Genomic DNA, 144,179 nt, shown 5'->3' on the forward strand with positions numbered 1-144,179 from the left:
AGCTGAAGTGCTAGATCGTGCTTTCCATTTTCTTTGTCTCATCCCATCTTCTAGACCCCAACGGTTTCAACAACTGAAATATTTACTGGATGTCTACACCCTTGCTCTTTACCACTTAACATTTAACTGTATAAGATACTATATAAGAGATATACAAATGTTTAATGACATTATCTATTACACCTGCATTTCACATTCCGTTGTCCTTGCACCTTTGTTCTGCATGCATAGAAAAAAATATTCAGTATTCAGTATTTAATTCAGTTATATATAGGTTATATATTTACTCTACATTATATTTATAATATAGAGTAGGGTATTATCATTGACTGATTTGTTGACAGGATAGGAAATAACCAGACTTGGAAAGATGTTGACTTGGATTGGTCCATACCATAGAAGTAAATGGGGATCAACAGTTTTTGGTGGCCCAACTTTTTTTTGTGAAATTAAATCACACAGGATTAAAATGACAACAGAGTGAAAAAATTATGACAGATTTTTCAATTTGAAGGTGAACTGTTTGTAAGAGTGTAAGAAAAAGTAAAAAAAGTCACAAACTTCAATGAAATCCCTTAATCTGGGATGCCTCCAAAATTCGATGCTGTTCATTAACCAGTTGTCTGGATTGTTGCCATGTGCTTTTATTTTATAAAAAATGTGTCTGTGTACTTTTTAAAGATTAGAAATGTACAGAAAAGGGCAAATAATAATTATGAATATTATATAATATAAAATATTAATATAGATTTTTTTTACAAAGTTTGATTTCAGTTACACTGTTTTTTTGCACAAGATATTAATTTCAGAAGACACTTGTTACTATTTGAGGCAAATATTTATGGCCTATAAAATATTTGTAACCATTTCTGTGAAGTACAGGTTTTTTTTCAAAGATTTACATTCAGGCATAAAAACAGACACATACACAAGCAGGTCAAAAGCCCAAAGTACAAGCAGCGTCTGGCTTATATTTACCAACCTTTGAAAAAAACACAAACCCTCACAACTTAAGCCAGGGTTTTTGTAACAAGTCACATTACTCAGAAGATGAAGTTTGAAGATCTGCTTTCTGAGATCAATGGCTTCGGCAGGTTCCAGACCATGATTATTTGCATCAGTTTTATAGGACGACTTACTCTCCCGTGTCACTTCCTGCTAAGCAACTTTATCGCTGCCGTCCCATCCCATCACTGTGACATCAGCTCTTTGGATGTTGACGGGATCTTTGGGAATCTGAGTTGGGAGGAGAGGCTGACTGTCAGTATTCCAAAACAGGAAGATGGAACTCCTGCTTCCTGTCACATGTTCTCTCATCCTCAGTTCCACCTGCTGTCAAACTCATCGAACAGCACAGATCTTCCTGTAGTTCAGTGTCAGAATGGATGGGTGTATGATAACAGCACATTCAGCAGCACTTTGGCCACACAGGTGAGATGCATATTGAAATCCAACTTTTAGTTGGTGAATTTGTGTGGCATAATGGTTGAAAATTTGGACTGATAACTGAAAGGTTGTTTTTTCAAACAAATACTTTGTTTTCTGTCTCTTCTTTTGCAAAGTGGGATCTGGTGTGTGATAACATAGGTCTGAATAAAGCTGTGGCCACCATCTTCTTTGTTGGTTCAATGTTTGGAGCAGGTTTATTTGGAGGTCTGAGTGACAGGTGACCGTCATTTTCTTCATAAATGCGATTGGTGATTTCTCCACATCTAAGCATGGCTTCTGTTCATTATGTAGATTTGGTCGTAAGCCGATGCTGCTGGTGTCGTATGTTTTAGGAATGGGTTTTGCAGTGGCCAGCGCTTTTTCCTCCTCCTTCATCATGTTTGCAGTGTTGAGATTCTTCACTGGATTTACCATCACTGCCATCATCACAATCTCACCTGTACTCAGTGAGAACCACTGCACAGTCCTTTCTCTCACACAATTTGTGTAACGCTTATTCAGTAATGATGTGAATTTAGTACTGACAATTCCTTTAATATAGGAGTTATTTTTCTTTCAGATGTGGAGTGGGTAGACATTCAGCACAGAAGACTGGTGTGTTTGATCGACAGTATTGGGTGGACTTTTGGGACCACCGCTTTAGCTCTCATTGCATTCTGTATAAGAGACTGGAGATGGTTGACAGTGGCCGTCACTTCACCTGTATTTTTGTGCACAATTCTCTGGTGGTAAACACATTTCCAAAAAAAGGAAATTTAGCAGTTTCCAAATTTTCTAAAATTCTGAAATATTGTGGTTCAATAAAGAACCATTTACATCCAAAGAACCTTTCTGTTTCACAAAAGGCCATTTGCAGTGGAAAAGTTTTTTTTAGATTATGCAAAAGTAAGAAATAAATAGTTCTTACTAAATAGTTTGGGGAGTCTCTTGAAGAACATTTAGTTTTTTAAGAATGTATGTCATTATGTTATTCTGTCTTATTCAGGTGGATTCCAGAGTCAGCACGGTGGCTGATAGTCCATGGAAAGACACAAAAAGCTAATTTTTACCTTCATAGATGTGCAGTTATGAACCGCTGTGAGACCATTACATCGAGCATCCAACCCCAGGTGAGTAAGACAGGAATATCTTTCTTTTGTGTTAAAGGTTCAGTGAATGAAATTTAGCTGGTTGCGAATTGCAACCAACAGCTCACTCCACCGTTCACCCCACTTTTTCTTTGCCGAAGCAGATGAAATATTTACGAAATGAGCTCTATAAAGCAGTTTGTCCATTTAGGGCTATTGTAAAAAAAAAAGGCGAATTCCATGTAATGGGATCTATGGTGTGTGTAGATATAGCTCACTCTAAGGTAATACAAACATAACGCTTCATTCGGGGCGGACTGACCAGTAGGACATTCTGTCAAAGTCCAGAACGGCCATCCCACCGGCTGCCTACAGACGTGACCAGGGGCGTACTTGCAGACGAATTACAAACACGAATGCACGCAATGTGCAATTTGCGAGTCGGACACGTATGCATGTAATGTACATACAACCCCCCGATCTTTGGGATACATGAGGCATCACAATAATATTCATGTAATGTTTTAAATAATTTTTATTTTACTTTATAGGCTCTCTCTAGCATCATTGTGACAGACACAGGAAAGGAGACGTTTTCATACCTTGATCTTGTCAGAACCCCTAAAATGAGGAGACTGGCTTTGCTCACAGGGACCATATGGTGTGTCCCCATAAAGGGACAGTTCACCCCAAAAATTTAGTCATTACTCACCTTTATTTTATTTCCTCAAACTGAATTCTGATTTACGCTTTAATTGGCATGAAAAAATAATGTTATTATACTTAATGGCTTTTCGTCATTTATAGGTTTTGTGTTGCTGTTGCCACCTATGGAATAGGTCTGAATATAACAGGCTTTGTTCTAAATATCTACATGACCCAGTTTGTGTATGGTGCCATTGAGATTCCAGCTAAACTGAGCATGTATTATCTGCTTAAAAAGATTGGCAGACGAAGGACAGAGACTGGTGCTCTGTTTTTGACTGGAATCACCCTCATCATTAACATTTTCATACCCAGAGGTGAGGCAGTGTAGTAGTAGGCTACTGCAATATGAGGATAAAAAAAATGCAATATAGGATAAATGCATTTTCCAGATTAGTAGCTAGAGGGCGTGTTCTTTTGCTTTATATATAGTACTCTCTTGTTCAGCTCAACAGGTTGGACGAACTGTATTAGCTGTACTTGGAAAAGGTTGTGCAGCTGCAGCCTTTGCTACAATCGTATTGTACTGCTCTGAGCTTTACCCCACTGTTCTAAGGTAGCAGAACTTTTGGAATGAATACAACTTAATTTAATTTATAATTATAAACTGTACAGTATATCAAAGTGTATTTGGTTCCTTCAGGCAAAATGGGCTGGGCTATAACTCCTTTGTTGGTCGTTTGGGTGTGTCCGTGGCTCCTTTAGTTCTCTTGTTGGACAGTTTATGGGGGTATCTCCCTCAGATCACCCTCTGTTCTGTGGCCTTCTTTGCTAGTCTGGTGGCCTGGCAGTTACCTGAGACACGGGACAGATGTCTACCTGAGACTATAGAGGACATTGAGGGTACAGCGTAAGTAGTCGTTGCCATGTTGTTTGGGGTTATTATAAAAAGATTGCCCTGAATTGAAAATATTCAGCTCAAATAAAAAAATCAGGTAATAAAATCAAAACAAAGATTGAAATTGAAATAAAATCTAAAGGTCCAGTCAGTAATATCTAGTGGCAAGGTTACAAATTGCTCACTCCAACCCTCTCTTTCGAAACACTACGACGGCTGACAGAACATGGTGAATTATATGCAAGGGGACTATGGGATGAATTTCGACTCAAAATGATTAACAAATGCACGCACAGTCATCCGTGAACGTGATACACGTTTCATTTGTATTGTACGATTCACAAACAAATGCCTTATGATTTAATTCTGTGAAATTTAGATTTGAATAAACACGAAAGCGATTTGTACAAATAGAGGCAGATTTGTGACCGCAATGTTTTATTTTGTGTTCATGTATATTGATTTTGCGCATACCAATGAGAAGTTGTGCATTTGTGGATCCTGTGACGCGCGTTCATACATCCTGTTCGGTTCATTTGGATTTTGAGACTTTCTTTACGCGGTTTTGCATTGGACAATCCACACACACGCAACTGCAGATCCATGCGCAACCGTGCAGAAAATAAGAACTACCACTAGATGGCAGGCTTACTGACAGTTACAGTGCAGTAGATGAGTTAATGCAGTTATTAAAGTTACAGTGCAGTAGATTCTGATTCAGGCAAGATATACATACACACACTGCATCCTTTGCACTACAGAACTGTGTACTGGTACTGCATTAACTCATCTACTGCACTGTAACTGTAATAACTGCATAAACTCATCTACTGCACTGTAACTGTAATAACTGCATTAACTCATCTACTGCACTGTAACTGTAATAACTGCATTAACTCATCTACTGCACTGTAACTTTAATAACTGCATTAACTCATCTACTGCACTGTAACTGTAATAACTGCATTAACTCATCTACTGCACTGTAACTGTAATAACTGCATAAACTCATCTACTGCACTGTAACTGTAATTACTGCATAAACTCATCTACTGCACTGTAACTTTAATAACTGCATTAACTCATCTACTGCACTGTAACTGTAATAACTGCATAAACTCATCTACTGCACTGTAACTGTAATAACTGCATTAACTCATCTACTGCACTGTAACTGTAATAACTGCATTAACTCATCTACTGCACTGTAACTTTAATAACTGCATTAACTCATCTACTGCACTGTAACTGTAATAACTGCATTAACTCATCTACTGCACTGTAACTGTAATAACTGCATAAACTCATCTACTGCACTGTAACTGTAATAACTGCATTAACTTATCTACTGCACTGTAACTGTAATAACTGCATAAACTCATCTACTGCACTGTAACTGTAATAACTGCATTAACTCATCTACTGCACTGTAACTTTAATAACTGCATTAACTCATCTACTGCACTGTAACTGTAATAACTGCATTAACTCATCTACTGCACTGTAACTGTAATAACTGCATAAACTCATCTACTGCACTGTAACTTTAATAACTGCACTAACTCATCTACTGCTCTGTAACTGTTATAACTGCATAAACTCATCTACTGCACTGTAACTTTAATAACTGCATTAACTCATCTACTGCACTGTAACTGTAATAACTGCATTAACTCATCTACTGCACTGTAACTGTAATTACTGCATAAACTCATCTACTGCACTGTAACTGTAATAACTGCATTAACTCATCTACTGCACTGTAACTGTAATAACTGCATTAACTCATCTACTGCACTGTAACTGTAATAACTGCATTAACTCATCTACTGCACTGTAACTGTAATAACTGCATAAACTCATCTACTGCACTGTAACTTTAATAACTGCATTAACTCATCTACTGCACTGTAACTGTAATAACTGCATAAACTCATCTACTGCACTGTAACTGTAATAACTGCATAAACTCATCTACTGCACTGTAACTTTAATAACTGCATTAACTCATCTACTGCACTGTAACTCTATTAACTGCATAAACTCATCTACTGCACTGTAACTGTAATAACTGCATAAACTCATCTACTGCACTGTAACTTTAATAACTGCATTAACTCATCTACTGCACTGTAACTGTAATAACTGCATAAACTCATCTACTGCACTGTAACTGTAATAACTGCATTAACTCATCTACTGCACTGTAACTTTAATAACTGCATTAACTCATCTACTGCACTGTAACTGTAATAACTGCATTAACTCATCTACTGCACTGTAACTGTAATAACTGCATAAACTCATCTACTGCACTGTAACTTTAATAACTGCACTAACTCATCTACTGCTCTGTAACTGTTATAACTGCATAAACTCATCTACTGCACTGTAACTTTAATAACTGCATTAACTCATCTACTGCACTGTAACTGTAATAACTGCATTAACTCATCTACTGCACTGTAACTGTAATTACTGCATAAACTCATCTACTGCACTGTAACTGTAATAACTGCATTAACTCATCTACTGCACTGTAACTGTAATAACTGCATTAACTCATCTACTGCACTGTAACTGTAATAACTGCATTAACTCATCTACTGCACTGTAACTGTAATAACTGCATAAACTCATCTACTGCACTGTAACTTTAATAACTGCATTAACTCATCTACTGCACTGTAACTGTAATAACTGCATAAACTCATCTACTGCACTGTAACTGTAATAACTGCATAAACTCATCTACTGCACTGTAACTTTAATAACTGCATTAACTCATCTACTGCACTGTAACTCTATTAACTGCATAAACTCATCTACTGCACTGTAACTGTAATAACTGCATAAACTCATCTACTGCACTGTAACTTTAATAACTGCATTAACTCATCTACTGCACTGTAACTGTAATAACTGCATAAACTCATCTACTGCACTGTAACTGTAATAACTGCATTAACTCATCTACTGCACTGTAACTGTAATAACTGCATAAACTCATCTACTGCACTGTAACTGTAATAACTGCATAAACTCATCTACTGCACTGTAACTTTAATAACTGCATTAACTCATCTACTGCACTGTAACTTTAATAACTGCAGTAACTCATCTACTGCACTGTAACTGTAATAACTGCATAAACTCATCTACTGCACTGTAACTGTAATAACTGCATAAAATCATCTATTGCACTGTAACTTTAATAACTGCATCTATTAACTTTATGAGAAAATGCTTTGTCTTTGAGATTAAAACGCCTTATCAATTTGGTATTTTAATTAGTTGTCAGTTATAATCATCACAATTAAAATAAATAAACGTTTGAAATATATCAGTCTGCGTGTAATGAATTAATATAATTTCCAAGTTTCACATTTTTAATGGAAATAGTAAAATGCATCAACTTTTTGATGATATTCTAATGATATGACCAGCACCTATGGTTTCCGTAAGCCTGCCATCTAGTGGTAGTTCTTATTTTCTGCACGGTTGCGCATGGATCTGCAGTTGCGTGTGTGTGGATTGTCCAATGCAAAACCGCGTAAAGAAAGTCTCAAAATCCAAATGAACCGAACAGGATGTATGAACGCGCGTCACAGGAGCCACAAATGCACAACTTCTCATTGGTATGCGCAAAATCAATATACATGAACACAAAATAAAACATTGCGGTCACAAATCTGCCTCTATTTGTACAAATCGCTTCGTGTTTATTCAAATCTAAATTTTACAGAATCAAATCATAAGGCATTTGTTTGTGAATCGTACAATACAAATGAATCGAGTATCACGTTTACGGATGACTGTGCGTGCATTTGTTAATCATTTTGAGTCGAAATTCATCCCATAGGGGACCAACGTGTAACACTACACTGGACAGAAGGACGATGCCACAACAAGACTTTGTGATGATGAAGGTTTGATAAAAATCCAATGGACCTTTAATTTAATTTAAGAAATTCTTAAAAATATGTTTTAAAAAACATACTAACTGGAATATTGATGTCTGTTCATTTCTGTGTGTTCTTTAACCAAGTCTTTTTATATTTTATAGGAAAAATCTTGTTAGACATTATGAAAAGCCAGAGGAAGCAGAGAAAATGATGACAAGTGAAAAATGATATTGCTGGAGTGTTATATCAGTAGCCCTTTGTTGTCTTCCGATCGTCTGCACTTCCCTGGCTGACCACATAACTTTCATCAGGACCTCAATGGAAATAAGCCCTAGTTCTTTATTGTGTTATCCTGACTTTGTTTTGTTTCTTTAAACAAAATGGTCAAATAAAATCAATCAATCAATCATCAGAAGTGTGATGAATATCTCATGAAATTATACTAATATAATTTTGTTTAGTATCTCTCACAGCTGCCAAATCCAGCTTAATATCCACCGTTTATATAGCATTCATCACCCAAATGCATACAGACAAACACAGCTTAACTTCACGAACGTTGTTCTCTCTCTCCTGCACACAAGTGAAAGTGACTTGTACGCATGCTCCTTCTCTCACTCTTCTTGGTTGATGCGTGGGCATGCCGTGTGCTTTCATAGTGGTCAAAAGCAGTTGAAAGCTGCTCATCCAGTAAAAATCCCAGGGCTTTAAATGCAACATCAGTAAAATTGTTACATTACATTTACATTTATTCTTTTAGCAGACACTTTTATACAAAGAGTACAGGGAGCATTAAGCAATATGTCATAAAAGAGCAATAGTATGAGAGGTGCTAATACAAAGTTACTAGTTTCGCCAAAAGCTAGACCACTACCTGTTGAGAGGGTCTGGAGTATTTTTTTCTTCTGTCAACTATTCACAGAAGAGGTGTGTTTTAAGTAGTTTTTTAAAGGTTGTGAGAGATGTGGTTGACCGGACCACGTTAGGAAGAATGTTCCACCAGGAAGGAGTTGTGAAGGAGAATGAGTGGGAAAGCGATTTAATGCCCTTATTAAAAAAATGTATATATGTCTTCTGTATCAGTGTATGATATGCTTACGGGAAGAAATATAATAAGTTTGAAGAAAAGTACAGTTTATAAAAAACGTTGTGCACCGAGGACAGAGGACTTCTTGAGCTTTCATTCTGAAGGGAGAAAAACAGGCATGTTACAAATAGAATCAGTTCCAAGCACAGCCCAGTACTGAGAGCTCACAGGTCTCACGATCACTGAAAAACAGGAGGAACATTCTAGCAACAGACAATAAATGCGCAGAAACAGCTTTAATAAGTATTTTAAACTAAGCAAAGCAAAATGTTACAAAACTTTGAAAGATAACATTTATTTAGGTAACAAGTATCCAGGTGGATTGAAATGTTGACTGTAAAGTACACTAAGAAAACTGAAGAAACCATAGTAATAGTGTATTGTAATGAAAATGTTACTTGAAACAAGAATAACAGTTTGAACACAAATAATACCAAATGACTTACAGATGAGGTAAACAATGGAAGCAATTGGAACAGCTTAAAGACAACAAAAAGCACAAGTTTGCAGAGCATAGGGATCTGGTGGATACAAACGTCTGCATTAGCGAGTGGAGATAAGGGGGTGCCGAACCAGTCTTTTAGGCCAGGAGCAGAGTCTTGAATTTGATGCGAGTCACTATAGGGAGCCAATGTAACAAAGTAAGAGGAGTGACGTGTGCTCTCTTTGGTTCATTGAAGACCACTCTTGTCACTGCATTCTGGATCATCTGTAGAGTTGAGATCTGGTTACAAACAACACGTTCAAGAGTTTTAGCAATAATGGGGAGGAGAGATAGATCTGTAGTTTTCTAACAGTACAGGATTAAGAGTGGATTTATTAAGTAGTGGGGTAACACGGGCCTCTTTGAAGAGTGTGGGAAATGAATCAGTGGTGAAAGACAAGTTGATAATATGGGTCAGAGGATGAACAACCGATGGAGAGATGGCCTGGAGGAGATGAGTGGGGATGGGATCTAGCAGGCAGGTAGTGGGGTGGTTAGAAGAAATGATCTTGGAAACGTTGTCTTCAGATAAAAGAGAGAAAGAGGGGAGCGAGCATGTGTCGGGGTTTGGGCTTGGTCAAGAGGCGGCGGTTTAGAGAATAGATTGCTTATGGTGGTCATTTTCTTTACAAAGAAAGATGCAAAATCATCAGCTGTTAAGTCCGATGGAGGTGAGGGGGCAGGCGGGCAAAGAAGAGTAGAGAAGGCTTTAAAGAGAGTGCGAGAGTCAGGAAAGTTGTTGATTTTAGCTTGGTAGTACTGGGTTTTGGCAGGAGGCATCAGCAGAGAAAGAAGAGAGGAGAGATTGATAGAATGAGAGGTCAGTAGGCTCTTTAGATTTGCGCCACTTTCTTTCAGCAGACCTGAGTGTGGCACTATGACCACGGAGAACATCAGATAACCAGGGGGCAGAAGGGGATGCACAAGATGGCCAAATATATAAAGTAGCCCAAACTAACACCCAATTGAAATTAGTTTTTGTTTAAGTTCTGACAAATATCAAGCTACCTATTCTTAAATAGAGTATGTATATATGTAAAATGTACTGGTAAAGATATTACTGAAAAGTAAAAAGCGATTATTTATCAATACTATTCACAATTCGTGAAATCAAGGAAAACGATTTGAATGATTAATTAAGTTTTGAGATTAATTTAAATATTGAGAAATTCGCCTTTGAAGTTGTTAATCCGAGGCACTGTAGCAGCCCATCCACTCAAAAAATTTAGTTTTTGTATATTTTGGGTTGAACATTTACAAAATATCTTTATGGAACATGATCTTTACTTAATATCCTAATGATTTTTGGCATAAAAGAAAAATCTATCATTTTGACCCACACAATGTATTTTTGGCTTTTACTAAAAACGTTCCCGTGCTACTTTGTGATCCAGGGTCACATTTATCATAAAATTACAGCTTAAAGCAAATCCGCTTATAAATTTGTGTGAGAGAACAGACTTATGAATGGATAAAAGAGGGAACATTGATTTATTATATAAGTAAATAAGCTATTGATTACTTCAGTCTCGTCACAAGTTTTGATAATGTTATTAATGATGCGTAATTTAGAAAGCAAAAAGCTAAAAATTATTTTAAGTAAAATATAAATATAAAATAGTTTTCAATTATTCCAGGAACAGCTTAAAATGTGAAGATATGCTGACAAAAGTGATCAAGTAGCTAAAAAGCTAAAATATTCCTCAAATATAAATTAAATTATTCAATTGTGTAGAAGAAGGACTTTTAAAGATAGTAAGGATATAGTTACAGAGTTACTATTAGAGCTGATAGTTGTTTAATAATAACATATATTTAAGTAAAGATTTAACTAAAAGCTCCAAGGTTCAGATGGAGTTAAATCACTGACAATATCTAACACCTGTTATAGATTACTATTTTGAAAACAGCCATGGAGGTCAGAGGAGCCTTGTGTGTTGTCTGCCAAGAATGGAGGAGGATGAGTTATCCTCATAGTAATACTGACCCGGAGAATAGGTGAGCGTCGTTTATATAGGCACAAAGCATTGATTAAATACGAATGATTTGCAAAGCAAGTAGTTGTTGGTTCTTTCCAGGCGACCTGAAAAATCTTGAAATGGTGTATGAAATGGCATGAGGAAGCCACGAGTTAAACTAGAGTCCAATGGAGGACAGGTGAAGTACATGAAGGGAAAAGTTCAAAACCGTCAATGATACACTCTGGAGGTGGTTGTGTTAAAACAACACTTTTTGTGTTCATTAGTGATAAATTACCAAGTGTGTTGTCCTTAACTGAACGTATCTCTGTTATTTCTGGGGTGGCATGGTTTGTGTAACTTTATACAAAACTATCATGGAATGTGTTGGAGTGAGACATAATGTGTATAGCTTGACGTCCTTTTTTCAGAGTGTGATCTTGCAAGCTAAGGAAAAAGAAAAACCGATATTATAAAGACAACATTTGGATGGATATAAATTATATATGTATTGTGGAAGACACAGATGAGAATTGTATATTATATAGTGAAAACAAATTGCAGAATCTGTTAAATTAAGAGTGTATTATTAAACTATTTTAACTGAATAATCTTAAGATTTTGATATATGGTTAAAACATTAAAACTTGGAAAAATAGGAAAAATAAATGCTACAATTATAGCGCTCAAATTTGTACAAGAATATATAAAGGGAAAATATTAGAATGCATTTTAAGGGCTTTTACAAAATGGAATGTTTGTAAATCCTAAAGATCCTAATTTTGCTATGATTATGATACACTATTAATTCAATTTAGTGATAATGGAACTTATATTTTGCAAAGCATTTCTGTGAAGAACATGGAAATATATTCTAGCATGGGCGAGAAGGAAAATTAACACAGATATAATGGTGATGAAAGATAACGTAAGTAACTGGAAAAAGATAGCATGAAACATAGATGAAAGCATATTGTTACTAGCATGTAACAAAATGAAATTATAATTAGCAGATATGTAAAACAAAAATGTGCTACTGTGTATACTGTATACATTGTAAAATTGAAAATGTCAAGTCATTTTACTTTGGTGAATACCGTTTTGAAAAAAGTGTCTGAGCATGAATAAAGATGATGTAGAAACGAGTAATTATGAGGAGGGAACACTCTGAATGAAGGGGTGAAAATGTTTCTGTATTTTGGTTTAAAAACATGTTTTGATGCAGCAATGAACAGATCGAACCTATTAGTTATTTATAATGTATGTCAAACTGATTGCGAAGTATTGTTATATATTAAAAGACCAAAGTAACTAAAAGAACACTGAAGTATATTTGTGAATTTAGTGATGCAATCAAAGTTTTATTGTATTCAAATGGATAACATGATAATGGTTATCTATTATAGTTTAGGAATTACTGTCAATAATTAAGTGTGGTCATTTTAAATGAGTGAAAATTGTATATGGATTAAACCATTGTTAGTTAAAAAATAAGAATTCTGAATATTAAGTATGGTACACGTTATGGCATTTAAAGGTGGACTGTCCATAATGGCATAACATATGTTTAGATGATTTTAAAATTTGTGTATTATTGAGGTATAACAATAATTGTTTATTTAGAAAGGTTCATGTCTTAGGATGCGAAATTCCAACCCTTGGAAGGAGGAGTGAAACAGGACAATTGTATGGATGTGCTGTTGAAGGATGAACTTGTCCAGGCAAATCCATGGATGAGTTCACTTTCGGTCAAGCACGAGAAAAGGCTTGTGGGTGGGTTAAGTTAGTTCAAGGACAACACAAGGTATAAAAAACAGAAGAACTGTCAGCCTCCTCGGATAGACCATCAGTATGCCCTGATGCTCGAAACCCAGCCTTAAGAAGCCTGAATACACTGTTGTTTAAAACCAAAGTTATTGTATTTAATATTATGTTTGTTGAATATTACTTCCCTTATATTTTGTTATAAAAAGAAAAGTAACCAATTAAAATAAATTTAATTGATTTTAAAAACTGCCTGCCTAGGTTTAATTTAGTGTTTTTAGACTTTGAGCACGAACATACCACAAGTCTTCTTACCAAATTGTAGTATTTTAAATACTTATAATTTAGGCTGGACTTCACTTACTTTACCGAGCCTTAGAATAAAAAAGAATGAGGTTAAAGGGGTTAAGACAAAAGTACAGATTAATAATTAACAACCTGAGCAATTTTCTTATGGCCGAAGTACAAGCAATGGCAGGCTGTTAATAGCAGAGCTCTTAGTCCTCACTACATGCATTTTTGTTGTAAGACAACTAAGACGCAAGTCTGTTAATAAAAAAGGATGAAGTTTGAGGATCTACTAACTGAGATCAATGGCTTCGGCAGGTTCCAGAAAATGATGATTTGCATCAGTTTTGTAGGGCGATTTATGATTCCGTGTCACTTCCTGCTAAGCAACTTTATCGCTGCCATCACGTCCCATCACTGTGACATCAGCTCTTTGGATGTTGACGGGATCTTTGGGAATCTGAGTTGGGAGGAAAGGCTGACTGTCAGTATTCCAAAACAGGAAGATGGAACTCCTGCTTCTTGTCACATGTTCTCTCATCCTCAGTTCCACCTGCTGTCAAACTCATCGAGCAGCACAGATCTTCCTGTAGTTCAGTGTCAGAATGGATGGGTGTATGATAACAGCACATTCAGCAGCACTTTGGCCACACAGGTGAGATCCTTTTGTCTTAATTACTGGCTTTGAAAAATCTTCATGTTCTTTAGAAGATATTCTTATAGTGTAGTTAATACTGTGTTTTCCTTTAGCTTATATAATCCTGTACCTCACTGTTTTTAAAACCACAAACTCTGCTTGTCTGTTTTAGCTAACTGCACAAATATTTTGACATGTGAATTCCATAGGGATGTGTTAATACTGGACTGGTAAATTAGGTTTAAAATCTCTGTGTTTTTGCAAAGTGGGATCTGGTGTGTGATAATAAAGGGCTGAATAAAGCTGTGGCCACCATCTTCTTTGTTGGGGTAATGTTTGGAGCAGTTTTCTTTGGATGCATGAGTGACAGGTGATGTATGCTATAGTTTATTGTGTGGTTTATGTCTCTTAACTAAAGCATTCATGAAATGATCTTTTCAAATTATTTATTAAACAATGGACAAATTGGTTTGATTTGGTTAATCTGAAGCAACTAGTGACTCGATAAAAGTATTTTTACTGCACACTTTTTATGTCATTTTTAAAACTTAGGGCTGTTAAACGATTAATCGTGATTAACCATGATTAATCGCATTCAGAATAAAGGGTTGTGTTCACATATCATATGTTTGTGTACTGTGCATAATAATTTTGTTTTATAACACATACATTTATAAATATTTATCAAGTATTTATACATTTATATTTACTAATAATTTCAATTATATATATTTAATTTATAATGTTATTTTTTTCTTAAATATATATGCATGTATCTATGTTTTAATAAATAAAAAAATCTATATAAGTACGCAGACATATATTTTGTAAGCACAAACGTTTATTCTGCATGCGTTTAATCATTGGTCAGCCCTATAAAAACATAATGGTTTCCCATAATTACTTGTACTTTTTCTTTCATCTATAACTATTTATAACAAATCTTCTGTATAAGTAAGCATGGCTTTTTTCATTGTGTAGATTTGGCCGTAAGCCGATGTTGCTGGTATCGTATGTATTAGGAATGGGTTTTGCAGTGGCCAGCGCTTTTTCCTCCTCCTTCATCATGTTTGCAGTGTTGAGATTCTTCACTGGATTTACCATCACTGGCATCCTCATCATCACTTCAGTGCTCAGTGAGAAGTTTTTTCTTCCCACCCTGTGATGTATTTTACTTGACTAAACTGTTTGTATAGACAAAGACAAATAGACTAGTAAAGAGTGACTTATTATTTAAATTATTTAAACTGTTTGCTCAAATTTGTGCATTTTTGCTCTTTCAGATGTGGAGTGGGTAGACATTCAGCACAGAAGACTGGTGTGTGTGATTGACAGCATGGCATGGGCTTGTGGGAGCATGTCTTTATCTCTCATTGCATTCTATGTGAGAGACTGGAGATGGTTGACAGTGGCTGTCACTTCACCTTCACTTCTGTGCACAATTCTCTGGTGGTAAACACAATATTTGTAAAAATAAACTGCCCTCATATTCTTAAAGATTGTATAACACACCCAGTTTCTGCCAATTCCATATTAATCTTGAGCACCTATACAGTAGTATTGCATACATCATATTGTCGAAGAGTATTTAGTTTGATCGAATTTATAAAAGAGAGATACAGCTGTACGTTTTTTTACGGAAAAACACGAGCGGCTGGAGGCAGGCAGGGTGAACGGAACTACAGCACTAGCACACAATATATCATCGCATTTCCCTTCGTGTTGTTAACATTATGTACATACGTGCCGATTGCGCACAAAACACAGACCTAGTTTAACTTACCACGTGCAGTTCATGTCCATCATGTTTTAGCACTGGGACTACGCCATTTATCAGTTTTAAACAATCTCAATCTGGCAAGCGGGTTTTCCTATCGCTCTTCGGTTGGCGCGTGGGCATGCTTTTCCAGGAGAATTTACCAGTGAAAGGAATAGGATCTAAGTTATGAAAAAAAGTTGGAGTGCTGGGGGAGTGTATCAAGCCCAGAAATACAGCATTATACGTCCAACTGGTTTTTTAACCATGTTAAGCATGAGAAGCAAGCACGTTCAACAGTGTAAAGATGTCAGAATGCATGACAGCTTGTTATCCCACCTTTATACACTTCACAGTTTTGCGTACCTATTAAGAGTTCATTGTTCAGTCCTACCATATGTTCACATTTCTGATGTAGTTGGATTCCAGAATCGTCTCGATGGCTAATAGTCAATGGAAAGACACAGAAAGCTCATTATAATCTTCACAGATGTGCAGTTATGAACCATAGGGAGGAAGTTATCTCAAGCATCGAGCACAAAGTAAGTAAGATGGCTTTTTTTGGCTTTCCTGCTGTTTAGGCAAACTTCAGCGTGTCCCATAACTTTACAGTTTCATTTCTTTTTTCGTACTTTAATTTTTTTTAGTAGTTTACGAAAGCAGGGTCAACAGGTCAATACTTTAACTGATCTTTCTCTTCCAAAGGATCTCACTAGCATCACTGCTACAGAAAATAGGAAGCATTCCTACCTGGATCTTGTCAGAACCCCTAAAATGAGAAGACTGGCTTTGTTAACTGGAACCATATGGTATGTTATTGAATATAAAAAATGTATCTGAAAATGAAAATTATGCCTTATCCTCATCCACATCCTCTATTTGAACTTATTACATTAAACAAACATATTTAAAAAAAAAAGATTTCTTACAGAAAAATAATACATGTCAGAAGTCGTGCATATGATTTTTGTGCCTCAAGCACCTTCCAAAATTTGGGGCTTACTATTCCATTACTGGCCATGTGCTCTGTTTGAAAGTCAGCTTTATTTTTGGGATATTAAATCATGCAATACTGGCTTTCTGTGATTTACAGGTTTTGTGTTGCTACTGCCACCTATGGAATAAGCCTCAACATTGCAGACTTTGGACTGAACTTGTACATGACTCAGTTTGTTTATGGAGCCATTGAGATTCCAGCTAAACTGAGCATCTATTACCTGCTTGAAAAGATTGGCAGACGTAAAACAGAGACTGGAGGTCTGTTGTTGGGTGGAATCTGCCTCATGATTAACATATTCATACCTAGAGGTGAGACAAATGATGGTTATTTACAAAAAAGTCACCCTCTCTAACTAGTCATGCACCAAATATGTTCATGTAACTCTCTCATTCAGATATGTGGCTTGGACGTAATGTGGTTGCTGTACTGGGAAAAGGTCTTTTAGTTGGTGCTTTTGCTACGATTACATTGTACTGCGCTGAGCTTTACCCCACTGTCCTGAGGTAACCAGTTAAATTACATCCTAAACTTAAAGGAAATAAGTATGTGATTGTTAAAAGATCTTTAGTTAAACTGGCGCATTACATACTGTACATTATAAATTAAATATATTCAGTATAAAATATAAAAATGCATTGGTGTGTTACCTGCAGGCAAAATGGGCTGGGCTATAACTCCTTCCTGGGTCGTCTGGGTGTGGCTTTGGCTCCTCTAATCCTGTTATTGGACAGCTTTTGGAGCTACCTCCCTCAGATCACCCTCTGTTTTGTAGCTCTTTTAGCTAGTCTGGTGGCCTGGCAGTTACCTGAGACACGGGGCAGATGTCTACCCGAGACTATAGAGGACATCGAGGATACATAATTATTATTATAATTAATTAGATACATAAAGGATGTTTAATTTGCACAGCGAGGACACAGATACATCTCTCCATCATACATACATTGTTTAGGCTTTCTGTGTATCTGTATCTGTTTAAACTTTAAATCTGTGTTTATGTTGCTAGTCTTGCCTTTGTATTTTGTGTTTAGTGCTGTAAAGAAATGCATAATTTCAGGTTAAAGTAAAACATACATGTACAATTTTTTTGTTTAAATAACATTCATTAGATATTACATCTTTTTACATGTGACCACTCATTTAATTAAATGAAACATTTATTGATACATTTTTGGCTGCAGAGCTCACTTTCCCAGTGTTCAAACCCTTTGGTCCAAAAACTAAACTGAAATGATCTAGTTTAAACTGCTTTGTAGAAACATTTCGAGCTCAAGTTTAAAATTTACATAACTTCCATGTCAACGGAATGGCCTGCACACTGCAGACTAAAAAAGTTCATATATAAACATAGTAGATTTTCTGCGTGACTGCGTCTGTCAGCAGTCTAAACTAGAGTATGAACTTTTATCAGAATACGTTCTCAGAAACATATTAATACAGCATGGACACTCGACCTCTGTCAAAAGTGCTCAAGATGACTTGGGTTTACTTGGTTGCAGTTAATAATAGGCTATCATAGTATGAAGGTAAATCAGTAGCAAAACTTTAAAGCACTTTAAAGATTTGTGAGTTTTGTCTACGAGTGCAAATCTCAACATTCAACTTCATTTTTTATTTGACAAGTTTTCACATTGGGGCTGTTGTAAGTTGTAAGTCTGAAGGTCAATGAATAACAAAGTAACTGGTTGGTAAAAAAGGGAGTCAACTCTGAATCACGCAAAAGAGACGTGACCTATTCCGAGTCTCTAACCGCAGCGTAACAACGTCACAAGAAATAGTTCCCATCAATGTTTTGCTTGGACTGCCGCTTCACGCTTCAAACTTCACTCTCCTCCCCCTAACACTGTCGCTCGTTCGTGATGCGTTTGCATCATGTCTAGAACCTGTGTTCTACGTTGTGAAATGAAGTCCATCTTATTTAACTTACAAAGCAAGAACCTCTGAGGATACAATGGTTACAATTTCTTTTCAAACGACACCAAAGGAGTTTAACCCTAGGGTTTTACTGTACGCACGTCATTTCACCGAAGATCGCTTCAATAATCTTGGCGCGTGAACTGCAGGATATGTTAAATAATTTTCCTTGAAAAAGGGGGAAATACCAACTTTATTTGGAACTGTTAGCTCCACCGAATCACAACCTGAAAGTGTGACAGTTTATTTTTGTTAACTCTAAATCTATTAACTCTCAAAGTATTTATTTGAAGAACTGAGTGGAGTACTATATGTATTGTAATAAGATCTGAAGATACAAACACCGTACACTGTATGCTGTGACAACTAGTCTAAGTAATATACTGTTACTAGAGCGGTGTAAATGTCCTTTTTGCACCTATATAGATATATAGGGGTGAAACTAAAATAAATTTTTAAAACGTCGACTTTCTAAAATGCTCTTTGTAACATAACAACGCAGAGTAAAGATTAAATAATATTATTACTAAGGTATTAACAGTATTTTAAGTTAAATGTATATTCACGTCAAACTGCTATCTATAAACTGTATATAATATCCAACCATCTGTTAACCGTAATCCTGTAATGATTATACACGTTCCGCTTTCAGAACGTGTTTAACCAATCATGTTAGACTACACCATCTGACCAATCACATGACAGTAGGCTCGAGAATAAAAGGGGATTAGATGGTTGAGAGCCAGTCAAGAAGTAAGGTAAGAATAACTGCCTATTTTTATGACATAATAGTGTTTTTACACCTTGTATGTACATACAGTTGTTGTTGGACACTATAAACCAAAGTAGGACTTTAAAAATCCAATGTTATGTACTCTTTAATTTACAAATTCACAAATTAAAATCGACATGCTCTCAAGTTTTGCTACTGATTTACCTTCATATGATACCACCTAGGTTCTGCCCAACCTACATTTATTATCTGGCATGAGACGCGACTAATGAAAGAATTGTATTTACATATGAATAGATCTGCTTGCATCATATAGGGGTTTTTGTACTGTTGTACATCACAACTCACAGAAGTGCATGGATGTAATTGTCAATCAGACGGGATTAAAGGAATTGTGTTCATTAAATATAAAGTAATCATATTTTTAGAGTGTAATTCGGGATGGACAGGCACTCCCAGGAGCAACAGTGGTGCAAAATTTTAAATTTGAGAAAAAGATGGGATTGGAATGACAGGGCAATTTTGCTGTTTTAAAATGTGTTTTGTAGAATATTTAACTAAAGCAGAATTACACTACTGTATGTTGTTTTATAAATCCTACATTTAATTTGACAAAAGTGAGTTTAAGAGTCCCAGGAATCACAGAAATATTCCATGATGATGATATTTTATACAGTAGGTCTGCCTTTCACATCAGTGGTCCTCAGACCTTAGAGCTCTTCATCAGAATGTACTTTCTCTTACAAGATTTCTATGTGGTCAAGTCACCATTTCTTTGATGTTAAGTGCCCACATTGTGTGTTCTTTAACCATGTCCTGTTTCTTTAATAAATAAGTATAATTTACAAGGTTTGTGAGGCATGGGGCGCAAGGTTTGTATACAATTGTAGCCTTAACCGCATTCATGATTTTTACAAAGAAAGATAAAGATTAAAAGTCTTATATGGATCAGTGTAGCAAAAAGACCATGTTGGCACTGGCGTGTCCTTGACCGTACAGTTCAGTCAAATCACGCAATCTGGGATGACTACATAAAAGAGTGCTGTTGTGGATGTGCTGTATAATGCTGTGAAAGCACATTGTTGTTTATTAACCAGTAATCTGGTTATAATACATTCCTATTCTTTCGGTTCTTCACATTGCCTTTTAAAAGACAAAAATAAGGTAAGTGGATAAGTCATCCCAAATTTCTAAATCATTTCACCCATTTTGACAAATGCTTGGTTTTGCACAGACCGACACATGTAACCGAGATTTATTTAATGGTCAAAGTACAACCAGTGTCTGGCTTATAATTACCAACCTTTGAAATTGTAAAACATCCTTAATACATAACCCATGGTTGTCTTAAACAGACACATAGGACGCAATTCCCTTCATCAGAGAAATATGAAGTTTGAAGATCTGCTTACTGAGATCAATGGCTTTGGCAGGTTCCAGACGATGATTATTCGCATCAATTTTGTCAGACGATTTACCATCCCTTGTCACTTCCTGCTAAGCAACTTTATCGCTGCCATCCCGTCCCATCACTGTGACATCAGCTCTTTAGATGTTGACGGGATCTTTGGGAATCTGAGTTGGGAGGAGAGGCTGGCTGTCAGTATTCCAAAACAGGAAGATGGAACTCCTGCTTCTTGTCACATGTTCTCTCATCCTCAGTTCCACCTGTTGTCAAACTCATCGAGCAGCACAGATCTTCCTGTAGTTCAGTGTCAGAATGGATCAAACCTGATTTTAGTCAACACATTGCGTTTTGATAAGCTGTTTTCTATTGCAAAGTGGGAACTGGCGTGTGATAATAAAGGGCTGAATAAAGCTGTAGCCACCATTTTCTTTGTTTGGAGTGATGTTCGGAGCAGTTTTCTTTGGAGGCATGAGTGACAGGTGGTGTTTCAGTTTAGTTTTTTCAAAAACTTTATAGACCTGTAGCAGTAAATAACTAAACACTAATTTGATTGGGATTTTTTATCAATTACAAAAATTACAGTCATCTCTTTATGAAATGGTAACATACTGCAAATGCACTAAGCATAGCTTCTATTCATTATGTAGATTTGGCCGTAAGCCGGTGTTGCTGGTGTCATATATATCAGCAATGGGGCTTGCAGTGGCCAGCGCCTTTTCCTCCTCCTTCATCATGTTTGCAGTGTTAAGATTCTTCACTGGATTTACCATCACTGGCATAATCATCATCACTTCAGTGCTCAGTGAGAACCCCTTAGTGTTTCTGTTTTTTTCTATTCTCACACCGCTTCATGTAATGTGATGCTTACAACTGACAAAATGACAAATGTATATATGAAGAGTATATATGTAATAAAAAGAAATTCTTGTTTTTTATTGTCATTATAATAGGGTTAGTTAGCTCTATTTTGTAGGTGCTATGGCTTAAATCTAAACAAATCAACTTTATGAGTTATGTATTTTGGAATATAAACTCTTCTTATGTATGTCTCTTTGAGATGAACTGAAAGTTTCACTTATGTGTGTGACAACTCTTAGCTAAGTGACGATAAGAACACAACACATTTTGCACTACTTATTAACTACATTCGTACAAAGTACAATTGGCTTGCCAATTTGGAAACATTACAGAAAAAAACAGAGCAGAAAAAATAGAGATACTCAGTTTGTCATGAATGTATATGCAGCTTAACCAGTCTATAGAACAATTAACTTTTTTTATTTTGTTTGTTCATTTGTGTTCTTACAGATGTGGAGTGGAGTGGGTGGACATTCAGCACAGAAGACTGGTTTGTGTGACTGACAGTGTAGCGTGGGCAATCGGGAACACTGCTTTATCTCTTTTTGCATTTTGTGTGAGAGACTGGAGATGGTTGACAGTGGCTGTCACTTCACCTTTACTTTTGTGCGCAATTGTTCGGTGGTAAACACAATTTTTCTAAAATAAACCTTTTAGACATGATCATTAGTAATTCATGACATAATTTTACTTTTGGAAGTTGTTCTAAACCTGTATTTTGTTTGGTTGAACAAAAAAGATATTTGTAAGAATCTTAGCAACTGAGATTTCTAGGGCACCATTGACTACCATAGCAGAAACAAACATAGTATATTTTGCTAACATTTTATCTAAATATATTTATTTGTGTTTAACAGAGCAAATCAATAATTAAAAATTGAAGCAGCATTGTAATATAAAATTATTAATTTGTGTTAAATTGAAGATATGAAGTCAAATACATCTGGGATTGCATAAGGATGAATAAATTGTCCTGTACATTGAACCAACATACCTGTACATGACCCCTTGAGAAAGGCAGGAACTTTCAAGGCGTTTAAAAAGCTTTACACTCACCCAACTTGTTCTTCCTAGGCTCTCTCTAGCATCATTACTACAGACACAGAGAAAAAGAAACATTCTTACCTGGATATCATCCGAACCCCTAAAATGAGGAGACTGGCTTTGCTTACAGGCACCATATGGTATGCAACTGAATTTAAGAGGAGAGTCCAACTGAAAATGAAAATTATGAACTCGCCTTCAACATTTTTAACAAAAACATTTTATTATCTGCAGGTTTTGTGTTGCCACTACCACCTATGGAATTGGCTTTAACATTTCAGGCTTTGGACTGAACTTGTACCTGACTCAGTTTGTTTATGGAGCCATTGAGATTCCTGCTAAACTGAGCATTTGTTACCTGCTTGAAAAGCTTGGCAGACGTAAGACCGAGACTGGAGCTCTTCTTTTGGCTGGAATCTGCCTCATGATTAACATTTTCATACCCAGAGGTGAGACAAATGACAGACGATGGCAAACAATGTAAAAGTATGTATATTATTTGAACGATTGCAAAATATAATTTTTAAATATTCATATTTTTCAGCAAGTCACTAATGGTTTTAAAAGATGTTATATCTTTTTTCAATTTTGTTTCTTTTGCTACAATTATATTATACAGCTCTGAGCTTTACCCCACTGTCCTGAGGTAAACAAGAGTAAATTCAACGTTTATATAATCTAAATTTAAAATCTGGGAATTAAAACCTAGACGATTTAATGTTGCTAAATAGAATTTATTGCATAATTAATAATGATATCAAAAGATATAGGTCAAGCATGGCATGCATGAAATAATCATTTAAGTATGTATTACTGTACATTAAGTGTAATGCATTTGTGGATACTGCAGGCAAAATGGGCTGGGCTATAACTCTTTCCTGGGTCGTCTGGGTGTGGCTTTGGCTCCTCTAGTCCTGCTATTGGACAGCTTTTGGAGCTACCTCCCTCAGATCACCCTCTGTTGTGTGGCTCTCTCTGGTAGTCTGGTGGCCTGGCAGTTACCTGAGACACGGGGCAGATGTCTACCTGAGACTATAGAGGACATTGAGAGCACTGAGTAAGTCATTGAGTCATAACCTAAAATGTATACTAATATGGGAATATATAGACTTCAGAAGCCCTAAACATTTGGGTTTCTACCATTTTGCATACCATCTTCTTTGTTATTTCAGGTTATTACAAGAATATATGCTTTAATTAGAAACTATTCTGCTTGATATACTGAATAACTTAAAGGTGCAAGGACTGAACAAATAAATAATGACCAAACATTAAAAATACAATCACACTGAAAGGTTCATGTGTGTCTATTGTGTGTTTTCTCTCACAAAGTCTTGTCTCTGTTATATTAAACAGGAAAAATAAAAAAAATCATGACAACCGGAAAGAAGCTTTATGACAAATGAAAAACGATGACGGTGACCTGCTGAGATTGTTCAAAATTTTGTACGTTTTTATCACATTGTTTCACCATCAAGTTCAACTCTGTGTATATTGAAAACTAATTCTAGAGCTCTTTAAAAGTATCTTTATTAGTTACACAAGTAAAGGATTTACAGCTTTCTCAAGTAATAATTACCTTTTTAAAAACCTCTTCTAATTAAGACACTAAACAGGCATGTGAATGAATACACAGAAGCTGGGAGTCTGTGTAGTACTGTGTGTTTGTGAAAGAGAGCTTGTGCGAGTGTATATGTACATATACATAGGACGGGAACTGTCGCTTTGTATGTTTTTTTCTTAAATGGCAGCAACCATTGGATCTGTGCAGTAAAATAACACTATATAGATTACAATTATGTTAAAAAACATCTCTGTACCAAATTAAAAAAGTGTTTGACTTAATTTTCGCTTGGCATCTCGTTCTCTCCATTTTCTTCGTAGACATAACAGCCCACCTTTCCTATGTTCACACCTTTTGGTCCAAAAAGGTACCCGTAGCAGGGCACGTGGCAATAGGGGTTGCCCTCATGCTGTGAAAATGTAAATGTTGAGTGTATGAGTGGCAGTAATTTTAGTACATGGCTGTTGTACTTCTGAAACCTTGCATATCCATATTTTGTGATAATTTATTTGCCATAAATTATTGTAATTAATCGGCCTTTATGTTTGCAATTAGGTTTTGCAATTATTTAACCAATAAAAATTTATTGTCAACTTTGAAGACACAGTATTTAAACATTTAAAAAGTACAGTTTTTTACCCATTTCCTGAAAAAGCTCATTTGGACATCCAAGGTTTCGTGCAGAAAGCGATAATATATTACACTAATAATTCACAAAAAAGGGTTTGAGAGTACCTCTGCATGGCCACCAGGTGTCAGTGTTTTCTTGCACCTCATACAGCGAAGGCAAGGTCTGTGCCAATTACGACCCAGTGACATCACCTTCTCAGCTGTAGCATTAGATCATGGCATCATCTTATTACATCACAAATTAGATCATAAGGATAGACAAGTGCTGTTATTAAGTTAATGTTATACATTAAAAGTAAAAACATATATATTTGGAAAATAAATCAGTATCATTTTCTGGAAAAATAAGGACAGCGGATGCACAGATAATGTAATGCTGTGTTTTAGTGCAAATGATAAAAAACACTGAAATACAACTACAATTCCTCTATATTTAAAAAACAAAAAAAGTGTTTCAAAGTAAATCTTGATGTCTCACAGTTGACACATTCATACAGAATTCTGCACAGAAGCACCAAACCACACACACAGCAACCACAGACATTCCTTAAAGTTCTCAAATCTCTGAAAAGTCTTTGTTCAAATATATTGGACTCACCGAAATACACTGCCTTTCCACAGCCGGGACACATATACGTCTCTCCAGCAAACATACGCGTAGGAGTAGCAGAAGCTATAAATAAACAAACATGGATAAGGAATGGGATAGTTCATCCAAAAAATGAAAATCCTGTCATCATTTACTGTCATCATTTACTCACCCTCTTGTCATTCCAAACTGTATGCCTTTCTTTCGCAGAACACAAAAGAAGATATTTTGAAGAAAGTTGGTATCCGAACAGCGTCGGCACCCATCGTCACTTCTATGGACACAAAACCAATGCAAGTGAATGGGTGCCAGTAAAAACATTCTTCAAAATATCTTCTTTGGGTTCTGCGAAAGAAGGAAAGTCATGAAGGTTTGAAATGACAAGAGGGTGAGTAGATGATGACAGAATTTTAATTTTTTGGATGAAACACAGAATTTTTCTTAGAGTTCTGTCAGTTTTAAATCATAATTTCATTTCCTGGGTTCATTTATCAGCATGAACTCAGCATAGTTTCAGTGAAAATCAAGGGGGCGAGCCTGTGCGTTTAGAAAACAGTTACAATTCTCCAGACGTTTTCACAGTGCCCCTAAAACCCTCCCCTAACATTCCTCCCATGTCCCCGCCTGACGGAAAACACCTATTAAGGGGAAAAATTTCAGGAAGGGAGCCAATCAACAGAGCCCATTAAAATTCCACTGTGTAAAATCCCAAGGGGGTCACTTCAGACAGCTATCCCCCACCCCTCATCACTACACACAGTATTTTATGCCTCTCCTCCCTTGCACTCAGTGTGTTAGAATGTATGTTTAAAAGTGCTGAGGAAGGATATGAAATGTGTGGAACAATGTTTCTATAGCCTATGCATAGGGAGTTTGTTGTTCCTAAACAGGACATGTAATTATCACTTGAAAGTCCCCTATCTGAAAAAAGCTGCGTGCGTTTGTTACCTTTAGGTTGATTATAGTTGATCTGCAAGTTTGTCCAAGGAGTAGTCGGCGATCCTTCTAAAGGGCTGTTACACGATTTATTAACAGGTGTCGGTGGAGGCGTGTCATATATGTAGGACCCTGCCCCTCCAATATTCACACCTAGCAATTAGAGGACAGAACAATGAGAACCCTTCTATTACTTTGAGAGCTATAAAGCTCATATCTAAGTTCCAGACTCTTCTAAAGAACAAAGCATTACTCAAAAGCCAAAATATCTTGCTCATTCTAATAAAGTTGTGTGCTAGGAATGATACATGACCACTTACACAGTATAATAGAAGCTCAATCAAGCATATTCTTAACTCCATTGAGCATACAATAACACAAGCTTTACACTTAAAACACAATACAGGCATACACTGTAAAAAAAGAAAATTGACATATTCCGGCAACTGGGGCGCCAGAAATATAATGTAAAAATCTTTTTTTATAGTTTTTTCTGAAGTTTGACGTTTTCTGACTGTATTCCAATTTGAAATATTTCCCTACTGCTCCCCCAATTCAACCATCAAGTTTGTCTACATCTCTCTTTTTTCTTTATGAAGATTTTACGTATACATATTTGTGTGCATGTTCATGTTTAAATGAGCTTAGATGAAAGATAATTACTTGCATTCTTGAGAAGTTAAAAAAACATGAGGGGATTGTCCGATTTTTTTAAAAACTTTGCATGAGTTCGGAGTGTGTTTGGCTAAAAACAGTTAGAATTTTTCTACACGCTTAAATACTGAAACCTTTTCTGACTGCAGGGAACAAACAGACATTTATCTGAAGAGCCTTTTTCTGTTTTCTCCTCTCTCGCTCCCTCTCGTTCTCTCACACACTAACAAAGACACAGGCTAGTGTTTCCAATTGTGAGTGAACTGTCTTTGATTGTAAAGTTGTTCTAAAAGTCACAGAGAGTCAGATGTCTGTAAATGAGCCCTTATTCAAACCCTTATTTCCTTTAAGGGCACATGAAGCATACAGATCATGGCAAACATTTATCCTCCAAGAGCCTCCTGACTCTGCTTCAGTGATATTGTGGAAAATACACAACATTCCCTCTCTCGCACAAATACATACAAACAAAGTCTTTATAACAATAAATCTGTGTCTTCTAAATTAAGAAGCCACGAACCTTTCCATTATAATTGTATATACCTTTTGGTCCGAAGAGGGTTCCATAGCATGGTTTATGACAGTATGGTAATCCATCATGCTGTTGGAGAGAGAAAATAATAATTAAATTCATACTTTTCTCTCCATTGTAGTTTTATTTGTTTTACTTTATTTTCCAATACGGATGTTTTATCAAGCGATGTTTTTTTACTTGTTTATATGTGCTATTGTACTATTAGAAGATCAAATTTCTTTTGCACAATTACTAAATGCCGGCAGCTATGCTGGAAAAAAATTTGTCCAGCTAAAAACCACACTAAAAATATACTGTAAATATATCGATGGGAATATCTTTCTCAAAACATTCATTTTACAAAAATGATACATTTAAATTATAATTCATACATTCGTATGATAATGTCAGTCACTATTCTTCTCAAATAAAAAATTTCATGGAGGGATACTTTTTTAGATGATGTGTGTTTGAGTGTTGAAATGAGAGGGAGAAGGCTGTCGTGCTGGAGTCATTAGGAATCATTGTTTATGCTTCTGTTCCTTCCTGCCACTCCCAGGCTACATAAAAAGACTCAGTCAGAAACTTTTTTTTCTTCTGCGTGTGTGCACGATAGCAATCGCTTTCTTTTTACACCAAAACACCATTCTAGACTAATATTAAATAAAGGATCAATACATTATTGAACAGCATTCATTTGAATCTCAGAATTCCCCCTGAAACTTCCCTTGGAATGTCTAAATCTCAGTGCCCGTCCAGAAAACCCCTCACAGTGTTGCTTAAAATATTGTCTTGTTCACACCAGGAGTCATTTCCTAAAGAACACTTGGAGTTTAAAGGCAGTCTACACCTGCAGACAGCCAACCCCATCAACAAAACAACCTCCTGCTGATCAACACATTCACAGAAAGAGCACAGATGGCTATTAAAATAAATAGAACACAATGACTATAATAAAACAATAACAAGACTAAATATATCCATGAGACAATGAAAGATTGTGAGTGTTTCACCATTTCAATCAACCGATCCACAAAGACATAAAAGTCCCTCATCATAACAAAGTAACTCAAGACGTAACTTACCTTATAATTACACTAAAGCAATGTTTGACTGTTCTGTTTGTGTTTGTGCAAGAGTGCGAGATAGAGAGATAGAGAAGGATGAAAGGAAGAGAACAACAGAGAGAGAGACGGCTAGGGAGGGCAAGTGGGGAGAGGGATGATTGTTTTCTAGATTGAATGAACACTATCTTTGTCCTCTGTTGTCCTTGTAATAATACTGGTGTGTGTGTGTGGGGGGGGGGGGGGGTTGCTTATGCTTATAGATAAAGACTTATGAGTGTGTTTGAATGTGTTGTCAGTTCTCAAAGAATTTTACTGTGGTCAAGAATGTTATAATTTACAATTTCCTGCAGTAGAAAAGGCCCAAAGAAGAAGAATGTTTCCCATTCCTTTACTACAGTCAGTTACTTTCTGCACTGTTGTCTCTGCCTGTCATTGTGTTTTTTGTTCTATACTGGAAAAATTATATGAATCAGAAGTATCAAAGGATATTTAGTCAAGTTTATTTCTATAGCTCAAATGTGCTGCACAAACTACACTCTTAAAAAAGGGTGCTTCAAAAGGTTCTTCAAGACCATAAAATAACTTTTTGGTTCAATAATACTTTCAGTTTCACAAAAGGTTCTTTGTGGCGAAAAAGGTTCTTCAGATTATAAAAAATAGAAAGAGATGGTTCTTTGTGGAACCAAAAATGGTTCTTCTATGGCACTCTGTGAAGAAAATTTCAAGCACAATTATTTTCAAGAGTGTATTGTAAAAAGGAGCTTAAACAAAAGTGTTTCAAACAAACAGAAAAGGTTTGTGTCCTTGCTTCATGGCTTTTTTAGCATTCAGGTTCAGAGTAATAGACCATAAACAATATTTTTCTATCCAAAAATATGAATAACTGCAATTTCTCTCAGCCCGTCAGACTCAGAAAACATTCCAGACAGCACCAATCAGGTTACTATAAATACTTATTATCTGTGTTCTGACATGTTATGCGTTATGCTCAATCAAACCGAGAGGCCATGTGCATGAACATTGTGGGTTGTCTAAAACAAAGTAGCAAAAATCAAAAGAGGTGCATGACACCCCTGTCTTTGTTGAGTGAATGTGTCAGCTATCTGGAGATGATTTAAGAACTTTCAGTTCTTTAACAATTTAGACCTATGAAGCAGAATATATCAGACAGGACAATCATACATAAAAAGATAGGAAACAAGTCAGTGGAAGAAGGGACAATGAGCGCAGAATGAGGAGGGCACACTTGACCTAGTATAAATGTCAACATCCAGGAACCATATATTTCAAATCTTGGTCCCTTACAGTTTTTGTAAGAGAATGATCACGTGTTGCCTGTGCTATCTAATCATAATGAGCACTGAAGCACTGGAGTCTGCCCTAACAAGTTTTAAAGGAACTTAATTCAGTGAACTATACACATGAATTCACAAAGAATATACATGCTGATGCAGATTTAGTCATTTGAAAAAACGTGTATAAAAATAAATGTTACTGTTAATTGGGTGTGTTGATTTGACATGAATAAATCAGAAATTAAATAAATCTGCGCATTTCATGAATTTCTCAAAAAAATAAAACAGGATTTAGGTCCAATATCCAACTGCATTTATCCATTGTTTGAAATTAGTTTGGACTTAACCATATTCCTTTGGACCACTGAATAAACATTACGTTTGGCACTTTCTTTTTTTGTACATATAATGATTTTGTTTATTTTATAATGTACATTTTGTACTCAAATAAAGCCTCAGGCTGTTTTGATTTAAACTTAGTGTACAAATCTATTTTCATTTTTGATGAAATCGCAGCAGACCTGCTTACCTCTGCATGGCCTCCAGCAGACAGAATCTTACAGCACCGCTCACATTTCAGACAGAAGCGATGCCAGTTTTTCCCCAGAGAGCTTACTTTCTCCGCTGAAACAGTGAGAATAATGTATTATATAAACGGTGCCAAAATGTGTATAATAATATAATGTATAACATGAAGATGACAGTTCTCATTGACTGTAGTGCTAGACATTGTTTTCAAACTGGTGAAATTTCAGGAGCCAACTTAATCGAAAGTACCATTCACAGTTCGATTCATACTGCAGACAAAAACTACAAAATCTGCCTGAAAGCACCAATTACAAGTTGTATATTGAAGGTACCGGTCTGTTACCATGAGGGCTTCAGATCATGTCTATATACAGTGGTAGGCTATTAAAAATGTGTAATAAACAGGTAAGGGTTGTGAGACACAAAGGCTTAGAGAAAAACTATCCACAGAAACACAGATTCTTCAGAGTGAGGTGTGTGTGTGTGCAAAATAATTTAGCATCAAAGCAGAGGAAGAACAACCTGGAACATCTAAAGAAACGCTTCAAATGTGGATCCTGTTTCACTGCTAACCCTGCTGGGTCTCAGATAATGCCTCTTTGCATTCAGGTTTGCTCTAATCAAGCAGGCTTTGACATCCGCATTTTCTCTGTGACCTTCTGATCTTCAAGCTGTCCTTGTTATATCAAACAAACAACCCACTTATCTGATGTTTCAGAATAAACAAACGTATGTGTTTAAAAGTGAAACCTATGATCCGATGTATTTGGACTTTGACTAACAAAGCCCACAGCATGAAAAAACACGTCAAAGAGTTAGTTTCTAAATGTAAAATAAATTCAATATTTACGTTTGTTTTAAGCAAACACACAGTAAACACTCATGGACTTCGGAACACATGAATGTAACAAATGAATGTGTCCAATGAAATTCAGTTTGGATCATTGATCAACAGAAAAGTGTGCTGGAAAGTTACAAAACAGAGTAGTGTCCGGAAAACAATGCGGTTTAGACATTGGGGGGAATAAACCCTACTCCCCAAATGCCTCACAAACTTCAGCCGACATTCCGAGGGTCCGTCTGACTCTTCGTCTCGCACACACATTCCATCACGCAAAACTTGCCAGGTCAAACAGAGAGTCAGAGCATATTCAGAAGTCTAATCTCAACAGTGATATCAAATCATTAAGTTGACATATCTGTTCTTCAGCACAGCCAGAGAGAGTTACTCCATCCGCTAACCTGCAACAGTAGTACAACAGATAAAGTCCCTTGCCAAATTCATTACGTAACGCCACACCATCACCCAGTTCTCTTTTCACGGGCAATAGCATTTACTAACCCTGCGGCTACTGGATGCCAGGACAGAATACTAAATAGGAAACAACAATGATGGGGCAGACTAGAGAACAACATCCTGCATGGTTGTGAGAGCATCAGGGTCAATTTTGGTTGACCTATTAATAACAATAGCCCAGTTCTGCTCCGGCTGAGATTAACCCTCATGCCCTTCAGGGACAAACTTCCTTTGTGTTTGGGGTCCCGATCACATATGTTTAACAAACAAAAATACTTTTTTATGTATCATATATCATTACATCCCAAACAGTTAAACCCATTACGCAGACTTCTGCATCCAACTTTCACAAAGTAATCTTGAACTTGAGGACAGTGGTTTTTGAAGGTCAAACTGACTACAATATAATTCATTTAATTTAATAAAATTCTTATACATACTGATACACTTTATACACCAGAAGATAATAGCTTTGCATTTATTAATTGTGTCTCTGACAGCAGACAATAACATAAGAGGACTTTTTTATCTAACCTGACACCTGGTTTAAGACCACAAAAATGAAAATAAGGATACAATTCACACGGCTTATTACCCATTTACAAGAACAAACGACTTGTTATATAACAAACTCCGTCGAGTTTTGCAGAAGATTATTCCTTCTTAAAATTGTCCTTTCAACATGAATTATGCATTCCTTGCCAGTTGAGTCAATTGGTTTAAGCTGCTGATAAAATTATAAATAAATTAACTAGGCTTGTATTTTGTTTAGAGGTATTTGAGAGTCTACACCAGCTGAAAACGCTCACCGAAAAACACAGGTTTATCGCATCTTGGACAAATGGACGTCATTCTGGAAAGTGTTGCTGACCGCAGGCTCGAGTCCTCTCGGTTCGCTGCTGGTCCCTCAGTGCTGCTTCATTCTGTGTGCAACACAAGTCGCGCCACAGCGTTTATTTAACTTTAAAGAGTCTGAGAGCTTAGCTCATGAATATTAAATACGTTACATGACGTTCGCGCACACGTCTAATTGATTGGCTGAAAGACAGGCGATGGCAGAGCCGGTACATTGACGAGTCCTACTATAATGACGGCTTAGCTGCTGAATATTAATTAGGTCACGTGACTGGACGCCGCCAGAGGTTACCAAGCAACGCCAGTTTAACCTGAGCGTTCATCTAATTATTAATCCACTTTACCATAGTAGGATTCGTAATTTCGCATCCCTCCTCCCCTTGAGCTTCGTGGCACTGTCACGCCAAACCTTTGGCTTGACCACTGGAAATGTTTATTTACACGTCGGTCAAAAAACATTAATTGTAAAGAATACCACTTTAATCTTGTAAACGTTGCAGGGGTGAATGTGAATTCTCATTGCAACGAAACGGTTTCTACGTTTAATATAAAGCATTCCTTTTTACATAACACTGAGTGATTTTGAGGAATATGTATATATATATATACAGTATGAGCTGTGAATTTGTGAATTAAGATGACATTTGTTCTCTAAAGAGGACACACATAGAAAGGAGTGTTTTACACTGCCACCTGGTGTTGTGATTGCGAATAACAACAGAAAATATACTCGGAGGATAAAGCATTTATACTTTTACATGAATTATAATTGAATTTAATAGCTTTTGACATTTTACGAATTTTATTGTTTTATCTGTTAAATAGTGTAAAAATGAAGACTAAAGCATACATTCCCTGAACTCTCCATCACTTCTCTATTTATTCTTCTGGGCCCGGTTGCAAGAAAACAATTCTAATTGTAACAATATTTTTACAAAGGGTTTTCTAGCAACCGGGCCCTGGATGTTTCTGAAGACACAGCCATTAGTCCAGTTCACGCATGTGCTGTATCAATGCAGTTCTGGCCTCTGACATCACCACTGACAACACATGACCTTAGATAAGCAAGTAATAGATTACATCATTTGAGACTTGCATCCATGGTACCATTTGTTTACTCCACAAATGAATCTCAGATGGTCCATTACATTGCAAGATCTGAATGTGGATTTCATTCCCGACAGGCCCTTTACAGAAAATGTGGTCATATATTTCGCCTTTTTAGGTACCAATAGTGATGTACAGTACTTCAGTGAAAGGTTCTATATTTGAGATAAATGTTTTGTTTCTTTTTACAGTTAAACAAAGATTTTGTTTAGACAAACATCTCTTTTGCTATTTCTTTAGATTAACTTGTGACGTCATCATGGCATCATTAAATTTCTTTCACTATGTCAGGGAAAGTAGGATGCTGAGACTGTGAATAGCCTAATCACGACAGGACAGTTCTTCTTCTGTAAGTATCCCGCCATGCATTCAATGTATTGAAAGGGTTTACAGTGATTTGACCTTCTTTATAAGACTTTACTCACAGCTAGTTGTCTTTGTTTGTATCAATGTTGTATTTGTTTGTTCCCATAACAATGGCATTCTTTATAGAGGTGAGTCAACAATGATTTGATATTTTCTGCTACATTTTGGCCGTTTCTTGATTGGTTTGCCTTGCTTTGAGGCATGTTGTCACAAATTAAACAAACCGTTCCTTGTAAATAACGGTGAAAAGCTATTTTGTAGCCAAGCTTTAAGGTAGGCCTATGTGCTGGTACAAAATTTACTATGAAACTCTAAATATGCCTGGAGTAAAATGACTGAAAGCAAGTCCCATTCTCTAAAATATAGGCCTGCTTCTGCATGTATTCACATACGTGCTATGTTCATACGTGTTTTTCGGTATGCTCATCTTAAAAAACGTTTTAATGTTACGCACTATGACAACAAGAGGGTGTAGGGTCACCTGAGTTTTAAAATGACAATCACTTCCCTGTCCATAGGGGTATTTCAGAAGATTCCTAAATCAGTGGTTCTCAGACTTTTCAGATCAAGTACCACCTTTAATTGTTCCAAGTACCACCATAGAAAAATCACATCATTCAAATTAATAGTAGAGAGGTGAATCTTTATCTTTACACCTTGTCCTCCAATTCTAATGCATCATCAATAATACAAATACTTTTTATTTACAAGCTGTTATCCAACTAAATAACATGTTTTTCCATGTCTTTCAAGTTAGTCAGCAGTAATAGTGGACACAAAACACTTCTCTGTAGTGCAAGTAAACAGGGCTCTATAAAAAATGTGTCGGCGATTTATTAACTTTGTGGGGACTTCAAACCTACATCAAAGACAGACAATGTAGAAAGATTTTTTAACACAGACAATACATATTAGCATACTTAAACGTCAAGAGAACAGCGGTATATGACAAACAGAGACTAACACTTTACTGTTTAATTTGCACGCAGCTCATCGGAAGAGTGAGTGAGAGAGAGAGAGAGAGAGAGAGAGAGAGAGAGAGAGAGTGAGAGACGCACATGTCTGTCTGCTCCGTGTTTGAGTTGCCTGTCACGCGCCTGAGTTACATCGACTGTTAATTCATCAATGATAATTGTATTCAAATTGCACATATGCTATATGTATTCGGTATTTATCGATGATGTATTAAACATTTTACATTTAAAACACATCCTTTTTTATTTCCTGTCGTGTACCACCAGGGGTCTCTTCAAGTAACTTTGAGAACCACTGCCCTGAATGACAGATCAAGCAAGCTTTTGTTTTTCTTTGTTGTAATATAAATAATTTACTATAGCATATATAACTGTATACGTTTTTCATGTATATATATAATATTTTTTGTATACAAACTCATTGAGTTTTACATGAGTAGTCTGTTCAACAGTTCACACTACTTCAACAGTTTTAGGATGGGACTGGACTGGTGTTTTTGTTACTGGAGTGATTGTTATAAAACTGAATCTTTACTGAACTTTTCAATAGTTTGCACATGTGGCTCTGTAAAATTGCTGGCAGTATGTAGAGAAGTTCTGGGCTTATTTACAGCAGTCCTGACTCATGCTTCTTTCTTGGCATATTGAGCTGTCAGATGTGTGTGTCACATGCATGATTTACAATGATAGTACATGACTTCAGCCGATTCTGCCCACGACCAGGTACATCAACTCTACAGCTAATTTTAACTAACGTCTTATTCCTCCAAAATATCTACAGCTTTTACATTATTGGCTTTAGGCAGTTTGCATTAATATCTATGTAAATGTAGGTCTATTATTTGACTATTTTGGACTATTTGCTGCTGTTCATATTATACTGTAAGTCATGCGCGGAGTTTGCGGGGGGGCAGGGGGAGCATTGCCCCCCCTGGCGGCTGAAACGGGTAATTGCATTGTTTCAACAAAAAAAATAATTGCATTCTTTAAAAAAAATTATATATTATAAATATCTTAAATAAGGATAAGGAACTGGCTGCGGTTGACGATGGGAGCAGCCAGGTTTTCCTCTCTTGCGATCCTTCACATCGAAAGCGACATTACGGCCAAGCTCTCACCTGAGACCATTATCGACGCATATGCTGGACGCAAAAAACGAAAATTACTGTTGCACTAGTCTGGACAATGTCTAGGTCTGTAAATTTGATTTCTCTGCCAAATAACTGCTTTAAACTCAACACACTGCTTTCAATATGCTGTCTTTTGAGGGATGGGGACGGCGGTCCCACTGATATAAAAATTAAAAGTGGGAGTATTGTGTGACTGTCAGTTGAAAATGTTCCGTCTTGTCACACTTATAAGAGAAAGGCAATTTTGTATCTATGCATACTGTAGCCTCTCACATGGCGTCTTTTTTATTTTTTCCCCTTGTCTCAAAATGTTTTAAATGTTTCATGAAGTACAAAATGCGAAATATAACTTGTTTTTTAATCGCTCTCATTGCCACAATGTGTTTTGAAAAAAGGAAAGAAAAACTTTAAAAACCTTTTCGTTTTGGTTGAAGATAATATTTTAACAAAAGTGGTCCGCATTTTATTGCGTTGATCCTAATTGTGTCCGAAAATGCGATGCAAAGTCAAGTGGCTTACCTGTTTACTAATAGAATGATTGTATTGTTGTACTGTTTTTTCTTCTTCTTTGGGTTAAAAATAAATATATGTGTTTATTTAGCATGTTTGTTGTGTCCATATGTGTTAGTGCTGTGTTCCCCAATTGATAGCCCAGGTCCCAGCTGCTACAATGATTTTTTTTTTGCCCCCCCTGGCTCGAATGTCAAACTCCGCCTATGCTGTAAGTGCATATACTACAGATTTAGAGGTCAACAGTACCACAAACTTAGAAGATAAATGTGTCATGTTTTCTTATGGTTTCCGTTTCAAAGAGTAGCCCTCACCATTGTTATGTGAAACATTTATTATAAAACATTATGCTCTAGAAGAGCAACATATCAAAAGGTTTTTCAATTTTTTCAATAGCAAAAAAATCAGTTTACTTTACAAAAAGTGTTACAAAATCTAAACAAGTTCTGAAAAAACTCTTTACTACAATGCACACAAAAATATTGTTGAGAACTTGATAAAAGAATCTATAATGTGGAAAATCTCAAAAAGGCTTATTTAAACAGTAGTACCATTAAATCATTAATTATGATAAAAATGTCATTAATAAAAGTGAACATGGCTCTAAATCTATGTGCTCTGTACAGTCTAAAATCTTATAAGTCAGAGCTTTCACCCTGCCAGTCATTTCAAGAGAATGGACAATTGACCAGGTGTCCCTCATAAATGGTAGCAGACACGCCCAGTAAGTTCATTGGTGGGTCCGAGGTCTAGTCAGGGTCAAGGGTCAATCTCCATGGGAATGATTGTAAGGATGACGTCTTCGTTACCTCGTCGTACTACCACACGTAAATTTGAGTCTTTTTTTATGGCTGTGCTTACATCCGTTGCCGAGGAGATCTGCTGACCATTGATGGAAATTATGACATCATGTTCCTTAAGTCCAGCACTGCAGAACAGATAGACAAGAGAAGAGCGACAAGAGAGAAAGAGTGTTAAAATAATTATTTATGGTTAAGGACTCTTGATCCTGAGATCATGCCGTTTAGATCACAGAGAAGAAACCTCTCCAGAACAAATTCAATATTGCTTGATTTCCCAGAAATACACCAAGTTAACCTCCAAAACCAACACTGAGGGCCATATGTAACGTATTTGTACAGTTGCTGTCAAACAACATGCTTCATTACACATCAAAACCTTTGACATTACACATTAAAAGCTAAATGCCTCAATAACTCAAAGCATATTATTTTCAAATGATTTTTTAAAATAAATTTAAGTATACATGGTAGAGAATGACATTCACTTAACAGTAGATTTCACAAGTACTTCCTGTTTGTTGGACTGTAACTGTGATATTTAGTGATCATCTGTTATTTAACTGTGAATCATAACCATATAGTGTTACTGTACATGGATAAAGGAAAGCCATCTGAGCGTGTTCATAACATGTCCCAGATTTAAGTAACCTAAAAATATCCTGGATCAGGATGTGGCATTGGACTGGTGGTTGTGGATTCATATCAAAACACAGTTTCATGCTCAAGGAATTTCCTCACATCGACCTGCAATCCCAGCAAAACGTACAGAAACATCTAGAACCTGGTGTTCTTTTCACGTACTGTAAGTGTTTGCTTTTGTTTCTGACAGGCATGTAATAAAGACAAAAAGGCTTCAAAATGTAACTCGGTGGTTATGATGTGGCATAACCACATCCCTGCACTGAATCACATGGCAAAGGGGATTTAATGCATCATCTGAATGTTCTTTTTTGGGCTAACTATGTGCACAATTATTAAACATGTCATACACGGTTTAAAAAATGACAGAGAAAATGATATTTTAATTGGTTGTTAAACACATTGTGTTAAGTAGGGTTTTGTGTGCGTGTGAAAAGGGAAGGACGGGGGGGGGGTGTGTGGATGTGTGTTGGTTGGGCTGATGTAAATGTAAACATTTGGAGGTAGAGGGAGCCCAAGATAATATTCCTCTAAGTATGACGAGAGCATGTGCACATGGCCAGTAAAAACAGACTGGAAAAAGAGTTGACCTGCACTTTTGACCTCATTGGCATTATGGGATGTAAAGTTTATGGGACTTACGCTGCAGCTGGGGTTTTAGAGATGACCTCGATGACATAGGCTCCTGACGTGATGTCAGGAAAGTCTCGCAGTCGACCTCTCAGCTCTTTGGACAATCTGTGAGCAGAAATTAATAGAAACTTTAGCCATTAAAGAAAAAGAGCAGTCCTTACACTGGTGCTCTTACATTACTTAATCAGGGTGTTTGTCCCAACAGATTTGATTATGATTAATTTTAATTCAAATATTTATTAAAGAAGGCATTTGTCTACTCACGCAGGAGTGAGGGTCATCATACGAACACCAATGTATCTTTTCTTCATTGCTCCACGACATGTTAGAAGAACACAATATAAACACAACAAAAACGGATAATCCAGTATTTAATATAGCTATTTTTTGTTTCTTTGTTGTACCTCTAGCCTGTCGGTCATATGACTCAGCAAGAAACTGGCGTATCTTGTCTGATGGGATAGCGAAAGATATTCCTGCAGTGACTTTTAATGTGTTGATTCCAATCACCTCCCCATCCTAAAGAAAAAAGGACGATCATAGTGTACTTGTGTTTGACTAGTGATTATAGGGCAGGTCAAACAACCAGTGCCAATCGACAGAAGCTGTGAATTTAAATCTGTTTTCAAATATCTTTAGTGAATTTGGAATAAGTTGCTTAGTGTTTGGTTAATTTAAAATGCTAAAATATATTTTCATACATATATAGCAGGTGCACTGTCTTTGACAAATCGGCAGTTTTTAATGGAAAGGTAGCAATAGCTACTTGAAGTAACAACTACACATAGCACATAGTTTTACAGTGCACAATCCATTGTATTAGTAAATAAACAGTAAAAAGATTCACTGTCAGCACTCGGATCAGATATTTTACACAAGATAATTAAGTAAGATTAATGGCTGAGTTCCACCATGACAATTGATAGTATTTTCCAGCGTAGGATTACTGTAACACCAGACACATGAATGCTAAGAAAATGGACCATCATCAGCACGAATGTGTTTACTGTAATATGCATCTTCTAAGGAATTCAATGTAAGACTTTTGAAATAAGGAAATGCTTACCAGATTGACCAACGGCCCCCCAGAATTACCATACTGTAAAAGAAACACATATTAAGTAGTAAGACATGTTTGCGTTTTATTGCTTAGTTTATGGTTTTAAATTTGAAAGCAACCAACAAATGAACAGACTCAAGTTTGTTAATTTGCTGCAGTATAATTAATAACAGGACTTTGGATTTGCAGTAATAATTCACATACATTAATGATGGCATCGGTCTGAATGTAATCCATATCAGAATTTCGCAGGCCCAACTCTTTTCCTCCTCTCTGCGTGGTGCTCACGATGCCCGTGGTAACTGTGTTCTGAAGGGAAAATGGGCTGCCTATGGCAACCACAAATTCTCCTGGTCTGAGGTCAGCCGATCGCCCAAGTAAAAGTACAGGAAGCTTACCCTGCCGGAGAGAGAAAACATTTTCTTGTTACATTGGGAATGTAGTTTTTATTTAATTACTCATCCATAGGACAAAAATATCTTAAGGGTGTGTCTTAAGGGTTGGAAAGTTTATAAAAGAACTATATAACAGAACTAACGATAGTGGCTTCCCAACACAGATGTTTTTGACATTTTAGAAACTTTATAACACTGCAATGTCAGTGCGTGTGATAAATGGTGAAACAGTGGCGTTCCATAACTCTACCCTCCAATTTCCTGCACCCAGAACTGCCATTCAGACAGCTAGCACCTCGCTTCCGCTATCAAGTGTCTGCTAAATAGGACTTTGGATTTTAAATTGAGATCACTGAAACCCTATCGCCAACCTTTATGACATCACGGAAAAACAGACGGATCAAATCGAATGCTGTTGACTCTCAACACAAGGGCTTGATTAGCACCAACGTCATCAAAACAGAATATGTGCGTTTAGCCACTGCACTGGGGTCTGTTTTGTTTACAGACAGTATAAATAGAGCCACAGAGTAAACAGGGAAGACCGGGAGCTTGAGATACACACCGGACACAATAACATTCAGCTTTCAGGCATATAAGGGCTTGGTATAATAGGGATTTTATTTCAAAGTTGCTCAGTAGCCTGAGCTCTAGCTATTCCAATGTCAGCTAAAATGCTTACAAGGCTAATATGAAATATACAACTTTTTTCAGTTTTTTCTACTCTAAAAATCTTTATTTTAAGTTTAGAGGAGTTATCATTTTGCATTACCAGTGATGTGCAGAACATTTTCCATGTCATGTTTATGTCAATGAGGTAAACAAAATGGCTGCCTTCAAGACATGTCACTGCACGGTTTCTACTCAGCAAGCATGGAGAGGCAGGAAACCGAACATTCAGAGATGTAACTAATCTTAAGCTTTCATCACAAGGTGAACTCCCTGCGAACTCAACCTGCATGCGCTACCGAGGGTTTAAAAATAGAACAGGATAAAGATGACTGACGACGATGATTGCTAATAAACAAGACGAAAAAACGATCACTCCCCTCCTCCATGTTTTCTCTTGTTCCACTAAAAAGGTCTCAGACAGAGAAAGTGTACATACTTCTTATAAAAATGATAAACATACAGAGACGGGGGGAGGATGGGGTTAAAGCAAATTCCAAATAACCAATAACTAAAAATTTTTGTTATGTGAAATTTAAATGAACACAGTGTTGGATGCAAGTTTGACCAATTTCTGTGAGACTGTTGGTCGTAGTTCTATTCAGATAAAAGTTTTAAATTCATAAGATATCTTCGTACATCTGTTTTATTCACAATTATAGGTGAATCACATTGTTGAGCGAACTGGTTCATTAAAAAGGAAGCAGATCAAAATAAAAAATGGCACAAAAAATGTCTTGATAAAAGATGGCACAAATCCCAGCTGCCAAATATATCTGGCTCAATACATGCTGGAATCAAAATCAGCTACCGATGTCGCTGGTGGGAACATCAGTTCTTATTACCATTTCAAAAGAATGAGATCATTCTTTAGGCATAAAGGTCACTTCAGAATTTACACCACGTGTTAGCCACATCAAAGCTAAGTCAGCCATTTTGTGTCAATGTGGCATTTTGGTCAACAATGTTGAAACTGTGTGAAATTATAGTTTCTACATGGAAAAACCACCATGGGAGCTCTTCTTCATTCCCCGCTCTTTCTCCTCACCACAAGATGACTCAGTGTTCGTGTCCAAACTTAAAATATAGGCTATCACCAGTGTATTAGGACTGTAACTATACAGCAGGGCATCAAAAACTGATTTTGTAATCTGCAGCATTTTGTAATTCAGACATAATTCACAAATATTCATGTTTAGTACTGGTGTTTAGTTGGTTGAGCAGTGATTGTGGTGATGCCACCTGATGGGTGCCATAAATACATCATGCTGTTGTTTTCAAAAGTTTGAGAGATTAACGAAACAATGCATACCAGCTCTGCGTTGTGAGACTTGAGGTCAACAGTCCCTAATAAACCAGCAGAAACACCTGCATCCATCTGGCTTATTAAAAACAGAACTGAGTTCGCCAGGTGCCTTTGTTAACAATATTCAATCTGGAAAAAGCGTCAACATGGGACATAAACAGCAACGCCCTAAACTGATGCCAATAAAATAACTTCAGAAAAATCTACAGAGATGATATAGGCTTTGTAAGGCCGATATGGATCTGATAATAAAGATACACAAGGTGACCCAAACAACATTTTATCTATGTTTAGCTGAGATGATCATCCCGCTTACTGTTAAGTCCAACATTCCACATTGTTGTTACTATACGCATACCAACCAGACTCAGATTGAGAGACAATGAACAAAACAAAGCGCCAATGAAAACACACCACTCCATTCTTTGCAAGGATGCCTCTCGAACCTCTGCACAATGACAAAAAGAAATTAGCCAGTCAGATTAGTTGTGATGTATTTGACTTTGGTTTCTGATGATTTTAGCTTTATGTTGAGTAAATTCTAACCAACAGTTCTTACACACGAAGAAGACATTTCCAGCCGACGTCTTTAAAATCCATTCCAGTAACTGCACTTTAACAAGGACCCATGCAGGTGCAAAATAGATAACGCAGTGAAGGGAAGGTTTAAGTTATTATTAGCATGTCATGTAGATACAGAGTTTCCAGAGACGTATTGCCCTTCACACGCAATAGGAAAAATACAGTCTGCATTTAGTCACAATCCGAAGAAAAGTAGGAAATTTCTTCAAGAGGATCCACAAATAGGCTACATCATTACCCTCTGCATTTATCCATGAATTTGGAATTAGGTGTCTAGGATTTAAAGTAACCGAGCTCTATCATCACTGAGCCTCTAAGTATGCATCACATACTGTGCCTATAATTACCGCGTCGAGAGCATCAGTTTAATTACCAAAACTCTCATTTGTGGCGGTTGTGTTGGATGTGGCTGTGTGTGGGACACCAAAGGGAATATTGCTTAGAGATTTATTTTAAAACGTAGGCGACTTAATTGCATCCTCAATTGAGTTTCGACTCAAATGTGTTTTAAGTATGAACTTTATTCCTTTTAAAATGTCTCAGACACAAATGTATGAGACAACTGCTGACAGAGTAAAAAAAAAGAGCATTAAAATGACTGCGGATGATCGGAATAATCTGGTGTTGGAAACATCAGAAATATCAGGCTCATGTTGACATCTCTAATTTTGGATTGCAGATGTTGGCAAACATGAGCACCGTTTGTGTTGTGTTGTTATTGAAACCCCCTACTGAAACTAGAGCAGACACACAAGATTAGCAGGAGACAAGAAACTTGAAGGAAACTTATGTGAAAGTCTCCTCTACTCTCCATTTCATCCCTTGGTCTAGGAGAAATAATCGAGATCTTGACTAAAACAGTTTTTTCTTCCCATGTCAACCATTCTGTGTATAGTCAGTCAACACAATAGACCACGCTGGAATTATCAGCCTGGGACCAGACGTGATATTGTACACCGCCAACCTAGAATGAGTTGAGACTTGTATTCCTTAGTGTGTTTGGGGGAGGGGGGATTTAGGGGTTTTCAATGACATACCGTCCCACATGGCACAGGGGCATGAGAACCAGCTAGGGCTGTCGAACACAAAAATGATAAACAACATATCATGAAAAGTAGACCATACAAGTTGTGTATGGCATTCCTAAATCTTTGTTGTAAATAAATGATTAGTTTGAGTCACAACTTTTCAATGAATTCAGATAATAAAACTTAAATTATTGATGACTCAGACTCATGTGATCTGAGTGATTTGCTCTACTCTACTTAGCTCTTGTTCGTAAAAGAAGACACAGGAGATTTAGAAATGAGATGACTAAACGTGTGATGAGCTGAGACCTGAAAGTGATTCACTTTCCTGGTGGGTTAAGTCATCTCTGCAATTAAATGAACTTCTCATCATTCCTGTTTCCCAATTCAGAGTCTTGGATCGAGGTTGGACCCTCAAAACTCAACATCCGTACACTTTTGCCTTGAATGTGGGAGAATTTGCTCCTGTACACACATATACGCATATGGATAATTTTTTCTGCTAACCACATTTCCTCTCTCGCTGCGTGAGGGAAAACGCTTTCCCTCTTCCTGCTTCTGAAGTCTGGGCTTCTGCCGACAGACTATTGCTTTCTCAAGAGGCATTCAGACACCAATAAAAGGAGAAAGAAGCAAGAAAGCGTGAAGGACAAAATATTGTGAGGAAATTGAAAATAAAGAGTAATCTGCCCTGCTCCTCAGTTTCCCACCATGTGCTGTCGATTTTCTGCATGAGAGAAACTATATTGTGTGATATAGGCTAATTATACATTTACTCATAGCATGAAGGTTTATTTGTGCATGAGAGTGGTCATCCATTTAACATGTCCACAAATTTGGCAAATCTTTTATTTTATTTCAAAATGAAGACTTACATTTTCCATTTTAGTGGGTTGAAGTTATGTGTGTGCTTGTTTTGGATTGTTTGAAAGCACTGACCTACTTCAAACTGCTCAACATGTGACACAAAAGGGGAAGAAATTGCCGTAATTGCTTACAGGGATGCAGGCACACACAAGTCTCTCTCTCTCTCTCTCTCTCTCTCTCTCTCTCTCTCTCTTACAGAGACACACTTTCCTCAGGTACTCTGTGGTGCCTGATCTATCCCAGAACTTCAACACCAACTCACTTCTGCCAGTCAAGCCAATGGATCTCTTTCTCTCCCTGTCTTATTTCTGGTCTACGTAAAGATTTTAACTTGTTTCAGTTACTCACTTAATCTGTTACTCTCTCCTCACATACACACATGATGTCATTCAGAAACACTCGCTCAAACTGGGGCAAACTCTTTAGCAGCTGGGCATTGAAGAGCCCACCGATTCAATGCTACAAGGCAGAAGTGTATCATACAGCTGACCGAGATGTGTACGAAATATCTCAGAGCACTGCATTGACGGCAATCTGTTTGGGCTGCATAGATCAGGATAAGACTAAAAGAATCTGATCCTGGAGCAGTATGCATTCTTTAGGAACACTGAACCAGATTAAACATGCAGTCTGTCCTTACGTGTGCTTTAGTACAGTACATTTCTCTGGAGAATGTATGTTTAAGAGCCTACGTGATTGTGAAATACACCAGCCAAACACGTTGCCTGGTGTCTATCAGCTTTGGCATACGGTCTAACAGTCTGCACAGTGCTATGTGATTCAGACCCAATTGAGTGTGTGGGGTTTGTGGGTAATTTCTACTTAGAAACCATATAAGGTTTGCATTAGTCATTCTGTGTTTAGGGTCAGTAATGTTCCTATTTTGGTTGCACATGAAAATTCTCCTTTCCAAATAACGTGTTATCAAAATATTACAGCGCTAGGTGACTGTTGTAATTGCAAATATCTGTGCCAAGTTTAAAACCTTGTAACTTTTAGCTTGGCCAGATCTATTTCTTGTGTTGATGAAACACTCTCTTTATGTTTGGATTTTTATGATGTTGCTCAGATTGCAACTACGTCCCTTAACAGAGCCTGCCATATCTGGTTGGTCACAGTTCACATTTTGACTTGAATCATGAAGTTTAAACAATCATTGTATATTGATAAAACCAGTGTTTCTATTTAAAAAGATGAGCGAGGCAGCATTCTTCGTAAAATACATTTTACTGTTCAATCTGTACACCTAAATCCACAAACAATGCAGATGATTGGTTTGTGCTAGGCTAGAAATGTTAAGTGCCTGAGGTGAAAATAATGGTCATCACAAGTTTTGCAAGCAGTTTTTTGGAGCTTTACTTCAGTCTATTTGTTCCTGTGTGAATGCTTTGAAGTGCTGGTTCTTACGCTAAAGTGTGAACACACTTTTTACCCTTCTGTTCCCCTCCATGTAGTCAACCTACAAGTTTTGGAAGGCATATATCCTTCTGTATATAAACTTAAATCCCCCTGTCAGGCCAGTGAGAAGCCAAGATTTGTACTAGAGGGATAAATAATGTCAGTGATGTGTGTTGAAATGATTCACACAGAAATGAAAATTCTGTTCATTACAAAGTCATTTTAAACCTGTAAACCTGGCACTGGTGCTGACAGTCTATCGTCTTTTTTGATTATCGTCTCTTATTTTCATTGAGGAAAAAGTTATATATGTAGTTTGAGTAAATAACAACATCCTTTTTATTTTGAGAAAAATTTTCGTTCGACGTTCGACTTACGGGTGGATCAATCTTTATGAGGGCAATGTCTGCCTTTTCATCAACATCTTTGATCTTTGCATCATACGAGACTCCATTTTTAAGTTCCACCTTCACCCTGTTTTTATTGGCTACCACGTGGGCATTGGTCACGATGAGGCCGTCTTCAGACACCACAAAGCCTGACCCACTCGCCACCGCCATCTCTCTCTTAGAATAAACCATCCTAAGCAAAAAATTGGAAAAAGTTTGTGAGAAAACATATGAGAAAAACTGAGCATTGTAAGGCTCTGAATTTTACACAAAGCAATGTTTCACACTTGTCAAAACCTTACTTGCGATAAAGTTCAATATGAACCACAGCAGGGCCGATCTTCTCCACTACATCCGCAATGAAATTGTACTTGTACCTCAGGCTGTCGGGGTTATCACGGACGGCTTGAATAAAAGACAGATGAAATGTGAATTTACAGTAGATGTGGAAAAACTGTAAAGGAACATGTCGAATGACATCACCTAACCAAAACGGGAGTATGAGACCAGTCATTAACTATAAAAAGATAAGCGGTTGACATTTTTACGTAATATATATGGACTTCTGTAGCTTATATAAGTCATCCACACACACAGGCACGCGACTAGCCAGATCTGAGAAGTCCCTTTGGAGGATGTGTCTGGAAATGTTGAACATCGTGCTCTGTAATTTCACCATGAAGGGAAAAGACACGACAGATATGTTTTCCCTTTAAACCAAAGACGTTTATGATCAACACTCAAAAGCTCATAATAAACATTCCCCTTTAAAAACTAAAGTGAGTGAAAATTGCTCTTTTAATTTTCTGTACTTTCTAACTGTCACCCTGAGGGTCAGATGGCTGGGTATGCAACGCAGACACAAGATAGTGAGCATTGAAAGCGAATCAGTTAAGTCGCTGGAGTGATGTGGGAACCCTATTAATTATGTATGATCACAGGGACCTGAAGAAGACCTGGCAGCTGAAAGCATGTATGTTTAAGACATGAGAAGTCTTTGTGGCAAGTTGGGTTTGTGCTAAAATGTTAAAATGAAAGTGAACTGGGTTGTATAGTTATGTTGTCTTCTTAAATGTAATCTTAAATGAAATTATAGTCATATCCAGCATGGCGCTGAAGTTCGTACCGACCGGAGATGTCCAATCTAATTATAGTTTTTAGCACACTCTGTCTTCACGGGTTTGCGGAAAGAAAATGTTCCGGATCATCTTTTTAAATCCATTTAACAACTAAACTTCTAGCTTCCTGGTGTGAAGTAGCCTCAAAGTATATGTTCTACTTTGGATTTGACAACAAAATCTGTATGACTTGCTTGTACTTTGTTTACATACACAAGTACAATTTATAATAAATTCATATTTTCATATAATCCTGGACTGAGATGAAGGTAAATATGCTTGAATCGCTATAAATTCCCCTATTAGACTAGGTCAGAAACTCAAATGAGATAATCATTCAAACAAAATAGAGTTCAATAGACAGAATCGGGGCAGTGGTGGGGTGCTGGAACCATTTTTATGGGAGTGAGTTACGCAGTTGTTTATATACTTTTGTGATTGACAGGGCAGGGTAAAAACGCTCCAGCTGGACATGGAAGATAGCCATTTGTGGAACAGAAACAAGCAGAAACTGGTTGTTGAGGTCCATTGCAGTATCGCTGTTGGGTAAGCAGCATAAAAAAAACGTATTTCCAAAAAAATGTCCAATCATAAATATGAAGCAGTACACACATTTTAATACTATACTGTTGCAGTTCAATTGTCAAGAATTGACTCCTACATGTTCTTAACTTCTGAAATCAAGTTTTTACCAAATTTGTAAGATTAGCTCAAATAGACTGACATGAGACAATCAGACCAAATCCATAACCTGTGTATTTGTGTGTATTTCGGCCTCACTACCACTAAAGCTTTTCACGATCACTAAACGATTTAACCCTTGCTACCATTGATTTATTTATAGGTTTATACCCCATTACCTTACAGCTTACAGCGCTGCGAAACAGTCAAAATGAATCACATTGACAACTAACCTAAATCATTCTTCACCGTTTTAACTACATGGCTTTATACCTGCACTTGCTGACTTAGCACATTCCACATTGCACAAGATTAAAACAATCTGACCAAAATTTAAGTTTACCAAACCGACAGGAAAATTAAAACAAGTTTCCATAATATCCAGTGTGGTGAGACTGACCAGCTTCAGGCAAACAATAAAAACGGTGTAATGTTCATTGTGTTATACACAAATTTGTCTGAGGCCTTAACGTGGTGTTTGTGACGCCTCTAATATGTGTTTGACTTCAGGCAGCACCTATAGAGGTGGGCAGAGGGCTAATAATGAACCCTTACTGTGGGAAAGTCCAACTATTTTACTCTAAAAGAGAACAGACCAAAGGAGAAAGGTTGGGGGATGCGTTTTCCTAGTTTGCAAAGTTATAAGGGAGTGATGATGCTCTGAACTCCAGGGCAGTAAGAAACAGACATAAATATAATCATTTTCATGTGTGTTTCATGGTTTAGTCATCATTCAGTCATTCTCTAAATCACATGCCTGTCTATTCTGGTTCTTTTTGACAAGTTAATTTCTAGACTAGGGTCTAAGTGTAGACCTGTGTGTGTGTGCAGGATTAACTTTCCATTAAAAGGACAAACATAATTTAAATGTCCTCTCAATTGTTGATCATGAAAACAAACAAAACAAACACTTAAAGTAGTCACAATTTAAAAGAATAAAAAATAAGCCAAATTGAGTTCTGGTAAAAAGGGCACAACCACTCAGTTGCATTCATAAATAAATACGTCTTTCATAACATGCTAATCATGCAGCACTAAACAAAGGCTTTATTCTACACAAACAAAGCACACAGACAAACACGAAGAACAAAACATTTAAACAACAAACTCTAGTGGAACCATGAAACGATGACATATTTTCCTATCCGTTTCAACCCATATCTCCACAAGCTCAGTCATTAAGAAGAGTTGGAGAGAGAAGGAGAGAGAGAGAGAGAGAGGAAAGATCTGTGAAAGGTCTGAGAACTACTTTCAGAACAGGATCTGAGAGTAATTCTGGATTAAGCAGCAGGATTTGAGAGACAGTCAAAGATTCACAGGCATGGATGAACACAGACTGATGCAAAGGGAGATAAAATGAAAATAATGGGAACCGCCAGCAGGAATAATGAAAATGACAAAGCAGACAGTATAAATGTGTTACATTTAGATTAAGAGAGAGAGATAGAGAGAAGTTGAAGAGCTACAGAACTTGTAGAGACGGGCTCTAAGCACTCATAAAAATAAAACACAAACACGTACAACATATAAAACGGATAAAAACACAGAAAATGTACACAAACACACACACAACTGAGTCAAAGAAAACTCACATTTGGGTTACCAGCAGAAGAAAACAATAAAAAGTACACAAACTGCCTGAAGATGCTTAATTAAAACCATGTAAAAGAAAACAAGACAACATTAGTGCAAATGTAAACACACACATACACACTGCCCGCTCTTTCCAACTCAGGGCCTGTATAAAAGTTTCTGGATTACAGCGGATCCCAAAGCTCCAATATTTATAAAGCTAATATACAAACACACTCACAACATGCTCTCTTCACTTCTCACACACTTGTAGACAGAAAAATTACACAACACAACTGCGGATCTCTGTGGATACATGCCTTCATAGTATTTGCATGTGCGTTCAGGCGACTTCAAGTGTGGCAATAATTTGGCTCTAGTTTGAGTCACACATTTTATCAGATGGAGGTCAGCTTTTATGATGGAAATGAAATGTGATAAACTTTGTATCATTGTGTTTTTCATGTAACATATATATGCTGACCAAGTGTAGCCGTATTTTAACAACCAACTCGGCTTATTGATAAGTTTTAACAGACCATTATTTTTAAGTGGTTTAAGTTTCTGATAAAAGAATATTGGTTAAGAGTTTCCAAAAAAGTCAAGCAAAAATTTAAACGAAAAACACACTAAATCAAGTAGATGACGTAAAAATAAGACAATAAGGCAATCCTATCATAAAGCTGTATCAATTGTTATATAAACTCTATGCACCCTGAGGTTTGGAAAAGAAGTCTGGATCTTTTTTCTTGATGTTTAGTGACTGCTTCAATTAGTGCATACTGCTTCTCTAAAGAGAAGTGTGGCTTGATGAAGTAATATGTGACAAATTTTTAATTTGTTAAAAAAGCACGGCAAGGCAAAAGAAAGAACCCACCTATGAGCAAACCAACGTGCGAGACCCGCTAACCATCAAGGTTCTCTGTGCTGCGTCAAGATGGGCTACGCGGTGCTGCAGCTTGTAACTCTTGCGATAGTGAAGTTTAGGTGTGTCTGTATTTCAGTGATGGATGCTATATAAACGGTGGATATAACACTGGATTTGAAGATCGTCTGAAACTGCTAGACGGCGCGGTCCCAGTGCTAAAAGATGCCGGACATGAACTGCACGCGGTAAGTGAAGTCATACGTCTGTGTTTTGTTTGTCATTGCATAATGAACAAAACACAAAGGGATTAATGTGATGATGTGTTGCTTGCTCGTGGTGTAGTTCCATCCCACTTTCCCCACTAGTCCCACCTTCAGCAACTCGTGTTTTTCCGGAAATAATAATACAGCTGTATCTCTCTTTTATAAATGTGTATGCAATACTACTGTATATGCACACAAGATTAATATGAGTTTGGCAGAAACTGCCTGTGATATGCGATCTTTAAGCCATAACACTGTGGCATAGCTGCAGTTAGTTAGAGCAGACATGCAATCTTAACTTGGCTATATCAAGGCACCTTTAAAGCAAAAATGTCCATCCCTAAAAACAATAACACTCCTTCTGGCTCTTACACACATGTACACACAGGTATAAACTGTGAACACAATGGTGAACTGAACAGCCTCTGAGCTGAAGGTGTGAGTCTGGAAAGCTTTTATATTGACTCACTCCTCTATTCTCCTCCTCGGGCAAGCAGTGTGCAGCCCATTTCCCTCAATCACAACAATCACCAAACCCAAACCAGACCAAGGTTAAACGAGGGGAAAAGCCTTGCAGGAGAGCGGCTGTATGAGTTTCTCTCTGCTTCGGATTGTTCTGACAGTCAAAATCGTTTTCCTACCAAATGCATAAGACTCAGAATTGGACCTAAATCTGCGGCCAGCTGAGGAAAAGTGTGCTGAGATGCAGGCAGGACTTAAGATCCAGATGCAAATTACATCACGAGTTCTGCACGAAAGTCTGTTTTCTTTAGGTGAGGCCAGGATTTGGAACCCGCGGACCTCTTGCAGCTTGGCACATTGCTTATATACAGTTTTATTAGGCCAATATGCAAAGACTAGACAGATTTATCAACAGTTATGCCTAACATATCCTCACTCTTAAGAGGCTTTGGAGTGCTGAAACTCATATTCACATTTACATTTAGCAGATGCTTTTATCCAAAGCGAGTTACAAAGTAGGGGAAAACAATAGAAGCAATTTGTGCAACAAAAGAACAACAACAATGCATAGGTGCAGTAAAACTGGTCTCAGTTAGCTAACACAGTATACGAAGCAAGGGGGGGGGATAGGAAGAAGTAGAAGACTATAGGGTTCAGATGTTGAAGGAAGAGATGTGCTTTTAGCCACTTCTAAAAGACCACTACAGAATCTGCTGATTTTGTGGCACGAGGGAGATCCCTCCAGTGTTGTGGAACACATCCAGAGAAAGTACGTGAGAGTGATTATCTTATTCACAGACAAATCACTCAACGGCTGTGTTTATAATGTTGTGTTTGCATGGCAATATTTGCGTATAAGCATGTCCAAGATCATTGCTGTCTATATGAGGATCAAATCTGCTATCAGGACCAATAATATTAACTAACCTTTAAAGGTTCCACAGTATGTCAAAACTATGACACATCAAGGGTCTTTCACTGAGAACAACGAAGACACGCAAGAGGGGTAGATAAAAAGTACATACACTTTTATTACACACGCATGCACAGAAGATATCAAATTCATCCGTGAAGGAACCAGATCAATTTCCAATGAGCTCCTCTGTTGTCTCACACCAAAATGCATGTGAAGTGGTTAATTTTGGGAAAGTAAAACAGTATATTTTAAGGGCACACATCTGTCTGTCAGTCAGTCAGTCACTCTGTCTGTCTGTCTGTCTGTCATCATACGTACTTATTTAAAATATGTGACTCAGTGCGTAAAGCGTAACGTGCGCAAGGCAAAATGTGATAATGAACAGAGGTAAAGTGTGACCATGTTTGCATGTTTATTTCTGGTGAAGTACTCACCTGTCCCACACGCTCCCCGCTGTATGAAAAGCACCGGCGGCTGCTGCAGGCTCTGCGCCCGGTGACTGACCCGCTTCAGCTCGCAGATGTTATCATACGACACCCCATCGCTGCCACAAACCGGATCGCTGCTCTTGCACACACACACACCGGTTTTCCCTCTCCTCCTGACGGTGGTGGAGTACCCCACACCTCCGGTTACCGAACACTTCAAACCTTCTCCACACACTGGGTCACCCAGTTTACCCACCCCGCCGCAAGCGTCTCCCTCTCCGGACGCGCACACGAAGCAGCAGTTACAATGATCCATCACCTGCCCCGTCGGACAGTCCTTTGGCATCGACGGGCACATGGACTTATCACAGACACTCGGACAGCCGCCGACTACATAACGTTTACTTTCAGCTTGCAACGATGTTACAAAGACGCAGATGCAAAACAAAGTCAACAAAATCATAGTGAAGCAAGTTCGGATGAATAAGGAATGCAAATGTAGAAGATGTGGAAAAGAATAGAATTATGCGAGATAAATCACGAAGAAGAGCAACAGAGCCGCGTCCGAGCAAGAATAAACTTTGGACCGAGCGCTGTATATTGGTGAGCCGCGGGGGCGAGCACAATGCGCGTGTCTGCTTTTCTGCTGGCGCTGCGTTTATAAAGGCGCGTTGGATTCCGCTAGGTCCCGCACACTTCCACAACAAGCGATGCGATTGGTCTAAATGTGGGCAATACTTCAAACTTAAGCGAAAAACAATGTAGCTGTGGTAATCCTTTACAATAATGCCGTAGCCCTAGTTGTTAAAATTAGGAAATGCATTTGTTAGCATGAACTAACAACAAGCATTATAGTATTGGTGCATTTAAATCCTCGTTATGTTAGTTATGCCAGTTCTGTTCATTTAAGTTAACTGGGCATTAACTAATACAAACAATGACATTTATTATTATGTATAATTGCACGTATATAGTGTTTATGTTTTTTTGACAGGACAATATATGATGCCCTTCAAGCAGTGACATGTAAAGAATCAATTTCCTTGTTCATTTTGAATGTCATAAATTAACCATGTGGAGGGCTTTAAGTAAACAGTGTACTGTAAAAAAGTTAAAATGGCTTTAAAGTTAACTATAGATTATATTTGACAGGATCCCATAAAATAGTTTTGTTGTATGTCTGTAAGATCCAACCATTCTAGACTCGTCAAATGATTTCTCGACTCGAATTATATACAGTATGTATAAACAGAAAATAACAAAGAAACGTATCCCTCCACAATCCCCCCACACATACACAAGTGTTCTTGTGAATTTAGGAAAAAAAGACCGAATTCTCTAGATGCCAAATTAAATGAACCCTTAAATAAAATTGGATCTGTTTACTGTTGTGCTGAGATTCAATTTCTGCTGTTCTGTAACTTTCTCCTGATTTACAGGCACTTAAATGAACCCCGATGAACATTTCTGTGGAAAACACGGACTGGACCATTTACAGGTGGGAGAGAGTCCAATAAGCATTTTATAGGCCAGTTACGTGTCACGCAGCGCTCATTCGCACACAAACGAGAGATTTGAGATGCTAGTGGTAGATCTCATGGAAATGTATATTTGTGGAGGCCTGCAATGATGTCGTGTTTGTTTGTAAAATGTAAAAGTAAAATAAATTGGAAAAAACGGACTTCAAAAAAACCCAGTCCATTTAGGCATCTTTACGAGGGGCTTGCCCATGAAAACGTCCCTGGCCTGAGGACTGTAAGGCTGGGCTGTTTTTGTGGTTAAGTGAAGCTGAGAAACTCTAATTGGGTGATTTTACTGTTTCTCTTGTGGACAAAGACTTAGTTGAACAGTTCTGTAAAATGTCAACTTTAAGTCTATTCAAACCAATTACTCTTTAAGGTAATTTTAAGAAACTTTAAAATTTAAGAAGATAATGTTTTATTGTTTTTGTGATGTTGCAAAGCACAATAAAAACATAACATCCTCTTCACGACAATAGTGAAAATGTACAGGGACTGACAGGACATTAAAAACATGGCTGTATTCTGACACTGATCATGCTATAAGGCCAAGAATAACTGACAGGTTAGGTGAATGACAATATAATTGAATAGTATTTCATAAATGAGTCGTCCAAATTATTTTCAGGGTTTAAAAGTGCCAATGCGCATTTATGGATTTGGCCTTTGAGGCGAATATCTACAGTAGCTTTCAACTTCCAAGAGAGGGCAATATAGTCTACTTTACACTAACGAAAATTTCAATTATTAAATAGGTTGCAGATTGAACGTTATGTACTGTGCCATTTCTGTTGTGCAGAAATGACATGATATACTAACAACTATAATATCCTAATGTGTCGTTTACATTTAAATTTAGCAGACGCTTTTATCCAAATGGACTTACAAAGAGTTCGGGGAGCAATAAGCGATATGTCATAAAAGAGCAATAGTAGGATAGGTGCTAATACCAAGTTACTTGTTTCAACAAGTTTACATGTCAGGACCCATATTTTAAAACAAGAATATAACTTAAAGGGTTCGAGTTTGTGTGATAAAATGCTTGAATTTGAGCCATTGGTTTTTATTATATAGTAGGTTTAAAAGCATAAGTTCTGTGGTGTTTTGTATTGTGAACAGTTCCCCAAACAATAACATACAAATTCTCCAGAATGTGATATTAATCCACTCGATCAACTGAACTTGGTTTATTGCTTTGTCATTTTCTCATAATAAATATTACAAACAACCAAAATTAAAACTGTTACAGCACAAAACAAGAATAGGGTTAAAGACATCTTTTAAAAAAACGCACAAGGACCGTTTTAGACAGCACTTCAGGACATTAAAAGGTAACAAGGAAAAAACAGATCACAGTGCATAGATAAAAACATACAGAAAAGTATTTTGTCAACAGGCATAGTAGTCATTTTTAAATCCCAATAACAGAATGCAAAAAAATGGTGAATTTGAAAGCAGAGGGAACACGCATGGCACGCACACAATGAATGGCAAACGGCTACTAAAATAACATGGAACTGGGACAAATACACAGCACTAATGTACTCGGTCTTACTGTATACAGCCCATTAAGTTATAAAAAAACTGTCAAATGTCTAGTGGAGACAAAGTACTAGTTACAAAAAAAATCACCCAGATCAATGTATACGTTTAGATACAAATTAGGTAAATAGACTGTCAGTCAAAATAAACCCCAGCTTAGTCCACAGGATTAGTCACATTACACAGAAGAGCCATTAGGATTCTATACAGGGGAAACACAAGAAAAGCTCAGGAAACATTTGGGAATTTCTGGAGTCAAGCACTAAATCAACCTCTTCCTGCCTGTGGTTAGCAGGGGAATCATCATCCATTTAGTCACAGTCCTCCAACAATATTCCCAGGCGTCTCTTCACTTTAGGTATCCATGACCCTTAGAAAGTGTTCACTGTTTCTTCTGCTTTTAGTTTAAATATTCCTTACATCTTTCCCTTCTGCTCTTCCATCAACACAAAAAAGCTGAGCAAAAGGGTACTTTAAAGAATCTTTGGTGTCTGTTTGTTGTAGTGTCGCTCCCTAGTGTAAATTCATATGGTTAATTTCACAATTCTGAGCTTGGTCGTGAGGTTATGTCCAGTCAGTTTGAATCCAGTTGAGTCTCTAGGTCAAAGGTAAAAGTTTTAACGTTTATAATTTCTAGACTTCGCTGACAGGCAGATCAGCACCCTCCAGGTCGAGTTGGAGCGAGGGCGCATCACACATCCCGAAGCTGCTGCGACGACGCCACGGCGATTCATGAGTCACTTGGAGAGGCGGGTTTCTTGCAGTGACAGGCGGGCATGGGGGCGGGGCAACAGGCTCATGAAGTGCTCGCTGTCCCATGCTAGCCCTCGTGGGACCTGACATGGCAGCGCTTGGCGCGCAGGGGCCGATGTGACCCGTGTGCTGGCGGTAGAAACAGGAACTGCCAACAATGTGCTCCTGAACAGGCACAAAGAGAATACAACTGAAAGTTAATTATTCATTCAATTCAATACAAACAAGGCCAGCTGTTTAAAGTCCTGGTCTGAATATGGTGGTGTGGTAACAGTTCGAACTGTAGCCTTATAAATCACAGGGCTCAAAAGGATTAGAAGTTACAGCTGTGAGACACAACATCTGCATTAAGATGAAGGCAATACAGTAATGATCAAAGGCAGAACATTTGAGGTTTAGGAAGCAGAAGATCAGAGGTACCAGAGCCAGCAGAGCACCAGATCAGAAGTGTTAGTATTCAGAGAGCCCAGCTGTCTCCCTCACTGGAAACACAGAAGATGAACGGCAGAATGTGAGACAAAGGAGTAAGAGAGAGAGATACAATTAAAGAAAAAGATGAAGGACAACACAGGAAGACAGAACGAAAATAAGTAACTGAAGCAAAGGACAGAGATTAAAAACAAGTTAAAGCTGCAATCTTAGTTAAAGCTGCATTTTTAGAAAAAGGGGTCAAAAGTCTACGACCACCAGAGATTTAAAATTTGTACTTTATTTATAGTACGTATTCATAAATAAACATAGATTTTATTACTTCAATTGAACTACACAAGATGCTCTTACATCATTACCACATAGTTGGTTTTGCACAAACTTGCTTACGTGTCAACTTCTGACTTGTGTTGTGCTAATAATTTTTACTGATTTTAAATGAGAAAATAAATTAAAAAAGCATTTTTTATAGTGGTCTGGGACTTTTAGACCCCACTGCATATAATTGTTTATTTCTCAGCCGTTAAGAGTTGCTAAACAGAAAAAAAACATTGAACCATTCTAAAAGCATGTCATCAGACCATGTCCATAACATTTTTACTAAACACCTCCTGAACATATAAACTAATGTAATGATCCTGATGTGATGATGTGTTATGGACCGCTAACACAAAATGTTATTATTAAATATATTTTAAAATATTGATGTGAAAATGCAGCAATGTAACTTCCTTGTTACAAGTACACATTAGAAACTGTGCATTTATGGGGTTTAAAACTTTTATGCAGTTAAAGTAGAAACATTATTTAGGTTGGGAATATGAAGGACATATTTTGCTACATAAATTAAAAGAGAAAAAGAAACACATCCTAAATGAATATCATGAACCACATGTTAAAGATGTGCTGAAAGCATCATGCGCATTAAATGTGTAGTAGGAGACTGCAGTGGGCTGGCAGAGAGGCAGAAGCATATGACATGATTAAAGGGCGTAAATTTTAACCATTAGTTTAAATGAGGGAGGCTCTCACGGTGTGGAGAAAAAAAGAGATAAGGAAAATAAATCAAAACAGTTAGCTGGAAACCGTGAAGTCAGCAGAGAAATGTATGCATCCTGACGTGAACAGGTTTATTTTTGCATGATTCAAACAGCTAGTGTTCTGGAGAAGTTAGCTGTGCTTTGTGAGCTTCAAATTAGCACTTCCTAAAAAAGCGAAATGGAAAAGTATGCCCCTGTGCGTGTGTGTGAGTGAGTTAGCGACTCCTCTAAAGCGAAGCAGGGAAAAGGGAAATGTGGGCGGGTCAAAGGGGCGGAGCTCACATACGTGCTGCCTTGAGTGACACGTGGTGTGTACCTCTGTATACATGGGCTTGAATGCCTTCTGGCCTGACGCATCTGAAACAACAGTGCAATGCTACGTTAGAGGAAGACGGATAGAGAGTGAGGAAGACAGAGAGGCAGAGTAGTGGCCCTTGAGGCGTTTTCATAAAACCACACTTAAGTTTAGCACCTAATTGTGTTAGTTGACATTAAAATAAAAGCCACTTGGTTTTAAAACTTCAAATTGTAGAATGCAATAACATTTTATGGGTGGATCAAGGATCCTAGAGAGAGAGAGAGAGAGAAGTACTAAACAAAAAAATAAAGACACTGTGGCCCACACATTGTATATACAGTAATCATTTTTTCAAGAGTAAAAACCACACTTAAAATATCACCAATCTCAAACCCAAACCACTGCAGTCAGGCCATTTTTTACCTCCGTGTTTGTGTGAATGTGTGTAGGAAAGAGAAGGAGAGAAAAGCAATAAAACAGGACTTTTGCACAGATATGTGGATACACCACTGAGCTTACATACATAGAAGCAGCCAGGTTCATGATCTTTTGCTTTGCTCACAGGCAAAGCGAGTATATGGGTATTTTGCATGTATGCATCAAGTAAATGTGTGTGTGTACATACAGAGGCTGCGGATCGGCCCGGGCCCCTTTGAGCCACTATGGCTCCTGAAATAGCCTTGATCCAGCTGTGCATCTCCTCTGGGCTATCAGCCTGAAACCAAACAATGCAAAAGTCTAGATTTACAATATCCACAGAAAACGCAAGTGTTACTTGCTTGTGTAAAACCTGTCAGAATAATGTTTGTATTTTTGTGGATTGTTGTCAGGGCCTTGCTATGAAGTTGCAAAGGTCAAGGCGGTTTTTATTTAGAACCAACGCCACACTTCACAAGCAAAGTGGTCGGCAAATACTTAATGTATGGTCATACATTTATGCATTTAGCAGACGTTTTTATCCAAAGCGACAATACATTGCATTATACTTTACATTTGTATCAGAGTATGTGCAATCACTGGGATCGAATCGTTGCTAGCATCATGCTCTAAACACTGAGCTACAGGAAACTCCCAAAACACAAGCATTTGAAGTAATATTTGACAAACAAAAGCAACCTAAAGGGACCCTCTCGGTGAGAGAGTCAATCATAATATTTTGCACAGTACTCTGGATATTCACTTTGGATATTTAGAGCAAAACTCTGCCGAGACATCTCACCTGGATATAAAATGTTCTGGACGCTGTAACAACTTCAAACAGGTTGTCTCGCATCATTATTTCACTGAAAATGAAAAGAGGAGATTTATTTAAATACTGATTTATTTAAATAATGTAAAACAACCAAATCTGACTTTTTAACTCAAATAACAACAACCCAAAGCAGGTGATTGGCTGACATGATACATCTGTTCTGTACCTGTGTTTGCATTCCTGAACTTTATGGACCTCCTTCAGAGTAATAATCCGCAATGGCTCCTTCTCCTGAAGGAGAAAGAAAGAGAGAAATAAATAAAAACTCAAGGGGTCCAGCAAAATCATGATTATTGGCATGAAGTTTACCACCTTGCAACCTATACAAGCAAAGATGATTCATATCTAACATGGAGAAATACAGACACACATCGCGTAAAAACACAACAGACAGACGCTTGGAATTTTACAGGCACAGGGCAGTTCATGTTGAGACAGAACGCTGGTATTTACTTTAGCTTTTGTTCAGATTCAAAAAAGAAAATGGAACTGTAATCACATTCACTGAATTTGATGACAGAAGCTTTATTTCTCTCTTCCAGCCTCCATGTCAAGGTGAACCAAACATAAATTCTGCAAAATAATTAACGTGATTCATAAACTCTTGCACGTTTGCATTTCAGATTCTTCACTGACCCTGCACACAATATTAAGCAGCATTCAATATATAACACTGGACATCACTGCTGTAAAAGTCAAGAGTAAATACAACATACCTGCTCAGACTTGAAGTAACTCATGGAGTTCTGCTCCAGAACGAAATACCTTCGTTTCCAGTTCTTCATCTGATAAAAGTAGAAAAAAGCTGCTCAGATCCACATAAAACATTTAATGTCACAATTCAGCATTATAAAATGTGTTAAAAATCTATAAAGACCAGGTCTAAAAATAGACTAACCAGTGCACCCTGTTTGACGCAGTATCCCGCTTTAACCACGGTATGACTCTGCGCTGCTCTACTTTGTAAATACAGCGGCTGGTTGGGAGTCTTCCTCAAGGCCACTTTCTCCCCCGCAACTCCGTGCCCCGCCTCTCCATCCTGAATTAAATTAAACATACTACATAAACACACAAGAAAACGTAGCTTTGCAAAACTCTGACACTTAAATAAATTCCTTCAAAATGTTGAATTTTGAAAGTTACATGCTAATAATATGATATGCAAAACTATACAATGATAACTTTTTCCTGTGCCATCTAAAATAGAATCGATAATCGTGAAATTAAAGGGATAGTAAATTAGATAATGAAAATTCTGTCATGACTTGCTCTCTAGTTCCAAATCTTTGTTTGGTTGAACACAGTGAAAGATATGTATAAGAATGCTTGTAACCAAACAGTTCTTGGACCCCATTGAATACCCTTGTAGAAAGAATGACAATGGTTGTCAAAAGTGCCCCAGAACTGTTTCCAGTCCAACTTTCTTCAAAATATCTTCTTTTGTGTTCAACAGAACAATGACATTTATAGAGCAATTTTTCCTACTATGGTAGTCATTGGGTCCAAGAACTGTTTGGTTATAAGCATTCTTCCAAATATCGTTCTCCGTGTTCATCAGAACAAAGAAATGTATACAGATTTAGAACAACTTGAAGGTGAGTAAATGATGACAGAATTTTAATTTTTAGGTGAACTATGCCTTTAATATGAACCCTAGTTTTAACTGACAAAATGACAAACAGGAGCTGAACATTTGCCTAGTGATGCGTTAAATGTCCTGCATTACCAGCAAGATAAAACCGGTATTACGTTGTGTCATTTCTAAGTGATTGGCAGTACCTGAGTCTGTGTGAGGACAGCCACTCCTGCAATAATCTCCAACTTGTATGGGCCCTGTGTCTTGTTGCCATTAGAAACCGATTTCTGACTCTCAGCATGAACGCCATCTGAAGACTTAGGAACCTGCAGGAGTTTCAGACATTAGCAAAATAAGATAAAATAATTATCAACAAAAAAAACGATTTAGACAACAAAGCATGGCAAAGGGAAAAACTACTCGTAAAAGTATGAATTAACCATCGACTCAACAACAGTTTATTGTGTTTCCTTCAGTCCAACAGGCCGCACTCCCAAGAGTTCCTGGTGTACAGTGAGAGTGCTTCCTGGCATTGCATGTGGAAGTGTGATACATTAGTGACAGGGAGAAAGTAGACAAGAGACAAAGACATTATGGTATGTGTGTGTGTGTGTGAGGTCATTATGAAGCAGTGATGACTAAGGTGAGGGTCTTTCAAACAATACAACTTCCCATTAGTCAGCCAAGTGACTTGCACACGGAAAAAAGCCATCAGGATGAGAAACACAGGACAGGGTTTACGGAGGAACTTTCAACTTCCTGTGCGAATGTACGTTTGTGACTTTACATGCGGCCAGAGATTGAAAGACAACTCCAACTAACTCCAATTAGAAATTCTAGCAACACATTCACTGTTGTATTGGTTGTAATTTAACCTAAATTACTTTTGGCTTTTACAAACGTTGCTGTGGCATACTAATGCCAATATTAGAAGACTGAGTAATTTGCCAAATTATATATTCTTTAGAATCCAAAATCATTAGAGATAAAATTCCTTTGCAAAAGATTTAGGAACCGCAAAATAATAGTTGTGGCTCTCTATGGTATTTTGGAGGAAGGTACATTTTTGTAAAGTGAACTATGGATATGGGTGTGCGTACACATTCACGTTGTGTTTTAAGTGTGTTGTTCTCACCGTGATTTTGGTCGCGTTGTTGAGCGCGTTGACCCAATCGACTAGATCCTGCTGATCATTAGCCTGCAGAAAGTACTTCCGCATTCCTGCATTAATGACTGTGACAAACAGAAAACAGACAGATTAAACATCATCTCCGATAATGCAATGTCCATGAAGCCATAACCTCTCTAATGATTGCTATGCATCTCTACATGATCTACAAGTGTACTAGAAGCTTTAATGTTTTTCAAAAGCATCTTAACACTGAAGGTCTGTATAAGAGAACAGCAAACTTTATTGATTATCAGCTCCTGAAGTCACACTGTTTGAATACATTTCAAAGAAAAAATCTGCAGGAAAATTCAGCTTGACTTAATTTTGAGATGTCTATTAATTCGAAGGCTGTTTGCTAGGATAAAGAGGTGAATGCTCGAATTCACTGCAGCACAATAAACGCCTTTGTGTGTCATGTTGTGCTGTACTGAAATGTTCAGCCTAGCACCAAGAGGTCACACTCGTGTCTAGTTGTCTCATTGTGCATCCACTGTTAAAGCTTGTGTATGCAGCACTTTCTCTTATTAATGGCATTTTGAAAATATTCATGAGGTTGAAACACAAAGACCAAGTCACCAGAGTGACCAGGCACAAGGAATCCCTCTCTTTGAGCTTATACAACTTGACCAAAGTGTCTTCATTGTTTTGAAACACTGACGTCATAAAAGCTGCAGATTTTTCAGCAACAGTGGACCAATCAGTGAGCTTACAGCGTACAGCTTATGCTTAATAAAATGAGTGATTTTTTAGTACAAACTATTTAAATGTATTGCGAATAACACTCTGAAAATGGCTAAGGAATATAGTGCACAAGTCATATGGAAACGCTCTTCATAATGAAGTTGTGTGGTACAGAAGCGTTCTACAGTACAGTAGGTACGATTATACAAGCACATGTGCACACACAGCAGCCCCTAAACCACACATCAAGTGACCAGACCACTGCTTCCTGTTTTCACTAATGTTCTGCAAGTCTACCATGTGTCGTGCAGTAACTCATCGGTTCCTAACAGGGGGTCCCGGCCCACAAGGGGGCCTCAGCGAGCTCTGTGGGGGGTCGTGTCATATTTTGAAAAGTGTGAGCAGTGAGCATTAAAGAGAACGATCATATTACATTATCAGATTTTATCTGTGCTAGCAATACTGGAAAAACTAAATGCCGGAAATACCAATATAGTTACCTGAACTATGGTTTTATTCATTTTCTCGTTGCAAAGAGTCCCTGCCACAGTGCATTATCAGCGGCAAAATCTTCGCTTACGAATGCATGAGGCTGTCCAAATGAATGAGACATTTACAGACAACTCATCCTCAAGCCCTGGGCTAAATAATTGACACACTCCCAAAATTAGTTGAGGGATGTCACAGCTACTGACAAGAAACTTTAAAAAATATTGTATACAGTTGCATACCAATCGGCAGTGGCAAAGAAAGGGCATACAATTGCAGAAACTTTGATTTTGACATGCGCAACAGAGATTGTCAAGAAATTATTTGGAGAGGATAAATCAAAACAATTGGCTAAGATACCATTATAGAATAATAGGGTCAAACGTTGTATCCCAACAGTGTCAGAAGATGTAAGGGTCAACTTTCAGCGCGGTTACGTTGTAATAACTTCGCACTTCAAATAGACCAGTCTACTGACGTGTCAAAAATGGCACAACTCCATGCATAGGTTCGTTATGAATGGGAAAACAAGATAAAAAAGTTTTCTAAAGAGCTCTGTACCCAGACGACAGCAAACTATATTTTTGAAACTTTGGATAATTTCTAAATGAATGAAATGAGCATTGACCAAATTTGAACTCACTGCCAGCAGCAATCCTGACACTGATTGATAAAACCCCACAAATAACATGCAAGTATTGAGGTGCCAGAAAGCAGTCATTTTGTAATCTTCTTTCTAACACAAAAGTGTGAATACTGATATTTTTGATATTGCATTTCAAATAAGGCAAATTTATAGGCTACTCCTATAGGCTTACATTTTGTTATTACAAATGGCTTAATGATTATTTGATTATTGTATTTTAAATATTATATATAGGCTATTATTTGTGCATACAAATATCTGCTTATAGTAATAAACCGTTTGTTTGTCCTTGCTGCAAGCTTACAAGAGCAATAATATCATTAAATGTGTAAGGGGGCCCTTAAATATTTTCTTGGGAAAAAGGGGGTCTCAGACATAAAAAGGTTGGGAACCACTGCAGTAACTACATGCAAAACAACAAAGACCTGAGTATACTCTAGTCATCCAAGTGGGAACAGATGTGTAAAAGATATTCTGATTGCAATAACACATTACTAAACTACTATGGCCGGAACTGCCACTATAAAGCCCTGTACTCCTTGAAACTAAATGACACATGAAATAAATGTCTATAATACAATCAAACAAGTATTCAAACTTTGTCAAGTGTCGAACCGGAGTAATGTGATGCAGTGCACAATAATTTTGTGTGTGTAAAAATGAGAGGATCTTACCAAAGCAGTACTCGGCCTTTGGCCTCAGTTTGGTGGCATCACTGACCTAAACAGTAGAACAAATATCAGAATGTGAATAAGAAATAAGACAGAAAATCTGAAACGGATATAGCATGGAAAACTGTGTCACATCAGTGTTTTTATCCTAGGTCCCTAGAAAAAGGTTTTGTGGTTAAATAATAGCCTCAGAATGTAAAACCTTCTTATTCAAATATTTATCCAAATACAAAATGATAATCGTATTCATGTGCCATCATATTTATGTACTACCACAGTGTTAAACAAATATGCGATTTTATAAAATGATGATGCAGAAATGGCAACATAGGTGAAAACTTTCTTGTGTTAATAAAGGTGCTTACTTTGGATATATAAGCGAGACTGAGAGATCCCACGTGTTTGGCACCTACAGGCAGGTTCTAGAAGAACAAAACCAACAACACTATCTCAAAGACAGCAACTTTGAACATAGACTGCTCATTACCTAGAATGCAAAGTACTGAAGCCATGACAGAAGTTTGAGATGGTACCTGCGGGTTGTCCATGTACCAGACCAGACTGCCCTGCTGCGTGTCCAAGATGAAATACCGCCGTAGGAACTTGCCGCTGTTCTCCACATCTTCAATGTCCAGGAAACCGCAGATGCGGTTCTGCCGGTCCACGTAAGGCATGTCCCCCAGTCGTCACACTACACATTCCCCCTCTCTCTGATACCAGAAGCTGCGGAGAGAGATGGGGAGAGAGAGGAGGTTTAGTCAGTGCTTATGCAGTTTGGCCTTAAACCACCCCCTTAACCTTGCTGATTCCCATCTCTCCCTTTCTTAAGTGAAAAATATTTCATCCTCTGATCGTCGCCAACATTTTGTCCATCTATCTGCACAGGATCTGAATCACAGAGCACTCCTGCATTAGTAACGGCCAGGGCAGTAGATCACATTTTAATTGGGGAGGAATGAAGAAAGATTGTAATACTGTCTTATTGTTTTAGCGTGATAGTCAAACACGTAAGTGATCCGCATTCAACAAAGCAAAAACTGGCTGAAAAAAATTAGGACTGGGTAGCAACAACTACTTCTCAATATGAAAAACACATTACCTTTTTCTGTCATCCTGTATTATAACATCCCAATTTGATCCCAGCTAATATCTTCTCCTTGACTTCTTTAAACAATAGTAAATATATATACATGATAATTTGGGTTTTATTCTGTGAACAATATATCTCTCAAGTTCCAAATAAAAATATTGTTTGTATTAGCATGTGTTTGAAGAAAATTTAAACTGGAGAAACAGGTCAAGATAACAGAAAAAAAAAATTACACCTCAAATGCTACAAAGAAAGAGTTTAAATTGACTTTTTTAGGCACTTTTAGGCAATACAAAAATATTTGGTCATGTATTTAGGAAAAGTTCAAAAATTATTCTTGATCTGAGAATGTTTTAATACATTTTTTAATTCAGTTACCAGTCTTGTCATGTCTTTTTTGCTTTTGGCTAACTTTGTTACTCCTGAGGACACCGGACTGGAATTAACCGAATTACATCTACAAATGCTAATTTAATGAAAATTTGGAATATAAATGCCGTAGTTTGAGCTATTAAATTAATACTTAAACAATACAAAAAAGCAAATTTGAGCAATTACTTACATTCATTTCACTAAACACTTTAGTTCACTAAATAAACTAACTTATTTTTGTAGCTTCAAACCTTTTGTGCTTTTTAACATGAACAAACATTCTGATAACACGTGCATGTATGGAACCCATTGCAGCAGAGTGACAACATACACAGGCCGGAGAATAAAACCAGCATTCTCCTACTCCAGCGCAGAGGCAATAATGGCACGGATATAACTCATAAACAGACAAAGGCTGTGAACGAAGACAAGGCCTGCTGTGTCATCGCCCAGCAGAGTCAACAATGACCGTGAGTCACTGGACCAATTAGCATGAAGCCCGGTTTGGCCCTGCCCTGGGTTCCAGAGCACAAAATCTGCGTTGTTTTTTTGGAATGTGCATTGGTTCTAGAGCAGTGCCGTTCCTTCAGGTCTATTCAGTCTATTAAACTGAGGGCCGTACCATCAAACTGTCAGCCATAGGCTTGAGCAGAATGACACGCATATCTGTAATCTGCAGACAGGCTGCTTATCAAAGCTAAAGAGGGTAACAGCTGGGGAGGGTTCTGATGCCACATTCTCTCTCTCGCTGTCTCTCTCTGTTGAGATTTTCATTTTTGATTAGACAGATAGTCTGTAAGACAGGCCTGATCACGTTCTGGACAGGATTCGTAGCTTTCCTGTAGCTCAGTGGTAAGAGCATTGCGTTAACAACGCTAGGTTGTGGGTTCGAACTCAGGTGATTGCAGATACCTATGTAAAATGTATAGGATAATGCTATGCAAGTCGCTTTGGATAAAAGCGTCTGCCAAATGCCTAAATGTAACATGTAAATGTTCCTAAATGCTCCTTGTGCACTTGATTAGACAAATCCCATTTAGCACACAACTTAGTTATATAGACCTAACGTCTAATATACATCATTTGTTTATGCCGTTTAATGTACCTTGAACACAAGCTGGCGCACACAGGCACACACAAAGTTCAGGCTGCTTTGCATGCCCATATCCTTGTTTGAATCCCTGATTTGAAAACAAATCTGGTGTTTAACAAAGACTTGGAGACCCAGATAAGGCAGTGCATTTCAGTATGCGCAAGAGAGAAAATGCATCTCTTCTTTGACCTAAGTCACTCATTCTACTCAACCTGTGTGTGATCTGTGCAGAGATTCAGGCAGAGCAGACAAGCACTCACACCTGACACGTTCACTGTGGTAAATCAGATAAAACTGTCAGAGAGGTTGTACCACACTCCTGCCCCGAAGCTATATTCTGCAAATGCAAACATGAACATGCACACACACCAAGGTTAAAGGGATAGTTCACCCAAAAATGACAATTGTGTCTTCATTTACTCACCCTCATGTCATTTCATACCTGTATAAATTACTTTGTTCTGATGCATACACAGAAATATATTTGTAAGAATGTTAGCAATTTTCAATACTGTGACATCATTAACTGACATAGTAGGACCAGTTAAATGGTAGTCTAGGGTGCCCAAGAACTGTTAGTTTTCCCTTAATTCTTACAAATATCCCACTTTGCTTTCAACAGAACAAAAAAAGACACAATATTTTTTCCTACTATGGAAGTGGATAATGTCACAGAACTGAAAATTGCTAACATTCTTACAAATATTTCTTTGCATTTATCATGGTAAGAGATATGTGAGATATTGCCACATATGTAGTGAGCAACACCTTAAGGAAAATAAGATCTATCGTCTATTACATTTACACATTTGGCAGACAGTTTTATTCAAAGTGACTTACATCGCATTATACTCTACATTTGTTTCTGAGTATGTGCAATCCCTGGGATCAAATCATGACCATGCTCAAACCACATCTATTATCTATAATATTGTGAGATAAAAAAATTGGATTTATTTTATTTCAGTATGCTTTCAACCTTCTTATTTAGTTTTTGATATACTGTTTAACTATATAAATCTATTAAACATCTCTTACATCTAGTTCAATGCTATAACAATACTAACATGCACAAAAACACCAGCCTGTGTAGAATGTGAACAGAGGCGCAACAAATCCGTATAGTAAACAGATATGTCAAGAACGTACATGAAATACAAAACACTCTTTTAATATAAAACTGCCCAGAGCCCATGCTATACTCAACCAAATGACTACCGAGAACTTTAATATTCAACTTGAATCGAATATTTAATTCCACAACAGGAATGTAAAAGAAAAATGTAAAAACACAAACAGACATGTTAGCTGTGTCGCCATAAACTATATGTAAAACCGTTTCCAATTTCCAATATAATGTGACTTCACAGAAAATGACTTTCTACGGTCACAATTATGTTTGCAAAGTACAAACCAAGGACAAATGTTCCCTGACATTCCCACTCATCACACCTGCCGTCAAACACATAAATTAAAGTGATGTCTTCAAACACATGAACACAATCTATTACACAACATCTGTTATGCAACGTTTTTAACACATTTAAGGTCAGGCCTACAGTGGGTTGTATGTGACCAAGAGTATGATGATGACACAACACAAATCAAACTCGAAGTACAAGATCAGATTTAGATATTATGATATCTCTCCCATAAACAAAGCAAAACTGAGTGATGATCTAAAGAATCTTTACACAAACCGCCATTAAAGTGATAGTTCACCCAAAAATGATAATTTTTTACTGACCCTCTTGTCATTTCAAACCTTTACGATTTACTTTCTTTCACAGAACACAAAAGACGATATTTTGAAGATAGTTGGTAACCGAACAGCACTGGCCCCATTCACTTCTATTTTGTGGACACAGAACCAATACGAGTGAACGGGGGCCAGTTAACAACATTCTTCAAAAGATCTTCTTTTGTGTTCTGTGGAAGAAAGTCAAACATGTTTGAAATGACAAGAGGGTCAGTACAATGATGACAGATTTTTTGGGGGGTGAACTATCGCTTTAATGTGAACTTTAGAGCTTTTTAGGTTTCAGCCCACAGCTCAAGATGGATTGATCATTACCCACAAACGCACATGACGAACCACATTAAAAAACAAACAAATCATACAACAACAAAAGAGCAAAGCAATATAATACATTCACAATGCTTTTATTAAATTAAAAAGTGTATTAACTACGTTTAAATCAACGGAATACCAGATGTATTACAATAGCTATACTCCAAATATCATTGTAAAACTGTTTTTATAGTGAAACTAAAGTAAATTGGTGGTTAGTGTGCTTATACTGTAAATTCCACAGTTAAAATAGGTTTACCATGGCTAATTTTCGTAAGGGAAAGTCAGATATTATCATAAAAATTGTTAAGCTTACTACATAATCACGTAACAATCTAAATCTAAACGATAACATTTGTCGAATAAAGTCATGCTGATATACACTTAAATGGAAAATTCTTAACATTGTTATTGTCACGGAGGACTAATCTCAGCGTATGTCAAGCAACACCGCGGAAAAGCCCAACCTCGCCCTGTCTCCATATAAACCTGCCTTTAATGTACTCCGGGAGTCGCGTTTATTCTTAATTCAGCTCTGTGTTCATAAACGCACCACGCCAGAAATGGATGCACCAGAATAGCAAAGACATATTCTAGACATACTCACATGTTTTTCTCTCGCTCAAGCGGTTCTGTTCAGCCCATCTCGTGCTCGTCTCCCCGTTCACAAACTTCACGAGTGTTTTTCCTGGAGGACCGGAAGTGTATGCACACGTCACTGCTGCAGGTTTGATTTGTCGAGAAGACCGTCAGTTTGCGCTCTCGCGTTCTCCATTCTTCTCCTGTATTTTATCGTCATGCAGTTTTAACGAATGTTATATTGTTTTAAATTAACACGTTTCATTTGCAATATAACTTTTATAGAAATATCACCCACACCAAACGTTAATCGGTATAAAATAGCCTTGCAATCGCCACAGTTCATAACGATATGTTTTTGGAAATTATGAATTATCCTCCACTGTAGTAACAAACAGAAATACCTCATCTATCTGACATATGTCATGATCGCTCATTTTTAATTTTACTACTGTAATTTACCTATATCCCAAATGGATCATCGGTTTCCCACTCGATTAATATAAAGACAAGACGTACCAACTCCGTTACTGAATCGTCAAACCTGAACGACCTGGGTCAAGACAAACTACTCCATCTAGTGGTTGGATTATATAACGCAATGCAGTCGTGTATGGACTCGAACTGCATTGAGAACTGTATACATTTTGGTCAATTGTAGAATGCTGTGCCTTTATAGTATATTTTTCTACAATGCAAAATAATAGTCTATATGTTCCACAACCCAGCTTTTTAATAATCACATACCTGAACTCTCCCTGGAGTTTTCAGCTGGTAGAACACCATCATGATTCTTGAGCCCAATGGACTGATATAAAATTGTGTACCCAATTATGATGTAAGTTGTTTCTGTCAGGTGCATAAACGTAAATGGAGGGAAATAAGATATTATCGAAATGAGCAACAGAATTAGAACTAGTATATATTTGGACTTGCTGGCCTCACTCGGTTCAGGTATATATCAACAGATCATACAAATGCCTTAAAGGGGAAGTTCACCCAAAAATCAACTTTGTGTGATTTTTTAATCACCCACATGACGTTATACATGTTTAGAGAATTTCCGGCATCTTCCGAGCACAAATAAATATATTTAGGTGACATCCGAGAGATTTCCTGGCCTCCCGACATCATGGTGTCAGTTTTTGCCAAGGTCCAGAAATGTACTGAAGAGATTGTTAAATTGGTCCATCCGAGCATTGTGGCTCTGTTGAATTGTTTTGAAGAAACGAGAATGCTTTATGTGCGAAAAACCAACCAAAATACCGACTTTTATCGATATATTCTCCTCTGTCTTGCACTTCTTTTTCTTCTTCTTCTTCTTCTTGGACAAGAGCACTTTTTCGCATTCTGATAGGGGCACCAGTGTCCAATAGGGGCAAGCCCCACGCAGTGTTTGGCGCACAAACCTAATACGCATGCGTCAAAGTCCAAGAAGAAGAAGAAGTGCACTCGTTAACCCCTTTACAGATGCACAAAATTACTTAACCTTCTAGACATTTGATTTTAAAATATGTACTGTACATGTTTCTGAAATTACTTCAGCTATTTATTCATAAATGAAATCCTGGTGAAACATAATATTACAAATAAAATGATTTTCCTCTAAAGGACAACCCTTTCTAGGGCCTAATAACATCCATGACCAAAGATTTTTTGGCCAAAATTATAAGACATGTTCTGTAAATGCAATTAATTGATTACAGGTATATTATCATTAAGTAGGCTTTATAATGAATTTTTCATTTTCTTCTTGTCAGTAAAGGATATTCTTACCTTAAAGGCCTTTTAAACCACACAGAGAGAAACAAAGCTTCAGTCTCTTTCTTCTGATAAAGTGTGTCTTCAATCATTTCAACCTTTGTAGTCAAAACTGTACTAGGATTTCCTTATAACTGTATAATTGTGGAAAAGACACAGCTGGATGTTCTGTGTTTTAATTTATGGATTTATATGTTGACACAGTGTGTGATAATGGGATAGTCCGAGACAGCAGTATGACGTTATTATTTACACACTTTCTTTAGTTCGAAATGTAAACTTTCATTTAGGGCATCCTGCTTATTTATAAAGTTATAATATATATATTTTTTTTAATATTTAGGATTGTAAGGCTGAATGAGATCTGTCAGGAACAGGCTATTTGGATTAATCATTTGTAAATATAATGTGATATATGTTATTGAAATATGTATTTACATTTAATTAGTCAACAAAACTGTCAAAATTATTTGCTGTTACCGTGTAATTAATTTTGAGTGGAAATGCAAATGTTGCGACTGGCCAATCAGAATCAAGCATTCCAATGAGCCGTTTAACAGATTATCAACTTTGTTTCAACAAATGAATTATCACAAGATAGATCATCCAGCTGTGTCTTCTGAATAAGTGAGTTTTGAGTTTAGTTTTAAATTGAGATATCGAGTCTAAGTTACGGATGTTAGCTGGGAGAGAATTCCAAAGGAGGGGAGCAGCCTGGCTAAAGGCTCTATGACACGTGGTGGTTAAATGAGCCGTATGTGTATGAATGGCGACCCAGCAAAGAAGGGAGAGTTCGAGATGGATTGTAGGGCTGAATGAGATCTGTCAGGAACAGGCTATTTGGATTAATCATTTGTAAATATAATGTGATATATGTTATTGAAACATGTATTTACATTTAATTAGACAATGAAACTGTCAAAATGATTTGCTGTTACCGTGTGTAATTAATTTTGAGTGGAAATGCAAATGTTGCGACTGGCCAATCAGAATCAAGCATTCCAACGAGCCGTTTAATAGATTATCAACTTTGTGTCAACAAATGAATTATCACAAGATAGATCATCCAGCTGTGTCTTTTCCACGATTATGCAGTCAATTTGCTTTTTTATATCACAGACTCCAGGATGTTGGCATGTTATAAGGAAATCCTTCTCAGGCTGATTTTGACTATAAAAATGATGATTAAAATGTTGAAGCCAAATCTGTCCTAAGGAGAAAGATGGGTTCTCTGGCTGTGCTTCTCTATGTGCTTCTCACTGCTAAAGGTAAGAAAGTCAGTCAATAACATGGCAGAAACTTTCAGTCATTGAAAACAGCAGTTTTACTTCAATGTTTGACATATAGCAATGGTATGTAAAATATTACAGTTATTGAGCAAATGCTACATTAAATTTCTATGTTTCACAGCATTTTCTATAGCAGATGGTTGGTCATGGGGGACAGGTAAATACTCTACATTAGGTGGAACATGGGCGTTATTCTGATGTAATGTACAAATATTAATTTACATGATATGTTTTATTTTGTATAGAATCAACAACAATGGATCCTTTTGCAGGTATCTGAGCAAGAACAGCATTGTTATTTTTTGACTTCCTGTATGATAATAGTGAAATTGAGATATACTGCGCAGAAAGACATATAATAACTATTTTCACTGCTATAGCTTCCTGCTGGAATAGTTGCGGTGATGTCTTTGGCAGCTGTTCATGCGCGAGCTCTTGTCAGTACTATGGAAACTGTTGTCATGACTTCTACAGTGAGTTCCTCTTGAGAGACCCCAAGATCAAATCTGTCATGTATGAAAACATGGGTCATTGTATTTCCAGCATTGATATCAAGTCTACTGTATCACTGTTGGCATAGTGTACTGGACTTTAAATCAATTATTTTGTTCTTCTCTTAACACAGGTTACTGCTCATCAACAACAACAGCTGATGTTTCAATAGGTACCACTTTCTTACAGTTCACTGACATTAATGATATCAAACGGCAGTAATCCTAAAAACTGTTTACGAATTTTGTTTGTTTTAAATGCTGCTTACAGTAGGACTTACAATATTGCACTTTAAACTAAATATATACTGTGTGCAGAAATGCCTAAAATTGTCTACATCACACACATTGATGACATCATGAGTAAAATCAATTGTCTCTGTAGCTTCCTTCTCCTGCAGGTACAACTGTGGATATAATTTTGGAAGCTGTTCATGCAAAGAAGACTGTTTCTACTATAGAAACTGTTGCTATGACTATGACAGTGAGTTCTTGCTTTATAGACACACACATTAATATCCATTCACAAATCTCTCTGTATGGAGAACAGGAGTCATTATATTTCCAGAAATAAAATCAAATTAATGTTGGCATACGTGTCTTTGAATTTACTGATTAATAATAATAAAATTCATTTGATTTAAGGCGCCTTTCAAAGCACTCAAGGTCACCGTACATCAGAAGTGATAGATAGGACAACAACAAGTCGTCAACAATCAACATCAATAGAACACAAAAAAGAAAAACAGTTACGGAGAGAAAAAAGGTTTTGGAGTACAGACAGTAATCATGTAGGATAAGATATTCTGAATAAGTGAGTTTTGAGTTTAGCTTTAAATTGTGATATCGAGTCTAAGTTACGGATGTTAGCTGGGAGAGAATTCCAAAGGAGGGGAGCAGCCTGGCTAAAGGCTCTATGACACATGGTGGTTAAATGAGCCGTATGTGTATGAAGGGCGACCCAGTGAAGAAGGGAGAGTTCGAGAAGGATTGTAGGGCTGAATGAGATCTGAGAGGTAAAGTGGAGCAAGGTTATGGAGACTTTTATATGTGAGAAGAAGAGTTTTAAATTCAGTACGAGATTTGATAGGAACCCAATGAAGCTGTTAAAGAGATGGGGTAATGTGTTGTATAGATGGAGCAGCAGAAGTTTATGGTGTGGTAAACCAAATAAGAGAGAATTAAAGTAGTCAATGCAGGTACAGTTGTGGATATCATCATGGAAACTGTTAATGCAGGAACGACTATTTCTACTATGGAGACTGTTGCTATGACTATGATAGTGAGTTCCTGTTAAAAAGACACACAAGGATCCATTCACAAATAATTTCTGTAGGCTATTGAGAACATGTGTCATTGTATTTTCAGAAATGAAGTGAATTTGTTGAATGTTGGCATACAGGACTTTACGTGAATTTACAGATTGAGTTTTATCTCATGTCTCAACACAGGTTACTGCCCAGGACCAACTGTAGATACAGTAACAGGTGCAGTTTTCTTTCTTCAATGACATTGTATTAAAGGGAATGTAGAAAAAAGCTGTGTGCAGTGTGCTATTAAATATGATCAGTTGAAAGTTAAACCATATTTGTAAATCCAGTAAGCAGTCCAGTTTTGCACTTTAAACTAAAATTATACACTAAATATAGAGCGGGTGAAATAAATATTGAACACGTCACAATTTTTCTCAGTAAATATATTTCTCAAGGTGCTGTTGACATAAAATTTTCATCAGATGTCGTTAACCTCCAAAATAATCCATACAAAGAAAACAAAGCAAATAAATTCACAAATTAAGTTTTATGTAATAAAATAGAATAACACTGGAAAAATATTGATGTTGATGCGCAGTGCCATTTGACCTCCAAACTTGGTGTGTATTATGGCATCCAATGAGTTCAATTTTGGCCTCTTCTGACCATTTTTGCACACCCTGTTCTTCATGTGTTCAATACTTTTTGCCTGTCTAATTCCATTTTATTATACCTAACTTAATTTGTGAATTTTTTATTTTTTTTATATGCATGGATTATTTGGATATCTGGTGAAAATTTTATTTCAACAGCACCTTGAGAAATACATTTACTGAGAAAAATGGTGACGTGTTCAATACTTATTTTACTCACTGTAACTGTAGTAATGCCTAATATTGTGTACATCAAACATATATTGACATCAGGAGTATAATCTATTGTCTCTATAGCTTCCCCCTCCTGCAGGTACAACTGTGGATATCATCTCGGAACCTGTTCATGCAGAGACGACTGTCGCTACTATGGAAACTGTTGCAATGACTATGACAGTGAGTTCTTCTTAAACAGATGCACACATGAATATCCATTCACATATTCATTTCTATATATCAATGCATACTGATTTATTTTAATTTCCTCTCTTAACACAGGTTACTGCTCAACGACAACTACAGAGCCAGCAACAGGTGGCGTTTTTATTTATGATGCCTAATGATATCAAATGGGAATGGGAGATAAGGAAAAAAAACTGTCAATGATTCTTACAGTGTGACATTAAATACAATTGGTTGAATATTAAACCCTTTTGTATAGTAGGTCCAGTAAGCAGGCCCGTTTTGCACTTCAAACTAAAATTATACAATGTATAAATGGCCTAATTTTACAGTACAGCACACATACTGTATATGGATGACATCAGGAGTATAATCTATTGTCTCTATAGCTTCCCCCTCCTGCAGGTACAACTGTGGATATCATTTTGGAACCTGTTCATGCAGACACGACTGTCAGTACTATGGAAACTGTTGCTATGACTATGACAGTGAGTTCTTCTTAAACAGATGCACACATGAATATCCATTCACATATTCATTCGAATATATCAATGCATACTGATTTATTTTAATTTCCTCTCTTAACACAGGTTACTGCTCAACGACAACTACAGAACCAGCAACAGGTGGCGTTTTTATTTATGATGCCTAATGATATCAAATGAGAATGGGAGAAAAAGTTCAAAAAACATGTCAATGATTCTTACAGTGTGACATTAAATACGATTGGTTGAATGTTAAACCCTTTTGTATAGTAGGTCCAGTAAGCAGGCCTGTTTTGCACTTCAAATTAAAATTATACAATGTATAAATGGCCTAATTTTACAGTACAGCACACATACTGTATATGGATGACATCAGGAGTATAATCTATTGTCTCTATAGCTTCCCCCTCCTGCAGGTACAACTGTGGATATCATCTTGGAAACTGTTCATGCAGAGACGACTGTCGCTACTATGGAAACTGTTGCAATGACTATGACAGTGAGTTCTTCTTAAACAGATGCACACATGAATATCCATTCACATATTCATTTCTATATATCAATGCATACTGATTTATTTTAATTTCCTCTCTTAACACAGGTTACTGCTCAACGACAACTACAGAGCCAGCAACAGGTGGCGTTTTTATTTATGATGCCTAATGAAATCAAATGGGAATGGGAGAAAAGTAAAAAAAACCTGTCAATGATTCTTACAGTGTGACATTAAATACGATTGGTTGAATGTTAAACCCTTTTGTATAGTAGGTCCAGTAAGCAGGCCCGTTTTGCACTTGAAACTAAAATTATACAATGTATAAATGGCCTAATTTTACAGTACAGCACACATACTGTATATGGATGACATCAGGAGTATAATCTATTGTCTCTATAGCTTCCCCCTCCTGCAGGTACAACTGTGGATATCATCTTGGAAACTGTTCATGCAGAGACGACTGTCGCTACTATGGAAACTGTTGCTATGACTATGACAGTGAGTTCTTCTTAAACAGATGCACACATGAATATCCATTCACATATTCATTCGAATATATCAATGCATACTGATTTATTTTAATTTCCTCTCTTAACACAGGTTACTGCTCAACGACAACTACAGAACCAGCAACAGGTGGCGTTTTTATTTATGATGCCTAATGATATCAAATGAGAATGGGAGAAAAAGTACAAAAAACATGTCAATGATTCTTACAGTGTGACATTAAATACGATTGGTTGAATGTTAAACCCTTTTGTATAGTAGGTCCAGTAAGCAGGCCTGTTTTGCACTTGAAACTAAAATTATACAATGTATAAATGGCCTAATTTTACAGTACAGCACACATACTGTATATGGATGACATCAGGAATATAATCTATTGTCTCTATAGCTTCCCCCTCCTGCAGGTACAACTGTGGATATCATCTTGGAAACTGTTCATGCAGAGACGACTGTCGCTACTATGGAAACTGTTGCTATGACTATGACAGTGAGTTCTTCTTAAACAGATGCACACATGAATATCCATTCACATATTCATTCGAATATATCAATGCATACTGATTTATTTTAATTTCCTCTCTTAACACAGGTTACTGCTCAACGACAACTACAGAACCAGCAACAGGTGGCGTTTTTATTTATGATGCCTAATGATATCAAATGGGAATGGGAGAAAAAGTACAAAAAACATGTCAATGATTCTTACAGTGTGACATTAAATACGATTGGTTGAATGTTAAACCCTTTTGTATAGTAGGTCCAGTAAGCAGGCCCGTTTTGCACTTGAAACTAAAATTATACAATGTATAAATGGCCTAATTTTACAGTACAGCACACATACTGTATATGGATGACATCAGGAGTATAATCTATTGTCTCTATAGCTTCCCCCTCCTGCAGGTACAACTGTGGATATCATTTTGGAACCTGTTCATGCAGAGACGACTGTCAGTACTATGGAAACTGTTGCTATGACTATGACAGTGAGTTCTTCTTAAACAGATGCACACATGAATATCCATTCACATATTCATTCGAATATATCAATGCATACTGATTTATTTTAATTTCCTCTCTTAACACAGGTTACTGCTCAACGACAACTACAGAACCAGCAACAGGTGGCGTTTTTATTTATGATGCCTAATGATATCAAATGGGAATGGGAGAAAAAGTACAAAAAACCTGTCAATGATTCTTACAGTGTGACATTAAATACAATTGCTTCAATGTCATTGCTTTCTTCTGATCTCAAGAGAATCACCCCGAGTGTGGAGGACACCTGTATGGTTCTGGGATGTTTTCAACCCCCAATTACCCAAGCTATTACTTTGACAACGCCTATTGTGTGTGGTACCTCTCTGCTCAGCCAGGACAGAGGATCTTCCTGTCATTTGCTGATGTACAGTAAGTGGGAAATCAGCTTTGGCAGATGTTGCAATGCTGGTGATATCATCTTTAGCCAAAATAAATGTATAATTTATTAAATTGTATAAGGATTGCTATTATGGAGAATTGTGTCTTTTGTCAATAAGCACAAAATTAAATCATTCTCCATGATCTTTCAGACTGGAGCGCTGCTGTGACTGTGACTACATATCTGTGCACGACGGCTCTTCTGTTAGTCACAGAGAGCTGGGACGGGTCTGCTTCAATGACACCACTCACCAGGCGTTTCACTCTTCATCTCGGTTCTTGACTGTTCTCTTCAGGAGTGATTATTCTGGTGTCAGTCATGGTTTTAAAGCCCTATTTACAAGCTCTCTGACAGAAAATCAAGGTGATGTCCTGGGAAGAAAATGTCTTGCTGTACTGAAGTACAGATGAAAGCTAGATAAAATCTAATAAGCATAAAAGCACAAAATTTTTTTGCTCTTCAGGTCGCGTGGACTGTTCTTCAGACAACATGGTCATTGGCATTCAAACATCATATCTGAACTCGCTTGGCTTTAATGGAAATGACCTTTATGTGGATGACCATCGGTGCAGACCCACCAACAGCAGTAGTGAGGTTGTGTTCCGCTTCCCTCTTGACATGTGTGGGACAAGCAAAGAGGTACGATCTACACTGTTTCAGTGTTTCAGAATAGCTTTTTTTTCCGAGTAATCGCACATTTTGTCTCACAATTTACAAATTCATACGAAAAATCCTCCTTGAAATTCCTGTGGGATCAGGTTGGACAAACAGTGAATTTGGACATCCGTCGTTTCAGAAGGACAGAACGATAACTGGCTATATTGTTAGAAAAGATCCATAGAGATTTACTGATACATTTATCCAAATGTTCTATGTTCTTAACAGCATAACATAATTTAAAGTATTTTTCTTTGTCTTAAGATGATGAATGGTTATGTAACTTACACCAACAACGTGAGGGTGTCTCCGTCTCAGTCGGGCGAGATCACCCGTCAGTCACAGTTTCTGTTACGTGTGGGCTGCAGAATGGAACCGGACACGATTGTGCAGATTATGTACAAGACCAGAGAGAGTGTCAATGCCAACATCACAGGAACGGGTCGCTTCAATGCCAGCATCGCCTTCTACACTTCCAGCAGTTTCCACCAACAAATTTTTGACTCTCCATATGAGGTGAACCTCAATCAGGACATGTATGCTCAAGTTAAGTTAGACAGACATGACAACAACCTAGATCTCTTCCTTGACACCTGTGTAACATCTCCAGACCCAAATGACTTCAAAACCCGCTCCTATGACCTGCTGCGTAATGGGTAAAGCCAAACCTTTGAGAATGTGGTATATTTTAAATCTGTTATGTGCACCATTTGTGTGAGAAACTGTCGTCCAATGTTTAAGAATTGTTCTCCTCCTCTTTTATGTTGTAGATGTCCAAGAGACAGCACATATGTTTCCTACACCAGTGGTCAGTTCGACTATGCTCGGTTTAGATACAAGGCTTTCAAGTTCCTTCGGACTCACGCGTTTGTGTACCTGCAGTGTAAGGTGATCATCTGCCCTGATAACGATAACAACTCTCGCTGTCGCAGAGGTTGCCAGTCACGTCGAAGGAGGTCCCTTGAAACCAAGCATCATACCAACACTGTGGTACTGGGACCAATCAAACTCAGAGGTCAGTGGATACGTACATTTTAAGCGTAGTTTTTTTTCTTGATGTTTACTGTGATTTAAATGACGTTTTGGCGGTTTTCATTGACTGTGACACATGATATTGCTTTTTCTCCTTCTCACAACATAAGTGTCATGTTTTAACTACGCAATTGAAAACTGGTTGTTGCTTGTATGGTGTTTTAATGAATTCCTTCATGCCACTGTTAATATAATTTTGTTGTCTGTAGGAGAGAAGCCAGTGCTTCAACCGTCTGAGAGGAGCGAGACAGCTCAGTGATTTTATCATCACCATTATCAATATTATTATCATTATAATCAGTTTAATTGATCAGGTCCTAAGATCTTTATTGATCTGTATAAGTTTTTTCATTCATTAAAGCATTACTAAAAATATCAGTATGCCTGTCATCATTTTCTATCAGACGTTGATTTACTGTTTGCAAAATGTTTTGATGAAATTAAGACCGCCACTGGAGACTGTCTTGATTGTATGCGTTTAACATTACTTTAACATTGATGAAGAACAATCTCTATATAGAAATAATTTAATTTAAAGTACACAAGCTATGTTCTTTAAATGTTTGTACATGTTTGTATTTACAGTTAAAGAAGGGTGTGAACAGTGAAAGCAAAGCAGTTATATTTTAACACCATATATTATTACTGGACATACAAAACTAAAATAAATGGTGACAATTAACCCTTGTGTTGTGTTCAAAACCCTATAACACTTGTGGTGTTCCCCGGGGCAAAATGACCCACCTACCGAAGATAGCTTATAAATCACTTATTCTGCAATCACCAAATATTGGATGGGTTAAATCTTTTTGTTAACTTGTATTCTTTCAATTAGTACAGGTTTTATAGCCTATATCTTCTTGACCCGCTTCGCACTGGGTCTTGCTTGGGGCTTATTTCTGCGATAACAACCTCTCAAAACGAATAACAGACATGGTACCCTGGATGCAGCAAATCCTTTTGACAGTTTTTTTAACCAATTATGTTTTTTAATTTACATATATGACATTATATTTGCTATAATTATTCAACCAAATTACCTGTTCGTGACAATTGAACGTCATTTCTTACCTTAGAACCGAAAGTAAACGGCTTTTCCTCACGGAAGGTCTGCATTCGGTAAATATTTGCTTATAAAATATTTCACAATAGACCAAAATAAGGATTTTATAGCATTATGTATGGCTAAGGATAAATCTCAATACAGATATTTTCATTTACACTTTCCAAATGTCCACTCAGCCTTTAATTTGCTATAGCACTATAAATGATAAAAAATATTTCTTATTACAAATATAGTTTAATTTTAATAAATGTATACGCATGATATGTATGTTTATTTTAAATGTAACAATCCAAATGAAATCAGATTCAGATCATAAATCAGATCATAAACCAGTTTTACTGTTTCTTCTCCCTTCATTTCAAATGAAGTAACAATTAACATGATGAAGTTAACAAGGAGGAAAAGCTACAAACTAAAATCTAAAAGACACAATCCTATAATTGGTGTTAACAGTGCAAAAGTTGTAGGTGCGATTCCCAGATCACTGTTAATTGCTTTGGATGAAAAAGTAACTGCCAAATGTATAACCGTAAGTTTACTTAATGCCATTTATGTACAATAATTGTGAAAATTACTACAGTAATCTTTAATTTCATCAACACTGACTGAAGGACAATGTTTTTTGAAGTGACGTGAAGGCCAAGTAATCTATATGGTTTGTCCTCTGCATTTAACCCATCCAAGTGTGCACAAACATCAAGAATACCCACACTACACGCCATGCATAAAACAAGACACTGGAACCTATAATGGTTAAACAAAAATTCCAATAATATGGTACACAACATATATTGAGTTTTATTGACATTAAACATCAAATTCTCCAAAACATGTTATACAATACTTATCTGATAACTATGCAGACAGGCAAGTTTTTATTGTAGCACCACAGATGTTTCCAAAAACATTACAAACAACATCTACAGCATGGCACTGGTGGTTGTCCTAAGAGAGAAGGGAGATTTAAACAGTGTGATCTCACTCCTCAAACACAATCCTCAACACTGCTTTAAAAAGCCAGTATACAGTCATGTGCTATGTTGCTAGGGAACATATAAATCTCCGGCCACTATAGTAAAATGATACATATGTGGACAACAATCTAATCAGACACTTACCTACACTATACGAATTTGTTAGATTAATTTAAATTGAAATAATACAGATCTCAAAGTAAGCACGCAATTTTGTTAAGTATTTACTTATTAATACCTTTTAATAAATAAAATAGGATCTGAATGATCATATGTGGCAATGACTTTTTTGTTTATACTGAAACAGAAGAGCAATAAAACTTCAAAAGAAATTGTTTGCTGCTACTGAATTCATAACTTCATAATACATTTTAAATCAAAACTTTTGATAAAGTCTCAACTTTTGGAAAACATCTGTAGGCACTGATAACTTAACTCTGGCACTTATAAATATTGTGGCAAATCTTATGAGAGTTTTGAATGAGTCAATTCTCTGGCTCTTGAATTAGACATATCTTTTGTTATCTTATGTCCTTTTACCCTAAGTGTACACTCCACATGTGCTTTATTGACTCAGATTTACACAGAGCGTGGTCACCTTATTTTGTCTTTGGAATGTTACAGATACTACAACTTTATTTTCATGTAAAATAGGACAAAAGGGTTAGGCAACACTCAGAGCTGTAACTGTTTGTGCTGGCCTCTTGCAAAGTGACAAGCAAAGTCATAACTGTTCCTGCACCTGTGTCCACATATGTTACATTGAAAAGGGTGCTCATAACCATGGCAACCCATGTGGATGGTGTAGAGGATGTTGTCGGGAAAATATATATGACAGTGGGGACAGTGGTGAAGCATCTGAGGATCTTGTACTGGGGTGGGTGTCCCTGGCTGGCTGTTGGTGCCACTGGGAGTGCTGGTTCTCTCACTGCAGGGCCCCACACCTGGGCTACAGCCGCTGTGCGCAGCCGGTCTGGATTCCGGGGTGATGGGAGAGGAAGCATGGGCAGTATTGACAGAGACAGCAGCAGGCGCAGTTACAGGCTGCTGGACGAGGAACGTTGGTTTCTCATCCGGCAGAGATTCGGCTCCAGGAGATACCGGGGCTCCATGAGCTTCCGGTGGGATGCTGGCAAGTTGACCGGCCAAAGTGGAAAGCTGGTTCAGCGGGTTGTCCAATACCATGTCCTGGTGGTCCCTGGAGCCAACTCCTATTGATCCACTAGCCTGTGGATCTTTTCCTAGACCATTATAGGCTTCTTGATGGAGATGGGCGTGAGAAGGTAAATCATGACTGAAGTCTCCCAAGTGGTGCTGCTCAGAACCAGGCTTCTGCAACACCATAGATGGTGGGCTGAGGTTGATGAGCAGGCGGCGACCATAACCCAGAGAGCTTCCTCTCTTCTGCAGAACACTGAGCATCTTTCGGTGAGAGAGAGAGGATCGCGCACCTTTCATGGGTAGGAGTTTGTGTCTACGACGACGGTGATGAGAAAGGTTACTGCGGTCACTGCATCGGAAAGAACAGAGCTCACACTTGTAGGGCTTCTCACCCGTGTGAGAGCGCATGTGCGCCTCAAGGTGGCGCTCGTACGCTGAGGCGAATGGACACAGGTGGCATCTATGGGGTTTTTCACCTGGAGTTCAAAAAGAAAGGGGACTTTTTCATTAAGATTCTGCTATTTTAGTAAAGGAATTTGCATGACCTTCTTATCATTCATGATTGCTTAAAACAAATCCGATAACTTTATAGAGAATTATGCAGGTTTTCCAATATTAACAGAATACTATAAAAGAGACTAATGTCATCACACTGGTTTGGAGATTTTATTCTTCACAAAATATACTTGATGAAATGCACTGAAGTATTTTTAAAATCCTACTCTTCCATAACCATCCAGACATGAAATTACAAAATTAATTCACAGACATTTCCTTTCCATGTTTTTCATAACTATGGCCGACCTGTCTCTGAAATGAATCTCAAGACTAAAATGCAGAAACCCGTCTGTAGGTAAAAAATTTGTTCTTACCCGTGTGGATGCGAATGTGCTCTATCAGCCGTGCAGTGCCCCTTGTGGCATAATTACAGTAGCGGCACTTTAGTTTACCATCATATGTTCTCTCAAAGCCATCAACCAACATCCCTGAACTATCCTCCAAGGAAATATCCACTGCCGGGTGCTCCAGACCATTCTGGCCAAGATCTTTAAGGTACACATCAAACAGAAAATAAAGCCTCACATTGAACACCTGAATCAATTATTTTACTCTAGCATAAATTTGCATATTTTGCATACCACACACTTAAAACAGCTAATCAAAATGTATACTATTTCAAATGCACAATATTTAAAACTAAAAACTATGAACGCATACAAGTTTAAACACATTAAGATATTTTTCAGAGGTTGCACATTTTCAGACAAATCCATATCAAGCACTTAATTTCAATAACACCTATAGAGATTCTCTCTATGCATTACCTCCTTGGATCTCATCTCCTTCTTTTACTCCGATGACTGAACCGGATATCATGTTGACATGTTGGGTCTGCTGACTCAGGTACTCCTGAAAGTCCTTCACAAAATCCAGTGTCTCTGGCTTCTCTTCACCCATTGAAAGATCTTCCGTTGTTGTCTTAAAATGTACAAATAAGCTGTAAATAAAACCAAACCCTAATTTACGCATTTTACTGCCATGTAATAGAACAATAAAATACTTGTGACAAGATGTCTTTAACGGCATTAAAAAAGTTTACTAGCAATACACCAACAGCTCAGTTTGATAAAACAGGCCCATGAGCAGATATACACTTCAGAATACTAATTGCTTCACATTTAATGCCATCTATGAGCTGTAGTAAAACTTGTCACAGTTATAAACAAGTTAAATACAACACAAATCTACTAGTCTGTCTGTTATCTAGTTGGCAGGGTAACTTTAACAGGCGTTGTTATGATATCGATTGAATGTTGACGTTGCTCACATTTCCCCAATCATTACACAGTATTTCAACCTACTATCTCTTACCTTAATAAACGTGTCAGAAAAATTAAAAACACACTCGATATGTTGAGTGTATTGAATGGCAATCGTTTCTAGGCAGACGTTAGAAGAACAATCTGATCGCGTCAAGCTCCATGGTGATGCTCAGCTACAGAAGCGAGTTAGCACGCCTGTTTTAGCCATTTCTGTCAAACACATCTTAAACGTTACATCTGAGATCACACCGACGGGTCAGAATCATGCTCCGTTGATTGTTTAGGACAATGTCAGTGTCATTGGCAAACGTAGTTTGTGATCTCCGATTAATGATCTCCGATATCAAAACAAAAGAAAACGCAGGGGTGAAAGTTCAAGCGGTGTGCAGATGAAATTCGTCCGACTTGGTTCAGTTGAGTGAATCAGTAGTTCCGCCGTGCTGTTACGAGTGAGTAAACATTCTCCCACTTTGGAGCAACTTATAAAAATCGTTATTTAACATTTATTAATATTATCATTACCTGATATATGCAATAGATTAACCGTATCCTTCTTATCCGAATTGTCTTCTGAAGTGCAAAACTGGGGAATTTAGACCCACGACACATATTCGATAAAAAAGGCACACCTAAAAAAGTCTTAAGAGTAAAATAATAATGTTTTGTAATTGTAATATTTTAGTCTGAGCAGATGTTGCCATTTTACCACGTTTCCGCTGGATGTCAGCGTTATATCAGGTGTTTTTACGTTGATCATTTCTCAAATCGAAGAATGTCAGACTGTATTTCTGATGATATTTGAAATATGAATACATTTAAATAGGCCTACATTTCCAAAAAGGTCACCTACAGTAAGCATTGGTTCCGCCTGCATTACCCGCCTGACTTTTTGCAGGTATTAGCAATCATTTATACATTCTTATACATGTTTTGTTTATTAAATGACTTTTTAATTTTTCACTTTTTTCCAGATTAGATCAAATACGTGGATCATTTCCACGTTCAAATGTCACGGACAATTTGATGAGTACTTGAGCCAATTGCATTACTTTAAATAGCTGGATTGGCTCATTTATGTTTCATAACGTTTAATATTTAACTAGAGGGGAAGTTAGCTGAAGATCGCATTGCCCCATTTGTGTCATGGTAATACGAAAACCATTGAAGAGTGTGTGACAAACGAGCAGTTAGCGCGAGAGCTTTGTATCCTTGTGACACTCTTCAGAGTTGTAATGAGAGGAATATAGTGTAACACCTGCTCACTCATGGTCTGTAATAATGGTTCAGATGACAAGAGACCAACCTGTCTGGCACACAACAGTCTGTTTATGGCTTTACTGTACACTCGTATTTTCCTACTATCCTATGTTTTTTCTTTTATGTCACATTAAACAAGACATCACACCAAAGCCTTTATATTTGCCTAATATGATAATGGTTAATTCCATGCTTACCAGAATTGACCTTTTTGTTTGGTGGTTAAAATGAAATCTATTTAAACATCTTCATAATGACATTTATTTATGATGTATTCTCAAACAACCTTTTTATTTATGTCAGTGCTGAATGTCTGAGAAAGAAATCAATGACCTGCCATAATCTCATCGTCAACTCTCATTTTAGACACTAGAGGGCGCAGGATGTCCATTTGTAAATGTGATGACCAAGAACTGGACAATCTAGGCTACTTGAAGGTATGTCTATATGGTTTTATAAACAACCTGCAGTGCTCCTGATAATCATATAAAATAAGTAATCAAGGTGGTTAGTTGTCAGTGTTGTTTGTTGCTTATGAATAAGCAAGAAGTTGACTGTGAGGAAGTATCTAAATGATTCATATGATTCCAACTATTGTGAACATCAAACAGACAACTCGGACAATAACTGTAAGATCTTGTATTTACAGTATGTGGGCTTGGCAGTAGAAATCGCCATAAACTGAACCAAAGGAAGTCAGCCCGACCTTGCAAGATTTGAACTACGACCCCTGAAGCAGTCAATTACAGCACTTCCTAATGGCCTGTCCACACTAATGTTATTTTATAGCAATTTAATTATGCTCAGGTTTCCCGTGAAACCACTTCCCTTTAAATAATTCAAGCAGGGTGACAGTAATTTGTCAGTTGAAAAAGATTAATTGCTGTTTCAAGTAGGCTTCTTTTCATAAAGCGTTCATGTTTTCAAAGGAGGGTGCAACAATATATGGAGAAAATAGTTGTCACTATTTAATACTTAATTTGAATTTTAGCAATATTAAGACCGATGTCCTCAGTCTACATCAGTACAATGAGTTAATAAAATAATTTATTTTGTAAAATATTGTGTTGGTTGAATTTTCTAAAAGTAATTTATTGAATAAACTTTCCTATTAAAATTAATATTATTCAGCATACTGAACAGTATGAACTTCTTGCCAGTCTCTTTCTTTCTTTCTTTCTTTCTTTCTTTCTTTCTTTCTTTCTTTCTTTCTTTCTTTCTTTCTTTCTTTCTATGTTGTTGGTTTTGTCGGATACACAATGAATAGTATCCAAATGTCTGAGTGTAGCTTAATATGCATTAATACAGGGTATCCTGTCTTTTTGACATGAAAGGTCACGCCTGAGTATCAGTTTAATTGTTAGTCAGATTTAGCTTCCTCTCTTCTCTCTTTCCATTTCAATTCAGCATCTGCAAGAGTGTATGAAGCTGCTCTGCCTACACCTGCTAGGGGGTAAGTCAGACCAAGTTCCCCGTTGCCCTAATTCACATTTAAAAGCCTTTCAATGAGCAAGCCCCCTTCTCCCCCAGAGCGCTTGATTTATGTGCTGTTTGTGGTTTTATAGAATGCTAAACAATTCATTTTGTCCTGAAAAGGAATTGGGTATTAATTTGTAAAAGGCCCCTGAGCACTTTTTTAAGACTCCAATCATATGCTGGAGTCATTTAAAGGCTGCTGTGGACATTAGGCCCCGAAGAAAGGCTTTTAATCCTGCCTGAAGAGCGCAGCTATAGAAACGCCTGCCCCAACGCCGAATCATTACTGCTAAAGGGTGAAGGAGGACCAGGGCTGGATTTATTCTTCACGCCCCCAAGACTATTTATTTCTGGAGAGACCCTCTCTTAAACCCCCACACCCTTGTGCAACACGGGGCATGTGTGGAAGCAGAGAAAGGAACAGAAATGGGATAGAGGAAGTACATATTAAGCTTTTCATTTTCCTGCCACTTAATTTCCTCGTGGCTGCCCGTGTAATGAATGTAATTGCTACCTTTGATGAGAACACTATTATCTGAATCACACTTTAAATGGGCAAACAAGGCCCCCCTCAATCCTCTCTCTCTCCCTCTCACAAAGCGAGTATGAGATCTCTAATTATACGACAGAACAAGTGTTTTTTCTCAAAGCCGTGGCTTTGCGCTCGATTGCCAAAGAGCGGCCTGCTGCATTTGCACAAAGACACAGATTAGCGGCGATACGCGCGCCACACACAAAAACGCACGTCTTTTTCCATTAATTTCCTGCATGAACCAATGAATTTCTATGTACAGGAAATTCTCATTTAGTTGAATGCCAGATCAAATTTCTAAAAATCTGATCTGGTCCAGTTTATTGGAATATTGCACCTAAATCGGATGAGTACTGCCCAGGTCTTAAAAAAGTACTGCTAAACTGCCAACAAACGTACAGTATAGTTTGTTTATCCCATTGAGGTTATACAGGAAATGAAGAAGATAATTAACTAGTTAACTTCAAATTTGTGTACTTATTTTTTAGTTCTTTCTACCTGTTTTCATGAAAAGGATTAATAAAATATTTAAGTCGGACTATAAGATTTATTAAGAACTTTAATTTAACAGTAATCAAAATGTGAAACTCTAAAACTAAAAGATTGGAGGTGACGAGTTGCCTTAATTATTTTGAGTATTGGCAATTCATCCGGGTTTACAGTGGATCTGTATTTATAATGATTTATTATAGGCCTAATCCGCCGATGCTCATTTTGTATGTTTTTAGATGTATAATAAAATCACGGTTATTTTCCCTAAAACTACGATTATCCTGGTAGGACATATAACATATACCCAAATGTATTTATACGAATAATATATCTTTATATAAATATATATATATGATAATTCAATACAAAAGGTAATATTTCCCCATATGAATCGCTTTACCCACATTCTTTTATCTGTGGTGCCGTTCTAACTTTGTATGACATCCCGATCCTCAAACAGACAGTTCAGTTATTCATAAGGATTTATCTTTGCACATCTCTCGTTGCACACGCTGTGAATAGCTGTTTAATAAAAGTGTCGGGCGCGTCCTATGACGTGACTTTACGAGGCGACGCACGATAAAACCGCCGTCACCTTATGAAGTCTGAACGCACCCGCGTCAACGCATTATAGCACTGCACAGGTGACAGCCTGCTCCTATTCTGCGTACAGATGCAGAAAACTATAAAGCAACGTCACAAATGACGAATTGCACAATTATTCTTAAATGGCTGGCGGTTTCAGATATATGCAAAGCCATTTGGCACCTTAAACGTGAGTTATTATTCTTCAAAGCAAGCGATACTTAAATGATAAAGTGATAATCAATCCCTTCGACTATGATGCCTCGCTTGGGGCCTGAGGGAAAATCTACTGATCACTTCTATTGGTCTGCAAATGATGGTACTTACAGCATGACAGATGGGTGGCAGGAGCGCCGTGTGACTTCAGAAAGGTTTATAATGTCTGAAACAGGCTGCCATTCGGGCCCAGTCAGGCAACAGAGGAATGGACCAATATTTCTGAGTGAAGTGGCATTTTAGCTATATTTATCTGAGGATCTCTACACCAAAACCATAGACACTAATAAAGAAGATGCTGTAATAGCTTTTGACTGGGTCCAGTCCCTCTGGATGGGGAATGAACTGTCCTTTGCTGAATTATTGTGACCAAATGCCATTTGTACAGCCTGAAAAGTGGGGACATTTATCGTGACTGTCAGTGCTCGGCCATAGCTCATGGTCTTGAATGATATCTCCCAACACACAGTTGCCCCAATACTCGCATTTCATGCTCGGTGCTGAGAGGCGAGCTAATGGATAGCACTGTCTAAAGGCAGATAATTTAGAGCATCTTCTGTCACATCTTTAAAACACAGGGCTTTACACAGGCCAGCAGACACAGCAAAGTCCATCTATTGCTACCACCAATGCACCTCCCTGCCACTGTGACATTCTTGGGAACAGAATCACAAAGATTCACGATAAGAGGCTTGTTAATTTAAAGTGGAATTTAATTGTAGAGTAAATCTATACATTTTTTTACACATGTTTACTGGTAAAAATGAGTTTGGCAGGGAATTTGAAATAATATTGTCTGATTACTAGTTCCTGGACCACAAAACCACATGGAAGCTGAATAAATATGCTTTTTCCTTTGATGTATGATTTGTTAAAATCTGACAATATTTGGCCGAGATACAAGTATTTGGAATCTGAGGGTGCAAAATATCAAAGTATTGAGAAAACTGCCTTTAAAGTTGTCCATAAGAGGCACTGTAGCAGGCCGTTGCTAAGAAGTAACAGATTTGTTTAAACACTCTATTAGCTTACCACTGTAATGACATTGTGTAGAGTAGGCCTATATGAACCCGCAAGCAGAAATCCAAAGCTTTACATTGATAGCAAAATAGAGTGGATTGTTCCCAAAAGGCGGGCAGCAGCGAGCAACGTTTGCAGATGTGTTTCCGGCCATTTTTGTTGGCAATTTTGCTGTATCCACACACAAAAAGAAAAAGGTTTTTATATATTTACGGTAGGAAATTTACAAAATATCTTCATAGAACAAATTATCTTTACTTGATATTCAAAAGATTTGTAGCATAAAATAAAAATCTTTCATATTGACCCATACTATGTATTGTTGGCTATTCCTACAAAAACAAAACCCGTGCTATCACTGGATTTGTGGTCTAGGGTCACACATTTATTCAATTATTGATCTATGGTGCCAGATAATAACAAAATATATGGCATAAAACAAAAGATATAGGATACCGTAATTATTAACATCTAAGCACAAAATGGAAATGTACAAGTATATCTAAAATGAGGCCCTGTCTTAATTTATTATTGTGCGGTGTGCATGCATGAATGCTTCTCTGTATAACCAAAATAAGGCATCAGCCAGGCAGAAAGGAAATTTTAGGTTAATGAGAGGATCAGTACAGAAGACTATTGATTATTGATAAAAGCTGATCACAGGCATAATGAGGTCTAATAGACCCCTTATCTCTTTTTCAAACTATGATAATGACTCTGTCCAGAGTATATGATCTGCTACACCAATAGGTTCTGAACCTAAAAAGTCTCCAGGCCAATATTTTTCTCAGTTATCTGTTCTCTTACCATCTTTATACAAAGTTCCAGCTTGCTTTTTATTTATGTTCCACACAAGGTGAAGCAGTAACAAGGAAGTGCTCCATTACCTCTGTATTCCGTTTCTGATTCAATAGACCTAGTAGTATTCACTTTCCCTGAACACTGCTCTTATCCTGCACTTTACTCAGTAGGCCTCGTTAGTCACCATATGAGGTGAGTGCCTGGATCATAATGGGAGGGAGGAATGACCCTCGACCTCTCTGACCTTTTATCGATCTCAGGGCCGAGTGCAGCTGGGCCTTCCTGACCCGATGCATATAGGGGGAGGAATTTAAACATGGCTCACACTGTATCATGCGGTTGTGCAGTTGGAGAGATCATTAATAACATGTTTTCACCTGTACAGCATTGACAGGCCAACTAGACTACAGATTAGCAGGGAATTATCAATACAAACATTGGGCTCAGGTAAAGGAGCAAAAAAAGATGTTAATAAAGAGTAGTCTGTAGATCGGTCTGTCTGGAAATTTCCTTATATATATAAATCTGTCTACACATGCTGATTTCATCAAAGCATTTACCCTTTTGTTTCTATCTCCGTGTTTCTATTTTATTCTTGTTAGTTCTGGTGAATCAAACACACACACACACTTTTCTTCCCATGTGCTTCTTGGTTCATTGCGGACTACAATAGTGAGCCTGTAGACCAGTAAAGAATTGGCTTTAAGGTTTTCTAAAAGAGAAAGAACGTTGTAGGCCGCATGGGGGAAGTAAGCCGCTAATGTAAGCACGTAATAGTTTTCTATAAATAATCGAATGACAACACGGGGCCTATGGCATCTGGGGACTGTAAAAGAATATGTAACCAATTTTAGTGCTATTAAAGGGAAATAGAGAAGAAAATATGTAAGAGGTCGAGGCAAAGGTTTCATCTGGAGCCAGGGAATAAAGGCTTTACGGGTAAAATACTGTAAGAAAAGTCAGGACCATTGAGAACGAGGAAGAAAGAAGGATTTTCACTTTGAAAGAAAAGAAAAAATGTGCTGTGCATAAAATCAATTGGTCAATAATTGTCTCGCTCCTCATGTGCAGGTGGGTGGTCATACGTCTCTTCTTAGGAGCACTGATTTGATTTGCACTTATGTTTTAACAACTAATCAATGATTCATTTTGACTGGAAAACAGATCAGATGTTGCTTAGTACACTTTCATTTAGTGATAGAGAGAGAGAGAGAGAGAGAGAGAGAGAGAGAGAGAGAGCTTGAAATAGACATAAAACAGATACACATCAGGAAAAATGGTTTCCGAATTCACTCATAGATTCTTGCAAACACCCAAACATGGTTTGCACATTCCTCTATATGCCAATTTTCATCAACTCTGTCATCGTTTACATCATTGTCGTTACCAACCACTATTCGCATTTATTTGAAATCAAAATAATTTATGTTGGTAAGATACAAATATTCAAAAACCTATACTCAGAATGAGCATTTTTCAATATGCATACAGCTTAGTATCTAACTTGACATTTCATATATTTAATTAAACTGTAAATTGCATTTGAGTAGCCTATGTGAGAAAGAAGTGGGGGGGAAACCGCATCTGAATTTGTTTGCCATTGATTTGTGGTCCTTGTGAGGATATTTATAGGTGTAAAATGCCCCTCTGCCCCAGGACTCCAATACAAATCAGATCTGTAATGCAGTATGTCCCGCAATACAAAGAAAGGATAATGCAATGGGGAATAAAAGTCTTATTTCAATAGATTTCTGTGGTGACTCTAACGCTGCCTTTTAAACTTTAATTCCAGATTAATTCTATTCGCCTCCGAATCCTATTAGATTTTTTTCTTGAAGAGTACAAGTGTAGACTTTATTTAGCCGGATCTAATTTTCAGTACAACATCTCTTCCCATGTCAATCATGAATCACAGAAGTCTCTCTCTCTCTCTCTCTCTCTCTCTCTCTCTTTTCTCTAAGATAGACCCATCTCATTGCTCTCTTTGAGCTGTGGCAGTGGCTGCTTAATTATGTAGGGAGGTAGGATCTTTATTCTCAGTGTCTGTGCTGATAGCATCTCATTCACTCTCCATGTTTGAGGTTTAGATTCTATCTTGACAAGCTGGCTGACAAATAGAAGTCATCCTACACCTGTGCTGAGAATTTGTACTGCTGTTCTGGCCAACACTTTTGTCAATATTTTCAATGGGATGCTGCTGATAAGGCTAATGTTTTGAAAATACATTCATCTGTAGTTAAAGACTTCAATGTCTGATATAGGGCTGTTCAGTGTTTAATCGCCAAATAATCTCATCCGTACACGTGCATGTATAGGAAATATTTGCATGCATATGTTAGAATTTATTAGCTCTGTCAAATGTTTAATCGCATCCAGAATAAAAGTTTGTATTTACTGACCATATATATGTGCATATTGTTTTTTTTATTTATAAAGACATTTATATGCATATATATTACAGTGCATATTACATGCACTGTAAATAATTTTAATTATTGGTCAAAATAAATGAATACATCTAAATATTTCCTAAATATATATATAATATATATATATATATATATATATAATAAATATATATTATATATTTCTCGACAGCTGCTATTAGTGTTAAACTTAATACTAGTCCAAAGCATATTTAATAGCTAATAAGAATGTTAAAAGAATTATGTTTAAGTTTGCATCTGAGGACATAACAGCAAAATTAATGTAATATGTTCGTTTAATTAATTCACCCTATTACACCACACATCACTTTCCTCCAGTCAGAATAGGTCGGTTGCTATGGCCACATTTATATATGTTCATAAGTGGCTCTGAGTTACTGCTCACCATCTCAGTTCCAAACAACGAGCAATAATCAGCTCATTAAAGAGCTCCCCCCTCTTTCTCTCCCCACGCTCATCTAAATAACAAATAACAACCCCTCGCTCCCCTCTGCCTTTTTCTCTTTTCTGCGCCCTCCCTCCGCCCTTTAAACTCCATCTCATACAAATGTATTTATATATCTATATCTACAATCAGCCCTGTGAGTGGGGAAAGGAAGGGTGAGAAAAAGTGGGTTCTGTCAGAAGTGGTGGGGAAGAGTGTGAAAGTAGCCGATTTTCTTAATACATCCCCTGGGAGCAGATAAGTCTATCAATCTGTTAGATTGGAAAGCCATTAGGTGCCCTGGTTTATGCGTCTCAAGCTGTTAAAGCAGAGCAGATTGATTGTTGAGCCTTTGATGGGATATGCTGATCTAATCTCACTGTGCTTCAGTTTGCAATAAATTACACAATTCATTTCCCCCCATTTAGGGGAAGAAAATGACACCTCCAGGCACGCCTGGCCTCTCCGGGCGAAACAGCACACAGAAGCTATTTTATGGCCCCATTTAGCCAGCAAGCTTTCAGCCATCCAGGCCAACTGGCTCTCTCTCCCTCTCTCTCTCTCTCTCTCTCTCCCTCTGCTCTCCTTCCCAAAAAAATCGAAGCATAATCAAGGTGTATGTTTAGAAAATTTATTGTTATAATTTCCACCCATAATCTCCTCCATTTTCCTGCGGCCAGAATGACATAGATCATCATCTGAAAAAAGGGGAAAATGGATAGCAGTTTAAAATTTATCGGTCTTTGATTCTCAATTATAGGTGTTTATGACTTCATCCGTCTTCAGCCACCTCAACCTTTTCCATTATGGTGGAATATTATTTGTACGGAATCCATTAAATTCACAAGGCAGGACTCTAATGGCAAGGCTGCAGTGCTTTGCAGAGGGAAAAGTTTTTTGAAAGGTTAGCTTTAGCAAAAGCGCCGCTGTTATGACACCAGAAATTGCTTTATTGATGGGCTTCCTCAGAGCCTGAGCATTTGGGCCATTTGTAACAGGCACCATATCTCTATCTTCCCTTAGACACTGATGAGAAGCCACTGCTGCCTCAACCCGATTACAGCGCTGTAATGACACATGGTCAGAACGCTTGGCCCGAGAATGCTCGCACCTGGCTAAAGGTATCACCTGTGTGCCTCTGTGTGTGAACGTGGAGATGTCCTGCTAAGCCATTCCATGGATTCAGCCATGTCAGAAAGAATGAATGAGGTCTTTTAGTTCTTGGTTGGCACAAGCACGACCACAGTTCAGTGCATCATTGCAGGAAATTGAGGCTCAGGGAACCTGTTGAACATCTCTGTACCTGTAGGAAACATTTACGGTACAGTACAATACATGTGATGATATATTTATATAGAAGAGATACTGTATTCATATCTTTTTTAAATCCATGCATTTTTTGAAGGACTTTTTCTGGTCTTCATTTTGCATCACATTCTGTTTTTAAATCAACAAAAATCTTTACAAGCTTTAAAAGAAAGTCCCAAATGTCCAATGTCCATTTCAACAACAAGAAGTCAAATTGGACACTGAACGAACTTGGTTGTGATGGTCCACAGATTTCAGACCTTTAACATGAGACCCACACGCAGGGGCTTCTTCACACCCTCAGAGTGACATTGAATTTTTCTCTTTCTCCGCTGCCCTCCTAATCACACTGTAACTCAAATCCTCTAACTATCCCTCAGCCAATCAATAGCTTCGCCGTCCCAATTAAGGTGGGCCAGGTCAGGGCCAGGCCACAGTCAGTCCTTTACAACTTAAATGCCATGTTTAAATCCATTGTGTGTATTACAGTGGGATGAGCAACCTGACCTTCAAGCTTTTAATGCCTCGTTTCAATAGTGCCGGACAATTATGCACTGAAGAAGAGCTTGCAGTGGTCATTTTGTAGAAGTCGGTTAAACAGATCAACAGAGTTTAATCTGAAACCTTACTCTGAGTGCTAATCACAGAGCCTTAAGAACTTTCCTTTCTTTCTGTCTTCATTTGTCAGACACTTTCATCCAATGTGTCTTTTTTCAGCAGGTGCAGTTTTTGCCCTTATTTTACTGGATATAAATAATGTAGGCTATGCAGCTGTATATTCTATGTTTTTACTTTTGTTAAAGGAGGCTTTGCATAATTTTTTTATGTTTTAACAAACAGAAAAATATTCCAGAATCTGTTCTTGTAAAATAGTGACACAGGTCAATTGCATTTTAATAGTCATTTGGAACACAGTTTACTTTACCCCCAGTTAAAACCCTATTTAGAAACGTGTTAGTGACATTACCAAACAAATTGCTTTAAGATCCAAAGATGTAGAGCCGACAAACAGGCACAATGCAGGTGTGCAAGGTTTAATACCTGCTCGTCCATTTTTCACCGTGTGCTACATTTCGATATTATACTTACGTCTTTTATCACAATTTCGAGCAGACGAGAGAAACTCACAAGATATCAAAACAAAAATCTATATATAATACGCCGCCAATTACAGCGCCAAGTTAGCGGCGTCGGGTCATTGTCAGCGCGCGGCGCGCTTTTCTCATCTCGCGGGGTCGTTAGACGATGATGGATGTAAACCTATAAAGTATCTAAACTGGACCTTTTAACAAACCATGAGCAATACTATCATTTCTTTAATAGAACCTGCTGACCGTGTCATTCCGCTGCGCCATTCGTCATTTTCCTGGTGAAATAATCAATAACTCCACGCTCTGAAATAAATAATCTAAAAGTCAGGGAACATTATATCTTCCCACCAGGCAAAGAGACACAAAGACCCAAGAGGAAGACTAATATGAAACATATACACATAGGCTTTGGTGCAAGCCCCAAATAAAGGCGTACATTGATATAGATTCTGCGTTTAGACCCAGAATGCATACATGATCCTCAAACTTGAGGCGGTTTGTTTTAATTATATATATGCAGGATTATTTTCTGTTAATATAACTTTGAAATATTGGTTTAATTATTTTATATCAGGTCAAATTGAGCGATGAGACAAGGATATTTGACCTAAAAATATAATTTTTCAAATCTATAGCCTGTATTAGATACACTTAAATTTGTGATAAACTTCAAACTACAATTACGGAAACATTTGAAAGAAATTAGAACAGTAGCTCATATAAATCACATATGTTTCCTGTGAAAAAAGATGTCCTGTCCGACACCTGATGGCGCTAACAAACGACTTATTTCATCGTAGAAATGGATGACAAACATCCAATAAAAGTACAGGCCTACATAGTTGAAGGAAATGCTGTTTTTAATGATACTTGATTTAGTTTTAATTAATCTGTGTAGTAACTAAGCTTTTTATTGTAGGCTATTTTGTTTATACCTGTAAATAGTGTAGTCACAGTGGATATAGGCACATTTTTTGCATTAATATAAAAAGCGGTTTTCCTATAATAATAAAATATAATAATAATTATAATTATTGCTATTATTAATCATATTAATACATTATTATTATTATTTTACAATCATTTTGTTTGGATCTAACGCTAAATTACTTTTAACTATGGGTCTAGGCTATCTATCAATACAGATGATGAATCTAGTTATTATAATTAATTTAATTATTTTAACAACATTAGGTCTTGATTTTATTTATAATTTTTTAGGTTTTTCCCTTGGCTTGCAGATAATTTTAATGACCCATAGAGGACGCTCTCGCCTCGTTCAACTAGTAACTTGTGTACGTCCGATTCACTCATGTTAATTGTGTCATTAAACTGATCATTGTCAAAATTTCTTTAAATGTGAGCTAGCAACTTGATGATATGCCTAGCACACGTGTCCACAGTTTTCCCAAAAGTAGCTACTTTCAGCAACAATATGCTGTTCTCAGACGAAGTAAGCCGCCGAATCGTATTGCGTTGGTCTTTATATTTATTTTACATATTTTTTTAATTATGTTAATTATTGTTTAGAATCTTTTTGTTTTTAAAAAGACTCCAAAACGCATCCAGTATTGACAATCCCGTGTAGATGCAAAAAAATGTTTAAAGCTGAGTTTAACTGATCTGTTCACCGGTGGCAACACTGTTTAAAATACCTCCTTTTTTAATGTGATTTTAGTAATATCCGTTTAAAAATGTGTTCATGCTATTTCTATTAATCACAATGCGTAAAAATGCAAAATTAAATCAACTTTATTTCACACTATTATAAGATTATTCTAAAAACCGAATGGGTTGTGGATGAAACGCACACATTTTTTACATATTGCCTCCAATTGTCGTGATAAAAAGAAATAAAAATTGTTTTCTTGCAATTCCAATTCACAGCCTCAGATGCAAATAACGAATGCCTAAATGCTTTCACACACACACACACATATATATATATATATATATATATATATATATATATATATATATATACACACATTTTACTTTTGCAGAGGTGCACTAAAATGTCAACGTTGACTTTGCAGTGCTCGTTTCCTAAACTTTTTTTACGCTAAGGCCTTCAGCCACCGCTTGAGCTAAATCCGCGTTCCTTTGTGTTAATGTCCGTCCTCATTTGCCATCTAATTGGACTATATAAGACCAATAACAGGAGAGAATTCTCAGCCCAGCAGCCAACGCGAAGAGTCTGGGAGGCCCCTCCTCTCTCGACTCTCGACTTCCCATCTCTCCCTTCATCCCATTTGCTATTGTACGTGCCCAATCGCCGTATACTTTCTGCATTTAACTCGGGTGACATTTTTATTTCATCATTAGCATCTGGCGCCAGACGGACGCGGTGAGCATCATTTTCACCAAGGAACTTGCGGAAGATGATCAGCAAGATTAATATTGTTTATCTCGCCTCGTGTTATTGTCTTTCCTTTTAACGCTAGTGCTGACTGCGTGAACAACTGCGTTCGAGTTTCCACAACTGGAAAGTTTTACACGGACCTTCAAACTATTAAAATATTTTTAGAAGATTTTGAACGATTGATTTTACAGCATCAGAGTCCTAACTTTCAAGTCAACATGCCCGAAACAACCCAGGATACGTGTGCCTCGGCGAAAGAATCTCCATTTTTCATCAAAAATCTTCTAAACTCTGACCGCAAACCTTCAAAGCCTAAACCTCTTTTGGCATCAACTAAAGCGGGACTTGATGGTAGCTTCTCGCTCTCTCAAGTTGGGGAATTAAACTTTCCACGCTTTGAGTTGCCGACCCAGCGCTTTGCGTTACCGGCTTACCTTGAGCGCGCGTCTGCATGGTGGTACCCTTACACACTCAGTGCATCTGCGCATCTCCACAGAACAGAAGGTAAGGGTCTATCGTAAAATTACACGCCCTCCCTTTTGCCTGAGTTTCTTTTGTAGAATGTATTTATTTGTTAAGAATTATGGTAAAGGAAGTGTGTATTCATTTACGCAGAAACATATTTGGGAGGTGCACATACTGTACCGCAAATATTATTTTCACCCAAAGACTAAGTTAAATAAATCTATACGGGCAATGGCTTGAATTAGCTTTTTATTCATTAAATATGACGGTGATTGTTTTCTGAGATCGTGAGAGACCTTTGGGATTTGAACAGCCGAATTGGTAGGAAACACACTTGTTTGCACCTGTCATGTGACGCCACCTATGCAACTTGACACGAAAATGTTTTTGAAAGAAAACTAAGGCTAATTTGATGTTTTTATTGTAGCAGCACAGAAAGCGAGAGAATCATCTCCGATCATATGCAACGACAGAGATTCACCCGAGCTTGTGCTCAAATCAGACCCGGACGCCAAAGACGATGAGGACGACAACAAGAGCGGAGACGAGATTGTCCTAGAGGAGAGCGACACCGAAGAGGCCAAAAAAGAAGGCGGCGTGGATGACTGGAAGAAGAGCGACGATGGCGCAGACAAAAAGCCTTGCCGGAAAAAGAAAACGCGCACGGTGTTCTCGCGGAGTCAGGTGTTCCAGTTGGAGTCCACCTTCGACATGAAACGCTACCTCAGCAGCTCAGAGCGCGCAGGCCTGGCTGCCTCCCTTCATCTCACAGAGACCCAAGTTAAAATATGGTTTCAGAACCGAAGAAACAAGTGGAAACGTCAGCTGGCAGCAGAGCTGGAGGCGGCCAATTTGAGCCACGCGGCTGCGCAAAGGATTGTGAGAGTACCCATCCTCTATCATGAGAACTCGGTCTCTGAGAGCTCCAGTACACCGGGCAACGTGCCCGTAAGCCAGCCGCTGCTCACTTTCCCTCATCCGGTTTACTACTCTCATCCAATCGTCACCTCCGTGCCGCTCCTCAGACCAGTTTGAGACGACGAGAGATGGCCTTTTCTAAGTAACTATGTATCTAATACAATTTTACAAAGACTAAAAGACTTGAAAAGAGAGAAAGAAAAGGAGAAGCGAAACCAAGAGACAAAGCTATTTTTGTTTAGAAAATTATTTAAAAAACGAAAAGAAAAAATGTACACTATCATGCATTTGAGCCCTACTTGTTTGTTTTACAACTCACAAAAATACACAACACGAGACATAAAAGGCGATTGTTTAGAGGCCTATTTCGAATGATGTTGTTGGTGAATTACAATGACTTGGTTAATTTACTTTCACTTATTATTATTATACAAATTACAAGTCTTTCAAATGCCTCTCATTTTCTATAAATATCATTTACGAATTTAACTCCACGTCAGAGTGTTTATACACATGGTTAAGTTTGTAATGGCACGAAAAAAATAATCACACAGCCTGAACCACGAATGTGCAATACTACTGTGTATTATATATTTACGAAACAAATTCTTTTGACATTGAAGCATTCTTTTAGACACACTTATTAGGCTAGGAAGCTAAAAAATATATTTGAAAAGTAATTGCTGAAAACGACTTTGTGTCCTTGGTCCTGCGCGTTCAATGGACAATCACAGGCTGATGATTTGACAGAATTTACCGAAGGCGCAAACACACAAATAAAAAAACATTTACTTATATTATTTACAGATGTATATGTACATGTACAGATATAACGAACCAAAATGAGGAAAATGTGTCATTTGTACAGTAATTAACCAACTTTTTTTACATTGTAATGCAAAATTTTGTTGTGAAATAAATGGAGACTATAAAAGTCTACATGTCTGGAGTGAGTAACCTGAAACTGTGTTGAAGACAGTATTTGGTGGAAGGCTGCTTTCATGTCTTAAAATGTAGCAATGTTTTAATAGCCTATAAAGTTTACGCAGCATTTCTCGCGAGAGTACAGATAAGGTACAGGACATGACGACGAATAAATGCAACAGGCGGTATAGGAAATGCATGGGAAGCAACAATAAGAATGCGTAACCCTCATACAATATAAGAAGAAAATTGTGTAAATCTATTTAAATACAACGAAATACAAGCGCTGTAAATAAAATATGCAAATTATTTATTAATTAAATCGATAAGTAATTAGCTGATTTTTCAATAAACAGTTTAGTCATGATTTAAATCAATATACGTCACTAAATTTAACCAAAACTGATCTAAATTTCTGTGTCATTGCTTATTGAATTACAGCATGTAATATAAAAGACGGTCAGCTAATTCAACCTTGCAGCACTACCGAAATTGTTTCACTTGAGCTTCAACAACATGAAATGCTCATTACCATCTCAATCACAAAGCAGGTGCACCTTTTAATCTGGTGGACTGTACAAGCGATGTTTTGCAAAATGGCGTGGTCAATAAGACCGTATAATTATCGGTGAGAGCTGATGGAATTGCATTAAGAGTTTACTGTGTGCGCTTATTGTGCGTATATGTGTGAGTAAGAAAGAAAAAGCTATGAAAAAGTAAAAACTGGATATTTGTTGTTTGTATAATAAACTGTAGTCAAACACAATTAATATTTTTCACAGCCTACATTTTTATATAAATCATAAAAATGTTTATTTTAAGAATTCAAAATAAAAATTCAATGTTCAAAATAATTTTAATAATATAATACGATTAATTCCAATATAACTTTTTTCTAATCATTTTACTTAATAATAATAATAATAATAAATAATAATTGTATTCAATAAACTATTATTAACACTAATTATTGTTATTAGTGTCTCGGATGACGCTGTTTTCAGTTATATTTTTTAACTATTTGTGAGTCTGTTTAAAATAAAAACAAAATGTTTTAAAATATTATTTATGCAATTACATTTAAAAAGACAATGACAGAGGCTTATAAATATGTTTGTTATGACGAACAATTAAACATTAAAATAAAAATAAACATGAACAGATTATTTCCCAACAATTGCGGAAATTACCATTTTATTAGACTTGTTTCCAAATTAAATGCCAAGAGGCTATATATATTAAACGGGGTCAGCATCGAGAGAACTTTAATATGGGTCGGTCAGGCACATCGACAAGCATTGGACATTCTATTGCAGCCTTCCTCTACAAATTCGAAATCAACTATCTGCATTGGGTCTAAACACTCGGCGTGCACATTCAAATACCGCCGCCTAATAATCATAACTCCAGTATTGACGTCTAATATAATGCAAGCTCAGCACGAGCCCATTACGGTGAATTAATAGATCGCAGAGGCATTATTGCCAGTCGAGTATTGATCGGGTAACGTCTGTAAAATATTGTTTCAAATCAAGGGCATTGCTAACAGTTCGTTTTTTTTCCTGTTGGCTTACTGATGACCTTGATTCACTGTCATAAACAGACGAAATATATCACTCGATAATTTCCATTTGACCATATCTTTATGTAAAGAAGGGAGATGGTGGGGGTGGGGATAAACAGATAATATGCTCTCTAAAAGAAGCAGCCCATTAATATGGGAAACTGAGACGGCAGATTTTAAGGGCCAGCATTAGACTGGCGCACTATGGTGCACACAGCATAAAAATACATATCTGAACTGGTAAACTTATTTAAACCGTCCCCACTCCTATTTATGCTCATAAGCGTTTCATCTCGCTCTGTATGTGATTATTACAATTTACACAACGTTTTTCTTTGTGGATGTAATGGGGTTGCCAGCTCATCAAAGCTTGGGCTATTCAAAGCTGACGAAACGGTGATTTGGCAATTTCGATTAAACACAATATGTTTAGTTAGCCAACCTCACATTTCCAGGCGGAAGGGATAGCAGATAACTCACTGCGTCACAGGATGAGATTGACAAAATGGACCATCATCTGCCCTATTGAATTATCTTTGGCTGTTTAGAGGTACATGTTTTTCAGCGCTCTGCGCAAAGTACATTTATCTACAATAGACTTGACAAACGTCAACTCAATCCCGTGTATAACGCTTGAAAGGAAGTGGGCCTATCTTGCTTATTACTTTCTCTGAGGTGTGTTGTGTTGTTAAGGAAAAAGTATATCTTCTTTTTAGCCCACCTTTCCCATTTGCCTTTGTGATTGAAAGCGAGCATCAGATTTTCATCAAAGTTCTATTAAGTGAAACATAGGTTGCGGGGCAGCTTCTGATTGAAACAGTTTAAATTTTAATTGTGTTTTTAATTTGACATATAGTTGCGGAGAGGAATGACACCACAACGCCGAGGGGCGGTCGATTCGCTTAATTTCTCCCTCAGGGATTGATGAGTATATCAGAGCAGTAGATTGGAAACCCATTAAGACTCAATGGTTAGGTTGTTAATTGGATCTTGATGAATAGAAGCCCTTGGTTGAACTATACTGATCCAATCTTCTTGACTTTCTGTTTTCCAATAAATTACCCAATTCATTTCCCAGCCGTAGATTACATAAATTGTACACCTCCAGGGCTTGAGCTTCCCGCCTGCTTGCCTGCACCCCCCCCCCCTTCTCTGCAAAACCATTTGAGAAAAAATAAAAGACCAGCCTCAGATTCTTGAATGAAAATCGAAACATAATCAGCGTTTATACTTAGAAAATTTATTGATATCATTTTCTCTGGTAATTTCCTTATCTTAAAGTTGGACGTGCCATATATCATAATACACACGTGCAAAGGGTCCTTTGTTTAATATTTATCGAAGCTTGATTTTCAGATCAAAGGCGCCTATGACTTCATCTGTCTTTCTAGAGGAAAGCATTTTTGCCAGAGCTCGGTCTGTTCGGTCATTACTGTCTGCTTTATGCTGCACTGACAGCACGTGCAATTGTTCTACGCTATTTGAAAGATATTTGTATTTTGTGAACGCCTGACAGATTGCGCCATAAACGCTGAATGCTCATCACGCTGTCTTTGTATTTTTGGAACATAGATAACACATTTTTTGCTATTATTTCAGTTATAAAAAAACATTTTGTTCTAAATAAACTTTGCTTTTAAAAATGGAAACGCGTAATAGCAGACAAAATATCCATGCGTATTTAAACAGCTGGAAATTGCATTAATAGCCTTCTTCCCCACATTTTTCCCAAACACGTAGTCTAAGAGGCCCGCATTTCTGGTGTATTGTTTTTGTTTAATACGTCTAAACGGCCTTTATGCCATCCAGACTCGGTTGACAGGCGCAGCGTATAAAACCGGCTATTTAACGATCATTGCGGATTTCACGCCTTATGTGAATGCGCCATAAATCGTAGGGCCGCTGTGAACTAGCCCCCTCATATTTTACGCACTAAATGGCTATATGTGGGCATATGGTCTCTCACAATAGGTCTCAACAACTGTTCCAAACAGTTGCAGATTGTGACAGTTCAACCACATCGTTTCCATCATCGTGTATATACAGTGCACGTGTCGTGGGTTTTCATTCCAGAGCTATACGCTGTATATGAGGACGCACAAAAATGGAACCATTTTAAATCACAAAAATAGTTGTAATAAACTTATGTAATAAAAACTTGAATTTTTTTGGTTTTATATAGTCCACCGTTGGGAGACCCATGTGGCATTCTTGCCGACCTTTGAAATTTGTAGTCGAGGTCGCTCAACCCCGGCTCCCTCTGCTCCATTAGGTGTCCGAGCGCTGTCACCACGACAAAGCTAGAACATTTGTTAAGTGTCGCCAGCCTTTAGAAAACGCTAACGAGAGCTAATGTGGCAGAGCCACAGCTGCCCTAGAGACACAAGTCAGAGGTGGGGCGCACGCGCACCCCCCCCCCCCCAATCAATTAGTCAATCAATTAAAGAGGGTTCTGCCCGCTCGCGCCGGCCCACAGAAGCTGTAGATTAGCCCACCATAATGATCAAATTAATTCTTAAACGGAGATAATGGACGTGGAATGAGTTTATTATTTTCAAGAAAAATTAGATAGGATCCATTATTAGTTCCAAGACTGTGTGTTGGATTATTTGACCAATTTGCCATTTATAGCACAAGACTGGTGGAATTTAAAACGACTGTTTAATAAGATATATGATTTTGCACTAAACCATGGATTCAGATGACTTGTGATGATGGGGTTGAAATGGTCTCTCGACAGTTTTAGTTACTGATATGCATGAACTTGAGAACTATGCACTACGCCGAACAATGAACACCTATATGGAGCAGCTGCAGCTGTGTCAGGGATCACAATCTAAAAGATTTTTCAAAAAGTCACCTCTGCATCAGTGTAGCCTTGTCAGCTTTTACAAACAAACTAACAGGTCTTCCAAGCAGAGTGAAATTATATGTTTTGTGTATATATTTTTTATATTTTAGTGGTCTGTATCAGTTTAAAAATCATATATGTATTCAAAATTATATTTAATGATAATAAATAAATAACATTGTGATCTTTGTTAACAAGCAGTAGAAAATTACTGAAATAAGCTAAAATATATATGAAAAATGAATAATTAATCATTATTATACAGCCCGCTGTATACTAACAGAAAGCTAAAGCGTTGTATATAACATTGAATGTGATTTCTCGTTGGTGTTATGCAGGCAATGGCGCATTTTTCGATATATGTGGGGCAAAAAATGAAAAATAACACGTGTAGAATTGTGTATAGCCGAATGTTTTGCATCTAACCTAATTTCGACGGGCTACTCTGCACTTTCCTTGAGCCTTTGAGAAACTCAACCTTGATAAAATTCGAAATTTCCGGGCGCGCTTTGAGCGCGTGATTGGCCAGCGCCGGTCTTACCTACATGCAAATGAGAGCACGTTCCACCCGCCTTGAGACCAGAGCGCGTGGAAGTGGAGAGGAATGCATTCAACACTTTTGAGCCCCACGAAAAACAACTTTTTATTAAACGTCCCAACAGCTTTTTAAACCAGAAGAAAACACTCTCTATATGTAACGGAACTTATTACTGCATTGGGGCTTTAACATTTTTAGAACATTTTTGAACTGTTATGAGGCGAGAATGAATAATTCGGAGGACAGCGGAAGCAAGTGCTCGCCTGCCCCCATTTCAAGCTTCACAATCCAGTCCATTCTGGGCACTTCTAACGAGGGAGTGCGGTCAGCTGCAAAAGACAGCCCTAAAGCCCAGCCGAGGAAGCGGACGTTGTCCGTGTCATCAGAGGACGACTGCAGCGCCGGAGAGGACTCGGGCGACTGCTACTGCTCTGAGCCCGGTGTGCCGGAGTCCTGCAATCCGCACCAGCCTCTGAACTTCTGCCTTGGTAAGTGGCTATAAAACATCAGTGCATTTTCATTGTGATAACGAGTAAATTATTGTAGTCATGTTAAATGTAAATACGCGTGTTGTAACGAGCTATATTTTAGGAACAAGGAAGTCATGTATATTTTTACGCACTGGGTATAAACAATACGTTGTTTTTGTTGGCGCTGTGGCTCTTGTTATGTTGTCCCTGCAACGACTGGGTAAACTCCAGTAGTGTTTTATCCGACGTATTATCGCGCATCAGCGAACAGGGTAAAGGTCAAATAATTAACAGCATGTTTTCTCCCGCATCCCGAATTGAATCGAGTCTGCTAATTGATTATGCAGCCAGCTTTCAGTGGCAACGCTGCATTTCGTCAATTGAGCGTTAAATGTAACACGATTTAATTAATATCGTGCACCAGTGCTAGTCATATTGTATTGTTTATTTAACAAGGCACTTGTAGCCTTTTTACAGTCGATCAAACAGTCAGAGTTCAAATTTAATGAACTCTTGTCTAAAGTATCGTGTAATGGCTATGTTTAGCCCACAAAAATTGTGAATTTGATGACGGACGAATGGGTTTCAAAGCACACTGTGGAGGCACTTAAAAAACAAACGCGTTGAAGCCATTTATTGAATTTAGTGATGTTGATACATGATTACGTAAAGGATATTGTTCACATTGTCGTTTGAAGGAAAGCACCACATGTAGTCACAGACTTAACACTGAGAATTTATTTGACATTTTTTGCATTGGTTGCAGGGACCAATAAGGGACTTCTACCTGTGCAGGATGGGATAGACCGACGTCCACATTTGATACTACCGGATTACAAAGAGGAGCAGGAGCGAGCGTGTAGCCAAATGTCTCCCGTTTCTGAAGAGAGACAACGAGAAGGCCCGGACAAACAGAGCAACTCCGCAAAGAAGAAGACGCGCACCGTTTTCTCTCGGAGTCAGGTTTATCAACTCGAGTCCACATTCGATATGAAACGCTATTTGAGCAGCTCCGAAAGAGCTTGTCTCGCCTCCAGCTTGCAGTTAACGGAGACACAAGTGAAAACGTGGTTTCAGAACCGGCGAAACAAATGGAAACGGCAGCTCTCTGCTGAACTGGAAGCTGCGAACATGGCGCACGCTTCAGCGCAGACTTTGGTTGGGATGCCACTCGTTTTCAGAGAAAATTCGTTGCTTCGGGTGCCGGTTCCGAGGTCCATTGCTTTTCCAACTCCCCTGTATTACCCGGGAAGTAATTTACCGGCGTTACCATTATACAATCTTTACAATAAGGTTGAATATTAACTTTTACACAACGCAAATCCCTCAAAAAGGATGACACAATTTATTACACACTAAAACACACACACACACACACTCATTTAAGTATGTTTGACAAATTTCATGTCTATTTATACCTCTTTATTTGTTGAAAAATATATTTCTTATTATGCAGCGATTAAACGAGTCTATGTGTAAAACACGAAAGCAACGCGTTTCTGTACGTGTCCTATAAAATACACCATGTGTATATTAATTATTTTGTACTTTTATTTACATTTCTGTCCTTGCCTCTACCAGTTTTACACATTATGAGGAGTGAAAAGATAAAAATAAATGTGTAATCATTCCATCCCTGTCTCTAGAATCAAATAGATGTCTCATTAATAATAATATTCATAATAATAATAACAACTACAGACATTTTATGCGTTTTTTTAAATGAATTCTATATAAAATACAGCATTAACGAAATTTAAATAGCAAAACATTTGATGCAAATGTTGATGTGATGCCTGTTTTTACATTCAGATCGGAAATTTCTCTCTCGATTGCATAGGCTACATGGGGAGTGACTTCATATAAATATATGATCATGTACTGCTGTTTTGCTCATACATGTAACTAGCTCAAGACAAGCGTGAGATAAGTTTGTATTACAATGTCACTGGGTCATGACAAGTGTCCCCGTGTTTATACTTTTGCAATTAGGTATAATTACATGTTTCTTGTCACACGAACACGCATAGAAACACACTCGGAGACAAGCGGAACGTAAAAAGCTCAGCGGGGCCTCAGAGAAGCCGCAGTCCAGAATGACAGTGCTCGCGGTGCAATCTGATAAGACTCGACCGCTGTCGAGTTACAAAGGGTGTAGTGGTGTCTTGTTGCTCTGATTCCATGTACTTTGTACAGGCCACAGAGAAAGTTCATTATCAACACACATACTCACACGAGTTTCCGATATGTCCAGATACAAAAAAGAAAAAATAGATGACAACACAACAGTTTTAATGTCACATCCATATAACATATGTTAATTGTAAACATTGCGTATTGTACCATGCGATTTCTATTTTCCCATGTGTATGCTATAATAGGCCATAATACTACTGTTTTATTTTACGTTAACAGTTGGATGATATGGTATTAATGGTGGTGAAAAGTTGTAATTAAAAAGAAACATTTTAGCATTAGATGTTTTATTACATTTAAAATGATAATTAATTCATATATATCGACAGTACTAGTCATCAAATAGTATATGGTTCAAAATGGACAAAACACTAAACCTATTGGATAAAAAGAGTAAACACAGCATATCAACGAATATAGTTTTTTCGAATATACAAAAACAGCATAAAAAAATAAAAAACTGACAGGAAACTACATTGACAACAATTTTCTTCAGTTTTTAAAATTTGTTGATCCTCTCCTGTATTAATATTTGCAGCCACTGTCCTGGGCCTTTAGTCAGAAAGCTTTGTATGCCAAGCCTCTTTGAATTCTTCTCAAAACTAAGCTTTAACTTACACACATTATACGACTATGCAACATTAAAACAATGTTTTTAGTACAACTTTAAAAATAAATTTGAATCAAGAGCAAATATGCCAATTTTCAGAAATTGGACATTCATTTTGGCCTCTATTGTATATTATCTTAGTATGTCACTTAAATGATTTGTTGCATGTTGTGCTAGTTATGGTGTAGCTGGTTCCTATAATAGTTTAATTTAATTTTCATTTAGATTATAAAAACACACTTTGTCCTAAAACAAAAAAGAAAAAAATGAGAGCGGCTTCTTGTTTCTATAACACCTTTGTTGTATTTTATTTGATTGACAGTTACAACCAAGTCATACTGCTCATGGTATTCATGTGTGTAAATTTCATCCTACAGGTTTTGTGTTTTCTCACTAAGCGCCAGTAAACGTGCACGCATACACTTCCCTTCAGTGTTTTACACACATTTGTGGCTGAAATGGCAGGTGTGAATTACAAATTTTAATAGCACAGCAATGAAAATGATTTGAAGTGCTTTGAAGAGGTGGAAGACAGTGTGGAGCAGATTTGTTGAGATGATGTGTTGTGCCTCAGGATTCATCAAACCTGCCTGGCACAGCGAAAAGCAAAAGTAATTCAGTTTGGGTGTAATTTATGAGCGAGGTAATGGGCACTATATATAAAGTGGTGAGAGACAAAGAGAGTGAGAGAGCTATAGAAATAAAGAGAGAGACAGAGAAAGAAATGTTGTTACATTCTTCTAATATCAGAACTGACATTGGTCTATTAATTTAAAAGCTGTGTTAAATCTTAAAGAAAGAAACTTCAACATTGCTCTTATGGCTTGAGTTCATGTGACAGATGCAAATTAAGCAACTGACCTAAAAAAGGTTTTCAACAATACTGCATGGTATATGCTATACTTTGTGTTTTAAATAATGATCTGTTATGATAATGTCTTTGGATGCATGTGCATTTGTGTACAAATGTACTTGAACCAGCAGCTGATCATCTAACTGCAGGATAATGAAGGAGCTCTGCAGGTTCGGACAGACATTTGCCATAATTGTCACTTAGTACAAACAACATCTAACAGAAGCTGCTTTTGTCTCAAAATTAATTTAAGAAAAACCTAACCAGGTTTCTGATTGGTCTCTGTATCACTTATGGCCCCTACGAGCGGCTGCTCCTCCAGACTAATGGCTAAAATGAGGAGCTTGAGTCTGAACGGATTCTGGTTTATATCAAATCCTAATGGAGGAGCCGAAGGGAAATTATGTTTGTATCCCCCCAGACAATAACTAAATATAAAGCCACTTAGTAATTTCCAGATGCACTCTGAGATAACTTTTAGTTGGATGACAAGAGTTCAATATTTCATTGTTCAAACTGAGGACCATTCACAACTAAATCTCCCCAAAAAGTGTAAATAAAATGTATAAGTTAATACACATTAGAAAGAAAATCTCATTTGTCCACCACTGGTGATACAAACAACTCATCTTATCCAGCTGTCTTCCATCCGGCGAGGCCTATCACTTCTTTCATTGAGAAGTAGAAAGTCCATTTTATATGGCAAAATCAATAACGGTGGTATAAAAGTATCTTAGTCGGCTGAACTTTTTTCTCAAAGATGAGAGGCGATCAGATTTCTCCATTAGTTCACATTGATTGTGCAGATGGAAGAAAGAGCGTGATTAGCCATTTTTACAAGAGCGCCACATCACCTCATTTGTTTGTTTATAGTAGAAATGAAATAAAACAACAATAAAAGTTGTCATTTTTAAAAACAACAATTGCAAGAATGTGCACACGCATATATGTGTCAACATATGTGTCAATTTTTCAAAAATCTTTACATCATCTGGTTTGTAGTATAGGACATATTTGACCGAGATATAACTAAATCGAAATACTGAGAAAATCGCCTTTTAATCAAATTAAGTCCTTAGCATAGCATATATTCACAAAAATAAAGTTTTTATATATTGATGGTAGGAAATTTACTACATATCTTCATGGAACGTGATCTTTACTTAAAGGGATACTTAACCCAAAAATTTAATTTCTGTCACCATTTACTCACCTCTGAGTTGTTCATAATATATACATTTCTTTGTTCTAATGAACACAGAGAAAGATTTTTCAGAATACTTTTAACCAGACAGATTTTGCTGCCCATTGACCCCCAAAATTACTTTATAATTTTTGTTCTGTTGAACGCAAAAGAAGACATTTTAGAAGAATATAGGACAGCAAACAGTTCTAGTGCACTTTTGACTACCATTGTATTATTTCCTACTATGGTAGTCAATGGGGGGCAAAATCTGTCTGGTTAGAAGCATCCTTCCAAATATCCTTCTCTTTTTTATTATACAAAAAAGTATTTTCTTTATTCTCTTTATAAATTTATACAGATTTGGAACAACTCAAGGTGAATAAATGATGACATAATTTTCATTGTTTGGGTGAAGCATCCCTTTAATATCCTAATGATTTTTGGCATGAAAGAAAAATCTATACTTTTTGAATGAATTTAGTTGGCTTTTGCCACAAATATTCCTGTGCTATTTAAGACTGGTTTTGTGATTCAGGGTCGCATATTCTATAGAATACAACACCTGTCGCAGTATTTGGCCCTTATTAACCGAAACACTGTTATTCTGGAACAAGAATGAGGTAAAATAAAAAATAAATAAATGCTAAAATATTTTTTTAATTCATAGCGCCATTTCCCAAACACGCTGAACAGAATAAGAAAACACCATAAAGTGCTCAGTTTCTCCCTTAAAAACCGTGATGATGCTGTCGCTGTAACATTTGTGTAAACCGTCTTCTCTCTCCGCTTTTCTATCTCCCCACCTCATCTTTACTTACTCTTTGTCTCTTTCTTTCAGACCCTGTTATTTCGCAGCGAGAGAGGAGGGTTGTGGGTGGGGGGCAGTCATTATTCTATTTAAGAGGTACAATTTTAGTAATGGCTTTTGCTGCAGTCCACAGAGGCCCGGCCAGCCTCCCTCAATATCCTGAACATTATTTGCTCGTTTAGTTAAATGATGTTTCTAATTGGTTCATAATTAGTTGTAATGAGGCGGGCCGAACGTCTCTGATGCAGATATGTCTTAATTCAACATGGCATCTCGCTTCAGAAATAGTTGCCGGTGGTTCTCGGAGGTCGAGGGGCGAGGGGAAAGCTGGAAGGGGGAGGTTTCCTGCCATTGTGTGTTCCCGTAAATTGGAAAATGAAGTTTGCAGAGCAGTCGGGTTGAAGACCGGGCCATCGCGAGCACTGTTGCCGTCTGTCTTAAATGATCTGGCTGGCCAATTGTCCGGAATCAATTAGATGTTTGCTTGGCTGTTTACCTTGTTATACAGCAAGCTGAATAAAATACCCATTTAGCATGACATGTTGGAAATTATATCCTCAGAAGTTCATTTAGTATAAAAAATTGTATAATAATAGGGATATATATTTTGTGTGTGTTTATGTGTGTGTTTATAACTGAATGCTGTGAAAAAGGGGAAAACGAAGGTCATTGCGGCTGGTCGGTGTTAACATAAGACTCTTTTGTGGTTTGGATAAATGAACATGTCCATTCACAGGAGCCCACTCACCCCTTTTAAGCAAAACAGCACAGTGACACGCACACAAATAACACTCATACACACGGAATCACTGGTGCCCGAACACTTCGCTTAAACAGCTCCAACAACTGCATGCAGAGGCAGTTTGCTTTCCGTTTGCTTTCTGTTTATTACTCTCCCTCGCACAAATTCTTTCACTCCCCTGCATACACTGTACAACTCGTTCATTAAAAGGATTGTTTGTCCAAAAATGAAAATTCTGTCTTCATTTACTCACCCTCAGATTGTTCCGAACCTGTATACAGTTCTTTGTTCTGCTGAACATACGGGAAGATAATGTCAGATCTCAAGCCCCATTGACGTACTGTAGTATTTATTGTCCCGGTATAGCAAGAAATGGAGAATGAGAACTGTCATTCTTCCAAATATCTTCCTGTCTGTTTAGTAGAACAGTTAAACATTTTTTTTCCAGTAAACACATTTGTATTATATAGGCATTTGTTTATAATTTAAGTTCTACAAATTGACAAAATCAAATATCTAAAAATTTTAAGTAGCCACTGTCCTGGCTTTTAAAGTAACACATATCATAGACTTTTGTTGTTTTTATATACAGCTATTTATAACTTTTAAATTTTTTATACTGTGTTATACAAAGAAAGTACTAGTACGTTTTGAGGTACACATTGTTTCTCACCTGTAAGGTAACCAGTGTTAGGTGGAAGGCGATTGGAGAGATTTATTGACACTGTGGGGCACGGGTCGCTCAGGTGTGAATGTGAAATGCACCTGTGCTTTATAGAGGCCGGTTGAGTGATGACGTGACTGAAACGTGATTGCAATCTAGTACGTTTGAGTTTGAGTTTTTTTATTAGTAGTTTATTTTGTTTGGTGTTCCTGTAGCTCAGTTTGTAGGACGTCACAGTGGGGTTTCGAGTTTTAGGGAACACACATACAGATAAAAACAATTTACAGGTTGAAAGAAACAAAAGGATAATTATAAATGGATTTATGTCTGACTACTTTCAATAATAAACAGGCAGGTGTATGATTTGATCAAGGTCAAAGTGTTTCAACTTTGGCGAAAAAAGATGTGGTTAATCGTGCCCCAGAGAGCACTTGAGACCGGGGATGTTTTTAGTAAACAAACAAATCCGTTTGTCGGAGATCTCAGCATAGATTTTGAAAGGGCTTTGTCTGGGTAATAATTCAGACATGTGCATGTGTGTGTGTGTACTAGGGAGACCCACTAGAGATCTTTTTCTCACTGAGAACATATTTGTAACCATTAGTTCGGTCTCCTGTTTCATGTTTCATGTCGTATCTCATCTAACAGCATCATCAGGGTGTATATACGTGTATGTGTGTGTGCTCTGTCCTGAAGCTCCATGTTAGGTAGAGTCTGGTGCCTCTCCGTCCCGCACATGATGCATCATTCTGGGTGTAAAGAGTAACCCGAGCTCCCCCTCCAGCGTGGCTGTGGTTCTCTGTGACCTCACGGAGCCCTGGGGAGGCTTTTAAGGAGATTTGGTGCTAGAGAAAACAGCTCTTCAAAAGAAGTGTCGTTACATTACTGAGTAATTAGCACTGCACCAGGGGCCAAAAAAGCTGCACTTTGGCCGGCCAATAGAAGTGCAGGACATACCCAGCAAGCGTATGTGCTTTTGTCTCACTTCGCTTTTAGAGAAGCGTGTATGTTTTGTGTTCGATCGGGAAGAAAAACTACAGTCTTGTTGTATTACAGTCTTTCGAAGACTCCATCATCATTTAACACATTAACTGCGGCTTGTTCCGTTTCGCCGCAGCGAGAGAGTCACTAAGTGCCTTTTAAAAGCATAACAAACATTACAGGTTAACAAATGTGACATTTTAGATATATGCTATAAAGAGCAAACCACCCAACATTTCAGTACATTTAATTTGACAGAATGGGAAAATGGCAATTTGAGGCATTAGCGCTTGACTTTGAAAGCACCTGTTTGAAGTAAAAGACATGCTGATTGCCTTAATTGATAATCTGTGGTTGGTTAAGTGCGGTTTTTGGTGTGTGTGTGTGTGTGTTCTTAATGAATAAATGTGATGTTTTGTATGTCTCTCTCTCTCTTTCACTGTTTTAGTTTTTATGGAAAAGGCAGTCGTACATCAGCTGTGTGATGAGGAATTCAACAGATATACACTGATGGAGTTCAAGATAGACTTCACATCATCACAGATTATCTATTCATTTGTTCCCCTAGCTAGGATTGTTTCGCTAAAAGGAGTTTGCATTTCTTACTTCAAAGAATGTTCGAGGGTCTTGAGGGTTCTCAGAGAGGTAACAAACACACACATGCAAACACACACACACACGTTGGCCCGCGCTAAACCAAGTGGCCGAAGACAGCACTTAGCATTAGTCCTCGTTAAGAAGACTGTTATCATATTAGAATCATATTAGCACAGCATGGCTTAACCTGAAAGGTCAAAGTTCACAGATCAAAGGTACAGACCTGTGGGAAGCACAGAAAGAGAGAATGATCCTCACCTCTGTAACGGAATCCTCTCATTACAATAAAGCTCCACTCTGCCTGGCGGGGGGAGAGAGAGTGAAGCCACGGTCATGTGATAGTAACTGAGCCAGAGGGAACTCTGCAGATTTAGGAGCAGCCAACCAATAAAAAAGGAAACAATGACATCATAATGGCAAAGAGTCAAATGTATTCTTGCGGGATTTCAGAGGAACAGGTGAAGGTGTTTAAGAATTTTATTCTTAGCGACTTTAGAGAAATATATGCTGATTTGTTAAAACGTCCACAGCAGTGACTTTACTGAATTGTATTGAACTTTTTTAATTGACTAGTAGTGACCGGTAGAAAAAATTGGAATAATTTGAAATAGAATATAAAATGAAAATAATCCATTTATTCTTTTCAACACGTCTAAAGTTACACTGTCCCATAGTCGAATGACGTGAACAAATAATTTATTCATTATTTAAGAAAGAAGAAATTAAAATCTCAGGACCAGCCTGTGGGCTTCTGGCCTCTTATTGGTTGAGGTCACAGTCTGTGATCAGGGTTATGACCCCTTGACTCATGGCTAGGAGGAACAGAGGCTGCTGCCATCTTTGAGTGAATGAAGATCTTTGACTTTCACCTAAGATTAGCATCAGTATCAGAACTAGTGTTTATTTCACTTCCACCCTCTAACTGAAGCCTTTTTTTTCTTTCTGTCTCAGTCTTTGTCTTTTAAAAATTACATGCAACGGCTGGTTGAGTCCTCACAGAATAAGACACACGATGGTGAAAGACATATCTAACAATCCTGTCATGCATGTGTTGCATACAGTCAGTAAAATATAAAAGTTTTACAATAATAGTGCTCACAATATGCACAATACATCATGAAAATGTGTAAATAAAAGTAACATAATACAGTTCATAATACAAGATACATAATTCAATAACTTTAGTAAAACTGACATTTAGGCCATTTTTAAGACAAAAACAATTCCAGAAGTACTTCCTTTTAAAGTTTATTTTGTTTCACATATACATTCAGTCAGTATTTCTAGATGCATTGTGGTCATTCCAGTCCAGTGTCTGTTGAATTTCAAGAAAATCAAACCTCAGGAGTGACCAAGTCATCCAACAGCAACGAGAATGACACATGAAAAGATAAAAATCGAGGTTGACAAAACATTATGATTTACCTTTTTCTAAATACATGTACAAATATTACTGTTGAATTGCTTAGAAGTGAATCTGAACTTGTTTTCTTTGCAATTTTTGAGGTCTTAAAAAAATACAGAGCATCTTTTCTGTTCTCCAGGTTTCATTTTCTGCAAATAAATCCAAATAGAATTATTTGCAAATAAATCCAAATAGAAACAATATTTTTATTTGAAATCTGGAAGAAATATTGTTACTAGTTCACAGAATGAAACAATAATTATATTTTACACACTAAACACATACCTATAAAATAGTAAATGTAAAAAAAGGTTACAATTATTTTGTTCTGCTTGTGTATAACTTTTTAAGATGTTTCTTAATTCTTGAAGATATTTGTTTAACATTTCGAATCAGTTCTAAATGTTCTGTTGGTTGAATTTTTAAAAACATATTTAATTTTTTCAAACAGGAAGTGCTTCTGGGTTGCTTACGGCCTTCTTCATTTACCAAATGGTCTATACAATGTAATGTTTTAATGTTAGCAAAAACTAATTTAAAATGTTTTAACAAAAGGGCTTAAATTATATTACAAATAAATTATTCAAAAATGCAACATACACTTGCCAAAATGTGAGCTTAGTTTAATTTGCTGTCAATAACCCGCAGACATGAAAATAAGGCTAAATAAAATCATTCTGCTTGAAGTTTGAAAACCCAGAGAAAAAGACACAGATCCACATACTTGACAGAAAGAGAGAGCAGATCTGAAGGCTTTACGGGGATTAGAGCCAACAGTGTGCTGAGTGATTGGTCAAATCTTTACGATGTCATCACCTGTCACAGTTTGCTACAGGCAGAATTTACTACTGGCCTGTGACACCTCTCACATATCAAATCATATCCCTGTGAGACGGCATAACTGTCAAACCCATTCCCTTCTGTGGTCCGCTAAAACTGCGCTTTCAAACTCCCGGCTGAACAGAAGAGGTATTAACTGAAATAGTGGAGAGTAGGCATACAGAGAGAGGGAGGTAAAGGTAGCAATTCTGTCCTTCCTGCAATTAGCATTCACGGTTAGCTAAGCAGAACTAATGCAGTGAATCTGAGAGTGTTGAGTTACGGGCTCACTGTCGAAGAACCCCTGGGCAGATTAGACTGTAGAGAGAGATGATGAACAAGAAAGAGAGAGAGAAAGAGGGAGAACAAACCATTCAGATCTATTACAAGCTTTATTAGGGGGCCGTGTTATTGGTAGTTTGCTCTCGAGAGGGCCAAAAGCAGTAGTGCACATACACAAACCCACACACACACGCAGGAATGGGATGTATTTAGCCTTGAGGAGGTCAGTGTTTAAGAAGTTAATGATGGGGTTGTTTTCAAAACAAAAAATAACAAAAAGAAGAACTCTTGAGCCTGTGGGACTGTGGGATTGCTAGTGTGTGGATTCTGACCTGAAAGAAAATGTGCGGTTTCACAGGTAAACAAGAATTGAAAAAAGAAAAGAAATAAAATAAAGAAAAGAGTCCATGTATCATCCCTGTGCTTCAAATGGACAACTGAACTCAAAGGTCGTTCCATTAAGGTTGTACTGTGACACTTGACATCTTAAAGAACACGCACTCTCTGTCAGACACACACGCAGAGGGCACATGTCTTGTGGGCTTCTGCTCTTCAAACACTGTATGCTTGACAGAAGACATAACAGCCAAGGGCGACTGTCCGGTGTGTATTTAAAGCAGTGCTTTTGAAAAGCTTCCCATTACGGCTGTCAATCTCGTTCTTTCACTCCATCCCCTCCTATCCAGTGTTCATCTTCCAATTCTGTTTCATTTCATACGCTAATACTCATATTATGGATGTTTTTTGTCTTTGACATACCCAGGTTTTTCTTAAACATATAGGTCATTAATCTTTTTGCTGTGATCTCATCGGACGCCGTTAAGTCATACACGCATCTCCTGTCCTTTATTCAGCGCCGTGATCTCATGCTTCTTAGATGTCACTTATTCATCGGTCATTAAACACTGTTCTCACGCCACCCGTTTTTAGAGATGCTGAGAACTTCCACTTGTCCTCCTTCATAATAGACATAATAGGAACATGTCGCTCTAGATATATTTGCTTTGCTCGCTTTCTGCCTGAAATCAAACACCTGATGTACTTGTGAGGTAGCCGATCGCGAGTTGTGACACAGAAGGATGAGCGCATACATGTGGGTGGAGCTGGATGGGTTATGTTAAACATGCCACATGGGTAAAGATCTTATTAAGTAATTTGATGTCACATGTATAAACAGATGCAGGCACGAATGGGTCCTGGAGCAAAACAGAAAATCTGTGCTGTTGATTGATCTGTTGTGACTGAGCCATCGCTGTGATCGGAAACTACAATCAATAATTGTGTTCTACGAGAAGCACTCAGATCTAAATCAAACCCTCCAGATATATGTTAACACATTCCGGTGAGAGAAATCATTTGTTATGAATTTAATATTTAGGTTACACTTTATATTAAGGTTCACAAATTCACCATTAACTACTTTCTTGTTAACATGCATATTGGTTCTATATATGCATAAAGCACATATTAATGCCTTATCCTATATCCCTTAATCCTTCCCAATCCCTTAACCTATATAGTACTTAGGGGTTTATTGAAGCAAAAGTCTTAGTAAATCGTTAGTAAATAGTGAGAATTGGTCCCTATTCTAAAGTGTGACCAATATTTATATTTATTTAGGCCAATATTTGACAAAATAAGATAAATAGAGAAAAATAATGTAACATGTCATAAAACGTTTTAGATTGTCCTCACAGATAAATAAGGATAATCCAGTCAAATAGTTGTGTGGGTTAGGTTTAGCATAATTTTAAGACTGAAATTATACAAAAGTATGTAAATGATGACAATTTCAATAAACAATTTGAATCAATTTATTTCAACAATGTCTTCAATCTGCAGTGGATCTCCTACAGGTGTAAATCATGGTACATCACATGCACTTTTCCACACCAAAATTCACATACACCAAAGGAAACACACAAGGAGAGAAAGTGCACATACATTTGTTAATGCACACACACATACAAACTGGCAGGTTTGGCTGCTCGCTGATCTGTAATTGCAGTGGATTGAATCTACAGTTTAGCAAAGAGAAATAATTATCTAGCTAATAAGAGTAATTCAAGGTAATGGTTGATTCGCATTTCGCAATATGGCCCATAGCACTTCTGTTTAATGAATCCTGCTTGCCAATATTTACCGCTAAAGGTTTTTAGCAGCAAGTCGATAATGTATCTGTGCTCGCACCAGAAATGGCAGCAATTATTTCGCTCATTGAAGAAGCTTGTTTTAGCAGACATGGAGCAACATACATCTGATCAACAACTGGTTTGTTAAACGCTGAATAAAATCACACAAATTTGTTCTTTTAAAAAAGGTTAGTATGATTGAAAAACACTATCTTGATAACTGCTTACCAAATCCTCTGAAGGTCAGTCAGGGGGTGAGAGATCAGAGAAAGGGGAAATAGCAAGATGGGCAGGCAGGAAAAACCAACACAAAGAATCTGTGAATAAGTAAAGGATGTGTAATTTTCATATGTGTTTTATAGTGTATGTTACCTTTGCGTTGTTTTTATGTGTCACCTATATCATTTATATTCTGCACTTTGAGCCTTAACGTAAACCGGACCCAGTATATCCTGTGTAACTGTAAGAGATAAACAAATGAACTCGCCTGGACTGTTGTAAGGAGTATATGGTATAAGGATATTCTTCAAACACAACCTTTCAATTACATCATGATAGTGTATCTGTCTTTCTGAACTTTTTTCCTTTTTTTACACTTTCTTTTTTATTTGTAATTACCATATTTATCCCTTTTTATTTACCATTCGCTCTTATGACTCAAACTGGTTGTCATTACGGTATGGGGATAGGCGATATGTTATAGTGCAGTGCTGTTCTCCTGCTTCTGATTGGCTGTCTGTGCTTTTGAAGTCTGGTAGCGAAGCTGGCATTTATTGGATGGCTGGTACATTTCCTAGGTCAGAATAAGATGAAGAGGTTGCCAAGAGGGGCCTTTTAAGCAAAATTACCACAATTCTCTCTTTTGCAACACCCTCCCCAACCTCTGCACACACAGAGTTTGCCATATTCAGACAGACATACACAACAGCATTTGTGTTTTAAACAGCAGGCATTGAGAAGTGAATTAGCACTGAACACAAAAGTAGTTCAGCAGATCTTTCAGTGTTTTAGCTTGTTAGGATTTTTAGTGTGAGTGTTGATGTTTAGTTGGCAGCAAGTATACCTCTGATTTGTTTGTATATTTACAGATTTGAGGTAAAAAAAACCCCACTGTAATAAAGTGAAGTCATTGTTACTATTAGATGCAGTCAAATTTATGATACCATGTATCATTTTACTTCTTAGCGGTAGAATGGGAGTGAACGGGTGTTGACTTTTTGAAGCTCCAAAAAGTCCATCCATCGATCAAAGAACTGCTCGACACGGCTGTGTGGTCTTAAAAAGGTCTTCTGAAGCTAATTGATTAATTTGTTTAAGAGAAGTATCCCTATTGACAGCGCTATTAACGTTGATGTCTAGCTTCCATAATACCTCGGCTGCGCATGAACCTAAGGCTTCTTTTTCCGGCATGACGCAGGCGTGTCGTAAATTCGGCGATCCTTTTGTTCCAATAGGATGCCGTCACCGTTATTTGCCACAAAATTCAGTCAGGATGCCTAGAGGGTGAGTGGGGAAATTATCTTGTGAAATATCTCTTTATCCCTTTCTCTACGTAAGGCCTTACTAATAAACAGAAGGTCCCCATTGTGACAATAAATACATTTTAGTAAGACAACCCTATACTGTTACTATAAGGGGTTAGTTATTAAAGTAGGCAACTGCTGTTTATTGACAATAATTATAGTAGAATAAAAAGTTATGTTATTTGTTATCCAGGATTAACAGCATAGCATACAAACAAATATTTTGGATGTTTTATTGATTGAAATGTATAAAATTTATAAAATATAGCTGAAAATCTATCCTACCCTAAAATAAAAACACCTGTTCTAGACAAAACTTTTCTTTGTTTCCATAAACAATTTGTCGTCTAAAATATGAAGGTATCCACAACAGATTTTTCACCTTGTCCAATTTCCTAAGTAGGCCTATGTGCACGTCATTTTCCATATAGTTTTATTTAGTTTATTTGAATAGCATGATGTTGGATGCGCACCTCCACGACGACGCTAGTGTGAACGATTCGAATGATTGACTGGCAGCAGAGAAGCGCGCTATTAGAGATAGTTCGCAATTTACTACAACTTCCGTTATTGTTACTGTATCTGTATCTGGGCGGGTGCGCTTATCCTACACCATTTACATCGCAAACAACAATGCTTTGGGAAATTTCGATTTGTTCATGTCAGGAGCGGGGTAGAGAGAGTGATTATAGGCTGTATTTTTAGTTTAACTAATGTAATCCCCAGATTCAGCGTGTTTGTCTAGCAGCTGATCATTTGGCCGTGCCATGAATCAGAACGGCGGAGGCACGGAGGAAAAGTCTAATATATCTGACACAGTCCAGGTCCTGCTCCAGTCATTATTGATGGGTCTTTCAGCTCTGACACTCTCTTTACAGCCGCACGGATGACGAATGAGAAGAGAGAGGCGGCCAAACACACACACCGGCCTCCATTTCTGCGCCGTTCAACGCCAGGAGCGCTGGAGCTCAACACCGGCGTTGCATATTGATCGATCTCGGGCCTCTTTGATAATTTGATGCGCGTCACATTTGACAACGTTATGCTGGGGGAGGTTGTATCTAGAGGGCTAATGAAACTGTTAAGCCATAGAAAAGAGAAGGGGAGGTGTGGGACAGGGTTAGATAGATGCTGTTTTTCGGCTACATTAACCTTGCAAATAGCTGTCAGGGAATCATAACGCGCGCGGGTGAGGCTCGTCCAACACGCACTCGCACATGAACCCGCGCCTCCCTCAACTCCTAATAACTTTGTCATTGTTGACATTAACATTAAATAGAAGCCAAAGCCATTAAAATCCCATGCGCCTCGACACCGAGCGCATTATGTGGTTGCTGCAGAAAATGAAACTCTTTTTAGCATTATGGCCTCGCGCTTATAGCGAAATGCTGTCGAGTGATTTGAGGTGACAGGAAGCGGGATCGGAATTAAGCACCGAAGATCGAGCCTGGCGCTCAGGGTTTGAACCTCCTTCCTTAGCTTCATCACATAGTAATATACATAATATACATAGGCCTAATACACATTTTAAGACTATCTAGGAATTGACGATAAGAATCAAAATGGTTACCACTCAGCATCCTTACATTTGAGGATACAAAGTAATTTAAATATTCATTATTTAAGTTAAAATGGCACACTACATTCTCTGAACAAATGTACATGGTACAAAAATATTTTGCACCTTTTCAATAAATGTACCCTTAATGGTATAGTGACTATTTTATGGCACTTGTGAAAGTTAACTATAGTTTTTAACTTTCCACACTAACCAGAAATAGCAGTAGTTCGGTTAACGGACATTCTTCAAACTATTTTCTTTTGAGTTCTGAGGCAGAAGGAAAGTCATACAGATCTGAAATGGTTGACATACTGAAATCTGACAAAATATGTTTGGGTGAACTATCCCTTTAATGAAGTAATGATGTATTTCATTCTAGAATTTCCCTTGTACAGTAAGTTATGCCCCCAACTGTTGTTACTTCAAAATAGTTTGGTGTGGTAGATCATCAAAACTCTTGATGAAAAAAAATCTAGATTGCCATTTATCTCAATGGTGCATGTCTCAACAAAACTACATCTTGACAACGCTTATTGGCTGATGACACTGCAAAGTCCTAAACCTTTGTGACTACCCTGTTGGTACATGAGCTATGATGTCAATGGCAGCAGAAATCCAAGTCTATTGCACACTCCATTTAAAAGTATCATTACTCCACAAAAAAAAGAGTAATGGTAATTTTAAATAGCCATCAATGGAGAAAGATGCTTTTACCTGTAGTATAATCTAGTTACAGCATATGTACCTGCAGGGTCTAACTGCTTAACTGGCCCATAAACCTTGATCCGTTGTGATAAGCAATAGAGAAACACAAGAGTACACCGTAAAGAATTTCTGTAGAAATTACAATATTACTGGCAGCAGTATGCCAGTAACTTACAGTAGATTTACATTTATGTAATTTTACTGACAACAGTTTGTTCAAAGATAAAGGATCATAAAATCTTTATCCTTGCAGAAAAAAAACTAAATAAACAACCTCGTGCAAATCATTCTGGGAACCAAAATTAGAAAAAAGAAAACTGAGTTTTATGTGGATTTATGGTTCCCAGAATGCCTGCATGAGGCTGTTATTTTATTGTTTTTGTCTATAACGATAAAGATTTGTTCATGTTTAATGTTCATTTATCTTTGAACAAACTGTTGCCAATAAATATAAATCTACAGTTAGTTGCTGGCAGCTAGCTGCATAACTATGGCAAAAGTGTACAATGCTGCTCTAAACACATACATTTACGTTTAGGCATTTGGCAGACGCTTTTATCCAAAGCGACTTACATTGCATTATCCTATACATTTTACATAAGTATCTGCAATCCCCTGGAATCGAACCCACAACCTGGCATTGTTAACGCAATGCTCTTACCACTGAGCTACAGGAAAGCAAAATATTTGTTGAAAATACCAGGCCTCCACCACTATGTTTAGTGTTGTGAACTTGCACAACATTTTATTAACCTAAAATAGCCTACAATGCAAGCCCCAATGTTGCTTGTACAACACTCTGTCATCACTTACACACCACCAAGTTGTTCTGTTGAACACACAATAAATGTTAGAAACCAAGCAGTTCCGTGGCACCATTGACTACATATGATAGTCAATAGTGCCCCAGAACTGTTTAGTAACAAAACATTCTTTCTAACATCTTTATTCAGGTTTCGCAGAACAACAAAATGCAGGTTTGAAACAAGTTGAGCGTGATTACAGTTCATACTTTTCAATTTTCAATACATTTTAAGTGATCAGTTCAAAAATGCAGTTTACACATTAGCCCTTGTGTCTTCATGTTTTCATTATTTATGTTTGGTCTAAGAGAAAGTATAACTAGTTATTTATTAAAGGTAGGGGTTTTAACTCATTTTAGATTTACCGTTGTTGTTTTACAGTAAGAATATTTTTTGTGATGTCTCTATTCATGTGATTCATGTTTGGTTTGGTAAACATGGACCCTGTTTAACACAGCATATTTCTTTCAATTCAATCAAATCTGATATGAGGCAATTGTCTATAAAAAATAATAAATTGAATCGAGTTGAAGATTGAGCCTGCTGCCAATGTTCCAAATGTAGTCCAAGGGTCCAAAAACAGTCTTCATACAAGTCCATGTGCTAAAACAATCAATTAAATTTAATTTGTTGAATGCTTATTATGCAGATTTTGTATGTTTACAAACAAATATTTATGAGATCTGAAGAGATATAACCGGAGGTACCACATCTTCACCTACAGGACACACACACAGAAAGATAGAGAGAGAAAAAAGAGAAAGCAGTGATACTAGACACAAAAAAGCACTAAGATGTTCCACTCAGATCCCATAATTGGTAGAGAGGCTTCATTTCACTGCCTGATTTCCTGTCTTTTGACTGGTTTTAACAAGGCTGATGCTTTTAATAGAGCTCTGAGTACTGACTACTCTAAAGCGTCTCTCTTCTCTCACACTGAAAATCTCTGCATCCCTCCTGCTATTCTTCTCTTTTTTTCTCCCGGATAAAAGAACTGAGACATAAACCATCTTTCCGCCATTCCCCGTTGAATACCTGAAAACCTTCTGCCACCCCTTATCATGCCAGGATCAGACACCAAACAGCGATTTTCCTCGCCCAATCACTACCCTAGTAACATCAGAGAGAGAGATATATTGAAAGACATCCTCATGCTCCGAATGCTTTACAGTTTTTTTTCTCACAAATGAAAGCTTGGTAATGTAAGATACGTTTTTGCCTTTCACAGGCCGGTTTACTATCCCCCCTTCACCCCTGAGATGACAGGCAGGTAAAGAGAGAGAAAGAGGAGGAAGAGAGAGACAGAATAAAGCAGCCGACAAAATGGGACAGCAAATTACTACATTTCCCCCTCCGAACGCTGCTTTCATTACCTGGGAAAATATATCAAAAGGTACTTCAGTCCGAAAGGTATTTTAATAATACATTACTGTCCTCATAACTACTCTTAACCTTTAGGTAGAAATGCATTTTGGATGAATGCAGCTGTCGAGTCCTGGTGCCGGGATAATGAGACTTAGACTTTATTTACCGCTGTCTGTCTGAAGGAATAGAAAGCCTAGAGCCTTCAGCGAGGATACGGCTGAATCCCCGGGAGCTGCTGATATACAATCAACCTCGGTTCAGCCTCTAAACAGGGTGGAGAACAGCAAAACGGACTACAATCAGGTGATAAGGAGAATTTACGGAAGAGTAATACTGACTGATTCTTGAATTCTTGAACGTCCTTTACCAGATGTTCGTTTTTTAAATGGCAATGTCATTGGGATGTTCTTCACAAAATTGTACCATTTTCCTATTAATTTATTTCAATTACGACATTACATCATCAATTAAACCAGTTCTGCTCAAATACATCTAAACACAATAAATAGATTTAAGGCATACCTCACCCAAATATGACTTTTATACTTAAAAAAATGACCCTGATGCTTTCCGATATGTATCACTTAATCCCTTCATCGCTTATTTTCATTTTAAAATGTTGCTGTCATCTTATATGGGACTCAAAATGGCAAAGCTCTAAAAAGTACATACATTGTCAATTTAACAAATCCAAATTACTGATGTGAAACGATACATTTGTGAGAAAAAATTCTTAACATTTTGAGCTTTATTTTTAGCAATCAATACATTACACATCAAAATAACCAAACAGATCAGTGCGCTTAATTTAAATTTGGTGAGACCAATCTCACTGGTTTTTGCATTTTCTCAAGACAACACAACTAGTCAACTAAAATGTGACTGGCAACTAGTCACAAGACATGCGAGGAACAATAAGATTTGAATGTACTGACATGCCGCCATTGTTTGAATTTAGCATTAATTCCGAGAGAATATAGGTGAACTACTCCATTAATAAAAAATATTTCAGAATCCTAAAATGATTCACAAACCTCCCTATTGTTTTGTCCCAATTTACCAGAATCACAAACTGCAAAAGCTATGAAGCATGTTGTTTTTAAACGATGACCCTCATCTCTCACTTATTGTAACGCCTTTGCTCACTTTGCCACTAGAGACAAATCACATTTGAAATTAGTCAAGAGAAAATGAGGGTCAATGCAACATGCTTGCAGCTTAGGTACATTAATACATTTCGTTGCACTGTACTTGTATGTGTGTAATGACAATAAATTGAATCCAATCCAATCATGCTGCGGTTTTCTGCAGTGTTTACTGCACAATGTTTATGATTAATACACTCAGATAATGTCAAGACATTTGGCAACTACGAGTGCACCAACTGGCGACAGCAATCACTTTCTCTCACTTGTTTTCTCTGTCTGCCTCTCCTTCAGGGTTCGAGGTGAAGAAGCGGCTCTCGTATGTGTGGTGCAGCGTCTGTTGTTTTGTTGCTCTTGCTATGCTCCTTTGGCCTTCCGCAAGGATGCGCATTACGCTAGCAACGGTGTTGCATACTCATGCAGAGGCACGGTAATGAGAGTCTAGGGCTTTTATACTCAAGCGGAGCATCTTTGCTTGCCAGGGAACGTAAACATAATTTGAGAGGGGGACAGGTAGATGATAACCAGAACATTTGAAATCTCACACACACGAATGGTGCAAGAAAAAATACACTTTCTTACTGTAGTAGCTTGGTGAATGCAAAAAACATCAATGAAACAGCATTTAGGCGGCGATAAGTTTTAGTAGCAATGATCAAGATGCTATAATGGGTTACACTCATAGAGATTAGCATTGGTGACAATATCCTGCTTCATTTCCCATTGTGTGACATGTAAAGAGGAGAGAAGGGATACGAGAGGCGGGCGACAAAGAGTGCATGTGCTGAAGGTACACGAGGTCTCTGCTTTTTGCCCGATCAAAGCATGTCAGGAGAAGGAACTCATTGTGCTGGCTATAACAGACAAAATAAGTGAGGCAGGTAAAAAAAGAGGCCAGCTTTGTTATGAGCACCATTTAGTGACACCTTCCAAACCCAGGCACTCTAGACTCCCTCCAGCCGATTATTTTCAGCAGTGGAACAAAGGCAGCTGCTATTAAAGACTGTTAATTAAATCCAGCGGCTGTCTAATGCTTTTACACCTACACTTCAGAGCGCTCTCTCTTTATCCTATTCAGATAACTCTGCACCATTTCCTTCGCTCGGCTGTCTTTAGAAAAGAGCAAGTCACAATGAATGTTAACAGGAATGAAAAACCCTGCGGCGACGTTAATGGTGATTTTAGCCCATAGAGTGCTACGCTAATGGTTGGCGCTAATTACGGCGGTATCCTGGGCCATCAAAAAAGAGAGGAATCGATATGTAACACAGGAGTAACTTTCTTACGAGCGGCTCGGGCCGACGTCACCTTCTGACAACAAGACATCATTACATGAGAGCTTTGTTCCGACAGTGTGTGCTATTAGTTAGCTGAACAGAGAGATGATGTGCCTGACATAGATAGGTCAGTGTGTGCATGAGGACTGAGAAGAAATATCATTTATTTAACAAAAGATTCTGCATTTACCTCATATTTTACTCAACCTTTTTTAAATTTAACTAGACTCCAGGGTTTTAAGTCATTTATTTTAAGACCTTTGCTGGTCCCACTTTATATTAGGCGACTTTATCTACTGTGTTTTCTTACTTACGAACAGCTAAAGGATGAGAGAGACAAGAAGCTATTGGATGAGAGAGAGGTGAACACTAGCCAGCAAAGGACCACAAGCCAGGACTTGATCTCGGGTCGCCTGATGTGCTGTTGCTTACTCCCGCACAGTCCACTGGACCACAATAACAAATAATTTTAACAAATAATTATTTTGAATGTTTACAAATCAATTTCCATCTTTGGGGGCCTCCGGCTAGACTTTTACCCTCTTTGTGGGATCACGTAATCTACAGAAACCTGCACACCAACACACACATGACACGCACACACACATATTACATATAGTACAGTTAATGGTAATTATATATAGAGTTAATGATATTGGAAAAGTATGTTTGCAAAAACAGATAACTTATTGTTTGTTTCAAAATTCATGTTTTCTTTAACTGTGCATTCCATCAAGCAAACTGCAAACTTGTTTTGATTAAGTAATATTAACTTAATATAATACTATAATACTTAAATACGGCTAAGTAACAAAATAAAACATGATAACATAATAAAAACAAGCTTTTTGAAAATTATAAAAAACAAAGTTATGTTTTTGCAAATAAACTCTTTATTTGTTTCTGTGACCAAACCCTCACATAAAGTTTCGGTAATGCAGGAAATCACACAGAAACCTGTTGATATTTTAAGAGTTAAGCCAAAAGTAAACACATACACATCAATGACATAAGGACATATGTTAAATTTCAATTGTTTTCTAGCTATTTATAATGCTTAACCACAACTCTATCAGTCTACCACTTCTTTTGCATTTGCAGAATAAAAACAATCCATTGTCACAAGCTCGTCTGGGGACGATTTTGTCCCCAAACCATATTTAAGAACCCCCTCCCCACACACACACACCTGTACAGGTAAGATGATCTCTGACTGACTGGATGATTTGGCCTGCAATATCCTGCCAACTCCTGCATCTCCTCCCCTTCCCCTCAGCAGCCACCCCCCAGGCTCACTCCAGGAAGGATCTTTTTACCGTTCTACGTTGTAGTGGCAAGTCACTTTACGAAACCTCTCCGCCCACCCCCAGAGTGACAAGGGCTCCTTTGTCGCCCCTCGTCTGGAGCCGGGACACGAGCTGAGCGGCCCTGTCTTATATGTCTCTGTATGTAGGCCACGCACCAGCCATCACTCATATTCTCAAAGTAAAACAGAGAAAGATCGGCAGAGAGAGAGAGACGGATGGGCGATTGGTATCTGGTCCCCATATAATGACCCTTTGATGAGAGTTTCTGGGGTCCCTGATATGATGCGATGACAGTGAGTGGTTAAACAGACCGGTAGACTTTTGAACACGCACACACACACACAAATCTTGAACAGAATACAGACTGTTGTCTACTGTAGCAAGGCACACAACTGCTTAGATGACTGCATGAATGATTTTGAAATTATTCATTCAGCAGTTTGTCAATCATCTGCCATGATTAAACACTTTAAAGGCGGAGTCAACAATCGGAATGATGACTTTTAATAAAGACTCAATTAGGTAACTGGAATTCTTTTGTTTTGGATTTAAAGGAATAGTTCACCCAAAAGTTTAGTTAAGTTTGTCCCGTTGAACAACAAAGGAGAATATTAATGAATCTTTCCGCAGCAATTTCTTATCCAACACAATTTTATAGGTAGGTAAAGCTCCTTGTATCCACTCAAAACAAATCCTTCAAGAAACCAATAATGCACTACTGTATGTGCCATATTTGATTCGACACAACATGCGTTATGGTTCCTCTCACCTGTCCGTCTCACATACACCTATACTTCAGATTCTTATTTCCCATTATTGTGAGAACACTGACCCGTAACAAGCAAACAGATGAGAGGACAGAACATCATTACATTTCCATGTAAATGACAAGTACGTGCACGGCGCGCGCAAGTGTCCAGCTTCACAAAAACGATTTGTTTTCATCTTGATGATCCGGTATTGTTCAAAGCACTTTGCCTCAAGCTCCATAAATTACACGAACAAAACACGCTTAATAGACCTGATATTTGTGCCATTGTGCCTCTGATGCCAAGCTAATAGATTTCGGCAGTACACTTGAGGCCTGGAGGAGATCAGGGCAACATGAAGGTTGGAGCAGGATAGAAATCCTTTGGTTCCTGAAATGAGTTTGTTTTTGTTTTGTTTTGTATATGCTCTATTCTCCTCTTCCTCTCTTCATTGAGGGGGTCTGATGAGGAGTGAGGATGCTCCACACCTGCCCTGAGGTTAATAACTCTATCTGAGCTCCAGATGGGACTGATATACAAAGCCTGGAGAGAAATATTTGGATAGGAACACATTCAATTTTATATTCTCGGTTTATGCAAGTTGTTTTCGTACACAAATACACTTTGTATGGGGAATAGATCTCTTAAAAATCTACTGAAATAGTGAAACATTATATTTATATTCTATAAGAAAGTTATTTGTTGAAAAAGTTTAAACAAAAATTGTTGCAGAAGCTTGAGATTTCACCAAGTCCATTTAATTGGTGCCAGGAGTTTCAGGAATACTTTGGTTTGAATTTAGAATTGGCCCAGTCCAGGCATTCGTTCAGGCCCCTGTCGATGTGTCGTAAGAGCTCGGCAGGTCAGAACTTTCTGAAGTTTTCAATGGGCTGCAGAGCCTTCAGGCTGATGGACTCCATTGATGGATCTTACGGCCTCTGGTCCTTCCATCAATACACCCGCCAACAGATACCTCCCCATCCACATCTCTGATCTTCCATGAGGCCCAAAAAGCTTCAGCCCATGATAAAAAATAATCCAGTTGCCATTCAAGAAGATGGCATCAGTGCATAAAAAGCTCTCTTTTTACAAGGAGTCCTCTCAAGTCTGCCTAGAGCGTTGTGGTATTGATGTAGCAAACTAAATTTGAGTCAATCTCGCCTCGGAAAAATGGATGGAAGACCTGTTAATGCGTTTCAAGTGGACGTCATGAAGGACAGAAGAGAAATGAAAGGATATTAAGATGAGACACAGAGCAGAGGGCAGATAACGCAAGAACAGACACCTCTGAAAAGGGCTAGAATGACAAATGTGCTTCAGTGATTGCTAATAATGGTGGTAAAAGGAAAAAAGGCTTCAGCGTTAGCATGTGAAGTCTCTGATGCTCGCGATTGAGATATAAAAGCAGTCACACTCTCGGATCAAACACGCCACGCCATAGCAGCTAAAATGCTGAATAGAAGATGAACGAAAATAAATAAATAAGAAGACCAAAGAAACATCCCAATGGAAACTGTATTGCTCTGAGTTTTTAGTTTTAGCAAGTTTCAGTTTTTCTAATTTATGTGAACAATTCTTCCTTTTTTTGCCAAATCATAGTACAGTTTGAGATCTCTTTTAAACAGAGAAAAGCTCTTTATCTCAGATTTAAAAAAACTCTAGTAAGCAAAGGACATTAAGCAAAAGTCTCAATGAATTCTCCATGTGATCGCCCAGGATCTAAACAGAGAGAGTTGTGCCAGATTTGTATCCTTCCTACGGGCTGTTCTGAGAGCAAAACAGTGATGAAGAAACACTGTCACCTGTGATGACTACATTCTATATCCGGTCCTTGTCAAAAGAGGTCACACATTTTAATCTCTTCCAATTAGCACATTAAACACCAGGCCTAAGTGCTACAGAAGCGCACGGGCAATGAACCCGGAGCAAGCGAGCCAGCTGATTTAATTGGTAATTAACGAGTGGACTAAAGTGCTAGCAGGCAGCAGAATTGTAATTCAAAACAAGGGAAAATTAATCACCGTAATTATTCATGAGAAATGCATTCATTAGCATAACTGAGCCTGCTAGGATTAAAGTTCGCTTCGGCACAGGGGCAACAGTCTCTCACAACACACAGTTTATCACGCTTGATCAATCACTTAATTTTGTTATTATTTAATAAGCCGGATCTTTAGGCGGAAAATGTTTAAAGTTAAAGTTTTAAACTGATGAATTATGTACGAATTAATGCACTATATATAAAATGATGCCACCTTGTGTTTCTGAAGATATGTTATCCCATACAGAATTCTGAAATATACGCACAATATATATACATTTTGTAACTAATTCTTAACTCATTTACAAGGTGGCTTATACTGAAGCCCCTCCCCTAACGCCACCCCTAAACCTAACGCCACATGCGCAAAAGCAAGTCGTACTAAAACATACAAATGATATCGTACAAATTAGCCACTTTGTAAAATAGTTAAGAATTGCTGAGATCGTGTTGGTTATAGGGTTGTCCACGTTTATTTCTTAATCCACTTTTTGTTTCAGACAAATAAAGATATGGGATATCCATCTCAGAAATATGACATATCATCAAAAAAAAATCCAGTTTTTACTATGCCTAAAAAGGCTATTCATACCACTCCATCATATCAAAGGAGCCTGAAACGGAACATCTGTTCTTCAAAGCTCTTAATTTGGTATACGTGCGCGTTCCATATCCGTGAACGTCAAGAAACATTTGTCCTGAACGTCCACATCAGGCCGTGGCAATTGGCGAGAATGTATCCGTTTCTTTCACAGCATCTGTTGCCTAAGTGAGGGGAACAACATTAGCATGGAAAGCTGCGGCAAATTACCCTCCTCCCCAAAGAACGCCCAGATGGGTTTTATTTTAATGGCGTCATTATGCACTAAATTAAAAGGTGGTGTAAATGGATCTGTAAAATTTAAATGACTTGGAAAAAGTCACATCTCTCAGGCTCCAGCAGTCAGGACCACAAGCACTAGGGTGCTAAATGGGGTCAAAGCCAGCGTAGAGAGAGTTAATCATATACATATGAAATAATCATGAAGGAATTGGGGCATTCAGTTGGGTGGCGGTACATACTACATACCCGTAACATACAATACACCAGCTGTTCTCTGGCTCTGAACAGTTTGTTTTAAAAGTAATGCAATAAGACAGTAACAAATGGAGAAAGATAGACCGTTCCAAACAATTTAACTGCAAATTTAATGGTTATTAAAGATGTTTAGACTCATTTGATAGCTGAAAGTGATTGAAGAAGCTAATTTAACCTGGGAGGTGATATATATAATCATATGTTGCAGAGGAACAAATGCTCTGTTGGCAACATTATACAGCATTGGCCTGTCCAATCAGATGCCACGCGAAATACGATGTTGAGAGAGTCATCCTGTTATGGAGAAATATGAGTGTTATGGACACCAGGAGGTCACCAAGGTCACGACCCTGACTGAGACCTTGTGGCCCCTCGTCTGGACACGAACATACATTGAGGACAATGACCTTTGACCTCCCAGGTTCACAGGTTTTTCATGAACATGAAATTGATTGGCCTTAAACCGAGAGATTAGTTACACTTTGGGATATGTTGTTTACAATAACATGACATGCGCAATCTGTCACTGTTAAAACCAGAGAAATTCTATCGTAATAAAATGCATATTTAGAGTTTTTACAGTGGGAACCGCAATAATAGAAAATAGTATTATAAAATAAGGCTAAAATTGGTGTGGAGATCATTTCACTCCGTTCCGAGATCATGAACATTTTACTTGCGCTGAGAAAACCAGTCACTCTTGATTTGTGATTTTTAAATATCATCCAGACAACATTGAGCACAAAGTGTTCAGCTGCAGAGGGTTTGTTGCTCTTACGTTATAAATAGTGCGCAGAGAGAGAGAGAGACATAGAGATTGACTGTTAGACAGCAGATCAAGAGAGACTGAGCAGTGCCGCTTTGACCCGGTAATTAAAATAAAAGGCAGCAAAACGCCATTTTGAAAACAAGCTCTCGTAAAGCTATTTAATGTGACTTATGCCAAACGCAGCTAGCGGCTACTGTAATTGAGCAACTCTTCCCACCGTAATTATGTCCTCTTTTCCATTTCATCGAGATCTGAGAACAGCAGTTTCATTCTCTAGCCTTTTCTTTCAGCCAAAGTTATTTTAACATCCTTTATTTACATTAAAAAAAAAATTATTTAATAGGCTATAATAATTATTTTAATTTTTTATTTATTTTTTATTTTAATTATTTAATAAGTATTTAAAATCTGGTTCTTTCCAATCTCACACCCTCTGGTTTCCCGAGAAGGCCGCTGCTGTCTGCCTGTCGCAATATTTATGTGAATCTATCTTTCAAAGCCCCCCCTCGGTCATCTGCGCGATACCACGCTGTCTGGGCAGTACAAATCTGCCCTGCTTTATTTGCTTTGACAATAGCTTCATTAGTCGTTTTTGGCCATGCGGATAAATGCGACACATTTATTTCAAAGGAAAACTTAATAGCGCCTCTTAGTTTCCGAGCGTCTCCGAGAGGGATAAAGTAAATCACAATGCTCCTCTTACACTTCCATTTTCTTCATTTTACAGATGGTCAATTTTTAAATTATTTGCTCCTATCTTTCTCGCTCTCTTTTTCTTTCATCTCTCCGCTCTTGAAAAATTGTCGGAGCCTTTTTCCTTAATAGTGCTGGATCGAGCCTCGGCCACCCAGGTCCCGGCGCATCGCAGGAGGTTACGGACAAAAAACAGATGAAAAGCTTGTAAGGTGGGGAAAATATTACTTTGTGTGTGATTTCTACCTCTCTGCCTGCCCATTCTCCTCCTAATTGCAGGTGATTATTTTAATAGAGAAAAGGGTGGCTGGTATTACCAAGTGATTATGTGGAATGGACAGGGAAGGCCCTCAAGATATGGCCGGATAATGCAGAGAATGAGAGGGGGAGCAAGGCTGTGACACTCTCAAAGCCAAGATAAGCCCCCGCAAAAGCCACACGTCCCAACTGCCTTCTCTCTTTCTCTCTCGAGCAATCTCGCTCACTCTCCTTCAAAAGAACAGGCGTTATCTGATGCATTCAGGGGCCTGTTAGCTCTAATGGGCATGAACGCTTGTGGTTATGGAAGGGCATTCAACAGGGCCTGTCTTTGATTAGGCCTCAGTGTAAGATTACAATCACAGGACAAGACATGACACACCTCAAAAAAAAGGGAGGACCTACTGTATGATGATACCAACACACACAATTATATCATGCCGAATAACAGCCAAAGAAATGATATGCCATCCTTTGCTAACCACAGTCTGACACAACAGGGATTATTTCACAGAGCGCTGCCAAAATTGGTTTTCTGGTATTGCAGATATGTGTCGTAAAACACTGGTTTACTGGTAGTGGTTAATGAAACTGGGACGTTATCGAGACAACACCAACTTTGTCTGTAACATACAACATATTTCTTAATGAGCCATTGAGGTTTTTGTTACAGGTATTGCTTGCACTTTTCACTAAACATGATGCTCTGCGATAAAAACAATGAGTCTCATTCATGAAACTGAATTTTTGTGGAAACTGTCATAAGAGACGAATAGATTTATGAACAAGCTATTTACCGCTCGTGTGTCATTGTACATTTTCCTTTAGCTCAATTTTGGATAAAGACTTCTGGCAAATGTACATTTTTTTAAATGTCAGTTCGCCCAAAACTTTTCTGTCTTCATTTAGTCATCCTCAAGTTCCAAATCTGCATAATGTTTTTGTACTGATGAACACAGAAAGATTTTTGAAAGACTGCTTGTAACCAAATAATTCCTTGCCACCATGGACTACCTTAGTAGGAAAAATGGCTTTATACATTTATGTAAATATAAAAATATATTTTGAAGAATGAAGCAAAGCTAAAAGTTCTGGGGCACTTTTGACTACCATTGTCATTTTCCCAACTTTGAAAGTCAATGGTGGCTTGGTTATTTCTCTGTGTTCATCAGAACAAAGAAATTGACCCGAGGACGAGTAAATGAGGATTTATTTTATTTTTGGGTGTACTGTCAGGCACTGAAAGTTTGGTCCATCAATTTATAATTTATGGCATGAACTTGAACTAATCAGAATGGCTTTATTTTAGATCTTACCTACAGTACAGAAGCAGAAGGTTGGCCCCATCCCTGCCAGACTGCCCCTAAATCGCCAACAGTCTGTTTTGAAACTTAGTGAGTCGATGCAAGGAACTGGAAAATGAAATGACCTGTCAAAGCAACACACACGCTAGATTTCACTGGGTGAATTTTAAGTGCGTTCATTACAAATGAATCAAAGGGAAGTCACAAAGTAAAGAGAGACCTATACCTGTCAGTCACATTAATCAAGGTACAAACACACACATGCACGCAAGCAAAAGCCGGAGGCAGGTTGTACCTGCTTCCCGGTGCTTCTGAAACTGTGGAAGACTGGGGTGTGTTCCACAAACAAAATCAGCTCAGAGTGTCCAGAGGGGTCCGAAAATCAGCACGTCATCCATTATAAAGCACACAAATACATTAATACACCAAACAAGAGCAACAAACACATCATTCACCCTCCGGACAACCTCTACCAGCTGACAAGGCCAAGACTGCGTTTGAAGATGAATGGTGTGTGTGTTTCAGTATGCCTGTGTGTGTGTGTTACAACAGCAACCACAAAGGAAATATGGAGACATAAAAACAAAATTTTTGCGAGCTGCACATTTTTTGCCATCCGTCTTGACTGTCCTGTGAGTCCAAACGCATGTCCCGGCCTTCTTCTCGCGGTGTTCGGGAAACTCCAAATTACCACATTCATTACATTCCTTCCTCCGCAAAAATCCGACTGCAAACAACCAAGGATTAAATACAATGACAGGTACGCAAAGGCAGGTAAACTCACCTGGCATCAACAGTGATTCTTTTTCATTTCATCCGATTTTTATCCTTTCCATCCTGAATTCTTGGCTGCCGGGCCCATGCAAGTAATGCGATCCAGTGGCGGGTGGGGTTGAAGGAGCTCTCTGGAGCGGTTGGGGTCTGACGATGTTTCTACGGGTGCCAGGGAATTTCTGAATGAAGGAAACATCCAGACAGACTCATATCTCCAACCAGACAACACAAGATTCGCATTTCACCTCTATTGTGTTTCAGACATTTTTAAAGGATCGCAAACAGCTCGAAAACAAATTGGAGATGAGACAAAGCAGAGTGATTTTAGAGGAGTGTGTAATGTAACTTTTGGCTTTTAGCATCCGTGGTCAAAGAGGACATTTGTTTACTTGAAAACTGGGATTTTTTGGGTGTGATGTGTCAAGCAGCTCAAAATATATTAAATAAAACATGTAATCATTAAAAGGCATTCCACGGCTTCCTATTGTGTGACAAGATTAGATGTCCTCGCTGACCCCACAGGCCACATTCTACAGTAATGGATGTGTGAGAGGTTAAAAGCAACAGTGTGTTATACTCAACATAACACAAAAAGGTCCTCACATCACCTGAGAGTGAGAACAAGGCCCTGGAGTGGTTATACATCCCCCTTCAACACCAGCACCAGTATCCTTTGCCCTGTACAACCTGCCCAAGGGTCCTGTTACCGTGGGGACGACATGCTGCCTTCTCACCGGCCACTTTCTCCTGTGTCGGAATGTGGAATGCCATTGTAACAGTGTGCCCCGGCGTTCTGACAGACGAGCGAGGGGTCTCGCTCGCTGATGGCAGAGGCACACATGCCTTTGTTTGGCTTCCCGCCCTCACCTTTTGCCCCGTCGTACCCAGAAAGAGAGAAAAGGGAGAAAGGGGAGGGGAGAGAAGGAGCAAGAGTATCTTATCAGAGTTCCCACAAGGTCTGAGAGGTCTCTGGTTACCAGCCTGCAGTGTCTTTCTGCAGGCCTCACAGAACACCTGTGACAAACCAACACAGAGAGACAAAACGAGAGAGAGATTTTGAAGAGCACATTAAACAGCACCTAAAAGATCGAAATAAAAATTGTGTCAGAAATAAACTTACTCCTTCCCAAGACTTACTTAACTTTTTGGGCACAAACGATTACATTTGTAAAACAAAACACACGTGCAGGCGCACACCGATAACTAATATTATATATAATATATCACACTAGTCCTATGGACCACTCTTATGTTTTAAACAACTTCACAGCCACAGCTCTCATTTAGTCACAATATTTGTTAAATCGTTTTCAGGAACAATATGAAGCAAAAGTAAGACAAAAAAAACTGGGAAATGGTTCTTTAAATATATGATTCTAAAGAAAAAAAGTCATAGTCGCACAGATTAAATGACTCACTGCTCCGACAGTCTTCAGATCTGGTTAAAGGGGAAAAAGTTCAACTTAAGTATCATTATGTCTGAAAGATTGCCAGCTATTCATATCAAACACTCTTTTGTCATTCGCTCAGGAAAACATGCTTTTCCCCCCTATAGGTACACACTCGACCGGGGCAGGTGATGCAAGCAACAAAACCTTACAACGACGATATGATATTTCACAGATGAGGTCATGAGAGATTCTTCATTTTTCTTCAGTCCCACCCATAGCCCCTTTTTTAACTTGATAAAGTGGACCGACTCTATTCACGGTTTATATCCAATACACCCATATCCTGACCTCCTTTAACCTCTGTTGTGATGTAATGAATTTTGCATACTGTATTCGTCAACACTCCCGTGTGACCGTTGCCATGTAATAAACACTGAGGCACTTCTGAGAATTCCCACCTGTTTGATGATAACCGCATACAACTCGACCACGTGTCAGTTTACAAATTCCCAGCAGAAATAAAGAGGCGCTTAATTGACTGTAGATTGAATTTAGGTAAATGCCCCTGTTAAGGTGTGTGTGAGAATGTGTGTGCTTGTGTACACGTGTAAGTGTGTGTATTCACCTCCTCGGTAGTGTCACACACTTTGTGTTCAAGTAGACTATGTCATCACCTGCATGTTTGCTATTCAATCCCAGCAGCCTTTTGCTTGTTCACGCACACAATGGACAACGTTACCACAGCCCTCACCTGGAGCCAAGCCGACTCTGTTACAGGTGAGCCCAGGACCACAGGTAACATACACCATGTGGGGAGGGGCAGAAGTCTGTGTGTGTGTGACCGAGGGAACGACACTGAAAGAGAAAATACATTTACGCACCGCAGATCAATTTCAGTTGCAGCATTGATTCTCTTACTCCGAGACAAAAGCCACAAACAGCCAACTTCCCAGCCCCTCTGTAGACAGGAAGTGATTATTTTAAAGCAATCCCACAGGTTAAGTTGGAATTCATTTAAGTGTAGATAATGTTTCTGTCTTTAGGACAACAAAAACAGACATGAAACAGACATCAGGGGGCAGGGAGAGAATAAGATTTAGACGAAGGGAGAGGTCAAGAGAAAAAGAAGAAAAAAGATATCTGTTTTCGTTTATCAGGCTCAATCGCTTTTAAAGTGCGGTACATCTAAGGTAAAATCTGAAACGGAACAAGGGCACTTGCCTGCTAATTTCAAATCATATTTGCAGTTTATTTAATCTTAAGTAATTTATACAAAAATGTTGTTTAAGCGTTGCTCTTTAAAAGCTTTCATAGAGAGTTTTAAAATGTTTCTCCTTGAATTAAATATATACAGCCGCGGAAAAAAATAGAGAACATTTCAAAATTATTTTCTGTTTTTCTGAAAGTGAAATCACTTTGTTTAATTCTGTGAACCACTAACAATATTTCTCCCAAATTTCAAATAAAATTATTGTTTCTATTTGCACTTATTTGCAGAAAGTTGAAACCGGAGAAACGGGTCAAAATAACAGAAACAATTTTTTCAGACCTCAAATACTGCAAAGAAAACAAGTTTATATTCACGTTTAAGCAATACAACAGTAACTTTTGTACATGTATTTAGGAAAAGGTCAAACATAATGTATTTTATGAATAATAATTGTATGCGATTACCTTGATTTTTACATCAGTTTTTGTGTGTCTTTCACATTGCTGTTGGGTGACTTTGTCACTCCTGAGGTTTGATTTTGTTAAAATCCAACAGACACTGGACTGTTATGGCCACAATGCATCCAAAATAGCTGGTGAAACAAAAATTTGGAACGTTCTCTTATTTATCTCCTCATGAAAATATAATCTTTTTTACATAGTAAATGGATAAATTCTTATTTAAAAGATTTAAAAGATTACATTTAAAAAGATGCAAGCTTATTGGAAAATTTAGATTTAGTCATTTAGCAGATGCTTTTTCCAAAGCGACTTACAGAGAGTTCAGGGAGCAATAAGCAATATGTCAGTAATACAATACGTGCTAATACAAAGTCACTAGTTTCAACAAAACCCAGACCAATACCTGTTGAGAGATCTCCATCTCATTCAATCTCTCTGTTCTCTAGCTAGGTGAAAGAGCTGAGACATTTGTAAGTTTTCCTTTCTATGCATTGTGCAGTAATGTACTGTTACCTCACATAATTGTCACTTAAATAACAGACTGTAAGTTGTGTGGTATGGCATTAGGGTTATGTGTGACCTCTTGGGGTTACCTTTTATCAGCTGCCATCCGCTGATCTGACCCCAATCACAGGTCGAGTCTATAAGGTCCTCGAACCTCACAGAGACCCGCATTATCCACTGAACTGCCCACTGTCTGCTACGGGCAACAGGAACCCATTACAGCCAGCGCAATTACCGTGCCCATCCATCCACACTGGCCTGCTCTAATCTGGTTAAGTGCATTTTCCTGCGAGAGGTTCAAATATGACTGTCTCTCTCTCTCTTCAATGAGGTCCACTCATTGTTCCCCCTCCAGTTTATTCAGTTTTTTCCAGGTCTGACTTGAGAGCACAATTTAGGGCTGATTTAATTTATTCTTCAAAACATGTCTAATGACATTACCCAAAAGGTGCACACGCTGACTGGCTGCCTCTCTCTCGCTCGCTCTCTCTCTTTTCTGAGTCTCTCTTATTCCATTAGATAGTAAATCAGGTTTAAAGACCATACTGAAGCTAGATGCTATTATGGGTGATTATCAAAACAACAGACAGTGGGGAAAAGTGTTTGCTAACTGGTTTATCTGTTCGTTCAGCGAACAGTGAACTACGGGCAGATGGGAATGCTGCAAATTATAAATCAAGCCTTTCAAAACTAAATATCCTGCACGTCGTAACCAGCGCTGAGAGAGAACAGACCGCTGTCTGTGTGAGGCACTGAAGTGATTTTATGAGAAATTACCACCATTCATGGAAAAATTGTTTTTGTACCTTTTTGTGCTATAGACTCTCATGTATTTTTAGCATTGTCTGTTTCTTTCAGATAGCAGATTTTGGGTTCAGGGTAACGAGACAAAAACTTAATTATATTAAATACTAATTGTTAACGCTGTTTATGCTAAACCACAGTGATATTAATAACTATAATTAATGCTAAAAAAAGATTTCACAAAAATAAATGTATTCAAATGTTTTGATGTAAGTCCATAGTTACATTTATGAGACACACATATACATGCATCAGTTAAATTGAAAGAGAAATTTCACTATGCAACACTGAATGTATAATAAGCATGTCATTCATAAAGCAATATCATGTGCATTTAATCTAACATTAAATTGTATCTAAACACAGCAGCGTAACACACACTCAATGAAGGTGTCTAACTCTCTAGACAGGGTTTTCATGGAGATTTATTCAGTGTGTGTGGAGAGTGGCAGAAATTGATGAGGGAAGTTCATCTACATAGCTTGCTTACAGCTGTCAGTAAGTACTTCATTACACTGATAGAGTGATTAACCCCCGGATCTCAGTGTAAAGTGTGAATGCGTGCGTGTCTCCACTAGGGGAGACCAGACAGCTCAAAGTGTCTGTCTACTCGTAAGAGAATCATTATATTTCATGTACCACGAGCTGTTAGTCATTGTCATGTTGGGATGATGGTCTGCTGAGAGAGAGAGAGAGAGAGAGAGAGAGAGAGAGAGAGAGAGAGAGAGAGAGAGAGGAGAGAGAGAGAGAGAGAGAGAGAGAGAGAGAGAGGAGAGAGAGAGAGAGAGAGAGAGAGAGACAGAGAAAGAGAGAGACAGAGACAGAGACAGAGAGAGAGAGAGAGAGAGAGAGAGAGAGAGAGAGAGAGAGAGAGAGAGAGAGAGAGAGAGAGAGAGAGAGAGAGAGAGAGAGAGAGAGAGAAATAGACAGCAAACACTCACAGAAGTATCAGAATAAAAATTTACATTTTAATAATAGTTGTTAAAAAAATTGAAGTTTTATGTAGATGTCTGAAATCAAACATACATAATTAAAATATGTTTTTGCAATTAGACTTTTGACTTAAAATCCTGTGTAGTTTATAATATGGACCTCTAGTGGCAACTTCCCTATTTGAAAACTATATATATATGCTATTATTGTATCTCCCAATATCACAAACACACAAAGTTGTTCACATTTTTATTTAGCAATTTTATTTTGCATTTAAATTAAAATTTTCACTTAAAAAAACTAAAACAAGCAAAGTGGATCTATGTCATATACTTTAATAAACTGTAAAACAGTCCCTTAAAAAGGCGTGCCAGAAATATTCAGTAAAATATTTGTTTTCCTGTAATATTACATTTTCTTTTCAGTTTTTATTGTAAATTTGCAGTCTTTCTGTTATTTGACGTTTTTTCCCGTATTTCTTAAAATAAACTTTCGTAAAATCACTTTTTTTTCGGTAAATATTACAAAAGTTTTGCGTGCATGTATACAAACCACTCTAGTTACTTATTTGTCAAAATTATAATCAAGATAATGTTAGTTATTCTACAATTCTTCAATATTTCTTTTTGCTTAATAATGTTAACCAAAGTTGTATATCAGAACAATAGAAGTCAATGTAAGCATTTTAACAGTGTGTGTGTGAGGTTACAGGGGTGAGCTTGTGGCCGTAAGCCACACAAGTACACACACTGTGGCCATGTCTCTAATAGATATGCTAAT

General features: G+C 37.6%; 10 protein-coding genes and 1 pseudogene across 18 annotated transcripts; 7 read left to right on the forward strand and 4 right to left on the reverse strand.

Moving 5' to 3' along the window:
- The first annotated feature begins 965 nt into the window (after positions 1-965).
- LOC306895443 (solute carrier family 22 member 7-like) lies at positions 966-8,375 on the forward strand. 2 transcript variants are annotated; one of them, XM_079458675.1, is made up of 10 exons: positions 966-1,431; positions 1,563-1,666; positions 1,741-1,895; positions 2,009-2,177; positions 2,435-2,558; positions 3,068-3,177; positions 3,324-3,538; positions 3,669-3,777; positions 3,865-4,071; positions 8,126-8,374. In XM_079458675.1, exons 1-10 carry the CDS (start codon positions 1,051-1,053, stop codon positions 8,190-8,192), a joined length of 1,641 nt encoding a protein of 546 aa, XP_079314801.1. In that variant the 5' UTR covers positions 966-1,050; the 3' UTR covers positions 8,193-8,374. The 2 variants fall into 2 exon arrangements, with proteins under 2 accessions (XP_079314801.1, XP_079314802.1); XM_079458676.1 differs by lacking the exon at positions 3,068-3,177 and having other exon boundaries at positions 971-1,431; positions 3,460-3,538; positions 8,126-8,375.
- Positions 8,376-13,706: 5,331 nt separating this feature from the next.
- LOC306895444 (solute carrier family 22 member 7-like) lies at positions 13,707-18,105 on the forward strand. The gene is made up of 9 exons (XM_079458677.1): positions 13,707-14,200; positions 14,449-14,552; positions 15,164-15,318; positions 15,466-15,634; positions 16,357-16,480; positions 16,644-16,747; positions 17,032-17,246; positions 17,333-17,441; positions 17,592-18,105. Exons 1-9 carry the CDS (start codon positions 13,820-13,822, stop codon positions 17,797-17,799), a joined length of 1,569 nt encoding a protein of 522 aa, XP_079314803.1. The 5' UTR covers positions 13,707-13,819; the 3' UTR covers positions 17,800-18,105.
- Positions 18,106-20,360: 2,255 nt separating this feature from the next.
- LOC306895447 (solute carrier family 22 member 7-like) lies at positions 20,361-22,440 on the forward strand (annotated as a pseudogene). Its single transcript, XR_013788358.1, has 3 exons — positions 20,361-21,472; positions 21,641-21,795; positions 22,302-22,440. The product of XR_013788358.1 is annotated as a solute carrier family 22 member 7-like (transcript).
- Positions 21,892-24,738, forward strand: LOC306895450 (solute carrier family 22 member 7-like). The gene is made up of 5 exons (XM_079458682.1): positions 21,892-22,475; positions 22,926-23,035; positions 23,130-23,344; positions 23,746-23,952; positions 24,252-24,738. The coding sequence occupies exons 1-4, from the start codon at positions 22,422-22,424 to the stop codon at positions 23,805-23,807; spliced, it is 441 nt and encodes a 146-aa protein (XP_079314808.1). The 5' UTR covers positions 21,892-22,421; the 3' UTR covers positions 23,808-23,952; positions 24,252-24,738.
- On the reverse strand, positions 24,273-33,070 carry crip3 (cysteine-rich protein 3). Its single transcript, XM_079458680.1, has 7 exons — positions 32,779-33,070; positions 30,674-30,768; positions 27,812-27,869; positions 26,627-26,767; positions 25,688-25,762; positions 25,195-25,289; positions 24,273-24,868 (listed from the first exon to the last, which is right to left on the reverse strand). Exons 1-7 carry the CDS (start codon positions 32,819-32,821, stop codon positions 24,737-24,739), a joined length of 639 nt encoding a protein of 212 aa, XP_079314806.1. The 5' UTR covers positions 32,822-33,070; the 3' UTR covers positions 24,273-24,736.
- Positions 33,071-37,225: 4,155 nt separating this feature from the next.
- On the reverse strand, positions 37,226-53,625 carry htra1a (HtrA serine peptidase 1a). Its single transcript, XM_079459477.1, has 9 exons — positions 52,995-53,625; positions 46,983-47,085; positions 46,669-46,873; positions 40,251-40,445; positions 40,053-40,085; positions 39,391-39,505; positions 39,251-39,299; positions 38,996-39,091; positions 37,226-37,839 (listed from the first exon to the last, which is right to left on the reverse strand). The coding sequence occupies exons 1-9, from the start codon at positions 53,449-53,451 to the stop codon at positions 37,671-37,673; spliced, it is 1,422 nt and encodes a 473-aa protein (XP_079315603.1). The 5' UTR covers positions 53,452-53,625; the 3' UTR covers positions 37,226-37,670.
- Positions 53,626-55,538: 1,913 nt separating this feature from the next.
- Positions 55,539-70,446, reverse strand: plekha1a (pleckstrin homology domain containing, family A (phosphoinositide binding specific) member 1a). Of its 6 annotated transcripts, XM_079458762.1 has the most exons (14): positions 70,290-70,446; positions 65,590-65,779; positions 65,422-65,478; positions 65,060-65,105; positions 62,534-62,631; positions 61,602-61,724; positions 60,721-60,861; positions 60,539-60,607; positions 59,989-60,053; positions 59,790-59,853; positions 59,196-59,285; positions 58,589-58,629; positions 57,224-57,285; positions 55,655-56,968 (listed from the first exon to the last, which is right to left on the reverse strand). In XM_079458762.1, exons 2-13 carry the CDS (start codon positions 65,728-65,730, stop codon positions 57,261-57,263), a joined length of 960 nt encoding a protein of 319 aa, XP_079314888.1. In that variant the 5' UTR covers positions 65,731-65,779; positions 70,290-70,446; the 3' UTR covers positions 55,655-56,968; positions 57,224-57,260. The 6 variants fall into 6 exon arrangements, with proteins under 6 accessions (XP_079314886.1, XP_079314885.1, XP_079314888.1 ...); XM_079458760.1 differs by lacking the exon at positions 57,224-57,285 and having other exon boundaries at positions 55,539-56,968; positions 58,559-58,629; XM_079458761.1 differs by lacking the exon at positions 57,224-57,285 and having other exon boundaries at positions 55,664-56,968.
- Positions 70,447-73,220: 2,774 nt separating this feature from the next.
- Positions 73,221-81,072, forward strand: LOC306895751 (uncharacterized protein). Its single transcript, XM_079459251.1, has 25 exons — positions 73,221-73,290; positions 73,433-73,468; positions 73,557-73,583; positions 73,692-73,784; positions 73,937-73,975; positions 74,188-74,286; positions 75,254-75,289; positions 76,006-76,104; positions 76,207-76,242; positions 76,500-76,598; positions 76,701-76,736; positions 76,996-77,094; positions 77,197-77,232; positions 77,491-77,589; positions 77,692-77,727; positions 77,987-78,085; positions 78,188-78,223; positions 78,483-78,581; positions 78,684-78,719; positions 78,855-79,005; positions 79,167-79,378; positions 79,479-79,654; positions 79,937-80,328; positions 80,443-80,687; positions 80,914-81,072. The coding sequence occupies exons 1-25, from the start codon at positions 73,245-73,247 to the stop codon at positions 80,961-80,963; spliced, it is 2,412 nt and encodes an 803-aa protein (XP_079315377.1). The 5' UTR covers positions 73,221-73,244; the 3' UTR covers positions 80,964-81,072.
- Positions 81,073-82,442: 1,370 nt separating this feature from the next.
- ikzf5 (IKAROS family zinc finger 5) lies at positions 82,443-86,198 on the reverse strand. 2 transcript variants are annotated; one of them, XM_079458892.1, is made up of 4 exons: positions 85,778-86,198; positions 85,231-85,403; positions 84,778-84,951; positions 82,443-84,381 (listed from the first exon to the last, which is right to left on the reverse strand). In XM_079458892.1, the coding sequence occupies exons 2-4, from the start codon at positions 85,361-85,363 to the stop codon at positions 83,420-83,422; spliced, it is 1,269 nt and encodes a 422-aa protein (XP_079315018.1). In that variant the 5' UTR covers positions 85,364-85,403; positions 85,778-86,198; the 3' UTR covers positions 82,443-83,419. The 2 variants fall into 2 exon arrangements, with proteins under 2 accessions (XP_079315018.1, XP_079315019.1); XM_079458893.1 differs by having other exon boundaries at positions 82,487-84,381; positions 85,231-85,384; positions 85,778-86,184.
- Positions 86,199-99,559: 13,361 nt separating this feature from the next.
- hmx3a (H6 family homeobox 3a) lies at positions 99,560-102,076 on the forward strand. Its single transcript, XM_079458894.1, has 2 exons — positions 99,560-100,243; positions 100,632-102,076. Exons 1-2 carry the CDS (start codon positions 99,958-99,960, stop codon positions 101,237-101,239), a joined length of 894 nt encoding a protein of 297 aa, XP_079315020.1. The 5' UTR covers positions 99,560-99,957; the 3' UTR covers positions 101,240-102,076.
- A 4,966-nt stretch (positions 102,077-107,042) lies between these two features.
- On the forward strand, positions 107,043-109,101 carry hmx2 (H6 family homeobox 2). The gene is made up of 2 exons (XM_079458563.1): positions 107,043-107,487; positions 108,236-109,101. The coding sequence occupies exons 1-2, from the start codon at positions 107,226-107,228 to the stop codon at positions 108,772-108,774; spliced, it is 801 nt and encodes a 266-aa protein (XP_079314689.1). The 5' UTR covers positions 107,043-107,225; the 3' UTR covers positions 108,775-109,101.
- The last annotated feature ends 35,078 nt before the right edge of the window (positions 109,102-144,179 follow it).

Source organism: Barbatula barbatula, assembly GCF_947034865.1.
Source record: "Barbatula barbatula genome assembly, chromosome: 6".
In the NCBI taxonomy this organism is placed as follows: domain Eukaryota; kingdom Metazoa; phylum Chordata; class Actinopteri; order Cypriniformes; family Nemacheilidae; genus Barbatula; species Barbatula barbatula.

Bases quoted from the DNA above. Each gene is read 5' to 3' on its own strand.
- LOC306895443 (XM_079458675.1), top strand. From the start codon at position 1,051: ATGAAGTTTGAAGATCTGCTTTCTGAGATCAATGGCTTCGGCAGGTTC. The intron at 1,432-1,562 runs GTGAGATGCATA...TCTTTTGCAAAG, and splicing joins GCAGCACTTTGGCCACACAG to TGGGATCTGGTGTGTGATAA. The intron at 2,559-3,067 runs GTGAGTAAGACA...TTTACTTTATAG, and splicing joins CATCGAGCATCCAACCCCAG to GCTCTCTCTAGCATCATTGT.
- LOC306895444 (XM_079458677.1), top strand. From the start codon at position 13,820: ATGAAGTTTGAGGATCTACTAACTGAGATCAATGGCTTCGGCAGGTTC. The intron at 15,319-15,465 runs GTGAGAAGTTTT...TTGCTCTTTCAG, and splicing joins CATCATCACTTCAGTGCTCA to ATGTGGAGTGGGTAGACATT. The intron at 17,442-17,591 runs GTAACCAGTTAA...TGTTACCTGCAG, and splicing joins CTTTACCCCACTGTCCTGAG to GCAAAATGGGCTGGGCTATA.
- LOC306895450 (XM_079458682.1), top strand. From the start codon at position 22,422: ATGGTTGACAGTGGCTGTCACTTCACCTTTACTTTTGTGCGCAATTGT. The intron at 23,036-23,129 runs GTATGCAACTGA...TATTATCTGCAG, and splicing joins TTGCTTACAGGCACCATATG to GTTTTGTGTTGCCACTACCA. The intron at 23,345-23,745 runs GTGAGACAAATG...TGGATACTGCAG, and splicing joins TAACATTTTCATACCCAGAG to GCAAAATGGGCTGGGCTATA.
- crip3 (XM_079458680.1), bottom strand. From the start codon at position 32,821: ATGACGTCCATTTGTCCAAGATGCGATAAACCTGTGTTTTTCG. The intron at 30,769-32,778 runs GTGAGCGTTTTC...TCACTGTTTCAG, and splicing joins CGATAAACCTGTGTTTTTCG to CGGAGAAAGTAAGCTCTCTG. The intron at 24,869-25,194 runs GTACTCTCAAAC...ACATTTTCACAG, and splicing joins CACCTGGTGGCCATGCAGAG to CATGAGGGCAACCCCTATTG.
- htra1a (XM_079459477.1), bottom strand. From the start codon at position 53,451: ATGATTTTGTTGACTTTGTTTTGCATCTGCGTCTTTGTAACATCGTTG. The intron at 46,874-46,982 runs GTAAGGTTTTGA...TTTTTTGCTTAG, and splicing joins CATATTGAACTTTATCGCAA to GATGGTTTATTCTAAGAGAG. The intron at 40,086-40,250 runs GTATGTGAATTA...TTTCTTTTACAG, and splicing joins AGACCGATGCCATCATTAAT to TATGGTAATTCTGGGGGGCC.
- plekha1a (XM_079458757.1), bottom strand. From the start codon at position 65,730: ATGCCTTACGTGGACCGGCAGAACCGCATCTGCGGTTTCCTGGACATT. The intron at 65,479-65,589 runs GTACCATCTCAA...TTGTTCTTCTAG, and splicing joins GGTACATGGACAACCCGCAG to AACCTGCCTGTAGGTGCCAA. The intron at 60,608-60,720 runs GTTAGTCTATTT...TACTTTTATCAG, and splicing joins GCGTCAAACAGGGTGCACTG to ATGAAGAACTGGAAACGAAG.
- LOC306895751 (XM_079459251.1), top strand. From the start codon at position 73,245: ATGGGTTCTCTGGCTGTGCTTCTCTATGTGCTTCTCACTGCTAAAG. The intron at 73,291-73,432 runs GTAAGAAAGTCA...TATGTTTCACAG, and splicing joins TGTGCTTCTCACTGCTAAAG to CATTTTCTATAGCAGATGGT. The intron at 77,728-77,986 runs GTGGCGTTTTTA...TTGTCTCTATAG, and splicing joins AACTACAGAACCAGCAACAG to CTTCCCCCTCCTGCAGGTAC.
- ikzf5 (XM_079458892.1), bottom strand. From the start codon at position 85,363: ATGGGTGAAGAGAAGCCAGAGACACTGGATTTTGTGAAGGACTTTCAG. The intron at 84,952-85,230 runs GTAATGCATAGA...TGTACCTTAAAG, and splicing joins AGGAGATGAGATCCAAGGAG to ATCTTGGCCAGAATGGTCTG. The intron at 84,382-84,777 runs GTAAGAACAAAT...TTTGAACTCCAG, and splicing joins GCACATTCGCATCCACACGG to GTGAAAAACCCCATAGATGC.
- hmx3a (XM_079458894.1), top strand. From the start codon at position 99,958: ATGCCCGAAACAACCCAGGATACGTGTGCCTCGGCGAAAGAATCTCCA. The intron at 100,244-100,631 runs GTAAGGGTCTAT...TTTTTATTGTAG, and splicing joins GCATCTCCACAGAACAGAAG to CAGCACAGAAAGCGAGAGAA.
- hmx2 (XM_079458563.1), top strand. From the start codon at position 107,226: ATGAATAATTCGGAGGACAGCGGAAGCAAGTGCTCGCCTGCCCCCATT. The intron at 107,488-108,235 runs GTAAGTGGCTAT...CATTGGTTGCAG, and splicing joins GCCTCTGAACTTCTGCCTTG to GGACCAATAAGGGACTTCTA.